The sequence below is a fragment of the Armigeres subalbatus genome, chromosome 3 (assembly GCF_024139115.2).
Source record: "Armigeres subalbatus isolate Guangzhou_Male chromosome 3, GZ_Asu_2, whole genome shotgun sequence".
Taxonomy (NCBI): Eukaryota; Metazoa; Arthropoda; class Insecta; order Diptera; family Culicidae; genus Armigeres; species Armigeres subalbatus.
Genome location: NC_085141.1, coordinates 180,373,804 through 180,517,982, shown reverse-complemented (window position 1 = coordinate 180,517,982; position 144,179 = coordinate 180,373,804). Strand labels below are relative to the sequence as shown.

The 144,179-nt window shown below is 40.2% G+C and overlaps 6 protein-coding genes and 2 long non-coding RNA genes across 15 annotated transcripts; 6 read left to right on the top strand and 2 right to left on the bottom strand.

Moving 5' to 3' along the window:
• The first annotated feature begins 221 nt into the window (after nucleotides 1-221).
• On the top strand, nucleotides 222-3,651 carry LOC134228126 (45 kDa calcium-binding protein). The gene is made up of 3 exons (XM_062709906.1): nucleotides 222-1,079; nucleotides 2,160-2,838; nucleotides 3,470-3,651. The coding sequence occupies exons 1-3, from the start codon at nucleotides 832-834 to the stop codon at nucleotides 3,542-3,544; spliced, it is 1,002 nt and encodes a 333-aa protein (XP_062565890.1). The 5' UTR covers nucleotides 222-831; the 3' UTR covers nucleotides 3,545-3,651.
• Nucleotides 3,652-27,311: 23,660 nt separating this feature from the next.
• Nucleotides 27,312-28,502, top strand: LOC134222695 (U11/U12 small nuclear ribonucleoprotein 48 kDa protein-like). Its single transcript, XM_062701855.1, has 3 exons — nucleotides 27,312-27,615; nucleotides 27,687-27,831; nucleotides 27,910-28,502. The coding sequence occupies exons 1-3, from the start codon at nucleotides 27,363-27,365 to the stop codon at nucleotides 28,379-28,381; spliced, it is 870 nt and encodes a 289-aa protein (XP_062557839.1). The 5' UTR covers nucleotides 27,312-27,362; the 3' UTR covers nucleotides 28,382-28,502.
• LOC134222694 (3-oxoacyl-[acyl-carrier-protein] synthase, mitochondrial) lies at nucleotides 28,480-29,985 on the bottom strand. The gene has a single exon (XM_062701854.1). It carries the CDS (start codon nucleotides 29,884-29,886, stop codon nucleotides 28,522-28,524), a length of 1,365 nt encoding a protein of 454 aa, XP_062557838.1. The 5' UTR covers nucleotides 29,887-29,985; the 3' UTR covers nucleotides 28,480-28,521.
• A 754-nt stretch (nucleotides 29,986-30,739) lies between these two features.
• On the top strand, nucleotides 30,740-31,703 carry LOC134222696 (ribosomal RNA small subunit methyltransferase NEP1). Of its 2 annotated transcripts, none has more exons than XM_062701856.1 (3): nucleotides 30,740-31,001; nucleotides 31,059-31,302; nucleotides 31,361-31,703. In XM_062701856.1, the coding sequence occupies exons 1-3, from the start codon at nucleotides 30,855-30,857 to the stop codon at nucleotides 31,684-31,686; spliced, it is 717 nt and encodes a 238-aa protein (XP_062557840.1). In that variant the 5' UTR covers nucleotides 30,740-30,854; the 3' UTR covers nucleotides 31,687-31,703. The 2 variants fall into 2 exon arrangements, with proteins under 2 accessions (XP_062557840.1, XP_062557841.1); XM_062701857.1 differs by having other exon boundaries at nucleotides 30,740-31,005; nucleotides 31,063-31,302.
• Nucleotides 31,704-35,383: 3,680 nt separating this feature from the next.
• Nucleotides 35,384-122,871, top strand: LOC134224889 (homeotic protein female sterile-like). Of its 7 annotated transcripts, none has more exons than XM_062704533.1 (12): nucleotides 35,384-35,651; nucleotides 37,182-37,795; nucleotides 68,006-68,076; nucleotides 84,374-85,435; nucleotides 86,658-87,696; nucleotides 87,761-87,931; nucleotides 88,380-88,499; nucleotides 95,143-95,271; nucleotides 99,529-99,599; nucleotides 105,890-107,628; nucleotides 119,225-119,393; nucleotides 119,452-122,871. In XM_062704533.1, the coding sequence occupies exons 4-12, from the start codon at nucleotides 84,404-84,406 to the stop codon at nucleotides 119,515-119,517; spliced, it is 4,536 nt and encodes a 1,511-aa protein (XP_062560517.1). In that variant the 5' UTR covers nucleotides 35,384-35,651; nucleotides 37,182-37,795; nucleotides 68,006-68,076; nucleotides 84,374-84,403; the 3' UTR covers nucleotides 119,518-122,871. The 7 variants fall into 7 exon arrangements, with proteins under 7 accessions (XP_062560517.1, XP_062560516.1, XP_062560518.1 ...); XM_062704532.1 differs by having other exon boundaries at nucleotides 35,384-35,670; XM_062704534.1 differs by having other exon boundaries at nucleotides 35,384-35,960; nucleotides 37,292-37,795.
• Nucleotides 122,872-130,267: 7,396 nt separating this feature from the next.
• LOC134219680 (uncharacterized) lies at nucleotides 130,268-131,882 on the top strand. The gene is made up of 3 exons (XR_009981637.1): nucleotides 130,268-130,831; nucleotides 131,162-131,316; nucleotides 131,689-131,882. It is a non-coding gene; the product is annotated as an uncharacterized LOC134219680 (long non-coding RNA).
• A 1,317-nt stretch (nucleotides 131,883-133,199) lies between these two features.
• Nucleotides 133,200-135,049, bottom strand: LOC134220054 (uncharacterized). The gene is made up of 3 exons (XR_009981754.1): nucleotides 134,354-135,049; nucleotides 133,940-134,163; nucleotides 133,200-133,872 (listed from the first exon to the last, which is right to left on the bottom strand). It is a non-coding gene; the product is annotated as an uncharacterized LOC134220054 (long non-coding RNA).
• A 1,092-nt stretch (nucleotides 135,050-136,141) lies between these two features.
• LOC134228006 (DNA repair endonuclease XPF) lies at nucleotides 136,142-140,205 on the top strand. The gene is made up of 6 exons (XM_062709760.1): nucleotides 136,142-136,503; nucleotides 136,565-137,323; nucleotides 137,391-137,545; nucleotides 137,964-138,958; nucleotides 139,134-139,352; nucleotides 139,420-140,205. Exons 1-6 carry the CDS (start codon nucleotides 136,280-136,282, stop codon nucleotides 140,089-140,091), a joined length of 3,024 nt encoding a protein of 1,007 aa, XP_062565744.1. The 5' UTR covers nucleotides 136,142-136,279; the 3' UTR covers nucleotides 140,092-140,205.
• Nucleotides 140,206-144,179: the final 3,974 nt, after the last annotated feature.

The following is a 144,179-nucleotide window of genomic DNA, read 5'->3' as shown; positions in this document are numbered from 1 at the left end:
ACATATGCAAATCCAAGCTATTCAGTATTACATTTCAGTAGATAACACCTTCTGGCGAATAATTTTAAAAACATTTCAATTGTAAACAGTTATTTCAGATGAGCTTTTATGGCAAGAAGAAAGCTTTTCAGACCATAGAAACTGGTTCAGTTTATTCGATTGATTATCCAGTCTTCTCCAATCCAACTGGCACAAGCCACGCTGCCACTCAATTCTCTATTCAGTTTCTCTCCCACTGTTGGCGAAGCTCACGTTCAATGCAGATGGTAACCGGTGTTATAAGAGCCTTTCGATAGCATAGATTGTTCGCGAGTTTTGTTTTGATCCCACGTTATTACTCGCCACAATTCCAGAGCACAACTCGTTGGCGCTCACGTTCCCACTACGGCGCGATGACGACGACGGCCACGACAATGGGCTCGGCATTCGCACAGTCGTAGTAGAGCTCTTGCTCAAATTCAGACCTTAAAGACATGAGCAGTGAATGGTACCTCTACCACCTCTAGTGCCAACAACAGTTTCTCTTTCACTTTCATTATTAGCTTGAAATGTCAGCTGTGCAATGATTAGGTGCAAGAACAGATCGATTAATTGATTCATTCAACGGATAAATTGTTTAAGGAATATGTGAGTTTAATTATAGAAAGGAGCTTCGTTGTGCAGTAGAAGGAATTGAATACGGAATTGTGTATCAGGGAAGGAAGAGAGCTTGGAGCAGTGTGATAGCTAAATCTACTTTCACAACAGACCACGCAGTGTAGCTGCGACAATACATCGAAATATCCGCATCTAGAAAGGCATTGCAGCGGAGCATATAAAACCGACCACAGAATGGGTCTCATAGTTAAAATATTACGTAATATGAAAATACCCCGCTGGTCCACCCTCCTCCCGGTATTGATTTATCTGATTTTTATTACCTGTATATTGATGGTCGCATTTCCTGCCAAATCGAGCAACATAACGACGGAGCAGAAGAGAGGAAATGGAGATGCAGAAGAGAATGGCGCCGATTCAAATTCTGTGATATACAACGTGGACAAGAATGCCATGCAACAACTAACTAACGCTTTCAACAAGTACGTATATGCAATGAGTGACAAACAAATTGATTTAAAGATTTATTGATTTTTGATTTGTTGACTACGATCGGTTTCTGTGTTTGAATCCGGTACTACAAGTGTCAAACCGATATTGGCGATGAAACCAAATATGCACTACAACATGATACATAAACTATAGCCAATTGAAGCGTATTGAAGCATAATTTGGTAAAATAATTTAAATGGCTACAGTGCCATTAGCGTTCTACTATGTGGTTCTACTACTTATGCTTCTACTGTTTGAATGTTGAAACGAGAACAGGATACTGATTGAATATACAACAAAGCAACATGAATAATGCTTTATATTCAATACCCCGGCTATTCGCCTACCTACTTTTTGAATTGATCTTGATAGTCTGCTTTGTAAATGTGCGTCTTCCTGAGCGTCTGAGCTTCGGAAAACTTCGTTCAGTTGGTTCTTGGATATTAAACATTATCCAAAAACATGGTGCTTTGTTGTATATTCACTCAATATCCTGTTGACGTTTCAACTTCGATCGTTTTAGAAATGAATCATTTGTTTGAGAAACTACATAAGTCCATTTTACACAATTTCGAGAAAACAAGAAAAAACTGTTTTTGAACAAATTGGCAACGAACCTTTCGATTTCTTCGATACAGATCAATAGTTTTTGGCAAAACTCAACACCCTGAGGCACTTCCAGTGCAAAAACTGTAAGCAGTACTCCATAATTGCTCTTCAAAGTGCGTGGACATATGTAGTTTCTCAAACAAACGAAAAAAAACATTTTTTTTCGTATTTTTTGCCAGAATACGTATTAGTGGAAGAGGATTCAGAATATATAAAAATCTCATTTTGGCCCAAAATGATACATATGCAGTTTCTCAAACAAACGGTTCAAATGCAATGTTCTACTTGTAGGACACGATATCAAGAAAAAGAAAATGAGACCGGTTCGGTTTTATTAAGCACACAATATTTATTTGGCCCCGCTACACTCTCACACAAAGTCGATTAGCATTGTAAACCGGAATACATCAGAATAACCACTTTTGTTCCCAAAAACACTATACTTATTATTATTGTTCCAGGGCCGATACCAATAAAGACAAACATTTGAACCTGCAAGAGCTTGCCAAATACATTAACTTTAAAATAAGGGACCACATAGACGATGCCATCCGTACAAATCCAACCACTTTCGTTGAAATCGATCAAAAACCACGCGACGGACTAGTCAGCTGGGACGAGTACCAATCCCATTCACTCCGGGAAAAAGGAATAGCCGAAAGTTATATGAAGAAAAGCCTTTTCGACACCCTGGATCGGAAGGTAAGAGAATCCATCGCCAGGGACAAAGCCCTCTGGATGGAAGCAGCGCGAACCGATCCGATGAGTCTCACACTGGATGAGTTCCTTTCATTCCGGCACCCCGAATCCAGCACGGTTAACCTGCTTAACCTGGTGGACGACATTCTGCGGCAGTTCGATATTGACGGAGACGATAAACTGACCGTTGCCGAATTCTCCGACGTCCTTCCCAATGGGGTGGCAGATCCTAGCAGTAAGAAGATAATCCTTTCGCAAACAGAGAAAGAACGCAAGGAGGAATTCACAAAAATAATCGACAAAAACAAGGACGGCAAGGCTGATCGAGGGGAGCTGCTATCCTATGTGGATCCACGCCACCCCAGATATGCCATCCAAGAAGCGTCGGCGTTGTTCACGCTTGCGGATAAGAACGGTGATCGTAAACTGACGCTTCATGAGGTAAAGTAGTGGATTGTGTGAGCAATACGATATTAATGGAAAGTTTGAAAACTCAAAGTGCATTTACTTAACGTACGAAAGACATCATTTGTAATAACATTGGATAAGGTTTAACCCTTTCGGCTATCCGATGTGACTGTCTTATTGTCTAAACTACCCAGCCTCTATATAGCAAAGTCAATTCTTTGCGTTCGTATCGTGCACGATATATGCATTCACACACGCGCTATTGTGAACATACAAAACAATCGGAAACGAGCAATGAATGCCGTTGTCTATTGTTTGGTGAGGTCTCCCTTAAACGACCTTGTGGCGATGATTCAAGACAAAAATATTTAACAATCATAGTTAGCAATTAGCGGAATTGTCAGGGGGTTTTTGCCGACCGAATTTTATGAAATTTGGCCACAATATTCTTTGATATGCAAAGAATGTTTGGGCCAAATTTGAGCATAATCAGTCATAAAAACCCCCTGCCAATAATAGAACAAAACCTGCCAAAGCCGTCATTACCCCTATTGCAAATCGAGTTTTTGAACTTTGTAAAATGCTTGTAGGTGGGATTGCTTAATAAGTAGCCGTTAAGTAAGCAAATAGGTTTAAGTATTAATACATTTTTTTACTATTTCAGATCATTGCAAAATCATCGATATTTATTTCGTCTAAAATGATCAATACTGCTGACAGTTTCCATGATGAATTTTAATCTAAGTGATATGTAGAAACCGAATGTGATAGACAGATATGTTGCAAAAGCGTTGTACATGGCAATACTACAGTAAATAATAAAGTGTGTAGAGCACAAACTTTCAATTATGATCTGATTTATTAATTATGTAGGAATGTATTGGTTTAAATTACTGGTCTATTTGTGAATCATTCCCGTCCGTAAAGTTTATTGTTTATCCAAAGATAACAGTATTCCAATCGAATTGCTAAAAGAGCGTCAGGATAATAACCAGTAGCGAACCAGGAAGATGCCTTAGACTTCGTGGTAATGGTAGGCAGAGGACCTGAGGCGATAACGTTAAGGGTGACATGAATCGATTGGCCCAGGAAAGAGTCCAATGAGGAAGGAAACTCCATTTGACGTAGACTCACCGAAGAGGAGCTCTAGTTCATAAAGTATGAGGTTAATCTAGACCAACATTTAAAAAGGGCGTAACAACCTGAAGTTATTCTTCCCGGTTTCTCGTCTACATACATAACTGTATACATAGACAAAGAACTGGAAGACATAAATGTTGGCTGTTGCTCCCTTTTCAAATGTTGGTCTACAAATATCATGTTTTAATAGATTAACAGAACTGAACCGGATGAACCTTCATCAGTCCTGAAATTAAAAGCCAACGAATTCCTTGGAGACAGGTCTTAGGGTCTATTTGCGTAATCAATTATCGGTTAGCCACAAAACAGATAAGCATCATAGAACAAACATCAAGTTTCAAAGTGAACTCTTTGTGTATCAACAATCTATGAGCAGCACTACCGTATATACATGGTGAAAGAAAGAAAAAGCGAAGCATGCGCTGCTGGTCTGTCTTCTGCTCGTTGTTCAGCAAAGCTAGACTTCCACCGTTAGGTTCGCTAGCCTGTATGTTATACTAGTCGACATGACAGACGTTGTCCTGCATAGTAGAAAAAATGCGCGTTGTGCGAAATTTACATACGAATTAGTTTTAGTTTTTCACGATTTTCTCAGCTTTACGCGTAATTTTTGCATAATGAAATACCATATAAGGCTCGATGCCCACGTAGCGTCATTTCAACGCAGAGTGCACGTGGCGTCAAAAAGACGCAGGTGTGCACCGGGAAAAAGCGGTAACGCAGCGTCACCACGCCGATGCACACCAGCGTTATTTTAACACTGCGTGCACGTGGCGTTGAAAAACCGCTACGTGGGCATCGGCCCTAAGCCCGTCGGAAACGACAACGGACATATTTGCTGAAGGAATGGAGAAAATCCATCCAGTCGTTTTCGAGTTATTATGCGGATACGAACACAGACCATTTCATTTTTATTATATAGAGAAGAAGATAGATAGATAAGAAAGGGTTAGCTCGTATTAAAAATAGTAATGTTCTGAGCAGAGTTCGTACATTTTGTTTCGATGAGATGAAATCAAGCGATTTTCGGGTCGAAGGAGATTCTTTTTTCGTAGTTTTTGATGAAAAACATCTTTCACTCAGGGCAGATTTTTGACACCCTGGTGGTAAATCAGGTGAGTCAGAAGTAAAAATGTTATTCAATATGGGCTCCAGTATGCTGCCTTGGGGAACACCAGCTCTTACGGGTAATCTATCCGATTTCGAATTCCGATAGTTTATCTGCAGTGAGATAAATAATTTTGGATCAGTTTAATAATGTACAGAAGAAAATGAAAATTCATCAATTTTACAATCAAATCTTCATGCCAAACACTGTCAAATGATTTCTCGATATCAAGAAGAGCAACTCCAGTCGAATATCCTTCAGATTTATTGAGTCGAATTGAATTCGTAACTCTTAATAACTGATGAGTGGTTGAATGCCCATGGCGAAAACTAAATTGCTCATCAGCAAAAATAGAATTGTCACTAATAAGAACCATCATTTCATTTAAAATAATCTTTTCAAGCAGTTTGCTTTCTTCAATAAGATTAGGTGATAACTAGGTGCCTCACCTGAATTTGTCCGGCTTCAAAATTTGAACAACTTTGGCGTTTTTTCATTTATCTGGAAAGTATACCAATTAAAAACATTTGTTCAGTGGCGTCGCGTAACCTCACTTTTTACCTGTGCACTGACCCAAAAAGTGAAAATTTTGATATTTTGACAGCGCAAATGGAAAAGAAAATTATCAGAGTCGTTTATACTAATCAGAATCTAGTTATTCTAGGCATTTCCGCACACCAATTCCTCAAATTTAAACTCAGTGCACGGGTAGATTGAGGTTAGGGAAACGCCACTGCATTTGTTAAATAAATTCTAAAAAGCTAAAAATAATTTTCTTAAAATAAATTACCTTTTTGGTGAAAGCTCTCAGGAAGTTTTATACCACAAAATACCATCATCACCCGGCGCTTTCATATTTTTAAATTTTCTAGTAATAGATCTCACTTCATCCAAATTAGTTCCCAACGAAGGTCCAAGAACATTGTCTTGATTGAGAATATCTTCAAAGCTCCGTGTAACCTGATCCTCAATTGGACTATTGAGACCTAGACTCAAATTATGGACACTCTCGAACTGCTGAGCAAGCCTTTGAACCTTTTCGCCATTTGTTTTTTTTTTTTTTAACTAATTTTGTTTGCTAATTATCTAATACATGCATTCATCACTTAGACTAGGTGTTCCGTGTTTTCTTAACACTATCATCCTTATTTGCTATGTTATATTTTTAGTTATTTTTAATACATTTCAATTGCCTCTGGCAGTTAGAATTCTTCCTCTGGTTGAATTGAACCATATAGGAATTACAATGTTTTCAACTTAAACTAATCTTAACCTATTTTATACTAAGGGTACAAGGAGTTAATCGTTGCAATAGAAGATTGCAACGATTTTTGCCTAAAATTGGAAATTATTTTGTTGGACATTTGTTGCAATGTCTCAATATTAGAAATTCTATGAAGTTCATTGGTACTATACCACGGAGGCAACTTCAGAATCATTTTCAGAATTTTATTTTGAATCCTCTGAAGTGCCTTCTTTCTGGTATTGCAGCAACTAGTTGGCAATATATTGGCACAGCATACAACATAGCAGGTCTAAAAATTTGTTTGTAAATCAAAAGTTTGTTCTTAAGACAAAGTTTTGATTTTCTGTTTATAAGTGGATATAGACACTTAATATATTTGTTACATTTGGCTTGAAGGCCTTCAATGTGATTTTTAAAAGTTAATTTTTGATCTAGCAGAGGTCCTAAATATTTAGCTTCGCTAGACCAATTAATTAGAACCCCATTCATAGTGACAATATGTCTGCTAGAAGGTTTCAAATAAGAAGCTCTCGGCTTATGTGGGAAAATTTTAAGCTGAGTTTTGGAAGCATTCGGGGAAATTTTCCATTTTTGCAAGTAAGTGAAGAAAATATCCAAACTTTTTTGCAATCCACTACAAATGACACAAGGGCTACGCCCTTTGGCTGAGAGACCTGTGTCATCTGCAAACAAAGATTTTTGACACCCTGGTGGTAAATCAGGTAAGTCAGAAGTAAAAATATTATACAAAATGGGCCCCAGTATGCTGCCTTGGGGAACACCAGCTCTTACAGGTAATCTATCAGATTTAGAATTCTGGTAGTTTACCTGCAGTGAGCGATCTGATAAATAATTTTGGATCAGTTTAATGATGTACAGAGGAAAATTAAAATTCATCAATTTTACAATCAAACCTTCATGCCAAACACTGTCAAATGCTTTCTCTATATCAAGAAGAGCAACTCCAGTCGAATCTCCTTCAGATTTGTTGAGCCGAATTAAGTTCGTAACTCTTAATAATTGATGAGTGGTTGAATGCCCATGGCGAAAACCAAATTGCTCATCAGCAAAAATAGAATTGTCATTAATATGAACCATCATTCTATTTAAAATAATCTTTTCAAACAGTTTGCTTATTGAAGAAAGCAAACTGATTAAGGATAACTAGAAGCCTCAGCTGGATTTTTGTCCGGCATCAAAATTGGAACAACTTTGGCGTTTTTCCATTTATCTGGGAAGTAGGGGTAACGGCTCAAACCTTGGCCCATTATGCTACAGTTGAGCACATTTATCGTTATAAATCTTCATATATTGCATTTCCAACCAGAATTATGACACCAGCCAGCTTGCTTACATTTGGTTTTGACGCCAAATAGCAAAAAACGACGATGAATCTCCACAGTATCCCATTTAAACCAGCGAAAGTCTCGAGAGAAATGGACAAAAGTTCGGCATCCTTGTCCCTATCAGGTGGATAATTTTTCAGCTCACTTGGGACGAGTGAGTGTTGATTTCGAACATACGAGAGATAAAGATGGGTTGCTGTTTATAGTACCAGTCATTTTGCTTGCGTTAAATAAAGGCAGCATGCAAACAAATAGAGAGAATCAAATCAGCGTGAATTCTAATTGGTTGCATGTAAAATACTACCACACTGACTGTGAGGGTGCGTTTCAGATGCCCCCAATAGACCTGTGCAGGAGTTCATCAAATTCACTCACCTGATGGATTTTGACATTTGAGCGTCTTCTCGAACAAAAGTTCATTTTGCGTTCATTATGCGACCCGCTCAAACGTCATAATTTCTTGGGGGAGTTCATTTTGCGTTAGTCTATAGCACGCTTACCAAGGACATGCTAACGAAAATACTATTATATGAATAATTTATTTCCCAAATATTTACCATATTTGCAAGTGTAGAAGTTTAAAAAAATGAAAACTGTATTAAAAACTGCACTTGCAAAAGGCTACATGTTCTAACCCTCATGTTGTACCTTCAAACAAATTGCATACGTTAATTATTGGCTGCCGCATAATTTTGAGATTTACTGCTAGTTGAAACCATGGCAGTTGTGTTGCTCTCGCTCTTGCGATACTCTCAAAGAAACTTTTTTCCAAAACGTAAACAACGCTTTAGGTGGGGATGATGCATAACGCACTACTAAAGAAAGCCAATTGTAAAACTTATTCTAGGAAATTCCTTGCTTTGTACTGTGCATAAACAGTTATAACTGTGAAAACTACCTGATATTATTACACAATTATTTATAAATAAAATTATTGGATGCTTGTTTTTAACTCTGCCTGCATTGAAGTTTTATGATTGGTACGTGCGTTTGATTCCACTCCTCTCTATATCGATCAGCTGTTGTGAATCCTCTCAAAACTCTCACGTGTTTCGACTGCCCGAGTTGAAAGAATACTTTTTCGGTATCATTTTACAGATCAAAATACTTTTTGCAAGCAATAGTAAATCTAAATTATGATGAAGGTATTTGTCAAATAATTTGACTTGAAATTATTCACATGAAATGACGTTGAAAGTTTATCTAATGAAACATACGATCCATTGTATCTTTCCATTATTAAATGAGAAAATGTTTGTAGGATTCGTGCAAAAGATGATAAAACTAAATATTCTTACACTGATTGAATCATTTATTTGCGAAATTATGAAGAAAATGATGTATCGAACCACGAAAGGTTGATGCTTGAATCGTGTTTGGAAGCCGTAAGGTAGGCAATTATTTTTGGTATGTTCTGCGAATGAAAGCGATTATATCGTGATTCGAGAAAAGCATCATGAGGGCCCATTTACAAACTACATGATGTTTCAGGTTGTGGGAGGGTACTTGTCTGAGCGTTAAGGACATTATAAATTTCAGAATCCTACCATACATGAAGCATTACTAGAGGCTTGGTGTGGTTTGAGTTTAGCGTTATGTAATTTGCGAATGAAACTCAACCGCTGAGTGGATTAACCTGTTTTAACAAAAATTCTTAGCAACCTAATCGCAAGCATCGGATATTCTATCTGCAGCTTTCGGTTATTTTCTCCAGTACGGGTTATTGGTGAGAATGTTTTGATTTTAGAGTTTCACCTATACTAACGTAGTGCTACAAATCGATAGCACATGCCACCATTTGGCTATGGGTGCCCCCAGTATTATCCAAAAAAGTTTTGTTTAATTATGTCGCTATACTAATGGAAATTGTGAAATAAAAATGATAGCTGACATAGTGTGGTTGTTATCCATTCATCTGGTGTGCGAAAGCAGGTATGTTCATTCAGAAAACTCTTTTATTGGGCAAAAGAAAAACTCTAGTACAGCCAGCCTGCATAAGTCAACGAAACATGGCTGCTAAAAAACCGAGTCAAAGTGATTTTTCACGCAAGATAAATGCTTGTAATAGTTTGAGAAGTGTATAAATCTAGAGTTATGAAGCAGATATATGTTTGATACACTTTTCTATAGAAGCAGTGGTTAATATCTCCCTACAAATCGATGTATCATCGCTAAAATATTGATTAATTTACGTGATGAGCCAATGTTACATCCAGGGCCAACATTACCGCCGGTTACCCTATGCCAATTGAAAACATTTCTCGGGTACTAATTCAAAAGGACGTATGTGATTTCGTAAACAAAGATTCAAACGTCGATTAGTCCGATCTGATGGCACTCCCACGCAAACCAACACCACCAACAGGTAGCCAAAGCCTACCCTATCTGTCTATGGTGATGGTCTGCAAGGGAGGGCTATCAGATCGGACTTATCGACGTTTGAACCTTTGTTTACAAAACCACATACGTCCTTTTGAATAAGTACCCGAGATTTGTTAAATAAATTAACCAAAAAGGATAAAGAGCTCTCAGGAAGTTTTTTGATAAGTATGTAGAAAATACCATCATCATCCGGGGCTTTCATACTTTTAAATTTTTTAGTAATAGATCTCACTTCATCCAAATTAGTTCCCAACGAAGGGTCAAAAACATTATCTTGGTTGAGAATGTCTTCGAAGCTCCGTGTAACCTGATCCTCAATTGGACTAGTGAGACGTGGACTAAAATTATGGGCACTCTCGAACTGCTGAGCAAGTTTGAGCCTTTTCGCCATTTGTTAATAAAATTTTATTTCCCTCTTTAAGCCCTGGAATTGGCTTTTGAGGTTTTTTAAGAATTTTCGTTAATTTCCAAAAGAGTTTCGAACTGGGATCCAACTTCGAGACATTATTCTCAAAGTTGGTATTTCTCAGAATAGCGAAACGTTTTTTAATTTCATTTTGCAAATCTCGCCAAATAACTTTCAACGCGGGATCGCGAGTTCTTTGGTATTGCCTTCGCCTCACATTTTTAAGACGGATCAGTAGCTGAAGATCGTCGTCAATAATAATGGAGTTGAATTTAATTTCACATTTAGGAATTGCAATGCCTCTGGTTTCGACAATTAAATTTGTCAAAGATACGAGCGCATTGTCAATATCACTTTTGGTATCCAAAGGAATATTAACATCAAAATTCCTTTCGATAGGGTAAAACGACCTATTATGGAGGGCTTAAGCGCCGCATAGAAACAAAATTGATTTCGAAAATTCTTTAAAAATTACTGTTTATCTTTTTTCATATTGCAGTAGTCGAATAGGATGCTGGTTAACTCTAGTTTCGTAAATATTACGTCAATTGTGCTAAACTTATGTTGTTTTGATTTTATCACAATAAAAACAAAATACCACAATAATAGGACGCTGTTGCCTATTGTTGCGGTATTTTTTGAAGGTCAGTCCTATTGTTGTGGTATTGCCTGTATTTCTTATGGAGAGCGATACCACAACAATAGGACCTTAGCACTACCGCAATAATAGGCTCAAAGGAAGCATTTTTTTAATGGAAAACGTTGATTTTATATCATTTTGAACGGAATTTTGTCAAAAAAAAGGTGTTCTAGAGGTTGATTCCATGAGTTCTAGCGGATCCATAATTGTTTTTAATGGTATTATATCCAGGATGGACTATTTAAACACTACCACAACATTAGGACATACCACAACGATAGGACGTTTTACCCTATATGTTTTATATAAATCCCAATCAGCTCTATGATAATTAAAAGTAGAGCTGATTGGATTATAAATGGCTTCTTGTGAGATTTCAAATGTCACAGGAAGGTGATCAGTGTCAAAGTCAGCATGAGTTACCAATTGGCCACACAGCTGACTTGAATCCGTTAAAACTAAATCAATTGTAGAAGGATTTCGACTGTAAGAAAAACAAGTAGGGCCATTGGGATATTGAATAGTATAATATCCCGCAGAGCAATCTTCAAATAAAATTTTGCCATTGGAATTGCTTTGAGCATTATTCCATGAACGGTGTTTGGCATTGAAGTCACCAATTACGAAGAATTTTGATTTGTTGCGAGTCAGAATTTGAAGATAAGCTTTCAACAAATTCTTTTGCTGCCCATTGCATTGAAAAGGCAAATAGGCTGCAATGAAGGAAAATTGACCAAAATTTGTTTCAACAGAAACTCCCAAGGTTTCAAAAACTTTGGTTTCAAACGAAGAAAATAATTTATGTTTGATACGTCTATTGATGACAATGGCGACCCCACCACAGGCGCTGTCAAGACGATCATTTCTGTAGATAAAATAATTTGGATCTCTTTTAATGGAGAGTCCGGGCTTTAAATAAGTTTCTGTTTTAATGGCAATATGCACATTATGAACTGTTAGGAAGTTGAATAATTCATCTTCCTTACCCTTTAGAAAGCGGGCATTCCAATTTAGAACTTTCACAAAATTATTTGGATCCATTAAAACGGAGTCCGATAACATTTTTTGTGTGTACTTTATACCTACCTGAACAGCTTCAGGTATGGTATTTGCTTTGAACATTGCATCAATCATGTAATGCAATTGTTTAGTTAAAAAAATCAAAATCGGAAGCAGACATGCTACCTGAATCGGCAACATGACCGTTATTTTCCGTTGGGACATGGGTATAAACCTCATTTTGAGAAGAGAAATTTTGTCTACCAGCAGCGATGTTTGCATACGTGGGTACATTGGAAAAATTTGAATTTACTGAAGTACTTGCTACCCGTTGAGGAGCAGCAAAATTTGTTCGTGGATTGTGGTAGGTATTTTTTTTTTTTTTACAAGGGAGAATGCATTTACACACTAACCCAGTACACGTGCATTGTAGTTGCCAAACTACCACACGGAAGTGTACTGGAGTGTCGGACTCGACCATACCGGTAATACCGACTAAACTCCCTTGGGCTCCACCATCGTTTCCTCCAGGAACTACCTCGCAGTACTACTTCTGGGGGGATGGCAGTACTAAGCGTACTCGCTCATCATCGCTCACACAGGCACTCGTCCCACGCGAGACTGACTCGCACCCCATTCACTCCATTTGAGTCTTACTTGGATGCTCTCCCGGACGCTCCGCTGCCATGCCTCGAGGTGTCAATAGCGGTAACTGCCTGGGCCTACAGATATTGCGCTACGACACTCTGCCTCAGCACGAGCAGATCAATCACACCACTGCCGAAGCAGACCATACGCTACCCTGCCGAAGCAGGGACACTCCCCATGCACCACATGTGCACAACTGTAGGTGTGTGGGTACAACCCACTGCTACCCTGCCGCCGAAGCAGCTTCTCCAAAGACCATTCGCTCCATGTGACCCTTTTCAGGTGCTCACTCTAACACTCCACTGCAATGCCTCGAGGTGTCGATGGGATACCTCGACTCCTGCCTCAGCATGTGCAGTCCATACTCAGACTTCTGCTGCGCTTTGAGGTGACAATAGCGGCGGAGACACGCTATGACACTCCTGCCTCAGCACAACCAGATCACTCACTCCCTGCCGAAGCAGCTCACGCGCTACCCTACCGAAGTAGGTACACTCCACAACTTATTCTAACACTCCACTGCCATGCCTCGAGGTGTCGATAGCGGTATGTGGGGACTAATCAACGATACTACGCTGCGACACTCTTACCTTAGCATGTGCAGTCCATACTCAGACTTCTGCTGCGCTTCGAGGCTGCCATAGCGGCGGCGACTCGCTATGACACTCCTGCCTCAGCACAAACAGATCACTCACTCCCTGCCGAAGCAGCTCACGCACTACCCTACCGAAGTAGGGACACTCCACATGCCAGTTGGCACTCCCTCCCTGGGCTTGTGCTTTTGAAGCGGCACACAGTCGCTTTGATAGAGTCCGCTTACGGGCACTTGTGGTTTTTTGGGAGGGATTTTAGCAGAGCCCACTGCTAAATCCCACCACGCCCTAGGCAGTTCTCCCTGACTCGCAGACAGCTGGGGAGGGTCGTCAAGCCCTATGGACATCATGCTGTTCCTGCTGTCCCTGCTGCCCCAAGAATTGTGGTGGGTATGAATTGCTCGACCGGTAACCGGTTTCGAAATTTGAGCGTTTGAAAAATTTGTAGTGGTCGAATCTGGGATCCGATTGGAATTTCCGTCATCAATTTTGCACGGGAATTCAAAACTTTTGCGTGAAGGGCATTCCCAGAAATTGGATTTATGATTGCCCCCACAATTTGCGCACTTAAATTTATTGGATTCTTCTCTCACAGGACATGCGTCCTTGGCGTGAGAGGTTCCACCACAAATCATGCATTTAGCATCCATGTGACAATGTTTGGTTCCATGACCCCACTTTTGGCACTTACGGCACTGGGTGGGGTTTTGGAAATTTCCCCCAGGCCTGCGGAAATGTTCCCATGTAACACGGACATGGGACATAATACAGGCCTTTTCCAAACTTTTCATATTATTTAGTTCACTTTTGTTAAAATGAACTAAATAAAATTCTTGAGAAATCTGGGAAGTACCAGAGTGGGATTTCTTTTTCATCTTAATTACTTGGACTGGTGAAAATCCAAGTAATTGAGAAATTTCAATTTTAATCTCATTCAGTGATTTGTCATCACTGGGGAGACCTTTCAAGACGACTTTGAACAATCGCTCAGTTTTGTCGTCGTATGTGAAGAATTTATGGCGCTTCTCAGTTAAATACTGTAGAAGACGTTTGCGATCGTCAAAGGATCCCGGCAAAACGCGGCAGTCACCCTTCCTAGCAATCTGAAATGAAACCTTGATCCCCTGAAGGTTACTCAAAATCTCATTCCGGAAGCCAGAAAACTCGGCAACATATACCACAATTGGCGGAATCCTTTGTTTCTTCGCATGAATCGAATCACCTGGGCTAAAGGTAGATTCGATTTGCTCAATTTCATCATTAATCAAATCGAACTGATTGCTCAGTTCGATAGGAGAAGAAACAATGTCAACATTAGATTTAGAAAGAATATCTGAAGTCTCCAGCTTCCTTCTATTTTTTCCGCGCTTAGGCAGGACGGTCTTGAAACCTTGTTTCTTTGAAGGAAGTTGAGAATCCAGAGACTCCCCCTTCCTCTTGTTTTTATTAATGCTCATGGCTGAGCGTGGAGACGTGACCTTCTAAGAGGTTTTTTCCCAGAACGGTGTCCCTGCAGGATTACCACCGCTTGTCGGAATTTTACTTCCGCAAACGGGTCCAACGTAAAACGAAGGCACGGGTCCTTGCAAAGATCGTAACGGGATCAGTGGGTACAAATAGCGCTAAGAAGCACCGTTGAAATTAAAATAGCTTCGGGTAGTATTAAAAACTTCCTTCCGCAAAGAGAGAAAGAACCGCACAGCACGAATGCACGATGCGGTCTGATTTTCGCCATTTGTTAATAAAATGTTATTCCCTTCTTTAAGCGCTGGAACTGGCTTTTGAGGTTTTTTTTAAGGAATTTTCGTTAATTTCCAAAAGGTTTCGAACTGGGATCCAACTTCGAGACATTATTCTCAAAGTTGGTATTTCTCAGAATATACCAAATAACTTTCAACGCGGGATTGCGAGTATTTTGGTATTGCCTTCACCTCACATTTTTAGGACAGATCAGTAGATCGTCGTCAATAATAATGGAGTTGAATTTAATTTCTCATTTAGGAATTGCAATGCCTTTGGCTTCGACAATTAAATTGGTCAAAGATACGAGCGCATTATTAATATCAGAGTGTAAAATAATCGAAATTTTTTGGTGAAGTCCATTTTTCTTCATTTGTCAGTTCACTTCCGACACATTCATAGTCGGCTCTGGACAGTCAATATTCAGTTGAATATTAGTCATTGAATATTTATGCACATTTTACAAATTGATAAATTATCTGAAATCTGAACACGTTTCAAATGAGTAAAGTAATGTATCACATAGAACTGAATCCGATTTTCATCCGCGAGGCACTTTCAACGGTAAACATCAACATAAACAATGCTAATTATGTTTTTTTCTGCACATAGTAAACACACTCAGTGACAGTCGAATGAATGAGTTCGTGGAGTAGTCGTCTGACTATGTCATTCTATGTTTTGAATATTCATGCGATGTTTGTCAATATTCGGACCGAAGTTGCTTCATGAAGATGAATATTTTAAGCTCTGATTAATATCACTTTTAGAATCGAGAGGAGTATTAAGCTGACTACACAGCTGACTTCAATCCGTTAAAAATAAATCAATAGTAGTAGGATTTCGACCGACCATGTTTGGGTGCCAACAACCAAAATCAGGAATCATTTTGAAAAGTGAAAATAGAATATTAATTGTGAACGCTAAGGTAGTGTTCAATATTTAATCACAAAATAGACTAAATTTACTTTGTAATTACGTAATAACCTTTTCGATCGTGTTTTACTTCATTTTGTAACACTAAGCAAAAAATCGAAAAAAAAAACTTTTTAGTAGTCACACGATAAAAAAAGTTTTCTTTGTTAATCGAAACATAGGCATCTGTTTGGATCGGCACAAAAAGATCGTGCTTATACAGCGCATTCATGACATATGTCAAAATATCCATATCTATTATCTGTTACGTCGGGGTCGACAACCGACCACCTTCCCCTATAATATCCCGCAGAACAATCTTTAAATAAAATTTTATCATTGGAATTGCTTTGTGCATTATTCCATTAACGGTGTTTGGAAATCATCAATTATGATTTTTTTTTTGTTGCGAGTTAGAATTTGAAGATCAGCTCTTAACAAATTCCTTTGCTGCCTATTGCACTGGAAAGGCAAGTAGGCAGCAATAAAAGAGAATTGTCCAAAATTTGTTTCAACAGAAACTCCAAAGGTTTCGAAAACTTTGGTTTCAAACGAAGAATATAATTTGTGTTTGATACGTCTATTAATGACAATGGCGACCCCACCACAGGCGCTGTCAAGACGATCATTTCAGTAAATAAAATAATTTGGATCTTTTTTGATGAAAATACCAGGTTTTAAATATGCTTCAGTTATAATGGCAATGTGCACATCATGAACTGATTTGAGGTTGAATAATTCATCTTCCTTGCCGGGCAGTCCAATTTAAAATTTTCAAAGAATTATTTGGATCCATTAAAATGAAAGCTGTCGGGAATCCAAAGTACCTTAAAATGTATTCCAACATCAGATAATTGTTAAATATCTTGGCTGTGCATATGCACAGCACAGGTTTCGAAATGTACAAATTGATATGAAATTTGCGAAAAAGAATCCACGTGTCTTGGAGGGACTCGAACCCTTAACCTCGTGATAATTCCTACACAACAAGACCACTTAAAGGTCACGTTTGCGTAAAAGCCATCAGAAGCCGAATACCAACCTCAACCGGTTAGCTCTTTTTTGCAAATTGAATATCTTTGTTGTATATCCACAGTCAAGCGAGTGCACATTGTTTATTAAACGAGAGGATCACACTCTATGCCCATGCGAATCAATCACATTCTGCTGTGCCAAAGGCTTGCTTTGATTTGATGTTTGATTGCCCTACGCATGCGGTCGCGTATACTCAGACGACTAAAGACGGTGGATGACCGACAATTAATTGCATATTATTCGGCAACTCGACCGTACGAAAACCTGAAAACAAATGTAGTTCTCATTCACCATACTTTTTACGTATAAGAGTGACTTGACATTCGCGTACAAGAATGAATGACACATAACCTAAACATAATTAGACTTTGCCTCATATGCCCAATCTATAATACTAAGGACACATCTATAGTACTTTTACCATGGTACAGGAGGACAAGAACATTATTCCAAGACTATCTTTGATAAAGACAATAATTGGTATGATACTCATTTCAAGATGCTTGTACCATGGTACTTATACCACCAGTGTGTCATTAGTATAAGAAAGGGCACAGACTAGAGTGTGCCAATTACAGAGGGATCACCCTTTTGAACTCGGCGTACAAAATCCTGTCGCGTATCCTGTTTAACAGACTGAGACCGCTTGAGGAGTCCTTCGTCGGCGAATACCAGGCAGGTTTTCGTGAGGGCCTAGCGTGCAACGCTGCATGGCTCGAAATCAAGTATTCGGATTGCAGACGAGTGTCAACCGCGATTGTGACCTTAGACGGATTGAAGCAGGGTGATGCACTTTCGAATTTATTGTTCAACATTGCACTCGAAGGCGCTATTAGGAGATCTGGCGGCACTATCATCACACGGTCGCATATGCTCCTGGGCTTTGCGGACGACATCGACCTTATAGGAATCGATCGCAGAGCAGTAGTGGAGGGTGAAGAGGAAGACGGCGAGGATAGGCTTAACCATTAACTCTACCAAGACAAAGTACATGGTGGCAGGTAGAGATAGGGGAAGACCTAGTGATGTTGGTGCATAGGTAGTGCTTGATGTGGACGTGTTTGAAGTTGTTGAAGAATTTGTTTACCTTGGAATACTTGTGACATGTGACAATGACGTTTCCCGAGAAGTGAAAAGACGTATTGCTGCCGCGAATAGGGCCTTCTACGGATTACGTAACAAACTTAGGTTCCGCCACATACAGACGGAAACGAAATTTGCTCTATATGAAATTCTCAATTCTAGTTTCAAATTCTCGGCGATCCTCAATGGCAGCATTTCTTAACAAATTTAATAAATTTCATTCGACATTCTTCAGTAACGTTGATTTTTTCTCCAACAGTCTTTTTGCGATTACTCTGAAGCACAATGGCCAGATGACGGCATTCCCTGTCTTATGATAAAAACATCATTTTGCATCAATTGCATCAACAACGCAAAGTGGTCTCCTAGTTACGGGTTGTCATTGGTCTATTTTGCATTCATTTCTAAATAAAAATATTGCAATATATTTCAAACCATTTAGTAGTGGTTACCTGATGCCATGTAGCTTTTACTAATATTTCACATAACCAGTACGTAGAAATCACGTAAATTTCACCTGAATAAACACGTAACTATTTTCAAACTGCACGTCATTAGTACTGGAAAATCCAGTCAGATTCACCTGACAAAACACGTAACTTAACGAAGCCAAATTTTGTTCAGGTTACATACTGTTCAGGTCACTCTTACGTGAAAAGCATGGTGGATGAGAACCACATTTGTTTTCAGGTAAATATGACGTGGAAATTTTTCAGAGTGCGAGATTCAAATATTTTTCATTTGTTTCGGTAAAAGATATTTTAGTTACAAGATAAAGATTGTCGCTTCGGTTGCCTTTGTTCTGCTGTCCGAAACATGTTGGGTACCTAACTGTCAAATCGTATATATTTTTCCTTCATTGACATTTAGCACCCTATCCGCAAAAGATGTTCCGGACGACAATCGACAATCTTTATCTTGTAACTAAAATATCTTTTGTTTTGGTGTTGGTTGCGATTTCGGCGCCTTTCTTGGCAACAATATAATGGTTTGATTTATTTAAAAATTTGAAAAAACATGAATGGAACACTGATGAAAAAACAAGCGAGTTTGTTCTATTTTGCTCCAGATTCAAACTAGAATAGTGGTCGAAAATTTGGAATGAAACTGAATCATTACTGATTTCACTCTAAGGTCTACAACATCGATTCTACAAGAGATGCACTAAATTACGACCCATCGAGTAAAGCAGCCACGCACTCTGTTTCCTTAGAGACGTCGAATAATTATTATCGGACTACATAATATGACATACTGTACCGCTCATAATAAAATCTACTCATACGCGCCAAATAGTCGCCTAAGAAAAACATACCTCCAGAAAAAAGCTACTTCGATATTTTTTCAAATTTGGCCGCCACGTGGTGCATTCTGGCGGCGAATGCTTGGATAGCATGTGCTATGGGCCTTTTCACGAGACGTTTAAAAACAGCTGATTTCATCGTCAATTGACAGTTCTTCTATGAAAGTGACAGCTTCGGACTTGCAGGCCTGTTCAGCTTTTGTAAACAAGTGCAGTCTCGGCAGTGTCACATGAAAAGGCCTATATGAGCTGCGGAGAAATTTTTCACATCTATGAGAGCCAGGGTTCGTAATGCTCACTCAATCTCAGGAGCACAGGATACTCCCTCACGAAAATTTTCGGGGAGAAACCGCTTTTCGGGAAAGAAAAACAGCCTGGAGAGTGATAACCATTTTTCGCTCACTTCGATTGCCGCCAAACGTTGGTTTCCTCTTTTTCTTTCATGTTCGAGTCTTTTCGTAGCACCATAAATGCAAATGGTAGTAGCTTATGTGGAACAAATAACTTAACGCTCTAATACAGATAGCGTGGTGGTGTGGCTAGAGTAAGCGCATCCCCATAGCTATTATTGTTACTATTCTGGGTTCGAGTCCCGGCGCGGCCATACAATTTTGTAATTGCTCTGCGATAATTCTCGCGAAAAGTGAGTGCGAGGTAAAAGTGATGAAACGAAAAACGGATTTTCATCTAATAAGCAAGATTTTCGTTCATCTTCCCAGGCTAATTCTGGAGAAAAGATTGATGGGTGAAAGATGATCCTCAACATAAACAACGAAAAAAGATTCTCCCTTGGCCCGAAAAACGCTTGCTTTGGTCTCATTGAAATGAAAAGTCGAAACCCTGAATGAGAGCCTTGGAAAATGACCACGAAAGTTGTCATTTTGTTGCAAGGCACAATTTATGAAGCAGAAAATGTAAACTATAGACATCAACAAACGCTGATCATTGATAGATTACTAAAAATAATTGATAATTGATCAACGGAAACGACCGAAACAACTGCAAATTAAAGTTACTAGATATAAAGTCTGGCGGAGTGAAAACCGTGAGATTTTCCAATCAGAAAAACTCAAAGGTGCAGCCCAATCGGGTTGTACGCAAAGGTGACGTTGAACTACGTAGCTGTATGTAATGTACAGGTTTTCGACTATTCTATGCGATGAGACCAAACCAAGCGTTTTTCAATCTGCTTTTGTTGTTTATCCTATGCTCCTGAGATTGAGTGAGCATTACGAAAACTGGTGATGTATATAATTTTTGGACCAACATTTGAAAAGGAAGATAAAAATAAAATTTTCAAATAATCGAGGATGAACAACACGTTCACGATGAAAGCGTTCACATATTCAAATTATCAATTGATAAGAACTCGTTAGAGAGTAAGAATCGTTCGATAATTGTATCTCGATTCGAAGCATTGGTAAATGCTACTTTTGAACTTATTTTCCTTATTTTCCAAACATCCGATTGAACTTCATTGCTGACATTAAATTGGTATTACATTTAATTACATTTGGTTTAAAATTTGAAAGGCACAACACTGGCTGATAGTGTACAACTGCAGCCTTCGCCGACGCAAACTGGAACAGAGACTAAGCAGCCGTCACTAAGTCTGTCTAAGCCCCTGGTGGCTCATTGCAAAAAAAAAACATCGCGAAAGCTGGGCTGTCAACGGCGTTTGGTAGTCATTCTATGCAGGAAGTCGGAGTAGACGCGACAAAGAAGTTTGACAGTTTATTGATAATAATTATTATTCCTTCACGTGAGTTGCGTCGGACTTAGCGTTTACTCCGGCAGACACCTACGAATCAGCAAAAACGAGCCAAAGAAAGTTTACCAGAACGCATTCACTGCAGCAGCGAAGAAGATTCGGGTCCGCGACGTTAGGCATAATGGACGTTAGGCATAACGGACGTTAGGCATAATGTATGTTATGCCTAACGTTCATCATGCCTAACATACTTATGCCTAACGTATTTATTCCTAACGCACGGGGTATATCCAAAGATTCCGAGCTCCTCTATTGGCATCAATAGACGTAAGCAAGAAGCTGGCGTCAAACGCCCCAAGCTTTCGAGCGAAAACGCACGTCTAAGTTAGCAGAAACGAACTGCACCAGCTAAAAGCCCTGCAATGGCGGACATAAGAAGCTTTCAGTTAATAACTAAAGAAATGCTAATAGAATAGTTGAAAAGCAGGCGAAGTTCCAGCTGGAATGTAGTGCTATGGAAGAAGAAGTTTGCGATGCACTTACGAGATTGACTGATTCACCGAAACCGAGTGTTAAAATGTTAGCAAGTTTTTAATAGTAAGTATTATCTTACATAGATATTATAACAAACTAGAGTCAGATTTTACGCGGAGGAAATGGGCCGCGTAAATTAAAACAACGTAAAAGAACGCGTAAATCCCTAAATATGTCTGAATAAACCGGAAATCCTGAAATTCGAATGAAAAAAATCGCATAAAAAGCGATGTCTGTAAAAATAACCGCGTAAAAAACGACTTCAGTGTACATCGGGTATGAAGCGTTGACTCATCCTTGATCGAATGGTCGAAGAAAATTGAAAATCCATGGAGAAACGGCTGAGATATTAACGATCAAAGTCTATCATATTTTCGTGACGTTTTTCAATTTTTTGCAATCGTAAAGTGTACCCCAATATAGAAAAGACAGACGTAGTTCTACGTCAAAAATCTTGTTAGATTTTGGCAGCCCTTGAAAAAGTTCAAGCTCTCGCACGATTGTTAACTTTTATAAAGTAGCTTTCACAAAGCAAAATACTTTTTCCACATTTTATTCACGAAAAATCAAATAGAATGTTGGTCAACTAGTAAATCCAGGAACAAATTCCTTTACCTTTTTCTTCGGATTTTGTAGCTTTTTATATTTTTGGAATAATTTTCCAATATTTTTATCAGCACTATCTCAATACTCTCCATTGCTTCAAGCCCATTTGAAGCATCATGTTCGATTGGATCCCGCAAATGACAGTTCGATTGGTGACCTGTCAGTGTCTTCGCCAGACTTTATATCTAGTGACTTTACTGCAAACGACCAAAACTTTTACACGGCCGTGTAAAAAAAAATACCACACGAAATTTTTGCAAAGTTGCTCCATTTTGCATGATTGAAATGAGTGGATTGAAATCATGAAAAAAAATTTACTCGGATTTTCGAATTTTGAACTGAAAACTTTTTTTACACGGAACGCATCCCCCGTGTAAAAAAAGAATCGGGTGTATTGCAGTGACGTTTCCTTGACCTCGATCTACCTGTGCACTGGATTTAAATTTAAGGAATTGATGTGCAGAAATGCATTGAATAACTAGATTTTGATTAGTTTAAACGACTTTGATAATTTAATTTTCCATTTGGGCTGTCAAAATATCAAAATTTTCATTTTTTGGGTCAGTGCACAGGTAAAACGTGAGGTTACGCGACGCCACTGGTGTATTATTATTATTAAGGCTTTGGTCCGATTCGTGAATTAAAATCAAATTATACTTAAAAGTGACAATTCGGAAATTATGAAATCCCCCGCTCATATGAATGGCTGGTGCTACCCAGCAAGACCAACAAAACATCTATCTAAAACGATTCAACATCCGTCAAAAGTTTTTTTTTTTTAACTAATTTTATTTGGTAATTATCTAATACATGCATTCATCTCTTAGACTAGGTGTTTCATCCTTATTTGCTATGTTATATTTTTAGTTATTATTAATACATTTCAATTGCCTCTGGCAGTTAGAATTTTTCCTCTGGTTGAATTGAACCATGTAGGAATTACAATGTTTTCAACTTAAACTAAACTTAACCTATTTTATACTAAGGGTACAAGAGTTAATCGTTGCAATAGAAGATTGCAACGATTTTTATCTAAAATTGGAAATTATTTTGTTGGACATTTGTTGCAATGTCTCAATATTAGAAATTCTAGGAAGTTCAGTGGTACTATACCACGGAGGCAACTTCAGAATCATTTTCAGAATTTTATGTTGAATCATCTGAAGTGACTTCTTTTTGGTATTGCAGCAACTAGTCCATATTGGCACAGCATACAACATGGCAGGTCTAAAATTTGTTTGTAAATCAAAAGTTTGTTCTTAAGACAAAGTTTTGATTTTCTGTTTATAAGTGGATATAGACACTTAATATATTTGTTACATTTGGCTTGAAGGCCTTCAATGTGATTTTTAAAAGTTAATTTTTGATCTAGCAGAAGTCCTAAATATTTAGCTTCGCTAGACCAATTAATTGGAACCCCATTCATAGTGACAATATGTCTGCTAGAAGGTTTCAAATAAGAAGCTCTCGGCTTATGTGGGAAAATTATAAGCTGAGTTTTGGAAGCATTCGGGAAATTTTCCATTTTGCAAGTAAACGGAGAAAATATCCAAACTTTTTGCAATCTACTACAAATGACACGAAGGCTACGCCCTTTGGCTGAGAGACCTGTGACATCTGCAAACAAAGATTTTTGACACCCTGGTGGTAAATCAGGTAAGTCAGAAGTAAAATGTTATACAAAATGGGCCACAGTATGCTGCCTTGGGGAAACCAGCCCTTACAGGTAATCTATCAGATTTCGAATTCTGATAGTTTACCTGCAGCGAGCGATCTGATAAATAATGTTGGATCAGTTTAATAATGTACAGAGATAATTAAAATTCATCAATTTTACAATCAAACCTTCATGCCAAACACTGTCAAATGCTTCCTCTATATCAAGAAGGGCAGCTCCAATCGAATATCCTCAAGATTTGTTGAGCCGAATTAAATTCGTAACTCTTAATAACTGATGAGTGGTTGAATGCCCATGGCAAAAACCAAATTGCTCATCAGCAAAAACAGAATTGTAATTAATATGAATCATCATTCTATTTAAAATAATCTTTCCAAACAGTTTGCTTATTGAAGAAAGCAAACTGATTGAGCGATAGCTAGAAGCCTCAGCTGGATTTTTGTCCGGCTTCAAAATTGGAACAACTTTGGCGTTTTTCCATTTATCTGGGAAGTATGCCAATTGAAAACATTTGTTAAATAAATTAACCAAAAGGATAAAGAGCTCTCAGGAAGTTTTTGATAGTTTGTAGAAAATACCATCATCACCCGGGGCTTTAATATTTTTAAATTTTCTAGTAATAGATCTCACTTCATCCAAATTAGTTCCCAACGAAGGGTCAAAAACATTATCTTGGTTGAGAATGTCTTCGAAGCTTCGTGTAACCTGATCCTCAATTGGACTAGTGAGACCTAGACTGCTGAGCAAGTTTTTGAGCCTTTTCGCCATTTGTTAATAAAATTTTATTTCCCTCTTTAATTCCAATCGGATCCAACTTCGAGACATTATTCTCAAAGTTGGTATTTCTCAGAATAGCGAAACGTTTTTTAATTTCATTTTGCAAATCTCGCCAAATAACTTTCAACGCGGGATCGCGAGTTCTTTGGTATTGCCTTCGCCTCACATTTTTAAGACGGATCAGTAGCTGAAGATTGTCATCAATAATAGTGGAGTTGAATTTAATTTCACATTTAGGAATTGCAATGCCTCTGGTTTCGACAATTAAATTTGTCAAAGATACGAGAGCACTATCAATATCACTTTTGGTATCGAGAGGAATATCAACATCAAAATTCCTATCGATATACATTTTGTATAAATCCCAATCAGCCCTATGATAATTGAAAGTAGAGCTGATTGGATTATAAATGGCTTCTTGTGAGATTTCAAATGTCAATCCAGTTACCAATTGGCCACACAGCTGACTTGAATCCGTTAAAACCAAATCAATTGTCGAAGGATTTCGAGTGGATGAAAAACAAGTTGGGTCATTGGGATATTGAATAGTATAATATCGCGCAGAACAATCTTCAAATAAAATGTTGCCATTGGAATTGCTTTGAGCATTATTCCATGAACGGTGTTTGGCATTGAAGTCGCCAATTACGAAGAATTTTGATTTGTTGCGAGTCAGAATTTGGAGATCAGCTTTCAACAAATTCTTTTGCTGCCCATTGCATTGAAAAGGCAAATAGGCTGCAATGAAGGAAAATTGACCAAAATTTGTTTCAACAGAAACTCCCAAGGTTTCAAAAACTTTGGTTTCAAACGAAGAAAATAATTTATGTTTGATACGTCTATTATCTGTCAAAAGTAATCTTGCTCTACGAGTAGGGTTATTTGAAAATTATTGAACTGTCATTTTTAAGTTTAATTTGATTTTAATTCGCGAATCGCGAATCGGACCAAAGCCTAAGAATACTGTACTCTGTCCAGGAGAGCTCAAAAGGGCTCTCTTCTCTTAAAGAGACGAACCAGCCTGATGATTTCTCGAATGCAAAATGGAGCAACTTTGCAAAAATTTTGTATGGGATTTTGTCTTACACGGCCGTGTAAAAAAAATCCGTGTAAAAACAGAATTGGGTGTATAATAGAGCTTGCTGACAAAGTAGGAAAGGGACGAGCCTGGAATTGACCAACGACCTCCTGCTTATAAGGCAGAAGCGGTAGTCAGAGCATCATTATCGGTCGCGAGCATTTTAATCACCCGCGCAACGCTGTCATTTTAGTTTCGTCACTCGTTTCCGTATCGGTCACTATTTTCGGCTCTCAATTTGGTTGCTGTATTCCGTACCGGTGACGTTTGACAGTTGACAGTTCATCAAATAGCAGCGCTCTTATCGCGCTACCAAATTTGGTCACCTGTCAGTTGCGCTACTGTTATAGCAGCGCGTTTAGTAGCGACCGGTAAAGTGTCAAGTAATGATACTGCGCTGCCAAACGGCTTCAACTCACCACCGGTAATCTTGCTCTCACTAGACCACCGAGCTCGTCTTGTTTTGCTACAAATTGTTCGACAATTATTTTATACAAAAGATATTTTAGTTACTAGATAAAGATTGTCGCTGTCGTCGCTGTCCGGAACATCTTTTGCTGGCGAGGATAGGTGAGCTACATGTCAAAGAAGGAAAATCCATACGATTTGACAGGTATGTACCACACATGTTTCGGACAGCAGAACAAAGGGAACCGAAGCGACAATCTTTATCTAGTACCTAAGGCTTTGGTCCGATTCGTGAATTAAAATCGAATTAAACTTAAAAGTGACAGTTCGGAAATTATGAAATCCCCCGCTCATAAGAATGGCTGGTGCTACCCAGCAAGACCAACAAAACATTTGTCAAAAATGATTCAATATCTGTCAAAAGTAATGTTGCTCTGCGAGCAGGGATATTTGGTAATTTTGAACTGCCACTTTTAAGTTTAATTCGATTTTGATTCACGAACCAAAGCCTAAAATATCTTTTTGTCTTTCTCGTACAACAAAGTTGTACCGAAAGGCTATCATTTCACTCCGCAAACAAACTTTTTATAGAAGCCTCTGAGACCCATAGTATTATATACCAATCGACTCAGCTCGACGAGCTGAGCACATGTCTGTCTGTCCGTGTGTATATATGTGTGTATGTGTGTGTATGTGTGTGCACAAAAGCTATAAAAAAAACATTAGACAACTTTTCGTATAGTAAACCTTAACCGATTTTCTCGCAAAAGTTTGACAGGGGACAAAGCCTTGTTGATCACTATTAAATTTTATAACGATTGGTCATTGCGTTTAAAAGTTATGATGAAAATGGTACATCGGACCATTTAAACCCCATATAAGGTTGGTGTCTTAACTAAATGCGAGAAAGGCACCACCAACGCTAGATGGATTAATCTGGGTTTTTTTATACCAAACGGCGTACCCCCCATGTTGAACTATGTATAACTTCAGCATGAGTACATTTTCACCCACTATAGAGTGCTTTGGTATCTCAGTGTAGCACAGGCAATGTGAGTGCCACACTTACACACACTTGCACACAATACACATAATAATATTATGATATTATCACTGTTAACCCTGTTAACGAATACAAATCGAAAAGCTGTTCTTAATTTTTGATAAACCAAAATAATATTATGGATCAACGCAAGGCAAAGTTAGATGAAATAAATGAATTTATAGAAAATACGAATAGAAGCATAGACAATCTTCTCTCTGACTTAGGCTGGAGTAGAGAAGGTTTACTGGCAAGCCAGAAAGTTCATAAATTTGACAAACAAACTTTGTCATGCACAGGCTATAAAGCAATGAGCAGTGGTAAAGACCAAATTGACGAGCCATTTCCAGAGTCTTTCCTACCTAAAGATCATTCTTGTTCGATTCAGTTCGGTAAGTTTTGTTGCAAATAAACCAACATATTATACCTAGATATCTACTTATATTTCGATTCCATTTTTTAGGCCTCAGTTCGGCTCAGAAAAAGAACGTCCCGCAAAGTCACAAGGATTTGATAACCAATTTTAGTAGAGAGGAGCGTCTTTCCATGTATGAAAACGCAGTTGGATCGACTCCCAAACATGAACCACTAGCCGAGCTTCATCTAAGGTAAGCACCAATAATAAATATTTTTCTGAACACCGAACAAGTAGGAAGGCTTTCTTGAAACTCTCGTATTATTTTCAGCTTCAAAAAGCGGGATAACCACTCGGTGTTGACATCTTTGGCAGACGTTGCAGCTTACCGACGCGACATCCGTCGTCGGAATCAAAAATATCGTTTAGCTAAGAATCCGCTATCATATCAAGAAGAAGTGCGAAATTTAATTCAACTTCAGACAGAAGCATTGGCTGAATACCTTGGAGAATCAAAAGAATGTGCTACTGATAATAAGGTTTGTGAAACCAATGCAAAGTCTGCATCTATAAACAGAAAACAGAAAGTAAGAAGCAGATCAAGAGAACGGAAGAAAAGCAGATCACATGAAAGGAAGAGAAGTAGAGATGAAGATGACCGCGAAAGACACACAAAGAGGGAACACAAGTATCGCAAGAGATCAAAATCAAGAAGCAGATCTCACCACAGACATAAATCAAAGTCAAAGAAGTCGAAAAGGGATCGGTCCAAGGAAAGGCTAAAACATGAATCGAGACATTAGATGAAGATTGTTACTCACCCCGTGGCAATGCAATAAAGCTTGTCTATTCTGCAACACAAGGAAGGTGATAAGCACTACTACAATAAAAATCCACAGAGTACACTTTCACTAGATAACAAAATTTACTGAAAATTGCATTTTCATTCTCTATACTCCGCAAAACACAGCGAAGCATTCGTTCCGCCGAATCCAAACGAATTTTTTAAAGCAACTCGCCTTTTGCCGTCCACAGGTAACCAATCTTGAGCATCGTTTGCGACGAAATTCATTCCTTGCATCTCTGTCGAAATATTCTCCAAATTGATTGTGGGAGGCATTTTACCGTCGCGACACGCAAGAATTGTGAACAGACCTTCTAAATTGCCAGCGGCACCAAGTAGATGACCGTGAGCTCCCTTCGTAGAAGACACACCTAATTGTTTCCAGTTATTCTTAAACAGAGTTCTGATGGATCTTGCTTCGATCGCATCCCCGATGGGCGTCGATGTCGCATGAGCATTGATGTATCCTACGTCAGACGGGCTAATAGAAGCATCCTTCAATGCTCTTTCCATGGCCAACATGGCACCGGTGCCATCTTCCCGAGGAGCCGTCAAATGGGAAGCGTCTCCCGAAAGACCATAGCCCAGCACCTCACCTATGATTTTGGCTTTCCTAGCTTTGGCGTGGTTCAGTTCTTCCAGAACAAATGTCGCCGAGCCTTCTCCCATCACGAAACCATCGCGAGCATCGTCAAACGGTCGTGAGGCTCTCTCAGGATCTTCATTGAATGATGTACTCAACGCTCGTAATCTGCAAAATCCAGCGATTCCCAGAGGACTGATGCACGCTTCCGCCCCGCCACAAACCATAACATCGGCATCTCCTCGTTGAACGAACCTAAATGCATCTCCTATGGAATGTGCTCCCGTTGCACACGCGGTTGAAACAGAATGATTCGGACCTCGGAATCCATATTTGATACTCAATTGCCCGGCTGGCATATTTGGGAGAATTCTGGGAACGAAAAACGGGCTCACCCGATTGTAGCCTCTTTTCAGTGCTTCATTTGTTTCACACACATCCATCAGATCTACCATACCCATTCCTATGGCAACACCCGTTCGCTGGCATGCCTCAATATCCTCTTCCGGGGGCGTCCACTGAGCCATCCCAAGTGCTTCTTTGGCCGCTATCAACGCAAATGCCGTTGCCCGTGCCATCGTTTTCAGCTCGCTTTTGCCAAAATGATTCTCTACGTCGAGCTCGTCCCGGTTGATTTGGGCCGCTACCCGGCAGGGCAGTTTTTCGTAAGCAACATCTGTTAGCTTTCCGATAGCGGACACTCCGGAGAGGACATTTTTCCACGCTCTCGGTACACTGCACCCGACCGGCGAAACTACTCCGAGTCCGGTAACAACTACGCGACGTTTTTCTTGTGAATAATTCGCGCTCGCGGCGGAAAACTTTCGGTGGACAATTTGAAATAAACTAGCCTTTACGCAACGCGGGCACAACATAGACATCTTAAAGGGACTATCTAGCGAATTAATATTTTTGTTATCGCTCTCAGGCCAAGTAAAATTAGTTAAGAGGTTAAATAATAACTAATAATAATAATAAATTTCAAAAACCTAATAAAAATCCTGCTCCGTGCAGAGATGCCAGATTTGAAGACATGACTTCAATAAATAATTTTCAGTAACTCATTTTCCACTCACCGCCAGGGGTGAGTAAAGAGCGGAGCAGAATGGATATAATATTGTCAGATTTTCTGGATATGATACACTGGCGGCGTTTATAGTGTTCCCAAATGGGTACTTGCACAAAATTTCACGCGGCGAATGACTGTCGAAAGGTACGGCCGCGCCAAACGATACACCGCAATGCTATTTACCCATTTACCCAGTAAACGGGGTGCAGAAAGCTCGGCGGTACCTTTCATGAAGGGTTCGCCGCGTGCAATTTTTACATAATCAGGCAATATTATTTTCAGATTTTCAGCAACCAGAATCACGACCAAGATGAATACATCAAGACAAAATTTTCAAAACGACTTATCTGCTTTTGTAAACAAAGATTAAAACGACGATTTGACGAGTCTGGTAGCTCTCCCCCGCACCCCAACACCATCAACAGGTAGCGGAAACCTTCACCTACCTATTGAGGGTGTTAGTTTGCGTGGGAGAGCTATCAGATTCGTCAAATCGTCGTTTGAATCTTTGTTTACAAAAGCAGATAAGTCGTTTTGAAAATTTTGTCTTGACATCATCTTGATCACGACTGTACACCACTCATGAGTGCCTTCACTCTCTCTTTTATTACGTATTATATGAACTCGTCTACTTTTGACTGTCATCATCTCATGTTAGTAAACGTCATTGATTGAATCAAAACCATCAAAACACGGAGGTTGAAAACGTGCAGCGAGCGATTGTTGAATCCTCCTCGATTTTAATTTTAATAGTTTTGTAAAATATTTCTATAAACAAGCATGGGTAAAAAGCGGAAGCACAACGAAGAAGAGCAGGATCAGACATTTCGCGATCTGCCTGCTAAACATATGAACACAAGCCAAATCAAATCGAACGAACGAAGACTCGTCGTCATATTGGAAGGAGCTCAGTTAGAAACGGTGAAGGTTAGTCGTTAATATGTTTTAGCATTTTCACATTCAAATCATCAAATTTGTTCTCAGGTAGGTCAAGTTTTTGAGTTGCTAAACTGCGACGATCATTTGTCGATACTGAAAAAAAATGGGAGAGATCCTGGAACCTGTCGACCGGATATTACCCACCAGTCCCTCCTGATGCTGATGGATTCACCGCTGAATCGTGCAGGGCTATTGCAGGTTTTTGTTAAAACAGAGAAAAACGTCCTGATAGAGATCAATCCACAGACAAGAATTCCGCGGACGTTCCGGCGATTTGCCGGATTAATGGGTAGAAATCCTGACGAAATTATTACACCGCTGTATCTAATCTTCTAATTTAATTCCAGTTCAACTGCTGCATAAATTCAGTATAAAGGCAAACGATTCGCCGAAAAAGTTGATGCGTGTTATCAAGAACCCAATCAGCAATCACCTTCCAGTGGGTTGCCGTAAGTTTGCCATGTCGTTCAGCGCATCGGAGGTAAAACACCCCCGAGAGTTGGTACCGAAGGTGGATGAACCGATAGCCCTGGCGGTGGGAGCCTTTGCACATGGAGCTCTGAATTTGGACTATACTGAGGGGAATTTTTCCATTAGCAATTATCCGTTATCTGCAGCGTTGGCATGCACAAAACTGTGTTCCGCTTTCGAAGAGGTGTGGGGTGTAATATAGAGCAAGTGCATAGAACATTTCTAAACCGATTATAATATTTTATTCCGAACACATCCAGATTAGCACTTAATGGGTTTGAATTTATATGGAATTTGATTTAGGTCGGATTTGAATTGATTTTGTATTGGATTTGGAGTGGATTGAATTTGTTTTGGATTTGATTTTGATTGGATTGGATATGATTCAGATTGGATATGGATTGGTTTAGGTCATAAAACAGATAGGCATCATAGAACAAACTGCAGGTTTCAAGGTAGGCTCTTTGTGTATCAAAAATTGACAAACGGCAATCTCGTATATCCAAGGCAAAAGAAAGATACAGCAAAGCATGCGATGCGCGGTTTTAATTTGGTTTTGATTTTGATTAAGTTTGAACTGAATTTTAAAAGGTTTTAGGGATTTGATTTAGAGTGGATTTGGATTGGACTAATTTGTATTAAATTTTGTTTAAATAATATTTAAATTTTTATTATAAATTAAAATTTGGATTCAAATTTAACTGATTTTGGCATACTGTAACATTGTTCTCCGATGACCGATTGAGCTGAAATTTCAGCAGTGAACTACAAATATGTTGAAATTGACATACAGGAAATATCAAATTTATTGAACATCTTGTTGAAAATTGACATACTAGCACATACTAGGTCAAATTGTTCGAAATAATAGTAATTTTTTGACGTAGGACTACGTCTGTCTTTTCTATATTGGGGTACACTTTACGATTGCGAAAATCAATTTTTTTGTACCATTCGATCACGGATGAGTCAACGCTTCTTTGTATTTGTATGAAAACAGTGATTTTCAACTATTTGTTATTGAAAATAGATTAAAAGTTTAGAAATAGGTAAACTAACCAATCACGTACATGCATCACTAGCACAGACATCAAAAATCAATCACTTGCGGGATTGGATCTAATCCTCAGTTTGAACAAGATTTCACGCAGAGCGGACGCATCAAAACGATCGTAGCGGACCGGACACAGCATCACGGAGGCGCTGGTAACATTTTCAACGGAAATCCATCGCATTGGTGGTGGTCCTCGGTGTGTTGCTGCAGATCATTCAACCTCAACGAACCATCCCGTGCCGCCAGTGGCGATGCTTTTATTACATTATTGGGAAAGCGCATTGGGGAAAGAAAATTGGTTTTTCTCAGGACTAGCATTTTCTGAACAGAAAGGTTCAATTGCGAATATGGACTGTTTCGGTGGCATCGGCGTTTGGCGTGGAAACTTGGTTTCTGTTAGTGATTGCATCCATTCAAATTTACGGGCTTAATTTATTGAATAAAAGAAAGTTGCTTTCCGGCGCGCGACCCATTTTGATCGGGATTCCGCAAAGAGCGGTTTAACCATTTATAAGGCAGTGGCAACTATATTGCCACCAACAAATTATATGTTTTTCTGTTTATTAACAAGAGCTCTACTTATTATTTCCCCCAGATGAATTTGAGCCATAAAAATTGAAATGTCAATCTAAGAACGGTTTTTTACGAACAGATCGTAAGTTTCGAGTGGAAAATGGATTTTCACTTATAATTCGTTGAAAAATGACGACAAAGATATACTTTTTCCCATTGGTAATAATTATTTTGAATCTCATGTGTTAGATTATGGCGTGATTAGCGTGGAAAAAACTTTGCCTTTCTTGTATATTTGTAAAATGTAACGTGCCTTGTTTTGATGTTTTACGTAAAACCTATTTTTTTTAAATCTCTTATTTATTTTTGTTCCATTTTTCCCGCTTGCAAGGCAGTGGCAAATAACATTCTCCGACATTGTCTGCGGAATCCCCATCAAAATGGCTCGCGCGCGCCGGAAACCAGCTTTCTTATAGCTAATGAAATAAATATTGGGATTTCTGTTCCAATGAAATTAAAATGCAACAGTAGTTTAATTACCGAAACTTGGAATATATTTACTAATATGAAAACCAGTGTTTACACAGCAAGAGCACATTTGAATTAGAAAATGGCGTCTTCTATGCGCAAAGGTGCGAACACTTTCCTGCTGACGTTTCCTGTGTTGCCACTGCTGATGTGCTTGCAGGGATACACACGCAAACCACACATATGAAGGGGTGGCACAACTGTTGTAACTCCAACAGTAATTTTATTAGCCCCGCCCCTTCATTAATCGTTATGAGTGCACATTATACTTACACCCATATCAGATCACAAAGGGGCGGGGCTATCGGGCTCAATTTATTACATACAAGAAAGCTGCTGTTCGGCGCGCACGAGCAATTTTGATCGAGGTTCCACAAAGAGCGGTTCGAAATTCGATGCAGAGGAGCGGACACAGCAGCTCGAAGGCGTGGGTGGCAGTGGCAATACGGAAAATTTATTCCAAATTTTGGAGGCCTAGCGAAAAATCATCAAGTGGCGGTCGGACAGTTTCAACTTTCAACGCAAGGTGCCGACAAGCGTTTGGATGCAGTTAGTTATTGAAAGGTGCATTGGGAAATGAAAAATGGTTCTTCTCAGCACCAACATTTTATGGAAAGAAAGAGTTAATTGCGAAAAATTAGCAAATTTGATAGCGCATCGGAGGGAGATGATGCAGTAAATTTGAATGGATGGAATCACTAACACCAACCAAGCTACCACGTCAAACCCGATGCCACCGAAACAATTCATTTTCGCAATAACCTCTTTCTTATCATAAAAGCGGTCGAGCCCGCAAGTGATTGATTTTTGATGTCTGTGCTAGTGATGCATGTACGTGATTGGTTAGTTTACCTATTTCTAAACTTTTTATCAATTATCGATAATAAATAGTTAAAAATTATTATTTTCAAATAAATACAAAGAAGCGTTGACTCATCCTTGATCGAATGGTCCAAAAAAATAAAAAATCCATCGAGAAACGGCTCAGATATTAAAGTTTAAAGTCTATCATATTTTCGTGACGGTCCCCGATTTTCGCAATCGTAAAGTGTACACCAATATAGAAAACACAGACGTAGTCCTACGTCAAAAAACCAACATCAGAACAGTAATTACATGACTAAATTTTGCTGAACTAGCTTGGGTAAGTGCTCAAATGTGGTTTAATTTCAGTTTAATTCTCCTAAAATGAGACAGACCCTAAAGCCCTTTTTTCGTCATTGCAAAAAATAGCGTGTGCAACTCGTTGCAAAACTCGATTTTTTCAGCACTCGTAGTATTTATTTTAATGTAAATACAACTCGTGCTGAAAAATCATCTTTTTGCAACTAGTTGAACAAACTACTATTTTCGGGATAGGTTAATTCACGTGAGTTGAATATAGAAGCATTCAATCTTTTTATTCGTTTTCAAGTTAAAATGCATGCTGCATTTTGCTTGAACAGCTTGAACCGTCTAACACGGACTTTAGTGATTCTGCTCAAAAACCAACTTCTTGAAACGGAATCAGGTGCATGAATTTTTATGAAAATCTCGCCCCAGTCCCGGAAGTATTTTTTGGGTATTTTCACATATGTGTGTTCAAAGAGCGGAGGCGAAAAAAACATCTCGTAATTTGCACTCACACAAGTTTGGGTCGCCAGTTCTTCGGATGGTTCTCACCTGGTCTCACCACAAAACAAAATCAACGTGTGGTAGTATTTTATTATCAAACGCAACGCAAGAGCAAATTGCGGAAAATATTTACAACCTGTACGTTTGTGAGTGGTCGACAGACGAGGCTCTTCTCCAAGCTAGTGCTTTAGTAGTTGTTGACACTCGCAGCAGTGAAACATTTTCCTCTTCTTTCGCCGACGGGATTTTGATGGATTTTACGCGTTTTCGCCTCGCGAGTTTTTGGCAGCTTCTGTAATGGTGAAAATAGTGTGATTCGTTGATCGCGTGTGAATTTCGAACGGACGAAGCAGACGAAACGCTTTCAGTCGTTTTCGATTGGGACTTTATGGTCGGGTGTCGAATTAAAAGTGATATTCGCTGCGAAAATTGGATATTTTCGGCTACGGGAAAAGAAAGTGAGAATATACGATAGTGGTGAGAAAAATGCGGCATGGGTCACACCGAACGGCAGTGACGGGTGACATGAATGGGAAATGGCTTGCGGACGGCTGTAGCAAAAAGCATACAAAAATCAATGAGTTGTGTCAACAGTGCTGAAATCTCATTGATTGTGATAATAATTCAGATGATAATAAAGTGAAATTAAAAAGCCGTTTCCGCTTCAGAAGAAAATTTTCGGAAAATATTGTCAAGCGGTGTTCGCTAGTGCCAAAATAGTGTGTGTCACAAAGGATCTCGCGACGACGGCGCTCCTCATTCTTCGGGTAAAGAAGAAAATGAAATAAAAGCCGAGTGCCGCCATTTTATTTAATTTCGCACACATGCACACTTGAATGTTCGATCGCTCGCGGAGTGTCGCAGCGAAACACAGTGGGTGGATACGAATCAAAACAGTGATGAATGTCGTCCGGAACATTATTCCTTATTCCATTATATTTTTGTTTGTTTGATGATATATCAGAATAAGAACTTACAAAAACTAGCGAGTTCAAATTTCCTTGCTCTGCTTCGTTGAAATGTTTCCTTCGCCTGATCAAAAGTTTTGTAATTGACAGGTTTGCGTTTAATCAATAAATTTAAATTCTTTTACTCTGATATTGTTTTTATGATGTTATAATTTGTATGTACTAAAATCAGGTGTCTTGATAAACCTGGTACAATTTAGATAATTAATCAAGAATTGCTCCACATTCCATCTGGAACTTTATCTGGTTTTTAACTTAGTATTCTATTAGCATTTCCTCAGTAATTAATTGAAAGCCTACACAATCTAGATTCAAGCCTTATTTTCAAGAACATTAAGATTTAAGAAGCATACAAGTTAGTTAATAAGGCAGAATATTTGTGATGTGATGCTTTGTTGATTTTATCGATTTATAATGATTGCTGCCTGAAATGCGATACTTTTCTTTTTGATCGAGAGCTAGATTAAATGAAAAGCAATTAATAAAGTTCTTATTTTTATTGAATATATACCTTGTGTGGCAATTGGTGCATTCTGCCCAGAGTCGAGAATGTTTCCCACCAAAAACATCCTATAGTCTATAGACTAAACCGAGAATATTGTACTTGCCATCTTCGGATTCGTAAACCTTCGGTTTTGCTCACAAGGTCAACTGGAGACTCAATCAATGAAGGTCCGCTTAATGAGTTACTACAAAGAAGCGATACTCAATGATATTGAAGGTTTCAAGGTTTCAAACTCGGTGCACAGCACGTGGATGATTTGAATCTAAAATTGTGTTGGATCCTTCGAATCTATGACACAATTACGCTAGACCGGTGATTATCGCTGAGCCAAACAGCAATTTCTGATAGATAACACTTTATAATCATTTTGTCTGTTTATGATATTTCATTGAAATTTTGTTTTCGCATTTTTTATCCACCCATGCCGAAACCTTTTAACTCCGTCAGCATTCACTCGTGGTTCGGTTCGGTTTCGCCCACTGTGTTTTAACACTACACTCACACAATGACGTCAGGTTGTCCATCAACTCGGAAAAGCATTAACGCAAGAAGGAAAAAATTGGGCAGGAGATTTTCACTCAAGTAAAGTGCGGTGAATTCGTGCTGTAAAAGTGAAAATTTCCAGGAAAATCCGTTTTATTGTGATAATTTACCGGGCAAAGATTGCCAGTGATATGGAGTTTCCTGCGGGGAAGTGGAATTGAAGGTGGAAAGATTGAAAATAAATTCCAAGAAAAGTGTTGCTTGGATCGCTGACTTGCACAAACCACACACACTTCGACACAGTTCGAGGGAGAGTGGAAAGCATTTTTACGTTGCAGTGACACAAACACATCGGACGCCCAGAAGTGCTTGTCGGTTTGACGGACTGGCGCTGGTGCCGCGGTGCTGCGTTCGAAAACGGAACCAAGTTCGCTGCGCCTGGTCCGGTCTTCTGCTGCTGGGGATTTTTACGTGGATCGAAGCCGATTCGTGAGATCGCCGCGGATGGTTTTATGTGTATGAGTGCCGCCGTACCGTAGGGTCAAGTGAAGCGCCCCTATATTCTACACGGAAGAGTGGCTTGTGTTGTGCTTAGGCCGTGTTATTCTTCGCGATTTTCATGTGGATTAACCCAATTGAAACACAGGTAATTGTCCACTATTGATTCATGAACATTCAAATTCCTTACAGCAACTCAAAATCAACTGAATGATAGTCCCTTTTAGAAGAAAAATCATTATCAAATTCCTCGCCCTATTTCTATCGTTTGCGAAAGCCGCCCGCCATATTTGGGTTGCACTCGAAAGGCAATAAAACTTCAACAAAATTGATATTGAAGGCTATGTTGTAAAACAACTGCGTATAATCGAATTATAATCGTAGTTTTCTTATCCCACCGTCAAAATCCACGCTACAAAACGGAGGTGGCGATGCTGTATCAAAGCTGTCAAAACAGGAATAACAAAATCAAGGAATCGCAGTTACTGGAGCAGCCCCAGAGCAGAAGCAAATTTTTCTTCCTGCTTGATTCGCTTGTCCCCTGTTTATGTGTGTTTGTTCGTAACTGGATTTCATTTCTCGCCCAGTCACTCACCGCCGTTCACCGTGAGAACGGTTTTCTCTTCGCATCGGATCGGATCGGACAGTTGGAATTTGTACCTGTGTTGGTGTGTTTATTCTGAGTTCACGTTCACACAGCGAAGCGAGCGAAAACCGATAGTCCGAGACAACAATGTTGGTGGGTTGCCCTTCGGCGATGGTGGGTCTTGTTCGTTTGGCGTTGCGTTGCCATTCACATTGGGCGCAGACAGTGTTTACAGATCGATCCATTTGTTTTTGTGTGCCACGCTCGACATGCGGAATCTGTGACTTTACCATCGGTCGACTTTTTGTTCTTATTGTAGGCCCAAAACGCAAAGATTGGAAAAATACATCTGATAATCTGATGTATTTTTCCAATCTTAGCGTTTTGGGCCTACAATAAAAACAAAAATTCGACGGATTGTTAAGTCACAGATTCCGCATGTCGAGCGTGGCACACAAAAACAAATCGTATTACAAAAATTTAAAATGTTTCCAAAATGATAGAAACAATAGGGGGAATGGCGGCTTTGGCAGGTTTTGTTCTATTATTGTCGGGGGTTTTTATGCCTGATTATGGTCAAATTTGGCCTAAACATTCTTTGCATATCACCCCCCTGACAATAATAGAACAAAACCTGCCAAAGCCGTCTTTTCCCCTAGGCGGAATGGTCTACAAAACACGATCCCACGACGTAGACTACCTAAAACAATTTGGTACATTAATAATATTGTATTGTGTACATATATCTATACTCAAAGAGCCAGGAGGATGTCAGGCTCGTCCCCTTCATACTTTGTATTTCTATCTTAGGTCTTTCTGTGTTTCCCGTTCTACCAAAACGATTCCTACAGTTTATAACCTTCCGCACAATCCCAAAGAAAACCTCCCATGGCATCTATGAGAGGTCGTAGAGTTCTTTGCATCTTTTTTACGTAAATGTCCAACCAACCATCCTTCCCCTTCTTCAGCATTCGCAAGGACGTGGCCAGGACAGATTTCGATTATTGGAAAGTGCATTGCTTCCATCTAAAAGATTTTGGTTAGTCCCAAATCAATATCTGTGGTTACGGATGAAAGTGATGCTACTCCCATACAATAATCTTGGCTTGTACCACCTACGAATTTGTGCGAATTAATCAATGCTAATAAAATCTAATATAATCAAAGAGCCATCATGCCAAGAAACGTAACAAAAATGGCTAAACTCGTTTTTCGAAGTTTGGCAATAACTTTTTATGTATTTACCTCAAATTTCAGCTTGGGTAAAATATCCTACACTGAGGTTACTGGTCGTAAGACTATCATACGATTCTCTTTTGAAATTTCGCCACAAGAAAATGTATTGATTTTAAAATCAGATTTTCATACGATTCACTAATGAAATGCATTTCATATACGACAATCTGATGAAAAATTTCAAGTTCGTTTAAAAAAAATGCCTGGTTTAGAATCATGGTCGTTGTGATTAGGAGGCGTGTGATCACACCACACGTCCACCGACGCTTCGAGGAATCGTCTTGTAATAAAAAGTCTCCAAATAAAATGATAGATTTGACCGAATAGATTTGATTTTAAGATTTCCATAGTTCAATTCTTATGAAACATTCTCATAAGTTTGTCGCATTAAAATTTTACGACCAGTATCCTCAGTGTAATGTTTTAGTCATGAAGTTAACCCCTCCAGATCTTTGTTTTCTGAACTGTACAGACAACGAGCTTTACTACTTAATTAAGAATATGTTTATATGAAAACGTCAATTTATATAAAAAAAATACGGCGGTTGACGAAATAAATAAAAACATTCTTTACAGACCCTATCGCCTAATCTTAACGCCGACGAGTATATCAATTAACTACACATATCTCTTCCAATCATAATATCCCGATTTGTTCACCCCCTTGGTAGATTTTGGAGTGAGAAAGGAGGGAATGTGACAAAATCGGATTCTTTTATTTTCAACTAGTTGACCCGGCAGACGTCCTGCATAGTAGGCGAGAATGTGCGTTCCGAACTGCCCATGCAAAGTTCGCATAGGAATCACAATTTTAGTTTTTCACGGTTTGCTCAACTTTACTCATAATTTTCGCATTAGGAAATATCATATAAACCCGTCGGAAACTATAACGAATGTTTCTGCTGAAGAAATGAAAAAATCCATCCAGCCGTTTTCGAGTTATGCGGATACGAACACAGACCATTTCATTTTTATATATAAGATAATAAATCATTTTACTAATATGAACCAGTTTAGGCCTTGGAAAGACTTCATACGTGATTTTTTTTTATTTATTATCAGACTAAGGCCGGAGTGGCCTGTGCTGCACATAAAAGTCTTCTCCATTCAGCTCGGTCCATGGCTGCACTTCGCCAACCACGCAGTCCATTTTCACCGGATTACTGTCCGACATTCTGGCTACGTACCCGGCCCACCGCAGTATTCCGATTTTCGCGGTGTGAACAATGGATGGTGCTCCCAACAGCTGATGCAACTCGTGGTTCATTCGCCTCCTACACGTACCGTCCGCCATCTGCACCCCACCATAGATGGTACGCAACACTTTCCTTTCAAAAACTCTCAGTGCGCGTTGGTCCTCCACGAGCATCGTCCAGGTCTCGTGTCCGTAGAGAACTACCGGTCTAATAAGCGTTTTGTAGATAGTCAGTTTGGTACGGCGGCGAACTCTATTCGATCGGAGCGTCTTACGGAGTCCAAAGTACGTACGATTTCCAGCCACTATGCGCCTCCGAATTTCTCTGCTGGTATCGTTATCGGCGGTCACCAGTGAGCCCAAGTACACGAATTCTTCAACCACCTCGATTTCGTCACCACCGATAGAAACTCGTGGTGGGTGGCTTACATTGACCTCTCTTGAACCTCTTCCTATCATGTACTTCGTTTTCGACGTATTGATGACCGTTTAGCTTCGCTTTTCAGGCTGGTGAAGGCTTCCTCCATCTTCTCAAAGTTACGTGCCATGATACCAATGTCGTCAGCGAAACCAAATAACTGGACGGACTTCGTGAAAATCGTAACATTTGTGTCAATCCCTGTCCTTCGTATTACTCCCTCCAAAGCGATGTTGAATAGCAGACACGAGAGACCATCACCTTGCCGTAACCCTCTACGCGTTTCGAAGACTCGAACTACGCATATCACACCCGATCCATCGTCGCCTTGATCAACCGTATCAGTTTATCCGGAAATCCGTTTTCGTGCATTAGCTGCCATAGCTGGTCCCGATCGATTGTATCATATGCGGCTTTGAAGTCGAAAAATAGATGATGTGTGGGCATGTTGTATTCGCGGCGTATGACGTATGGCGAACACCTGGTCTGTGGTAGAGCGTTCACCTATAAAACCCGCCCGGTACTGCCCCACGAACTCTCTTGCAATTGGTGTTAGTCGGAGGCATAAAATTTGGGAGAGTACCTTGTAGGTGGCGTTCAGCAATGTGATTGCGCGGTAGTTGCTACAATCCAGCTTATCGCCCTTTTTGTAGATGGTACACACGACACCTTCATGCACGACAGGTTCATTACCATACCGCCACCGTTGTCTGCCATATCGCCATTCAGGTGCTCTTCGTAGTGCAGCCGCCACCTTTGGACCACCTCACGCTCGTCTGTAAGAAGGTTCCCGTTTATGTCCTTACACATATCGGGCTGTGGCACGTAGCCCTTACGTGAACGGTTCAACTTCTCAAAGAACTTTCGTGCGTTATTAGCGCGGTACAGTTCCTCCGTCTCTTCACGGTCTCGATCTTCCTGCTGGCGCTTTTTCCTCCGGAAAATCGAGTTTTGTCTGTTCCGCGCCCGTTTGTATCGTGTCTCGTTCGCCCTCGTGCGGTGTTGCAGCAATCTCGCCCATGCTGCATTCTTCTCCTCAACTAACTGCTCACATTCGCCGTCATACCAGTCGTTTCTCTGATCCGGAGCCACCGTGCCTAGTGCAGCGGTTGCGGTGCTTCCAATGGCGGATCGAATATCTCTCCAGCCATCTTCAAGAGATGCTGCGCCTAGCTGCTCTTCCGTTGGAAGTGCCACTTCCAGCTGCTGAGCGTAGTCTTGGGCTAGTCTACCGTTTTGTAGCTGCCCAATGTTAAGCCGCGGCGGACGCCTCCGACGCGTGTTGATTACCGTCGAGAGTTTTGAGCGCAGACATACTGCAATATGGTAGTGGTCGGATTCAATATCCGCACTGCGGTAAATGCGTACGTTCGTGATGTCGGAGAAGAACTTACCGTCGATTAGAACGTGGTCGATTTGGTTTTCCGTTTCTTGATTATGTAATTTCCATGTGGCCTTGTGGATATTCTTGCGGGGGAAGAAAGTGCTCCGGACTACCATTCCGCGGGAGGCTGCAAAGTTTATGCATCGTTGGCCGTTGTCGTTCGATACGGTATGCAGACTATCCGGTCCGATGACCGGTCTATACATTTCCTCCCTTCCTACCTGAGCGTTCATGTCACCGATGACGATGTTGACGTCCCGCAGTGGGCATCCGTCGTATGTCTGATCCAGCTGCGCATAGAACGCTTCTTTTTCGTCGTCGGATCTCCCTTCGTGTGGGCAGTGCACGTTGATGATGCTATAGTTGAAGAAACGGCCTTTTATCCTCAGCTTGCACATCCTTGCGTTGATTGGCTGCCACCCAATCACGCGTTGGCGCATCTTTCCCACCACTATGAAGCCGGTTTCCAGCTCGTTGGTGGTGCCACAGCTGTAGTAGAAGGTAGTCGCTCGATGCCCGTTTTTCCACACTTTCTGTCCTGTCCAGCAGATTTCCTGCAGGGCTACGACGTCTAAGTTGCGGGGATGTAATTCATCGTAGATTATCCTGTCGCAACCTGCGAAGCCTAGCGACTTGCAGTTCCATGTTCCAAGCTTCCAATCGTGATCCTTTATTCGTCGCCAAGGTCGTTGCCGATTGTATCGAGTCGTATTATCTTCTATGTCGTTCGTAATAGTTGTTTTTAAAGGCGGCTTATTGGGCCTGCGCAAACCTCCTATCTCGTCGGAGGGCCGTCGTGTCAGGGCTGTTTAGCGTCCCACCTAACACCAGGACTTGGGCTTGTGCGCTTTGAGCGGCACACGGTCGCTTTGGCCTAGCCTACTTGCGGATTCATGCAGCTTTTTATAGAGGTTATTTTGCATTATTTCTAGAGCATATTTCGGTTTCATGCTATCACAGTTTCTGGTTTTATGGAAATGTTCGAGAATCGAACAACGATTACAAAATTAGCATCGTATTTTGGGAAATATCAGAGCATGCAAGGCAAATGATTCTTGTCATATTGTGTTCGGGTTCTGATAAAGGTTTGTCGCTAGGTGCGTTTGTCAGTAACAAACTCTGTTGATGACAAAGAGTATATTGTTAGGCGTTGCTCGAATATTGATTCCCTGTACAAGATACGACCGCTCGACGTAAACTACGTAAACAGATCATAAGATTATTATTTTGGTTAGAGCCTAAGAGTGATTGAAATTTTGACTTTTGCTCTCCCCTATGCTTGAACGATAGCATTTGCTGTTTTGGTGAACCTCCTAGATTTTCAACTGAATTGGTTATTATTTAACTGAGTACGAGTAGTTTGAAGAAATCGTCCCGTATGTGTAAGATCGTTTCGTGAGGCGGATCATTAACTATTTAGGGGGAGATCCCTCAGCGCCGGACACCTCCCAATACCGGATACTTCTTGCAGAGGTTCCTCCTTCATATTAAGTACAAAAGGAAGCTGTTGAAAAGGCTTCTAACGGAATATCAGATCTTCATGTGATAAACTTTGTACAAAATTTGAAGTTGAATAAAATTTCTTCACACCTGTTGAAGAGGACATTGAAAAATGTGGGAATTTGGATTAGGATGTAAAAAATTTAGCTGAAGAGTCAAATAAGCTCCACTAACAATCTATATAGGTACATAAAAATGTTTTTCTGTCTGTCTGTCTACTTAACCGATCGGCGTGAAAATTTGTATTAAGAGGTTTTTGGGGCCGGGGATGTTTCTCAGGTGGTTCGGGACCCCTCCCCGCTTTGGAAAGGGGGGCTCCCATACAAATAAAAAAAAACATTTCTTCATAACTCGAGAATTATTCAGAAAATAAATCAATTTTAGGCGAAACGAAGTTTGTCGGGTCTGCTATTTTTAATATTTACAACTGAAAGCACGTGAAAAATATTACTATTCTGAATGATGTCTTTACTCATGTAACAGGAACTTAGTCACAGTTGAAAATGATGCAATAGTGTCCTGTATTAGGAGACATTTTTCTGAACCGTGAAATTTTCACCAAAATTCTTCGTCGAAAAACGTGTTGAAATGATCAAATATAGTTTGTATGAATCATCATTGGTCAATAATCATATTTTGTGTATCTTTCTTCTATCTATTCTTCCTGTAAGGCAATATAACTCACGAAGATGATGCGAGATTTCCTCACCAATCGATTTGTCTTGCTCTTTTCTGTGTTTCTATATGCAAAAGGTTAGAAAAATTTTAAAGGAATAGTTGGGAAAACTGTCAAAATACAATATTAGGGCGAGTTTGGAGAAAACCTGAGAAAACCTAATGCGATCGCTCGAAAAATGATCTAGAGTGCGGCGTCGCAATTAACATTAAATCAAATTTTGATGACATGAAAATGACATTCCGAACGTTAAACGTAAAAACCCGAGCAACGCAGGGTACGTTCTGCTAGTAAGGTATAAAAGGAAACAAAATCCGGATAGTTAGTTTTTCCCTGTCCATGGATAAGGGGCTTGACGTTGATATTTCAAGTGTCGTAAAAAGATTTTTATTTTATTTTTATTTTTGTTGTTTAATAGAGTGCTTTTTTCAAACAAAGGTTAAGTTCAACACTAAATTAAAAAATAAAAATATTTTTCCATTTTTTATATCTCCTTCACAAGAATATCGTTATTTGAATGGTAATGGTTTGAAAATAAGCTCCGTAGAGAAACTTTTATCACATCTTACTTAAATAAGGTCAACAGTTATACCAAACACTTGAGGTACCATGCCTCCAAGTTAACTAATGGTTAGTGTCGCACGATCTAACAACAACTGCCTATTGGTAAATTTGGAGGTGCCGGCAGGGCTCAGTAGGGGTCTAACTAACATAACTCTAATACTAACAAGACCCTGAAACAAACGCTTATCCAAATAGCATACATCTATTTATACTTGTAGTAGTAGCTAACAATAATTCATTTTGTACCCGTATAGCTGAAGTAGAATTTTAGTAGTGAAAAGTATAATTTGTAGATTTACTAATTTGGCATTGGAGATAGTGAATGTATCTATTATATCTTCTCGATAATCTTTTTATTTTAGTCTCTCTAGCTGCATGGATCAACGCAAAAAAACTGTTTCTCTCTTCCTTCTATTAGGTTAGTTAGAGAAATTAGCGGATATAAAGGGGACATGACTTAGTGTTTCTCGTATTAAGACAAATTCGCTGACCTTTACCTTATAATAAAATAAATGACCGATAGTAAAATAAATGACTGAAATTTAAACATATCAAATAAATAATAAAAAACGAAAATAAATACATGACCATCGGTGGACAGAAAGACAAGAGACAGAGTTCTGTTTAGAATAGTTAATTGAGACCATTGCCCTCACAAGATAGAGAATAACTAGTACCACTATTATTGCTACAAGACTAATAACTTGACCACTTACGGAAATGAGGATAGACCATATGATGCGTTCATCCACTATTGTATTGAATATTGTATACCCTGAATCTGAATAACTGAGTTTTAGACCTCATTATTTTAATAAATAATAAAGGTTTAAATATTAGAAAAGGGAATAGAACTTGACCAAAAAAAGCAATTACGGAAGAACTGGACAGAAATTTTGTATAATGATCACTATTAGACTACTGAAACTTTAACATATGACATTACTGTGACTGATAGGATACAATTAACTCGACGACGTATTGACAAACATCCGATACTCAACCGTGTTAAAATAAGGGAAGCTCTTCAATGTGTCCATTTATTACAATAGTACTTAAATTAATCTATTTTGAAACTACCCTACCAGAATGATATCATTACATCTTTATTCGAAATTGTTACTTGGAAATGGCAACAGTACCACCCGTTGTCAACATAGACTACTATTAGGTATTGAATGTCGGCTCCAAGTAACTAATAATTAAATTTACATGTTAACTACTTATTCAGAAAACATCTATGAACATGTTGAGCTTTCATTATTTGTTCGGTTTATAATTGACAGACTGTAGATAGAAAGAATAATGTATCGATATGATCACAATACAAACCCAGGCCGCAGTGACCTAGTGAGCAACATAGCTTGAGTCGTCTGCTAGTATTGTGTATCACATGGAGAGCCCAGCCGAGATACCAGTCTATTAAGACTACAACTGGTCAACTCTCGAAAAAAAAAAAAAAATCCGGATAGTTAGTTTTTGACGTAGGACTACGTCTGTGTTTTCTATATTGGGGTACACTTTACGATTGCGAAAATCGGGGACCGTCACGAAAATATGATAGACTTTAAACTCTAATATCTAAGCCGTTTCTCGATGGATTTTCAATTTTTTTGGACCATTCGATCAAGGATGAGTCAACGCTTCTTTGTATTTATTTGAAAATACTGATTTTTAACTATTTATTATCGATAATTGATGAAAAGTTTAGAAATAGGTAAACTAACCAATCACGTACATGCATCACTAGCACAGACATCAAAAATCAATCACTTGCGGGTTTGGATCTAATCCTCAGTTTGAACAAGATTTTACGCATAGCAGACGCATCAAAGCGATCGTAGCGGAGCGGACACAGCATCACGGAGGCGCTAATAAGCTTTTCAAAGAAAATCCATCGCATTGGTGGTGGTGCTCGATGTGTTGCTGCAGATCATTCATCCTCAACGAACCAGAATTTCATATGAAGAAAAGGTTGACCATAAAAATAGCACTGTGGCGATCCCGCACCGCCAATGCCGATGCTGAAAATTTATTACAAATTGTGGTGTCAGTTAGTTGGTTCTTCAAGGACCAACATTTTATGAAAAGAAAGAGTTAATTGCGAAAATGGACTGTTTCGGTGGCATCGGGTTTGGCGTGGTTGCTGTTAGTGATTCCATCCATTAAAATTCACTACATCATCTCCCTCCGACGCGCTATCAAATTCGCTATTTACGATTGAGTTTTGCACTTTGAAGAAAGTTTATTTCGGATAGTCGGATAAACCTTCTTTTGTATAAAATCAATGAAGACGCCACCTCAGTGGAAACTATCTACAGCAACCACCCATCGGTGAACGTCACTCGGACAGACAGATGCCGAAAGATAATGTTTTGTAATATGAAGAAACTTCGTCTTGAGTCAAATTTCTGTTGTCATTCCTCGCAACAATACGCATCTTAGATAAACAACATCTCATAACCAAATTCAGAATCTTGCGAGAAAATTTCATTGAATTCTTAGAATTTATCATTCTCCGAAAGGTCCGTTGTCTGTGGAAACCCGATCGAAATGGCTCGCGCGCGCCGAAAAGCAGCTTTCTTATATCTAATGAAGTAATTCCATTAGCCCCACCCCTTCATTAATCGTTATGAGTGCACATTATTACACCCATATCAGCTCACAAAGGGGCGGGGCTAACGGGCTTAATTTATTAAATACAAGAAAGCTGCTGTTCGGCGCGCGCGAGCCATTTTGATCGGGATTCTACAGAAAGCGGTTCGACATTCGATGCAGCGGAGCGGACACAGCAGCACGAAGTGGGTGGCAGTGTGGCAATGCTGTAAATTTATTTCAACCTTTGGAGGCTTAGCGAAAAATCATCAAGTGGCGGTCTGACAGTTGCAATGCAAGATGTCGACAAGCGATTGGATGCAGTTAGTTATTGGAATGGGAATTGGGAAAAGAAAATTGGTTCTTCTCAGGACCAACATTTTATGAAAAGAAAGAGTTAATTGCGAAAATGGACTGTTTCGGTGGCATCGGGTTTGGCGTGGTAGCTTGGTTGCTGTTAGTGATCGCATCCATTCAAATTTACTGCATCATCTCCCTCCGACGCGCTATCAAATTCGCTATTTACGATTGAGCTTTTCAGTTTGAAGAAAGTTTATTTCGGATAGTCGGATCAACCTTCTTTTGTATAAAATGGTGGCTTTTGTATAAAATCAATGAAGACGCCACCTCAGTGGAAACTTTCTACAGCAACCACCCATCGGTGAACGTCGCTCGGACAGACAGATGCCGAAAGATAATGTTTTGTAGTATGGAGAAACTTCGTCTTGAGTCAAATTTCTGTTGTCATTCCTCGCAACAATACGCATCTTAGATAAACAACATCTCATAACAAAATTCAGAATCTTGCGAGAAAATTTCATAGGATTTTTAGAATTTGTCATTCTCCGAACGGTCCGTTGTCTGCGGAATCCCGATCAAAATGGCTCGCGCGCGTCGATAACCAGCTTTCTTATATCTAATGAAGTAATTCCATTAGCCCCGCCCCTTCATTAATCGTTATGAGTGCACATTATATTTACACCTATATCAGACCACAAAGGGGCGGAGCTAACGGGCTTAATTTATTGAATACAAGAAAGCTGTTTTCCAGCACGAGCCATTTTGATCGGGATTTCGCAGAGAGCGGTTAAATAAGATTTTACGCAGAGCCGACGCAGCGGAGCGAACGCAGCAGCACGAAGGCGCTCTGGTAGCATTTTCAAAGGAAAATCATCGAATTGGTGGTGGAAGTCTGCGTTGGTGGTCGTCATTCAACCTCAACAAACCAGCATTTTATGTGAAGAAAGGGTTGATTACAAAAATGACGGCTGTTTCGATCCCGTGCGATGCAGTGGCGATGCTGAAAATTTATTCCTAATGGTGGCGTCTTGGCGAAAACTCATCGAGTGGTCGTCGAACAATAACAGCACGAAGTAGAATTCTAACCCTAACGTTTCGACAAGCATTGGGTTGCAGTTAGTTATTGGAAAGGTGCATTGGGGACACAAAATTGGTCCTTCTCAGGACCAGCATCTTCTGAACAGAAAGGGTTGATTGCAAAATGGACTGTTTCCGTGGAACCGGCGTTTGGCGTGATAGTTCGGTTGCTGTGAGCGATTCCATTCATTCGAACAAATTTGTTGCGTTGTCACTCACCGACGCGCGCTTATGATTCTGCTATCGAAGGGTAACTTTCTGTCAACGCCAAACTATTAATTTTGGACTTTGATGAACATTCTTGCATCCCGGATTAAACTACCCTTGTGTAAAATAATGGTACTGTAAAGAACCGATATTTTCCAATAATGAAGCTTTCAATCCTTTTCAATCCTCAACAACATCAAAACATAATCAAAATCTTGTGAGGAAATTCCATTTGACTGCTACTGACGCCATCCATTTGAACAAACTCATTGCATCATCTCCCTCCGACGCGCGCTTGTGGTTGTGCTACCAAAGGGCAACTTTCTGTCGTCGCCAAACGATGGTAACCCGGAAAAAAATCGATATCATTTCTAATGACTAACGAAACAAAACCAAAGAATCTTGCCAGAAAATTTCACTTTCCGTCGACGACGGCCAAATCGATGAAGACGCCACCTTAGTGAAAAATGTCGTTTAGCTGCCTTAGTTTTTCAAATGGCGCATTATTAAAAACAACAAATCTTTCCAAAATCGTCATTGTCGTCTAAACAGCCGAACAGTCTGTTTGTCTGGATAAACAATTTTCCTAACGGTCAAAACCTCTTCTTGGATAAATAGTTTAAGTCCTGAAAAGGACTGTTTGTAATTTATTCTTGAAGTCCCGCTCACTTTGCCACCAGCGCTATAGAAAACGATGCATGTACGCTTCCATCGATATATTTGTGTTTGGTTGCGCGCCACCTCCGATTCTGCTTATTTTTCCTTTATTCCGGACATTTTTGAGCATAATGTCTTCTAGGATTCTGATGATATCCACTGAAAGTTAGGCGAGTGGCTTCAGTGGCGATGCGGCCGATGAGTCGTTCCTTTTCCACGGCTGATTCATCCAACTGGGAGCTACCCTCCAATAAAAAATACCCTCCATTTCGTATAGCTACGTAGTCCTACGTCACCTTTGCGTACAACCCGATTGGGCTGCACCTTTGAGTTTTTTTGTTAAATGGCTTATGTGCCCGGTACTGGAGGATCTCCTTCTAAATATAATCAACCCGAAGACTTAATTACTTACTTATGGATCCTGTACACCTCCGGTGGTGCAAAGGGCCGACTTGAAAGATCTCCATCCTGAGCGTTGCCCGGCTATCGCTTTAACCTGTTTCCAGGTTAGATTTTGGTCGACTTCTTTTATTTCGTTATTGAGGCTTCGCCGTCGTGAGCCAGGTCTGCCTCTACTGCGATGTCCCGCTGGGTTCCAGTCTAATGCTTGTTTACAGATTTCGTTTCCGCCCCTACGTAGAGTGTGGCCGACTCAGCCCCACTTCCGATCCCGAATTTATGTTGCTACCGCCCTCTGGTGACAACGACGATGAAGCTCGTTGTTTGAGATCCAGTTGCGAGGCCACCAGGCCCGAATTTTATACCGCAGGCATCTGTTGATGATCACCTGCAGCCGTTGAGTGTTCTCCACTGATACACACCATGTTTCGCTAGCGTATAACAGCACAGATTTCACGTTAGAGTTGAAAATCCGTATTTTGATGCGTTCACTTATCTGCCTGTTTTTCCAGATATTTCTTAAACTCGCAAAGGCAGCCCTTGCTTTCTTGATCCGTGCGCCTATGTCGATCTCTGTACCGCCGTCTGACGCCATTTGGCTACCAAGATATTGGAAGCTTCAACATTCTCCACTGGTTGCCCGGCTACTGTGAAACTGGAAGGAGTCACCGTGTTCACATCCAACCTTTGTACGCCGAGTTCAGAAGGGTGATCCCTCTGTAATTGGCACACTCTAGTCTCTACCATTTCTTATACATTGGGCATATGAAACCATTCAACAAGCCGGCAGGCAGTTCTTCATCCTCCCATATTTTCTGGATAATGTGGTGGATTGATTGATGCAGCTGCTCACTTCCATGCAGGGACAGAAAAAGTCAGTTCAACTACACTCAAACAGCTGACATCCAACACACAATCAAGTTGCTAGTCCTTCCCGAATTTGAATGTGCGAATGAATAGGACGGCATGTGCACGAACAGCAGCAAGCGTCGACCCTCGGTGTCAGCGTTGTTTTGTGCGGTGTCAAAATGAATCTTCAGCTTGGAACATTGATATTCAATTTGAAATCTCAAAATATGAATATCATTTCATACTGCGGTGCATGGATTCAACAATTTGAAGTCAGATTCCTAAAATATATTCGTCTGTTTAGTATATAAAGTAAAATAATCATCATTTATCGGTGCAAATCAACCGCAATTCAAAATATTCATTTCAGCCCCGGTAGATATTCGTTTTTTACGCTCGATTATCAATCGGCTATTGAGGATCGGGTGGTAAATTTGGTATGGAAGTTTGACAGCATGCTGCGAGATGTTCGTTCCTGCATTGCCGAGCGTCTGATCAAAACAAACACGAATCAATGACGAAGCTGCCTACTGAGCATCGATGCAACTGATAGTAAAACGAAGATTTCCGTCCTTGCTTCCATGTTTGAGAAGCTCGACCGGGATCTCGTCCTTCCCAGCAGCTTTACTGTTTTTCAGCTCGGTTAGAGTCTTCTTAACCTCGTCCAGCGTTGGTGGTTCCACAGCTTGACCGTCGTCGACTATGTACATCCTGCTCCTTAATACACCTTCATTTCCACCGTTCAACAAATCTACAAAGTGCTTCTTCCACCTGGCTGCCACCATAGTCTTGTCTGTCAGCGAATTCCCTTCTCGGTCATTGCACATTGCGGGCACTGGCGCAGTCTTATGCCGCGCGCCATTGACAGTTGCGTAAAACCTCCGCATATCGTTTCTATCCATGTTCTCATGCGCTTCAGCTATCACACTCTCTTCGTGTTGCCTGCGGTGGATTCGTTTCTCTTCTGCCCATGCTACACTGTACCGCTCGGGCACGAGCCACTAGCATTCGACTCCTAGCGACATGTTTCTCGTCCGTCAGTCGCTACCACTCATAAAACCAACCATTTCGTTAGCGTCGCTGTGCAGTGCCCAACACTTCCTGCGCTGTTGTAGTCACAGCTTCGTGGATATGTTCCCACAATCTGTTGAGCGCCAGATCCGGTGGCATCTTCTATCCGCTCGTTCAGCTTCTGGTGGTACTGTTCAGCAACTCCTTCGACAGACAAGCGTTGGGTATTGAAACGCATCATTCTGTTGTTTCGTGAATTCGTGACGCTGTAGAGTCGCGCCAGATTTTTTGCAACTACAAGGTAGTGATCCGAGTCGATGTTCGGACCTCTGAAGGACCTTACATCTATAACATCCGCGAAATATCGTCCGTCTACCAGCACGTGGTCTATCCGTGAGCAAGTGTCTCCATTCGGATGTTGCCAGGTGTGTTTGCGGATATTATTACGTGCGAAGTAGGTACTGCTTATTGCCATCCCTCTAGCAGCAGCAAAGGTTACAAGTCGCAGACCATTATCGTTGGTAGCGGAATGAAGGCTTTCCGTACCAATGACATAGAGCAGCGGTTCTCAACCTGGGGTACATGTACCCCTGGGGGTACCTTCGCTGGTCCCAGGGGGTACCTCGGACAAAAATGCTTAATGGCGGCTGTATTACCATTCCAATAAAAACTCATTATTAGTTTTGATAATTGTTTTATGTTTGATTCCAAAACTTTGCATTCTACATAATATGCATGGCGATGTGATCAGTTTATCAAAGCCTGTAAAAAGCTCAGTAGCTTAGCTACAAAAGTCTTCTTCGAAGCCTTTCGGGAGGCTTCTTCTGAGCAGCTCGTAAGCCTTCTTCCGAGCAGCTCGTAAGCCTCCCTTCAAAAGGTTTGGAATTCTTCTTTCAAGGAGCTTGAAAGCCTCCTTTCAAGAGACTCAAAAAACTTGCTATCAAAAAGCTCAGAAACCTCCTTCCAAGATGCTTGGAAGCCGCTTTTGAAGAGGCTCGGAAGCCTACTTTCCAGAGGCCTGCTTTCTAGATGTTCGAAAGCCTGCCATAAGGCTCAGAAGCCACCTTTCAAGAGACTCGGAAACCTCCTTTCAAGAGACTTGGAAACCTCCTTTTAAGAGACTCAGATTGCTCCTTTCAAGAGGCTCGGAAGTCTCCTTTCAAGAAGCTCGGAAGCCTCCTTTTAAGAGGCTCGGAATCTGTTCTTCAAGAGGCTCGGAAGCTTCCTGTCAAGAAACTCGGAAGCCTACTTTCAAAAGGCTCGGAAGCCTCCTTTCAAGAGGCTTGGAAGCCACCTTTCTTGAGGCTCGAAAGCTTCAAGTCTTGAGGCTCGGAAGCCTCCTTTCAAGAAGCTCGGAAACCTCCTTCCAAGAGACTCAGAAACCTCCTTTCAAGAGATTAAGAGGCTCGGAAGCTTTTTTTCACGAGGCTTGGAAGCTTCCTATCAAGAAGCTCAGATCCTCCTTCCAAGAGGCTTGAAAGCCTCATTTCAAGAGGGTTGAAAGCCTCCCTTCAAAAGGTTTGGAATTCTTATTTCAAGATTGAAAGACTCCTTCTAAAAGGCTCGGAAGCCTCCCATTTTTCATGAGGCTCGAAAGCTTCCTGTCAAGAGACTCGGATGCTTCCCTTCAAGAGGTTTGGAATTCCTCTTTCAAGGAGTTTGAAAACCTCTTTCAAGAGGCTAGGAAGCGTCCTACCAAGATGCTGAAAAGCGTTTTTTAACGATGTTTAGAGGCCTCCCTTCAAGATGCTCAGAAGCCTGCTTTCAAGAGGCTCAAAAGCGGCCTCTCATGTTTCATGCTCGGATGCTCCGAAGTTTACTTTCAAGAGGCTCAAAAGCCTTCACATGTCCTCAAAGACTTATTATTAAAAAAATAACAAAATAACGAAAATTTCAGTCAGCTTTATATGGAGAGCCATACTACCCAAAATCGCATATAATCAAAATCCGGCAAAGATGGGACTGATATGCGATCATAGACAGGATATATCTCATTAGTTTTCAGTTCCGTTTTTTATACATCTCATAAGTAATGCTTATTTTCATTCACAACGAAAAAAATAGGGGGTACCTCAATGAATGTAAAAAGTGCGAAGGGTTACCTCTTAAGAAAAAGGTTGAGAACCGCTGACATAGCGAAAGAAACTTTCTCTTCCGATCTGCGCATTTGCATCCCCGATGACAATCTTTACATCGTGTGTTGGGCACTCTCCGTAAGCCTTATCAAGGCTCTCATAGAACTCGTCCTTCACGTCATCAGGCTTATCGTTCGTTGGGGCATAGGTGCTGATCAGGCTGTAGTTGAAGAATTTGGCCTTCATTGGTCGCTTGTCGTTTTCCACTCCAGATCACCATGAAGCCAACTCCTTGTTGTGCTCTGTCACCGCCGCTATAGTAGATGTGGTACTTAAACGAAGTGTTCGCGATGGGATCCACCGGCCGGAACTCACGTTCTCCAGCTCTGGGCCACCGTATTTCCTGGATTGCTGCCACACTCACGCTCAAATTCAGTTATTTCCATTAATTCACATTTATTTGCGTTCATTTGAATGCATTGCAGCAGTTTTTAAGAGATTTTTTTTTCGATTTTAATTTTTTTTCCAATGGGATCCTTGGGAAAAATGTTTTTTCAATAACTCCGGAGCGCAATTTCCGATTGGGCCAATTTTCAATTGCGAAAAATTAGGAAGGATTGTCCGACACTGTACATACACACATACAGACATCACCTCAATTCGTCGAGCTGAAGCGATTGATATATAACGAGCCTTCTATCAAAAGGTCGGTTTTGGAGTGATCATATAGCCTTTACGTATACTTATAGTATACGCGAAAGGCAAAAACCCAGATTAATCCACCTAGCGGCGATGATGCCTTTCTCGTGCATCGTAAAATGTATTGAAAAAATCACATTAGAAAGGTCTGAAAATCATTTGTTTTTCTATCGTTTTGCATGTTTTTGCATTAATTATCATGCATTGACATGATTTTTAATTTTTTTTCAATTTTTAATTTTTTTCTCAAGGGGGGGATTTATTGTCCCTTGGGAAAAAACAATGATTTTCCAATCATTCCGAAATACAACGTCCGATCGGGCTAATTTTTAAGAGCAAACAATGGGACCACATTCCCCGCCGAACGCAATCTGTTGCGAGTAAATCGAGTAATGCTAAGTTCCAAAAAGTGTGTACAAAAGTTGTATGCATACACACACATACAGACATCACCTCGGTTCGTCGAGCTGAGGAGATCGGTATATAACACTTTGGGTCTCCGGGCCTTCTATTAAAAGTTCATTTTTGGAGTAATCCTATTATAGCCTTTCGGTACAACTTTGTTGTACGAGGAAGCCAAAAACATTTTACGGTGTCGGTAGATATTCCCGGCAGGCTAATGCACTCCGGCATTGCACCGCAATTGCATCTTTAAGCTCAAATTCTACTAGCATCGTAAAGTCTTGAGTGAGTACACATGATTACAGAGGAATTTCAGCAAAACAAGTTTTTGAGCCTGTACCGGGAAATCGGACCCTGCGGGAAATACCATCCGTAACTCTATTTTCTGGCACTGCGTATGCTTTCGTATTTCACAAAATACGGATTCAATGTTCGTCCTCCCGAAGATTTGTTTACAAAATCAACACTCAAACTCAATACGTTTACGGAATTTTGATCAATTTACACACACTGGCAACACTGTCAGCGGCGGCATGCATTTGCTCCGTCACTCTTTTTAGCACAAACATTTTATTACAACACAACGGTTGTGGCTTGTGCGGGATGGGAACAACACACTCAGACCATGTCGTGCCTTCCTCGTTGTCAGTCCAAATAAAAACGCTTGCGGCGAGCGAGAAGCATCGTAAAAAAGGGCCAATCGAACGTTCTGGATGGTCCCGTCGTTCCGTCGGATGTCGTGTGTTGCCTGCTTTTGTGCGTACCTTGCCTGGGCCACCACCGGGTCCTTGTCTGTCGTCCAACGGCGGTGTATTTCCAAGTTGATGTTGCATCTGCGTTTTGGAAATTACTGTGAAGGTGTCAAGCTACAGTTCCGTTTTCTCCCGATGCGATCAATGCAATTATATAAGAAAATTTTCGCTCAATTGTTGTCAAGTGAGAAAATAGTGTTTTCAGTAGCACTTCATTACAACTTTCGAAATGTGATGATGCAATTCGATGACATGGACGGGCAGTGTGAATTTGTAGCAATGTTTTCATAAAAGTGCCTTACCCAATTCGAAGACGGAATTGCGATGGCAAATGACGACAACACGATAACGACGAATGTGTGTGCTGGTAATGAAAATCGCAATCCGCCGGACTTGGTATGACGAAACAACATTTCGACGACAGTTCGACACTCAAATTGTCGTCTGTCCTTGGTATCATTAGACGTTTTGTGTCTACGGTTGATGTCTTATGACGAGGCTAGTGCTAATCTATTTTGCCTCGACACATAACAATTTACCAGCACACGGCAGTTTGGTAATGGTTGATGATGCTATTTTGCCGAATAGACAGCCACAAATACTGATCGTCGATCGTGCCTTAGTCAAGTGGATGGAACGAAACGAACAGTACACACATCTGTAAAACATTGTCTTTTTCGTTGGTGTGTTGTCTGAGCGACTGGCCGACAACGAAAGAGCGGAAGTTTTGTGTGAATTCGTCGGTCGGTTTCAAGGAAACTTCCCTATAGCAAAGTGCCTCATTCATTTCGCTGTCACATTCCAGTTTCTTTTTCCACCTTGCCCAACATACGGGGATCGGGAGGAATAGTTGCTTCGGTTGGCGATGCTTGAATGCGCCGTTCGCATCAGTTGGTGTTGGCCAGGTGAAAGTTTTAAATGGTACAGCAACCACCTGCACTTCACTTTCGGTTTTAGCATGTTTTGCCCGCAGTCGCAATTAGCATTGAATTGTTTATTTTGGGAGCCTCGTGATTGAGTTGGTATCTACTGCTTCCAGCATTGTTTATTTTGACTAGACTTGGCGCGTGTCGTTTATTTTTCTGCAGCGTAATTATATGAAATAGTTTGTTTTCAAAATCACGGGAATAATCGTCAACTATAGCTCACTATGTACCATCAAACAGGGACCATCTTCATTTAGTTTAGTTGTATACTACGTGTTGCATTATTTATCCTACGATTTTCGCAATAGATGTTCGTTCGGTATTTTGTAATAGATATTAAATGAAAATCAAACGATGGATTGGATAAACGCTGCTCAAATTGCTAGTGAGTTAACGGCGAATTTGGCGCCTTGAATTTAATTTAAATAAAAAAAAACGGTAAGGCTGCCACAAATATTTAAAAAAAATTAAAATAATTCTTTAATGGGCAACATTAAAATTTCTGGAAAATTTTGAGGATCTTCAAAACATTAACCAAATTTGAGAAGTATGATTTTTTTCCATTTTAGTATTTATTTTTTATTAGGGTAACCGTACCCTTAGTGGAGGTAGCACCAATAGTGGAGGTAGTTACAGTAGGAGGTAGTAACGATGGTTTCAGTTTATGCATCGTGCTTTAAATATCCTGTTAAATGCAACTTACCTTTAGATTTCGCTTGATAAACTATTGAAATCAATGACAACAACAACAACAATGATAACAAAATTGACTCCCTTGCACCTATAGTGGTGCAACTGTACCAATAGTGGCGAGTCTCATGAGAAACCAATGGATAGCACCACTATGGGAATCAAAATTAATTTTTACCGCCACTAAAGGGACAGTGTACCCATAGTGGTGCAAGCAATATTTGGTAATTGTTGATGTTAAATGACATCTATCTCATTTTTGTTAGCAAATTTATTATTTTATCTATTGACTAAGATAATAAAGCAGTAAATTTCCCATAATTTTAATTTTTTTAAAAATATTTTCTTTTGTGGATCTATTAATACCTCCACTATTGGTACCGTTACCCTATAACCATCCCCTTTTTTAGCTTTCGGAGACCAGTAGGACATAATTTTTTTCTAATATTTGGAACGGCCTAGTTAACGGCCTAATAAAGTTAAAAAAAAATAAGCACTTGCTGGAGTCGATTTGAAGATGAGCAGGAGTTATAGGATGAGCAATGAGCATCCTTCGGAGCTATTAAAATAATAGTAAGGGGTCTTGACTTCATAATGGCAGCAAAAGTTTCATGATTAACAATTGTTGTATATTGTAAGTTGGCCCTTCAGCTTTGAAAACTTACATTCTTGAAAGGAAATGATTTGCATTGACCTTAGAACTAATAATTGGATAACCCAAAAACATTATTATTATTATCTTTATTTAAGAGGTTTTTAGCCCTACGCTGGCTTACCTCTAATCTATGTATACAAAACTCAATGTTTGTATGTATATTACAGCATAGCTTCTGAACCATTCAGCCGATTTCAACCAAATGTAGAACACACATTCTTTATCTTAAGAAGACGACGATAGTGGGTTAGAGATGATCTTAAGAAAAGGGAGAGGGTGTGGAGGAAGGGGTATTATTTAGTTATCTATCAACTCAGTATAAATTCTGAACCCCTTGGCCGATTTCAACCAAATTTGGAATTTATAATCTCTGTCATAAGGAGACAATTATATTAATAGATAAGATGATGCTGATAACAAAGTGTGTGGGCTGTAGGAATTGTATAGTTTTCTATGAACTCAGTGCAACTTCTGAACACCTTGGCTGATTTAAACCAAATTCGGAACTCTCATTTTTTTTATCTTAAATAAACGACGATAGGGGGTAAGGGTTAATCTTGAGAAAAGGGAGAGGGAAGTTAAAGGAATTGTATAGTTTTTTTTATTAACTCAGGGTCTGTCTCATTTGGAGGATTAAACTTAAAAGTGACATTTCGAAAATTAGTAAATAACCCGGTCATAAGAATTGCTGGCGCTACCCAGCAATTCCAATAAGACATCGATGCAAAATGATTCGATATCTGTCAAAAGTAATCTTGCTCTGCCGGCAGGGTTATTCGATAATTATTGAAATGTCACTTTTAAGTTTAATTTCAGTTTAATTCTCCAAATGAGACAGACCCTCAGTGTAACTTCTGAACCCCTGGGCCGATTTCAACCAAATTTGGAACATATCAAGCATATTTTTTCATAAGGACGTATGTAAAAAAAGTAAACAAAACGAAATTTTTAATACAACATGACAATCACACGCGACTTTATATAATACGCATCGACGTAGGGGGAAAGACGGCTTTGGCAGCTTTTGTTCTACTATTGGGGGGGGGGGGAGTTTGTCGACCAAACTTTATGAAATTTGGCCACAATATACTTTGATATGCAAAGAATGTTTAGGCCAAATTTGAGCATAATCAGTCATAAAAAACCCTGACAATAATAGAACAAAACCTGCCAAAGCCGTCTTTCCCCTATGTAGAATTTTCTTTTTTTGAAGTCTCACTGTTACATACGTCGCTTTAACATATGGGAACTAAGAGCGACCTATGTACCAAAAAAGCAAAACAAAACAAAATTGCAGTTGCGTCAATCGTGTACTATGGAAAACCGACCAATGTACAGCGACGTATGTACAGCATACTGGTGTATGTATAATTTTATCGTTTTTCACAGGGAATTTGAATTACCTGAGCCTAAGTCATAGCCACGCTTATTACGTGTCATGTATTGATGCATGCCAGCGGAAAAAATATTGAAAAAAGATTTAGTTTTTAAACAGTTTTAGAGAAAGTTTTGACAACTTTCTGCAAAGGATTTCTCGAATCCTCATAATTGTTACATACGTCGTTATGAAAAATTATGCTTGATATATTCTCTGTCCTAAGGAGGCAAGGAGGAGGTTATTGGAATATGAAAAACTTGATTCACCGAGTGGTGATACTGCCTTTCTCGCATTTAGCCAAGACACCAACCTTGTATGGCGTTGATATGGTTCGATGTACCATTTTCTTTATAACTTTCAAACGCAACGGTCGATGGCTTTAAAATTCAATAGTGATCAACTAGGCTTTGCCCTCTGTCGAATGAAATTTGTGCGAGAAAATCGGTTTAGAATTACTATTTGAAAAGTTGTCTAATGTTTTTCGTAGCTTTTGTGCACACACATACACACACACACACAGGGGCAGCAGGGACTTTGTCCAAGGGCTTGACGACCCCTCCCCATGGCCACTGCGAGTTAGACCGGGACCATCGTCCCTAACCACTAATCCCCCCCCCCCTCACGTCGGCAAGTCCCTCTGTGTGCTGGCGAATAGGCCCTATCGCAGAAAGGTCAATTTGGGGTGCACGCGGCATCATCATTCTTGATACCAGTCGTGCAGAGGGAAGCAGGCGCGAAGTCGACCCTTCCCACCTTCCGAGGACATAGGGCGTGGTAAGGCCACCTGGAAAGCCGGCAACGCGCTGGCACGATACCATGGTGTTCTTCTAAAAAAGCGAGTTACGATGTTCGGTGCTGCAAGGACACGCAGCTAACCTCAAGGGTGCGTTGTGCACTGGCCCCCCTTTGAAGCATTACTTTCTGGTTGTACCGAAGGGACTATGGGCTTGGCGGCAATGGAAACGGTTTAGCGGGTCGGGGATGTAGTCCTGCCTCCCTCGGTGATCCCTAACCCCGTACTTCCTGGTCAACCCAGGATGTCTGTTGAGCAGATTCCCCCTCCATTGTTTAGGAAGAAAAAAAAACACACACATACATACGCACGGACAGGCAGACATTGAGTCGATTGGTATATAACACTATGGGTCTCCGACGCTTCAATAAAAAGCTCGTTTTCGGAGTTGTACGAGAAAGGCAAAAAGGTATTGTTTAGTTTTCAATCAATTCATTGTAACTCATATACCCCATGACCGATTTCATATTGTCTGTCTTAAGGAAAAAGTGGATGTAGGTAGGTCATTTGAAAAGGGGAGGGTGTAAGGGAGGTTTATTGTTTAGTTATCGATCAACTTCTGATCAACGATCAGAATTTATAATTTATTTATCAATTTCCACCAAATTTGGAAACCATATTTTCTGTCTAAGGAAGACGATATCAGACTAGGTAGGAGTGTCATAGATGAATGAGAGGGCGGTAGAAGATAACTCACGCTTGATTTGAATCGTCCATAAGTTTTGAGATTTTGAGTTTCTCCCAAAACTGGAGGTTATTAGGGTTGAGTGTTGACTGTTGATTAGAAAACGAACAATTCAGTATAACTTCTGAACCCTTTAGACATAATTTTAATGTCCTATTAGTTAGTTTATTCGAAGTTTTTTTATGTTAAACAATTCCCCGGAAACCAATTGCCCAAATTCATCAAAAATGGCAAATCCTCGGCAATACCCTTTTCCCGGAAAAACATTAGCCCAAAAATGAAATTGGTATTTCCACGAAAATTATACTTCGCTGAAACACATTTCCCAGAATATGACATTTCCCTGAAAATGACATATCCCTAAAGGCCATTGGCATTAATCATTTGGCCAAAGGTTATTCGACATAAAGGACATTTGAGATGATTATGAACAGCATCGAAAATGATAATCATTTGAAATAACGGACGTTTGGCATTTTTTATGTTAACTGAAATACTTATTTGAGTTAGTAGTGCTGTAATAAACCGACAGGGCAGTGGCGTTTCCCTAACCTCAATCTACCTGTGCACTGAACTCAAATTCAAGGAATTTTCGTGCGGGAAATATAACTCCGGTCGGTAATACAATTAAAAACGCATAATTTTATTCTTCCGTAGAAAGCTTGCATTAGCTGGGTATAAAGCAATGATAAGTGTTACCCATCCATCGGAATCATGATTTGACCAGTGAAAAGCAATGATTAATGTGCGGAGACGAGCCAGCCTCGGATGTTTTTCTTTCTTTAGAAATAGATTATATTTATTTATTCAGACTAAGGCCGAAGTGGCCTGTGCGGTATATAAGAGTCTTCTCCATTCGGCTCGGTCCATGGCTACACGTCGCCAACCACGCAGTCTACGGAGGGTCCGCAAGTCATCTTCCACCTGGTCGATCCACCTTGCTCGCTGCGCACCTCGCCTTCTTGTGCCCGTCGGATCATTGTCGAGAACCATTTTCACCGGGTTACTCCCCGACATTCTGGCTACGTGCCCGGCCCACCGCAGTCGTCCGATTTTCGCGGTGTGAACGATGGATGGTTCTCCCAGCAGCTCATGCAACTCGTGGTTCATTCGCCTCCTCCACGTACCGTCCGTCATCTGCACACCACCATAGATGGTACGTAGCACTTTCCTTTCGAAAACTTCAAGTGCGCGTTGGTCCTCCACGAGCATCGTCCAGGTCTCGTGTCCGTAGAGGACTACCGGTCTAATGAGCGTTTTGTAGATTGTCAGTTTGGTACGGCGGCGAACTCTATTCGGTCTTGCGGAGTCCAAAGTACGTACGATTTCCAGCCACTATGCGTCTCCGAATTTCTCTGCTGGTATCATTTTCGGCAGTCACCAGTGAGCCCAAGTACACAAATTCTTCTACCACCTCGATTTCGTCACCACCGATGCAAACTCGCGGTGGGTGGCTCACATTGTCTTCTCTTGAATCTCTTCCTATCATGTACTTCGTCTTTGACGTGTTGATGACTAGTCCGATCCGCTTAGCTTCCCTCTTCAGTCTGATGTAGGCTTCCTCCATCTTCTCAAAGTTACGTGCCATAATATCTATGTCGTCGGCGAAGCCAAATAGCTGGACGGACTTATTGAAAATTGTACCACTCGTGTTAATCCCTGCTCTTCGTATTACCTCTTCCAAAGCGATGTTGAATAGTAGACACGAAAGACCATCACCTTGCCGTAGCCCTCTGCGGGTTTCGAAGGGACTCGAGAATGCCCCTGAAACTCGAACTACGCACATCACCCGATCCATCGTCGCTTTGATCAACCGTGTCAGTTTATCCGGAAAACCGTGTTCGTGCATTAGCTGCCATAGCTGGTCCCGATCGATTGTATCATATGCGGCTTTGAAGTCGATGAATAGATGATGTGTGGACACGTTGTATTCGCGGCATTTCTGCAGTACTTGGCGAATGGCGAACACCTGGTCCGTGGTGGAGCGTTCGCCCATAAAACCCGCCTGGTACTGACCCACGAACTCCTTTGCAGTTGGTGCTAGTCGACGGCATAAAATTTGGGAGAGTACCTTGTAGGCGGCGTTCAGCAATGTGATTGCGCGGTAGTTGCTACAATTCAGCTTATCGCCCTTTTTGTAGATGGGACACACGCAGGGAATCAATATTCGGGCAACGCCCAACAATATACTCTTTGTCATCAAGAGAGTTTGTTACTGACAAACGCATCTAGCGACAAACCTTTACCAAACCTACCCAAACCATTCAGGTGTTCTTCGTAGTGCTACCGCCACCTTTGGATCACCTCACGCTCGTTCGTAAGAAGGTTCCAGTTTAGGTCCTTACACATCAGGCTGTGGCACGTGGCCCTTACGTGAACGGTTTTACTTCTCATAGAACTTTCGTGTGTTATTAGCGCGGTACAGTTGATCCGTCTCTTCACGGTCTCGATCTTCCTGCTGGCGCTTTTTCCTCCGGAAAATCGAGTTTTGCCTGTTCCGCGCCTGTTTATATCGTGCCTCGTTCGCCCTCGTGCGGTGTTGCAGCAATCTCGCCCATGCTGCATTCTTCTCTTCCACTAACTGCTCACATTCGCCGTCATACCAGTCGTTTCTTTGATCCGGGGGCACCGAGCCAAGTGCAGCGGTTGCGGTGCTACCAATGGTGGATCAAAATATCTCTACAGCCATCTTCAAGAGACGCTGCGCCTAGCTGCTCTTCCGTTGGGAGTGCCACTTCCAGCTGCTGCGCGTATTCTTGGGCTAGTCTACCGTCTTGTAGCCGCCCAATGTCAAGCCGCGGCGTCCGACTTCGACGCTTGAAATAGAAGTTTGCCCGGAATAAAGCGATTGTGGGTTTGATCCCTTTTTCAAAATCAGTCAATGTTTCCAAAAGAGAAATCTGCCTTCTTTTAATCAAATGATGAAGTATCAATGAGAAAACACAATTAGGGTAATTTGCCAAATGTTGAACGGCTAATATCTTCGCCTATTGTTGAACCCACGTGCATTTCTTATGGAAGTTCAACAATAGGCGACAATATTAGCCGTTCAACATTTGGCGGTTTCCCCTACCCCGTTGATCAATTGGTTTTATTATTTTCCGAATGCAAAAGAACTGCGAATCAAACTGGCTATTCCGAGCAAAAACTTGATAACCTAATTAGGCACAAGTGCTCTAATGGATGCACGTTCGCATTGCAAACAACGAACCCTGAACTTCTTCGAAGACACTGATTTAAGGTGAATCGCGTTGGAATCCAATTTAAAAACTACATAGAGCTTTCAGAGGCATAAAACTCCAAAAGCAAAAGACAAGTGAAACGAAAAACAGTTTTTCACCTTTGCTCACTTGCAGCATACACGAAAAAATGGTTTTCAGATGTGCTAATCGCCCACACATTTACATTTGTGCGAGCAAAAATGCGAGGTGGGGGCTAGCACGGCCATTGTGGCAGCCATTTTTGGACTATTTCGTAATTAACCTTAAGATCAGCGAGAGGTGCTCCTAAAACGGAGCGCTCATGTGGTAGGTCAGGGGCCTTTATGTTTCTCGACGATTTTGTTATAGGTTGTGAGATTTCCAACTCATTCGAGAAGTCGTTTGGAATCAGGTGAATATTGATTGCATACACGTAAACGGCAGCTTTGCGTGGATTGACGATTTTCTGTCCAAGATTGCGTGAGCTGACAAAGTGATGACCTATTTCGGCGATCTTCTCTGCAGGAGTTATCAAGCGATCCTTAGAGCCATTGTTGTCTATTAATGAGATCAAAGGTGGGATGAACCGACGCTTGGATTTAGCATTTTGGTCAATTTTCAGAACGGTTCCGCGCAGTGTGGGAGAGTGCGGATCTTATTGGAGAAATTACTATTTATAAGGTCCAACATTCTGGCCAGGATAATTTTTCTTAAGCGATTGCAACGTGTCTTATGCGCAGGCAGCCTAGTACGTTGGTACATGTCGACATTTCGTAAACGAATCAAATCATTGATGAGTGTATCAATGGTTAGTGTGTTGCTTTCCTGGCGAGCCGATGGAACGTGCAGTTCACGAGCCTGGGACAGAGATTCAGCTGCTCATCGATTTCTTCCGGTGTTGCTGGATGACGCTGGTAGTCCATGTTGTCGTCCACACACCTTCGGAACCGAACCCAGTCAACTTGATGATAATTTCACCGGAACTGCTGATGCCGATTTACCGAGGAGCCCACTTCCGGCACCACCGGGTAGTCGTCTGAACTAAGCTTCTGGTAGACGACCGGCTGCGAAATATGCCGTTCCGATTGTTGCGACTGTTGCCACAGGCTTGATGCTTCGCGTTCAGGTCATCGGCAATGATTCACTGACCTTGCCGCCGCGTAAGCTTGACGATGTCCCTCCAAAGGGCGGCCGATGATCCGTCGCCGGCTTTGGCTTGAGTTGGCAAGTGCGCCGCGATGAGCGTGATTCTGCCGTCAGAAGTGATAACTTCGACAGCAATGACCTCGATGACATTCAGCTAGAACCTTGGCAGCAGACGAGCGATCTTGTGAACGTGTGTGGGAAAGTGCACTTCAGGCCCTTGAGAACTTGAGAACAAAGCGAGAATCATCAATTCTCTATTGGGGCTGCCTATCCGATTATGTTTTTTCGCACTTGTATACAAGTTTGATTAATTTGTTATCATGGCTTGTTATGATTCGGAACAGTTTTTGCCTTGCTTTTATCGTTGTTCGTTATCTATTAAGAGCGATTTCTGCAAACCCTGCTTGCGCTTGCAAAGTTTGAGGGCCGCAATGGTACCTAATGGATGACATGGTCGGTCATGATTCAAAAAGCAGAATATGAGAATAGAATGACGAGTAATCAAAACAGGATATCTAATACAATAGCTTGACTGTTGCAGTCTCGCCCACGCTGACGCAAACTGCTGTGAGATCTAACTTCTCCTTGTTGCTTTGCTTGCTTTCAAGAGTTGTTACTGAACGTGACGAATGTAGACTGTTTGAGCACAATCAAGTAAAGTAATGATAGAAACGACATATTGGTCAGTAAGTGCACTGCCGCTAACCGCAAGTCGAGCACATCTGTATATGGAGGCCCATATACAGATGTGCTCGACTTGCGGTTAGCGGCAGTGCAGGGAGGTACCAAGATTTACCTTCTACCTTAGTGCTTCAGGCTGGACCATTTCACTCCAGAATATTGAGTTGAATTTGTTATGGCGACGCTCCACGCGAAATAAGATCAGCGGTATTTTGTCCTGATGCGTTGTAACTTTAATTCACAGCCGATAAATGCGTGAGAAGATTCGCTACTCGATTAACAACAAAGGTTTTCCAACGGGAAGCATCATCGTTGAGCCAAGCGATAACAATCTTTGAATCCACTGCAGCTCGTATCTCGATGAACGGTTGGTGGATATTCCGTTGTTGATAGGATCAACCGTGCAAGGATAACAACGCACATAACTGTAAGCATGGCAGCGTTGTACGTTTCCAATCGGCGCTACCCTTGACTTAGCATACTCATGAAGGCGGACGAGTCTTCCCTTCTGACGGAGGTTGGCCGATGTATGGAAAAATGATCCCCGATAGAACATTTCAAAAATGCACTTACGTAAAAGAGGAAAACCTATACTTTCGTGTAGTGGATGTTTTAGAGATACTGATTTTTTGAAAATAAGTGTGTCCTAGTTTTCCTAGGCAAAATTATTAGATTCGCAGCTTCTTGTCTTGTTCAATAAACTTCACTTGTTCCGCTTCAACTATTGGGACTTCCATCTTGACGTTCAACAGGCCGATGGACTTGAGGCTTCTCAACTTGGAATTTCCACTTTTCATAGCTTGATTCCGAGAACGGGTGAATATCGTTGCCTAACGCGTTTCGCCCATAACCTTATATTAATTGAAACGAAAGGGATAATCACTAAGAAAACCATTCATTGGACTTGTTTAGCTGAGAGTAGAATAACGAATGAATGATTAATGAAGAGGTCTTTAACCTGCATGGAACATCAGATTCTCATGTTTCAAGTTCAAAATTTGATATTGAAAAAATCCTCAAGTTTTTTATTTTTCATCTTATAAAAGTTTGAATGAATAGATTACTTATGAGTTTGAATCTCGTCGAACTCACCATCTGCGGATCCGAAACCGCATGATCTTCACTGGATTGTGCCAAAAATGTTCTCGATTCGTTCGGTTCTGTCGGTGTTGATAGTGGGTTCGTTTGCACTACCGGGGCACACCGTCTGGCAGAGACGGCGATAGGAGAAACGTAAACATACACATTTGGGCTAGCCTTTCATTTTAGCTACTAGTTGTATGCTTTCCTCTCAGCATGCTCTCGCCGCCGCCGTCGGGGTTCAACGTATTCTGTGAGCAGCGAGTATGCGAACCAAATAACCAAAACAAAAACAGTGATTATATCGACTACAAATTACAACATACCCCGCACTGGTTGGGTTCGGATGTTCTGACGTTTATCTGGCGTGATGTTTACAATTATCATTTGGAAGACGGGCGGGAACAAAATCTACTAGTCATTCACTGCAGATTCCAAACATGATTCATTATCTTTATATAGTATTTCATCTTCTTGCCTTTTAAACGAATTGCTTTTCGATTGAAGAATAATCATATTTATTTGTTCATTTTCATTTCCAGCGTACTGTGGAACACCACTGACTTGTGATGATAGTCAGCTGATCGCATTCGCCCTCGTGAGACCTTAATCGGTAGGTAGATATCAACACTTACACAATTATTTTGCATCTTGTATAAGGGTTTAAAATAGTAGATAGTGTGTTAATAATGCGTTATAGAAATGAATAAACTGTTGTCAAAATAAATAAGAATGTATCGTTTATTCCGCTTATAAATTATTCATATTGTTTGAAGAATATCAAAGCATCATACGAAATTTATCAAATAGTTGAAAAGCAAAATCACGGTTCTTGTGCGTTTCGTCTTTCGGTAGAAAGTAGGTCATCTACGCGTGCCTGACAATGGGAATGAATTCACCGCGTGAGCTCCCTCACGTAGTACCTACCTGTAGACAGCAGTGGCTGTAATAACAGACTCTGCCTCGCAATTGAGTACGGCAGAGAGCATCTCCGATTCTGTCGATTCGCCATCGCGCAGTTGCACATTCGCTGTACCTGTGCATACCTGCGTAGCTTTTCTACTTGTTTGGATGTGGCGATGATACAATCGTCGAAATAAACCGCGCGCTTTTGGCGTTTTGGCGTACGAAAAAGGCGGGTGTCTTATGGTGGAATTTGTGCTGCCTTCGCGAAAATGTTTTGGTGGCTTTACGCCAAGCTGCGATGAAAATGAAGCGGCCACTTCACGCATACCATTGCGCCCACGATCGCGATCTTCGATTGCAGCAAGGCGAAGATTTTAAAACGTTGAACCCACACTTCAACGAGGCTGGTGAAACGCGTTTTTTTTTTCATTCTTCACATTGAGCGCACTACCATAGGTACACGAACGAGGTAAACTCCGCCCGATGACGATAAAGAGTTATCTTTTCCCGTAGTCTTTTTTACTGCGGTGCTCGCTCTACCTGTGTTGGTGGATTTTTCTCACTTGAAAGCTCCTCAGCGCGCGGTTTCATTCTTCTTGACTTACCGGCTGGTGAGACGAAGACGATATCATTTCCCGGTGGGTTTGTCACCAGTGATGCCGGGTATTCATGAGCAGAGGCATATCGTTTGTTCTGCAGGCTTGCCTTGTGGTTGTAGCGTAGGATTAACAATGACGAGTTCGATCCTCGGTCCGATCCAGGATGTTTGCGGGTGGGAAATATTCTCGACTCCCAGGGCATAGTGTATCCATTATAGTTGCCACACAAGATACATCTGAGGACATAGAAATAATAGAATACTGAGCTAAACAGCAGGCCAAGTTCCAGTTGGAATGTAGGCATTGAATATGAAACAAACAGGTTAAATCCGAAGTGACCTTTGTAGTACATAAAAAATGTCCGCATTCTGCTCAGTTCAAAGATGCTCTCTTAATCAATCCAGGGGGGCCACCGAACCGGGAAAAACGGGAAAAGCGGGAAAAAGACAGAAAATTAAAATCACCGGGAAAAAAAGCGGGAAAACCGGGAATTCAGAACATGAACCGGGAAAAAATAAATTTTGTACAACTTACATTCAAAATTCTTCAAAGTTTTTAATGAAGTTGATATAAAGGGAAATATTTACTCTTTAATTTTCATTATTCAATCGCATTCGAACTGAGTTATCTGATTTTAGTACATAATGTGTGAGGTAAAAAAATAAGTAGTTTTTTTCCAGATTCATTTGCCTTTAGATCATTTTGACTCCAATTTCGAGTAATCGGCTTTTTGACTGACTTGAGATATTTTATACGTATGCGTACATTTGTTGTAGGATATCCTCAGTTATGGGATTGAGGGGTATCCTTTAGTATAGGACCTAAACGATTTGTGATTAATTAAATCTGTTAAACAAAAACTTGGGCAAAACTATGAGTAATTCACCCCGGCCATATATAATATTAATAAATATTATAAGACATAAAAGCATAGAGTCGAATATCGAAATATTCATTTTTTCAAATGAATGTTTTTATCTTTAGGTTATTTTTCTAATGTCCAAGTTTGCTTTTGTATGTACTTCTGTTATTTGTATGAAATTTCCAATTGCACAGAAATCGAAAAAATGAGTATGGTAAATAATATATATTTTAACACATGTTCAAGAGTTGTTTGGAATTATATTTGAAAATTCTACAAATCATTGAAAATGGTAGATTTTTAAATCTTCGTGAATATGTCTGTAATATTTTAAAGAGTAAAATATCTTTAGTCTAGTTTTTTTTCGCAACTAGCATTAGCATTGAGCAATTCGCACCAATTCGTAGGAGGTACAAGCCAAATTCTTCACACAAACAATGACAGTTCATTATGGGTTTTTACAGTAGAGCAACAGAGAGGAGGAGATGGCGGCCATGTTTCACTCAAACTCTGACAGATAGCAATGGGGTTTCCCATAGAAGGGGAGAGCAGAATTTGCTTCGACTTCGCGAATGAGAGTAGCATCACTTTCATCCGTTACCACAGATAATGATTTGAGACTAATCACCATCTCTTAGATGAAAGCAATGCACTCTCCAATAGACGAGATCTGTCCTAGCCACGTCCTTGTGAATGCTGAAGACACTAGTTGAACACTAATGAATGGCTAGTTGGACACCTACTTAAGAAAGATGCAGAGAACTCTACGACCTCTCATAGGTACCACAGGAGGTTTTGGAATTGTTAGTGTAGAAGGATTTAACAGTAGGAATCGTTTTGGTAGAACGTAAAACACAGAAATAACTAATATAGAAATACAAAGTAGGAAAGGGACGAGTCTGGAATTGAACCTACGACCACCTGCTTATAAGGCGAAGCGGTAGTCACTAGATCACCGAGCTCGTCATAGTTTAGTATTTTTCCACAACTAACCTAATATAATACCTTCTATGATGGTGAAAAAGATACTCTAAGATAGTTTTCTAATTTGTTACACGGGGAATAATCAAAAGGTTCTAAGGCTTAGAACATTTCTATATACTAATATTGAATGGGGACGTTCAAAACTTTCAATTAAAAATCCTAGATTTACTTTCTAGACATTAATTCTAGAAATTAAAAAAGTAAGTGGAATCAATTATGAATCGACTATTTTGATTGCCTAAAATGTGTTTAAATCTTTTTTAGAAAACTGAATCATTATTTTGGTCGGAAACGAAGATTGTCTTCGGGTTAAATCTTTGTTCAAATTAGTTAATTAATAATTTAAGTATAAAGGTAAGAAAACTCTTACCCTGATTTTTTCAAGTTAAATTAAAACCGGGAAAAATTGACAAAAATTACCGGGAGAAGCGGGAAAAAACCGGGAATTTGAAAATCGAGTTTCAGTGGCCACCCTGATCCCACTCCGGGGCCACTTTTAGATTTTTGCATACATGATTTGGTGAACAAACATTGGGAAGTAATGTAAAGTATGTTGTTTATATTCAAACGAATCGATAAAACAATGTTTGTTTATAAAATGATGTGTGCTCAAATCGCAAAGTAGTCCCGACATGCTCGGTGCGCATCTCGCCTTTTTGTACTCGTTAGATATCAAGAACCATTTTTTACAGGGTTATTGTTCTAGATTCTGGCTAAGCGATAGGCCCATAGTACTGTTCCGATTTTTTTTGGTATGTACAATGGTTTGAGAGGTTGACTTAGACTTAGACGCTGATTCTCGCTACAACTTCATCCAACCAGCGCAGGTCCGCAGTCTGCAGGTTGGACTTAAAGCCTCCTATCAAATGCTGTGCAACACTTGCACCTCTTTCTTAAAATCCTTGTCGTTTTTCGGAGCCTATTGGGTCGATTAGGTACAGTTCTGGCGAGTTTGGCGGATTTGCCTCCTTCGGCAACAATCACCGGCTCCGCGTATTGGCACGATGCCAGATCCGGACAAAACAGAGTACCACCTACGTGGGATCGTAAAGAGGGCAGCAGGCCATGATGCCTTCTTTTTTTTTATATATTTCTTGAGCAACAATTGATTAGGGCCGAAAATCCAACAATGCTGAACCGTAAATGCTATTACAGTGTTGACCCGATTTTGTCTACCCCCGATTTTATCACGTCCAGATTTTATCACGTTTTCGACCCGATTTTGTCACCCCAAAAAAATTTGTCATTCTTTTTATTTTCGTAAATAATACCACAAACAACATTGATTTTCATGAAAAAACTTTTGCCGCCTGTAGTTCATTACAAACGACTTCTGAGTACCAGGGAAATATTCTGTAAGCAATTTCGACAAGAAATAACGGGTACCGTTCACGCATTTGGCCTTTCCAAGGCATAAAATGATTAATATTTGTGGAATTAATTAAAAAACTGGAAATATTTTTTCTAATTTTGTCACATACCCTGTTTTATCACCCCAAAATTCACCAGGGGGGGTGATAAAATCGGGAGATTACTGTATAATAATTTTATTTAGGTTAATTAAAAAACCATTTGAAATCTACAAAATTTGAGTTAAAACATAAATTGCGCCGTTTACTCGCATTACCGGCAACACGTCTGTCTTTTAATCCGTTTGCTCAAAGCTAGTAACATCATCTGATTTTAATTAATTGTACATTATTCGACAACTGAGTACGGCTGAGTGTACGAAAATTATGTTCGCCTTTCTCGTACAACAAAGTTGTGCCGAAAAGCTATTATTTCACTCTGGAATCGACCTTTTTACATAAGTCTCGGAGACCCATAGTGTTATATACCAATCGACTCAGCTCGACAAGCTGAGCAAATGTCTGTCTGTCCGTGTGTATGTGCGTGTGTATGTGTGTGCACAAAAGCTAAGAAAAACATTGGACAACTTTTCATGTAGTAATCCTTATCCGATTTCTTCGCAACAAGATGCATTTGACAGAGGACAAAGCCTAGTTGATCACTATTGAATTTCGCGTTTAGAAATTATAAGGAAAATGGTAAATCGAACCATATTAGCACCATATAAGGTTGGTGTCTTGGCTAAATACGAGAAAGGGAGTAGTGATCCTTGATGAATTGAGTTGGATTTTTTGTTCAACATCTTGGTTGTGCAAATGCACCGCATATGCTTCGAAATGGACAAATTGGTATGAAATTTGCCAAAAAAAAATTCCACGTATCACGTATCTTGGAGGGACTCAAACCCACAACCTTCTACTCCCTAGATAGGCGTGATAACCTCTACACAACAAAACCTCTTAAGGTCACGTTTGCAGAAAAGCCGGAATCCGAGTACCAACCTGGAAAAATCAAGTATCCGAAAGATATTTAATTTGAAAAAAACTGATTATTCCACCTAGCGGCGATGGAGTCTTTCTCGTGTGTTATAAAAATAGTATTTTGGCCATAACTTCCGAGCCCATAGTCCGATCTGGCCAATTTTCAATAGGAAACAATGAGACAGGATTCTGCATAGAAAATGCAACTTGTTGATTGCAAGCAAATCGGTTAAGGACACTTTTGCAACATTTTTTTGGGTGGGTGCACACAGACATACACACACATACACACAGACATCACCTCAATTCGTCGAACTGAGTCGATTGGTATATAACACTTAAAAAACTTTTTAAAGTACATTTTCTGCTAAGCGGTGTATGTGCAATATTTTCAACAATGATGTTACACCGTTTTGCAAAAGATTGATTTACATTTTTAAAAACACATTTTCATGTAGCTTTGAAGATATACACATTTTTAGATGAATTTGATGCCATATGCTGTTGAAAACGGGTTTGTTTACAATTTGCGACATACGCCGTTTTGAAAAAGTACCCGAGAAATAATTGATCTCCTTGGTCATTCGCTACCAGCTCGCCGCTAGGCAGTCTGCGTCTCCTTGAACAATACTACCACACGGGACACGGTCGAATAGTCGATTCTCAACTAATTCGCGATCTACCTCCAGAACAGGGTTGAATTTTCCATGACCGCGTCCATATTTTTTTGTCAAAGAACTTCTTGCTTGGAAGCCATCTCGATAACTATTGAATAAATGACGAAGTTTTGCAATGTAAACATTACACTCTAGAGTAGTTTTATTCAAAATTTCATCAATTGCAATAAACCCATGCAATAAAAAATATAGACAAAAAATGCATTTTTTCGAGTCAAATCTTTATTCAAGAATTCGCAGAACACCAACCTTTTTCTAGAAAATTAGATAACTATTCACGATATTTTCCACTCCACCCGCTGCTAGTTTGCATTGTCAATCTTGTAGAAAGAGTCTTTGTTATGTACGACATAAGCTTTAGATTAACTAGGCTAGGTACATGATCGAATTGTTTTCCTATCTATTTCTATTTCCCGTGCAATTCGTTGAAATGTTATTATTCTTTCTATTCTGTGTCAACACCAAATCGCCAATATCCCGCGGATTTCACTGGCAGCACTGACCGGTCTTACAAGCGGCGTGTGTCTTTTCTCCATTCACCACATCCATTACCCGTTATCGATTGTCTCTTTCGCCAAGTACACCTTGTCCCTGCGCCGAACGAACGTACGGTAAATTGGAGGGTGACCGACGAATAGGGTGGGTAACCCACACAAAAGAGCTGATGGGCATTCGGAAAACAGCGCAAAGAAGTAGTGTTCCCCTTACATCAGAATGACGTAAATGACGATGTGTGTTGTGTCTGGCGACACCAAAGCCGTCTTGATGGAGAAGTAACAGGGCGATACTCACACCACTGCGAGTGAATGGGTCTGTTATTTGGTTGGGCATATCTTTCGGCACCACTACTTTCCTCCGCGAGCAAGTGTTTCAGCAGTGTGAATGAAAGAAGCGTACTGGTGCGACTATGTTAGTTTTGTATTATTTTCCGAATACTTTCGGTAGTTGAATGTGAGGAAAGACGCTACATCGCAAGACATTGGATACTGGATAAAAATTGTGCATTTTCATGGTGTAACAAACATTACAACTGGGATTACTGTCCGGAAAATTGCAGTTTAATAGTCCTGTCAAACTTTGCGATAGTTTTACTGCTGGAAAAGGGTTGTGCTAGACCAGAATTTCGTATTTAATTTAAAGATCTTGACCTTGAGTGAGCATTGATCTCGAGTGAGCCAAGAGTTCCTGGATTACTCTACTGCGATATCGCGACTATGTGTGGCATATTCACCGTGCATCGGTTTCGAACCTTCGGTGTGTAGGTTCAACTGTGTAGGATGGTTGATGGGTTAAGGAACTGTAAAAGAGAACGTCTACTGTGTAGAAGGCTCAAAAGCAAAATGGATAATCATCAGTGCAAAAGTTGGCAGCGGCGAATAGCTTTTTTCTCAATGCAGCAGAAGGACACAGATTTAGCGTGAATTCCGGGTAAAGTGTCGCACGAAAACTCACTAGAAGCTAAGATGAAAAATCAATATCTTACGTTTGATAGTTGCTGTAAAGTATGGATATTACATTGCTGATAGTAGTGTGTACGATGGACGAATAATAATTTTGAGTGCATCGTACGGATGCTGCTCAATGCCACCCCAAGCTCATCGCCGAAGATGTGGAATGATGATTATTATGATTTATGCGCCAGCGAGGAATTCGGGCTCGGACTCGGTCCGGTCGGCACGCAACAAGGATCGGCAGGATCAACTACCTCAAGTGTAGTGACTGTAAGTCGTAACTATTCTACGGATATTACCGAAATTAATAGGATTTTTCGAAACAAGAGCAACTCAGATGAAATTTAACGCTACAGAAAGTCCTAATTTTTCTCTTGAAATGTTTAGCATTCGATGCTTACAAGGACGACTTGTATATACTGACTGACTCAGTTGACACACAAGTATGTGTGAACGTTGAATTAAAAACAAGAATAATTTTATTTCCTTGAAAAAAATCAGGACAACAAGATAAACACAAGTACGAAAAAGACAAAAATGTTGTTAGTGGAGAGACAAAACATTCACGTCCATTAACAAAAGGATCAAGGTATACTATGCCGAGCACAACGATTGCTAGTCGTAATTTTATTTGCAGCCAATGCAGGACACATCGCATATCGGTATCACTCTTCTCTTTTCCATACGGATTAAAAGTCCGTGTGAGTGTGTGTGCACGACAGAATCCGATCATTACTGTTTTCACTTCCTCACATTTTTATTAACGATAGAATTTTAGAATCCTTTTAATTAGGTTTGATAAATGAATAGTTTGTTTATGCCAATTTAACGTTACCTCACTTTAGATCGCTATTTGTTCTTGTACCGAGTGTTGCCCCATCAAATACAATAATTGAATAATTATTGGTGCCGCCAGTGACAAAAGTTATTCAGGACTTTATAAATGACATCGATCAATAAGTATTGATCCAATTTTGTCACTCCCCGATTTTGTCTACCCCCAATTTTATCAAGTTTCGACCCGATTTTGTAACACCAAAACAATTTAAAAATTTTAGTCGTTGTTATTATCGTCTGTTGTTTATTATGAATTATTTCTAAGTACCAGTCAAGAGCTATTTAAGCTTGTAAAGGAATTTCAAAATAAATTTTGGACGCTCTTTAAGGAGGAACTCTTAACAAACTTCCGGAGGAATTCTAGGGCGAACTTATTTCTGGAGGAAATTTCCGAGCAATTTCAGAAAGCTTTTTGAAAAGAATTTCTGGACGAACTTCCGGAGGAATTCTTGGAGGAACTTTCGGGAGAATTTCTGGAAAAGCTTCGGGAGAAATTCATGCAGAAACCATCAGAGCAATGCTTGAGGGAACTTCCTGAAGTAGATTCCCAAAGAATTCTGGAAGGATTTCTCGTTGAAATTTCTGGAAGAACTTCTGGAAAAACTCCTGGAACAACTTCCATACATCCATTTCACTAAAATCTTAGAATAATTTTCTCTCCAGACAAAATTAGCCATGCTTGATTGACTGTACCCATCGTAGTTGCTAGTCGTGATTGGCCGAGAAACAACAAATAATGCACAGCTCACTAATTAAATAGTTTTCTCGGGACTAGAAAATTCTCACTGTACAAGCTTCGGAGTTTTTTTAATTCAAGACCAATAACGATGCCGGCCACGTCCTCACGGTCAATTAAGGTGAGGAAAATTAGTTCGACGCTCATTGCTACAAGAGACCGAGGAATCCTCTGTATTTCTATGAGCGCACTGGAAAAGCATAGTATGTTACACTAAATTAATGATTTCGTGTGTGTTACTTCTACGTGAAGTTAAACGATTTACAATGATATGGAAATGCTAATATCATCTTCCAAACTTGGACGTACATGTTCATGATAGCATTAGAGGCGAAAGTATAGAATTGATAGTTCCGTTAGGATACGGCATGAAGAATGTTTATAGAAGTCGCACGACCTTCCTTCTGCCAAAGCTCCTGTATGAAGGGGAGGAAGAATATCAGTGTGGAAGCTGATATATCCACTGGCAAAAGTCAAACCACCTTCCTTCCAGTGAGATATATCAGCTCCCGTATTCTCCCTTCAAGGGAGGGAGAAGAAGGTCGTGCGATATGTGCCATCACAAATATCTCCGCTCGCTTTCAAATCGACTTCTATAAAAACATTCTTCATGCCTGCCGTATCCTAACGGAACTATCAATTCTATACTTTCGCCTCTAATGCTATCATGAACATGTACGTCCAAGTTTGGAAGATGATATTAGCATTTCCATATCATCATCATAGTATGTTAGTTGGGAAGGAAATATATTGGAAATCGCCTTGGTAAACGACTAATTATTTCTATTGAACAACGCCATATTCATGATGATACAAAAACGGAAAAAGCAATGCGTGTCTTACGTATTTTCCCGAAGACTAATTCGATATCTTAACTACTTCGCGACGACTAAAACACGCACTGCATAACGCTTGCTCGATTGCTACTCCGAAAAACATGCACTGAACTGATTAACTTTATTACCGGCCGCGCAATGCAGAACACAATATTTCGGCAGATCGCGCGATCGTTCTGCTGTCTGAAACAAGAGAAAACTAGCGGGCTTGGTAGTCATATGGCTACTGCTGCTGCCTCATACGCAGGAGGTCGTGGGTTCAATCCCAGGTCCGTTCCATTCTCCTACTTTGTATCTTTCTCTATATTTCTCATGTTGTAGCAATCGCTAGAACTGGAAATGGACTTCCATACCGTTTCCATCTCAATTCATATACCTTCAACTTGAATATTCTAACAATAATCTGCTAGAATTGGAAATGAACTATAAAGCGCGTTTCCAAACATCCAATTAGAAATTCCATCAGTTGCTTTCTCCTATCTACACTGCAAAAATTCCACACATTTTTATTGGCAAAAATCCATTAATTTAATTCATGATTCTAATTAGTGCACACATAACCACTCTCCTCGCGAAGTACAAATATAATCTATAATCAAATAAAATGTATGTGTGGTCTCTAATATGCAGTTATTGAATTTATGTGTGGGTACAAATTGCATATATTTGGGTCGCCAAATTGCAAAAATTTATGTGTGCACTTACCTTATGTGTGCAATTTACCTCTGCCTCTTGAACCAAGCCCGAAAATTCCAACAAATTCCGCATGAACTCGTGGCAAGTGCAGAGGTATATTCGGCTTGCAGTGGGCGAGTGATTGCATCATCATTTCCTCCCCCTTCCCTACATTGACTTGCATTCTGACGTGGCAGTCGCCAGTATGACCTAACAAATGAGATCACCAGTACTTGTACATTGAAGATGTGTGCTAGTCCCAAGCAAACATCTGTTGGTTCCCTGTGCAAGAACAGCTGATCTGGTCATAATGGAGTAGCAACTACAAGCAGTCAATCAAGCTCAAGCTCAAGATCGCACGATCGTTCTGCTGTCCGAAACAAGAAAAAACACGCACTGAACTTAGTTTTCTTTCCAGATAAAATTTTGGACAAACTTTTAGAGCAATTTCTGAACGAGTTTCAGAAGACATTTCTGAACAAATTTCCAGAGGAGTCCCTGAAAGAATTTCAGGAGAAAATCATGAAATAGCTTAGGGAGGAATTTCTGGAGTAACATTCAGGGACATTCTTGGAGTAAGTTGTTCCCGAAGAGTTCCAGAAGGATTTATTGGAGAATTCGCACTGCGGTAAGTGCGTACGTTCGTGATGTAGGAGAAGAATTTACCGTCGATCAGAACATGGTCGATTTGGTTTTCCGTTACTTGATTAGGTAAATTCCATGTGACCTTGTGGATATTCTTGCGGGGGAAGAAAGTGCTTAGGACTACCATCCCGCGGTAGGCTGCAAAGTTTATGCATCGTTGGCCGTTGTCGTTCGATACGGTATGCAGACTATCCGGTCCGGTCTATACATTTCCTCCCTTCCTACCTGAGCGTTCATGTCACCGATGACGACTTTGACGTCCCGCAGCGAGCATCCATCGTATGTCTGCTCCAGCTGTGCACAGAACGCTTTCTCGTCGTCGGGTCTCCCTTCATGTGGGCAGTGCACGTTGATGATGCTATAGTTGAAGAAACAGACTTTTATCCTCTACTTGCACATCCTTGCGTTGATTGGCAGCCACCCAATTACGCGTTGGCGCCTTTTGCCCAGCACTATGAAGCAGGTTCCCAGCTCGTTGGTGGTACCACAGCTTTGGTAGAAGGTAGCCGTTCGATATCCGCTTTTCCACACTTTCTGGCCTGTCCAGCAGAATAAATCTGCTCGCTTAACTTTTCAAAAGGACCTAAGTCACATTTTTTTCATGAATTAATTTGAATACTGCAATCAATAGCTTTCATGTTGTTCTGTTGATTGCGCTATTTAAATTAATTCATGAAAAAAATTTTACTTAGAACCTTTTGAAAAGTTAAGCGAGATTTCCTGCAGCGCTACGACGTCGAAGTTGCGGGGATGTAATTTATCGTAGATTATCCTGTCGCAACCTGTTAAACCTAGCGACTTGCAGTTCCATGTACCAAGCTTCTAATCGTGATCCTTTATTCGTCGCCTAGGTCGTTGCCGATTGTATCGAGTCGTATTATCTTCTATGTCGTTCGTAATGGTTGTTTTTAAAGGCGGCTTATTGGGCCTGCGCAAACCTCCTGTCTCGTCGGAGGGCCGTCGTGTCAGGGCTGTTTAGCGTCCCACCTAACACAAGGACTTGGGCTTGTGCGCTTTGAGCGGCACAGGGCATCGTTATTGGTCCTGAATTATTAAAACTTCAAAGCATATACAGTGAGAATAGATTTCTAATCCTAATCACGACTAGCAAGTCCCTCCCAATACCAGGACTAGGCTAGTGCGCTTTGAGCGGCACACGGTCGCTTTGATAGGGCCTGCTTGGGGACACATGCAGCTTTTTATAGAAGTTCAACAGAGCCCACTGTCGAATCCCACCACATCCTAGGCAGACCTCACAGGACGCACCCTCTCACTCTAGCTGATGTCAGAAGTACAACAGTGCCCAGGCTACACTACCAGCTAAGTACGCAACCCTTAGCTGGCGGTCAATTGTCATCGTAAGACCCGTGGAAGCGTGAGTATTGGAACTTGTGAGGACCAGAGCTATGTTAGGCGCTCCTTCCGGGATGTCAACTCACCATTTCGTAGCCCAACCAAATCGTGAAACAAACCGCGGGCTGTTATGGCAGCCTATAACCATAGAGCACCTAAACGACTTCGAATTGGCTGATGACGTTGCACTCCTCGCGCAACGGCTCTCTGATATGCAGAGTAAGCTCAATATCTTGGTAGCCAAATGGCGTCAGACGGCGGTACCAAGATCGACATAGGCGCACGGATCAAGAAAGCAAGGGCTGCCTTTGCGAGTTTAAGAAATATCCGGAAAAACAGGCAGATAAGTGAACGCACCAAAATACGAATTTTCAACTCTAACGTGAAATCTGTGCTGTTATACGCTAGCGAAACATGGTGTGTATCAGTGGAGAACACACAACGGCTGCAGGTGATCATCAACAGATGCCTGCGGTATAAAATTCGGGCCTGGTGGCCTCACAACTGGATCTCAAACAACGAGCTTCGTCGTCGTTGTCACCAGAGGCCGATAGCAACAGAAATTCGGGATCGAAAGTGGGGCTGGGTCGGCCACACTCTACGTAGGGGCGGAAACGAAATCTGTAAACAAGCATTAGACTGGAACCCATTGGGACATCGCAGCAGAGGCGGCGAAGCCTCAATAAAGAAATAAAAGAAATCGACCGAAATCTAACCTGGCAACAGGTCAAAGCGATAGCTGGGCAATGCTCAGGATGGAGATCTTTCAAGTCGCCCTTTGCACCACCGGAGGTGTACAGGATTCATAAGTAAGTAAGATTCTAACTGCCTCTCCGCTAGCGTTAGAACTATCTTCTGCCGGATACCAGCCAGTCGTCCAAATCGCCACCCAGTTGCCGTTGTCGCCAATAGCATCACCGGTACCGTCTCACCGCTCTCGACCATTTTCGAACATTCCAAAAAATGTTCGTTCAATAATTTGATAACGTATGATCGGTTTATGGGGGGAAATATTTATTTCAGGCTTTATGCCTTTGAGCTACAGGTGATTAAATTCGATTCTGTGCTGTCTGTACTGCGAAACAAGAAAATTCATGCTTCTTCTTCTTCTTCTTCTTATTGACATTACATCCCCACACTGGGACAGAGCCGCCTCGCAGCTTAGTGTTCATTAAGCACTTCCACAGTTATTAACTGCGAGGTTTCTAAGCCAAGTTACCATTTTTGCATTTGTATATCATGAGGCTAACACGATGATACTTTTATGCCCAGGGAAGTCGAGACAATTTCCAATCCGAAAATTGCCTAGACCGGCACCGGGAATCGATCCCAGCCACCCTCAGCATGGTCTTGCTTTGTAGCCGCGTGTCTTACCGCACGGCTAAGGAGGGCCTTTGCAAAAGATGTGAAACAGATGCCACGAGACACCCAAGACCCCGCACAATGCATACATTTGCGTAAGTTTGGATAGTTTGTATGGGGCTCTTCACGCAGCATCGGATAATCTTTCATCAGGTGTAAGTCATCATTTGTAAACAAACCCGTTTTCAACAGCATATTATAAAATTCATCTAAAAATGAGTACATCTTTCAAACTTTATGATAATATGTTATTGAAAATTAGCAACAAAAAATCCGTGCTTCAAATTTGACGGGATGATCGAGATTTCGATTCCAGCCACGAAAATACGGAGCTGGTGACAGCAAATGTGATACATTTTTGCCTTTCTCGTACAACAAAGTTGTATCAGAAGGCTATAATTTCACTCCAATAATATAGTATGTGTGTAGCCCATGATTTTTATTTTTGTTAAACGCGTTTCATTTGGAAGGACTTGACCGATTCAAGTACAACTAGTTTCATTCGACGGAGAAAAGTTCCTAGCCTAGTTGGACACTATTGTTTTTGTTTTAGAATAAAGCAAGCATTTTGGATTATATTTTTTCATTTTCCAATAAAAAACAAGGATGCTATAGATCATTTAGTAATTGGCGTTCGATCATTTAGTAGTTTGTCAAAAACTCATTCCAGGATCTGAATTTCAAAATGTGTTGTATGATGGACTTCTAGTGCGAAGGCTTTTCCACAACTCTCCCAAATGGCTCGCTGTTTGAATTCCACTAGTAACGGAGCTATAGCTATAGTTTCAGTAACTTAGACTAAATGATAACAAAATTCCAATCATTTAGTTAAAGCTACTGCAATTAGCGCTATAACGCCGCTATAATAACTATAACTATATTAGCGCCGTTATTGGTTGAATTCTAACAACAAACCATTAGGCAAAGTTGTAGATAAACCTTCGCAATAGAAGTCCATCATACAACACATTTTGGAATTCAGCTTCTGGAATGAGTTATTGACAAGCTACTAAATGATCAAACGCAAATTACTAAATGATCGATAACATCCTTGAAAAAAACATTGTTTACATTCACACATTGAATCATTAATCATTTTAGCCGTGGCGCAATCCAATTATTCCCATAATCGAGTAATGTTTAAGTAGCGTGCAAGAGTTGCACCAAATCTTTTAACCGCCGAAATGTAGGCAATAAGCACTGCAATTACAATATTAATTCGAGAAAAGCATCATCACCACTGGGATAAATTTGGGTTTTTATCGTCTAATGGATTCTATGGGTTAGTTGGGGGCCCCTCCTTAGCCGTGCGGTAAGATGCGCGGCTATAAAACAAGACCATACTGAGGGTGGGTTCGATTCTTAGTCCGGTCTAGGCAATTTTCGGTTTGGAAATATTCTCGACTTCCCTGGACATAAAAGTACCATCTTGTTAGCCTCATGATGGGGTGATTCAAATATGACACTACTTTTGGAGCTTTTCAGAAATCCTCCTTCCACCGTATTTAACGCTTTTTCGTATACCGAGTGTACGCACTGTCATAAAATCTTGACCCCCCTCCCCCCTCAAACCGTGGACGTCATTTTTGAACGATCCAATATACAAATGCAAAAATGGTAACTTGGCTTAGAAACTTCGCAGTTAATAACTGTGGAAGAGCTTAATGAACACTAGCTGCGAGGCGGCAATGTCGCAGTGAAGGATGTAATGCCAATGAAGAAGAAGAAGATGGGTTCTATAATTGTTATATATTTTTGTTTCATTCTATTTTCGTTCTAGAGAGGGCTAGAACCAAGGGTTATTTTTATCTTTATTTCTGAGAATTTTGAAATGACTTCGGTTCTACACTTTCCTAGGCTTATGATGGTCCTAAATATTAGTCAGTTTTTTTATTCTAATCTATATGACTTTATGTGAATACTTTTATCACATGCCTTGGTGCCCCGTAACGCTGGGTAGACACCTTTGCGTGGTGTGTTACGGTGTAAGATCTACCACGGTCATATTGTCAGCTACAGGCAAATCCTGACCCAACGAATACCTTCCCCAATATCCAACACTGTGGTACTTATGAGGGTGTCGCTGAGTCGGGGGCCTCTCGTTAAGTAAGTACCACATCAACACTTCCTTCCCCTCCCAAATTACGGTGAAGATGAGCGTGGCCAGGAGTAGTAATCCTCATGCTTTTGTGATTTTTATTCTAGATTGAAATTAAGGATCACATCCACCTAGATTTCTGATAGCAATCTGGATAAGGATTTCAAAAGAAAAACATGAGTATCACTAGTGTCCAATCTACGACGTACACCGTAACTATGCTATGCTATGCTATACTTTTATCACAAGCCTTGGTTTCCTAAAGATTCGGAGTTGCATTGCAACCACTGGCGATAAATCAAGTTCAACATATGTACAACATCAACAGACGTGAAAACATCGTAACTGGGAATAGTCTGCAGTAGCCATATGAATGTTTTAAATAAATAGATTGTAGCTTTCAATAAAAATCTGAATAACGAGTAACGTCCCCAAGAAATCTCAGGACATACTAAGGACACTACTAAGAAAAATTCTGATTAAAAATTCCTTATCCAAAACTATCTTCTATTTTCCATTGATCGAAATTATTCAAATCCCCCCTTGTTCTCCATTGCAGGCAACTGTACCAACGGTATCATCGGATAAGATGGATGAGCCGCCGCCACGTATCGAACCGGTGGTGGAACCGGTGAACGGTATCGTTCAGCCCCCCGTAGTACCACCACCGGAGCGGCCGGGTCGACTCACCAACCAACTGCATTTCCTACTTAAAACGGTCATGAAAGCCGTCTGGAAGCATCAATTCTCCTGGCCATTCCAGCAGCCGGTAGACGCAAAAAAGCTAAACCTTCCCGATTACCATAAGATTATCAAACAGCCGATGGATTTGGGCACCATTAAAAAGCGGTTAGAGAACAACTACTACTGGACCAGTAAAGAGTCGATTCAGGACTTCAATATAATGTTCTCAAATTGTTACGTATATAATAAACCAGGAGAAGATGTTGTCGTCATGGCACAGGCTCTGGAGAAGCTGTTTCTCACCAAGGTGTCTCTAATGCCCAAGGAGGAGGTGGAGATGGAAGTCCCGACAACGAAAGGTGCGAAGAAAAAACCACCTCCCCGGCAACTTGCTCCTCCCGGCACCCTAGTCGGAAACGTGCCGGCTGCTCCAGCAGTTGTAGCGCCAACTCCACCAGCAACTGCTACAACCACTGCTGCAACAGTTGCGGCACGTGCTCGGCCTACCTCGGCACTTGGTAGTGCCGTTACTTCAAGCGTTCCACCAACCAATGCAACCCCGACGGCTGCTGCGGCCGTAGTGCCAACTGTTCCGCCGATTGGTACCGTACCTCCACAAACCGTGCCCGGTAGCACAAATACAACTACGACGGCAACACCGACCACAGTCAGTGCAGCGCACAATGTCCTTGCAACGCCGGTAACGCCAGTGGCAACGAAACCGGTTCCTCCGACCACTTCGCCCTACATTGTGAATAGTTCGCAGTCCGGAATTGAAACGGTCTTACCTCCCCAGCAGCCCGCTAAAGTTAAAAAAGGTGTTAAGAGAAAGGCCGATACAACGACACCCACTGCAACTGCCTACGATCCACACTATGGCGCCAATTTGGACCCGAGCAATCCCAAAATCGCCACCCGAAGGGAATCTGGACGACAGGTAGTTATTTTGCATAATATGATTTAATTCGTTTTCAATTTTATTGTAGAAATTAGAAAGTATTTGGAAACCAGTCGCACCTGGCTAATATACGATACGACATTTGTCATTATTTGTCTTCTTGGTGTTAATCCTTCTATTTGTATTACGCTACTGTAGTAGTTTGATGCCAATTCCCTTTAATTGTAAAGTGGTAATTACTCTGCCCCAGAATTAAAAACAAACGACGAATAATAAGAGGCATGAACTCAAAAACCACTGTCAATCATAACAAATAATGAGAATAAGTTTATTGCAACCTGATACAAAACCGAAGAAAACAGAACTTGAGAAGCAGCTCCCTCTGACAAGCTATGATAAATCGCTTCGTTCTCGCTAAATTGCCAATATTGAGGACTATGGATTTTCACACGGCTGTACCGTGACCTGCCCTAATACCGCGCATCGCCTAATACCGTGGTTTTCATCAAAAATCAGAACCTGGCTATCATGGATATCACATTATTTGGTGAAATGTTCAAACATAATATGCTTGAACATTTCATCAAATAATACGATGTCCATGATAGCCAGGTTCTGATTTTTGATGAAAACCACGGTATTAGGCGATGCGCGGTATTAGGGTATAAAACACGGTATAAAACAAGTTGAATGCATCATCAACATCGGTGCCCCCAACAATAGTAGCTTCTTTAGAGGAATTTAGACTAAGAGAAACAGACGTCTCACTCAATACATGTTCCATCGTTCACCATTTAAGGGTGGATAATTTTGTTATGGCCCGTCAATCGGATTTGCTTGTGTTTGACGTTTGTATACTATCGCCATCTGGTTTCCGCTTTTCCACACACAGTGTATTTAGCATTGGACGCTAATGTTTCCAATATTACGCAAAAATGAGTTAATGAGAATTGGAACAAGAATATAATTTTCCAGCCGCAGATTACGTTTACTCAGATTTTGATAACTATCGACAGCGATCACAAATTAGTAAAAATGGCACATTTATTGAGTTGATTCAGGTTTTCCTGTAGAGAATAAGGGATGTGTATTTTTGACATCCCCATCATTGACTAAAAATGATCTTTTAATAATATCGCCTAATTGGTGCAACAAAAATCATGTCTACTAATATAGTTCCACATACTTAATTTCAAAGTTTCCTTATCATACTTTGGGAAACCATCGAATCTAACGTCCATCTGTTCATCATCCAATCCAGGAAATCCCACCATTCCCGGCGTCCACGTATCCAATCTCGCCATATCAGGGATCGGGAGCCGCTCAGAATCCACCGAAGAACAAAGAAAAGCTTTCGGATGCGCTCAAATCGTGCAATGAAATCCTGAAGGAGCTGTTTTCCAAGAAGCACTCCGGTTATGCGTGGCCGTTCTACAAACCGGTGGACGCGGAACTGCTCGGTCTGCATGACTATCATGATATTATCAAGAAGCCAATGGATCTGGGCACGGTGAAGCGGAAAATGGATAATAGGGAATACAAGTCAGCAAACGAGTTTGCTGCTGATGTTAGGCTTATATTTACCAATTGCTACAAATATAACCCCCCAGATCATGACGTCGTTGCAATGGGTCGTAAACTGCAGGATGTGTTTGAAATGCGTCTAGCAAACATACCGGATGAACCGGTAAACAATATTACGCCTAATCAAAGCAAAGAGACGGACTCCTCGTCGTCTAGTGAATCGAATGCAAGTGACGACGACTCGACGAGTGACGAGGAATGCAATCAGAAATTAAAAATGCTGGAAAAGCAACTGTTCGAAATGCAGGAACGCATGCGAAAGCTCGCTGAAGAAGCATCGTTGAAAAAGAAAGCCAAGAAGAAGATGAAGGAAAAGAAGAAACAATTGGCAACTGGCGTTCCTGGTGAGGTGAAGCCAGGAATGGAAGTGCATGCCAATCCGCCTCATTCTGCTGCTGCGAAAGCAGCGCATCCAGTCACAGGTATTCCAGCTCCCCCAATAACCAATGCCGTTGCTGCTCCCGCGATTCCTCCGGCTGTCACTACCAAAACAAAAACTAAAGGTCAGCGAGCGCCAAAAGCTGGTGCCACTCCAAACGCGCCTGCTAAGCGAGCAAAAGGAGCAGGTGCGGCGGGAGCCGGAGCAACGCGGGGTCCTAACAAAAAGAAGGGGTCGCAAAATGTTCCACACTTTGACTCAGAAGAAGAAGATACTGCGAAACCCATGTCTTACGATGAGAAAAGACAATTATCGCTCGACATAAACAAATTACCAGGTTAGTTGATGGGTCACTATTGTACCAAATTCCCTTGTTAAAACTCTCTTTCGTTTCGATGTAGGTGACAAACTCGGCCGTGTTGTACATATTATTCAGAGCCGGGAACCGTCGCTGCGTGACTCCAATCCGGATGAAATTGAAATCGACTTCGAAACTCTCAAGCCATCGACGTTGCGGGAACTGGAGAACTACGTTGCTTCCTGTTTACGCAAGAAAACCCGTAAGCCTTACTGTAAGTTTCCAATTTAACAAACACTGCTGCCGAGATAACTTTCTCATTCACTGTCATTTGTGCTGTTATCCATCTACACTTTCACTTTCCTATATATAACAATCCTTCTACCGCACCGAGAATGTGTCGTATGTGTACATAAACATGTTAGTAATGCTGTCCATTCAGATTTTGATACGACGAAATCTAATTTGCCATTCTAGTCTGATTCCTTTTGCGTACAACTTCAGTAGTGTCTGTTAATTGGAAGAAATTGTACTGAATTAAATCAATTCCATTCGTTTCTAGCTTTACTCTGCCCTCTGTAGTATACCAAAAACAAATTGGCATACTACATTTTGATTGTTTACAGTAGTTAGTTACACATTTCATTTTTCATTTTCACAAACTCTAGGAAGATCTAAACGATTCTGTGTGACTCACTTTGTTTGTTTCGTGTATTTCACAGATAAAAAAGTGTCCGGGAAATCGAAAGATGAGCAGATGGCAGAGAAGAAGCAAGAGCTTGAAAAACGGTTGCAGGACGTCACCGGTCAGCTGGGAACGGCCAAGAAAAACGCGAAGAAGGGTAAGCATTACATTTCTTTATTAAGTGAAGAATTCATTTTCTGCTTGAATTTTCGAAAACATAAAAATAGCGGGAATTTTAAATGTCTACAATTAGGATATTCAAAGTGAAAAGTATAAATTCTTAATTCCCACAGATGTTTAAATCAAATATCCTCCATTATGATAGGGGGAAAGACGGCTTTGGCAGGTTTTGTTCTATTATTGTCAGGGGGGTTTTTGTGGACCAAATTTTATGAAATTTGGCCACAATGTTCTTTGATATGCAAAGAATGTTTAGGCCAAATTTGAGCATAGTCAGACGTAAAAAAAAACCCCTGCCAATAATAGAACAAAACCTGCCAAAGCCGTCATTTCCCCTAGTATATAATAAAGAATTTATTGCATATAAAGCCATGGAACCTTTGCAAAATCCTAATTCTTAGTACATCAACAACATGGATGTAAATACTCGTATCACGAGTATGTATGGAAACAGCAGGGAGCCCGGCATCAATTTTTTTTTTCAAACCGACTTTAATGTAATGTCTCGTTATCCCGGCGAATGAGGGGTTTTCGAAATCATTATCTATTATTAATAACTCATATGCTATCCAAAAGTGCGCAGAATATGATGCTTTTACGGCATGATATATGAAGCCTTCTTTCACTGAACGCATTCGCTCATAAGATAAAATGAAACGTAAGGAGTAACTCAAAAGAGCAGCTCGCAACACGTGTTTCTCCCAAACTGCAACAAAATAGGACAATTATCGCCTGCCACGCATTTAGGAAATTAGTCGGTTTCCGATGATGTTTCGATTAAAAAATCATCAATTATTAATGTTTTGACACAGAACATAGCCATCTATTCACATGATTTGAGTGTTACTTCTGAAATAAACAAACTATCAATACAATCCCATTTAATTCGACTCGAGTCAAGTACGAGACAGTGAAAACGACCTTACTGTTGAGGTCGAAATACGTATCTGTCAAGGTACAATTAAGTGTCAATCAAAGTATCCATCAATCTACTTGAATACTAAAATGGTTTGCTAGAAAGTTAAGCAATGATTTCTTATGGAGAAATGATTTCTTTTATCTTTATCTTTATTGAAGACATCAACAGGTCTATCTGACCCCAATGATGATATTAAAACTAATTTACAAAAAAATAAACAATAACAGTTATAAAAACTTTGCAACATTAAATTTTTTTTTCAGCACGGTGGAAAACGATGAACAAATCTTATATAAACATTTATACACTGCTTATATAAACATTTAAACACTGCTTATATAACCATTTAAACACTGCTTATATAAACATTTAAGGCTGGTCAAGGCTCCCAGTAAGATGAACCGTAGCAAACGAATTCCCGGAATAGTAGTCCAGCTGGCCATGTAGTTTCAGCGAGTGCCATCTGTTTGTATCTACAATCTACGCCGACTTTGAATGAGACAAAACGCTAATCTTCGGAACTCCCCCATCGTGGCACTAATTTGACGACTTCAGGGTCTTCTGAAAAGTTTAACGATGGAAACCATCTCTTGGATAACTTCGCTTCGTACGTGCTTGGCGACCTTTGTAAAAAATATCCAAAATTTTCCAGGTGAAATATTCTGCTCACTTCTTTGACGCGGACCAACAAGTAATCGCGATCTATTGTTTCTACATTATTGCGTTTCTTTCCGATGGACAACTTTGTGGCGTAGAAGTTATTGGCATACTATTGGTTGCTAAATGGTTTTGATTGCGATCGTCGAATCAAGCAAACCCGCGATGCACTGTTTAATTTCCTAAACTTCTACTTGACATCACCAATGGAAGGAAGTTCCACATCTCAATCTGGCAGCGGGAAACGGCAGTCAACATGAAACAGAATGCGTTCGAGTTGCGACGGGGTCCGTTACGATGCCGGTCATAAAGAAGTTGAAGGGATGCGAGAATTACTCCACTTGGGCATTCGCAATTCGAATAATCCTAACCCGCAAAGGTAGCTGGGGCGCTGTGAGTCCTGCAGCCAGAGAAGAGGTTCCCGAAGGTGTGAAGTTGCGTGCATTAACAACAATCTGCCTGAGCCTGGAGAGTTATAACTACAGTCTCATCCAGGATGCGGCGGATACAGCAGAAGCCTGGTACAAGTTAGCCACAGCTTTTCAAGACTCCGGATTGACGAGGAAGATTGGGCTACTTAGGAAGTTGACATCTATTCGTTTGGTTGGCTGTTCAAGCGTGGAGGAATACGTAAACGATTTAATGAGTACCAGCCACAAGCTTGCTTCGATTGGGTTAAAGGTGAATGATTCGTGGTTGGTAGCGTTGCTGCTGATGGGGCTACCAGAACACTACGAACCTATGATGTGACTTCGGATGCGGTAAACGCAAAGTTCCTTCAAGATGTGAAGCTCAAGAGGGGACCATTGAACAGCAACGATGATGGGCCACTATACACGAATAGCACGCATTCGGACAAATTCAAATCACATGCTAAGAAGAAACCCGACAAGACGTGCTTCAACTGTGGCAAGCCAGACCATTTTGCATCCAAGTGTCCGGACAGTTGCTCATCAAGACGAAATCGAAGTCGAATGGCCTCTGCAGTATCTTTGCGATCGATGATGTTCATGCGAGATGCTGGTATTTCAATTCATGAGCGACGTGTCACATGGCCAGACCTAACCAGAATTTCTTTCACGAAACAGCATTGCAGCACGCAGTGGTGACCGCGAACAATGGCAGCATTGAGGCTTTGGCGAAAGGAACGGTCACAGTGCAGATTTCACATGGTACGATCGATGTTCACGAAGTGCTAAACATTTGCGATCTTCAAGAGAGGTTATATCACGAAATTCACTGCGGACAAATGTGTGGTTCTGAACGAGACTGGTGAGCTGGTCGTTTCTGGTAAAGAAGAAAGCGGCCTATATCGATTGAATCAGCCGGAGCGAGAGTTTCTGGCAAATGGAATACAGGTATGGCATCGAGGGATGGGCCACTTGAACGATTCAATTTTGAAGCAGCTCAAGAACGTGTCCGATGGCGTGGATGTCCAAGATGAGAAGGTGGAGAATTGTATATTCTGTCTGGAAGGAAAACAATCAAGAAGACCATTTCCATTTTCCAAAACACGAATCCAGAGCAACTGAATTGCTGGAACTGGTGCATTCTGATCTTTGCGGGACTTCCATGGATGGCAGTCGATATTTCGCCACGTTCGTTGATGATGCAAGCAAAAGAATGGCAGTCTGACTACTTGCTAAAGGCCAAAAGTGAAGTCCTGGCTGCATTCAAGTTGTTTCGAGCGAAGGCGGAGCGGCACACAGGTAGAAAATTTAAAATGCTCAGGGCTGACAATAGGCGGGAGTACGTTAACAACGAATTCCGGAAGACGTTGGAAAAATATGGCATCCATCATCAGAGTAGAATGGAACGGCACAATTAAAGCCTGTCCACGTTAAATTTCGGACACCCATCATCCAATGCGATTTTTTGAAATTTTCACAAACCACTGAGAAGATCAATTTACATGACAGCTGAATCTCTCGCTTTATGTGATTCTTTCAGCGTGTTTTCATTCTTGTCCAAAGTGATAAATGGCTAGAAATCAATTAGACATTTTCTCAGTGTCCGAAATTTAACGTGGACAGGCTTTAATAGAACCATCGTGGAAAAGACTCGATGTCTTGGCGCATGCAGAAAGAATTCTGGGCGGAGGCGATATCGACGGTAGCTTATCACCAACTAGAACAATTGGAAACAAAACACCTGAAGAAATGTGGACCCGGCATAAGGCCTGATTTGAGGCACCTGAAAGTTTTCGGTACGAGTGTGATGCTTCATGTTCCAAAGGCACCAAAGACAGACACCAAAAGGGTTCCGGGTTTACCTCCCGGAGAGTCACAAGTCTTAAATCAGCCGTGACGTGGAGGTGATTAACGAGGACGATCAGGGCCTCACTTCTTGGTGTTTTCAAGAGGTTCAACTGGTGGAATTCATGAAGATATTTACTGAAGAGATCATAGTGCGCATTGAATGTCCAAATCCGAACACCAACAGTAATAATGATGAGGATAAAGAAGTAGCAAGTAACAACACGCTGGAGACGTCTAGCGATAATTTTAAAGATGCCTATTATAGCCATCACGCGCTCCCACCGCTACAATCAAGACCAGATGAAGAAAGACAACAAGGGTTGAGGCGCAGCGGTCGGTGATGAATTTATAACTTACGTTACATTTACTGGTGATGATGCAATTACCAAAACCTCCCACCCCCCGCCATCTAATCCATTGATGATTGCGGTGGATATTCCACAAAGATATGACGAGGTCATGCGGCGACCTGACCATGATTGTTGGATCGTAGCTATGAAGCAAGAGATGACATCATTGAGCGAAAACCAGATCTGGACGTTAACAAACCTACCCGAGGGACGCAAAGCCATTCGGAACAAGTGGGTTTTCGCGATTAAACGAGGACCTGATGGAAATCCGGAGCGCTACAAGGCGCGGCTTGTCATGAACGGTTGTTCACAGAATCTTGACGTTGTCTACGCGGAGGTCGACGCTCCCGTAGTACGATGTTCGACCATTATACCTGATGGCGGTGGCAACGAAGTTAGACTTGGATGTGGATTAGATGGACAAGGTTACTGAATTCTTGCAAGGCGAACCGAACCGGGTGACGTACAAATCTTAATGGTTCAACCCGAAATATTCATGTATTCAAATGGCGAGGTCTGCAAACTGATGAAGGTATTGAAGCAATCAAGCCGAATATGGAATGCGAAGCTAGACGAGGTGCTACGATAATTTGGCTTGCAGAGATTGCGGATGGACACCTGCCTGTACTGAATGCTGGATGGGGAGAAGATGCTCTTCGTGACAATATACGTGGATGACCTGTTAATTTTCACGAACGATCGACGATTGAAGCAAAAGCTTAACAATCTCTTGATGCAAAGGTTCAAAATGAACGGATTTGGGTGAGGCCACACACTGCCTCGGCATTCGAATCCAGCGGGATCGCCACGTGGTGGATCAACGGGCGTACATTAAGGAAATCGTTCGACGTTTTGGTATGTCAAATGCGAATCCGGTAACAGCTCCAGCGGATCCTAGCTGTAGACTGGAAAAGTCGAAGGCCCCGAAGAGAAAAAGAGAGAGAGAGATGTGCTGTACAAGAAAGCAGTAGGATGTTTATCGTCATGCACCTTGCCTTCTTTATTGTAAATATCAAGCAGTCCAGCTTTATGTTGCGCAAAGAATATGATTTTTGAAAATAAGAACATTTTCTTCGCTTTATGTCAAACGACCATTATGCCAGACGATTTTATGCCAAACGGTGTGGCTATTGAATATTACCCGTACTGCTATCGTAGGGGCCCTCCTTTGCCGTGCGGTAAGACGCGCGGCTACAAAGCGCGGCGGATCGGAAATTGCCTCGACTTCCCTGGGCATAAAAGTATCATCGTGTTAGCCTCATGATGTACGAATGCAAAAATGGTAACTTGGCTTAGAAAACTCGCAGTTAATAACTGTGAAAGTGCTTAATGAACAGCCCACTCGCCGTTTTTCATACAAAATGGACAACTTTGGAGATCTAGATCTCGATTGCGTGTGAACCAATTTTGCTGAAAATTTGACCGTAGCTTAGATATATGTAACTTGAATCTTACCACACCTGAGTTTCGACCATATTGATTCATAGGGTAAAAAATTATCAAATGGGTCATGACAATAGTTTTTTTTTTCTTTAGGGGAAAAGACGGCTTTGGCAGGTTTTGTTCTATTATTGGCAGGGGGGTTTTTGTCGACCGAATTTTATGAAATTTGGCCACAATATTCTTTGATATGCAAAGAATGTTTAGGCGAAATTTGAGCATAATCAGTCATAAAAAAACCCCCTGCCAATAATAGAACAAAACCTGCCAAAGCCGTCATTCCCCCTACCTATTAGAGTGATTTTTCTTCATTTAGAGCTCATCACTAAACATGAAAATACATACATTTGATTTGAAAAATTACTTAGTCAATGGTTGGGACAACATTAGTAGGTTAGCAAGGCTGTAGAGGCGCGTGTTAGAAGGTTTTTAGAGTAAAACTAGAATCCTTTTATAGTAAATCCTAATCAACGATTCGTTGGTGATATTTAATGGAGCGAACAAATCGATTCCAGTGTAGAATAAATTCAAAAGCACATTTTATTCTACATCGATTTCTACGCGGTTTTTACGCAGTTTTCTTACGAAGATTTTTAAATAAGTGTTGACCTGATTTTGTCACTCTCCGATTTTATCACGTTTTCGACCCGATTTGGACTCCCCAAAATTTTTTGAAAACTTTCGTCCTTCATTATATGTTCGTAAATAATACCGCAAACAACAACGATTTTTATGAAATAACTTTTACCGCCTTTGGTTTATTATGAATGACTTTTGAGTACCTGTGAAGGATTCTGTAAGCATTTTCAACAAAAAATAACGATGAAATTTAAATATAGAAAATAATTACCGATTTTGTCACATGTCCTATTTTATCACCCAAAAATTCACCAGAGAGGGGGGGTGTGATAAAATTGGGATATCACTGTAATAGTAAACTTTGCTTTACTCATGCTAATTTAAAACACTAACTTTGACTTCTTCCTATCATTACAGCGGATGAGGCTGCGAAGCAGGATGTTGCACCCTCGGGCGGTAACATTTCATCCAGCAGTAGCTCCAGCGATTCGTCATCGTCCAGTTCCAGCGATTCTAGCTCGAGTGATTCCAGCGACAGTGAAGCAGGTTAGGATACAATTGTTTTGTATTAGTTCGAAACGCAAACCCCGTTTTAGTGTAATGATGTATAATTGAGGAACAGCAAACGAATGGTGTGGGCCATGAGAATATTTAGAAAAAAACGCATGATGAGTACTGCAGAAAAGTCATCGGTGCGGCGCAGGAGAGCTGACAGAATGAATTTCCAAGAGCAGATCTTTAATTTAAATTTAAACTTTGACCAGCACTTATATTTTCAATTGTGGAGAGGTTCGTTGACAGACATGGGACTGTTTTCTATTATAAAGATTAAATAGAAAATATGAAGAATGTGCCCCATTTAATGTGCTCTGATTCATTGATGTGTATATTTTTCATACAACTTTTTTTTGTAATTTGCCATCTTGCTGAACCAGGAATGCATTTTTGCGCTTTGATTCAGCACTTACAACAAATTGTTTGTAGTTGTTTGAAAGCATAAGCACTTTGGCAACAACTCATGTTAGGTTTGATATTCAGAGCAATTAAAAACATAGATATGATGAGCGATAGTCTTTGAATACAATGATCATCAACATTCGATAGTAAACCATTAATACAGTTTTACAGTAGAGTAGGGATCTCTCGACATAAAGTCCATACAGCCAGAAAAGTACAGAAAAATCGTTTTCACTTTCTCTTAATACTATGCGTTTACTACAACTCTTCCTATTTCCTCGTCATACGTTTTTAAATCATAGTAAGAAACAACAAATAATTACAAGCAGTGAGGTAACATACCCTTTTATTCAATTGTTTTAGTTTATCGATTAATTGAGGTATGCACAGATTTCTTACCCGGGTGGAATATAGTTTTAAACACTGTCATTGTAGTGAACGAAGAAACATCAATTTTGTTTACTGTGCTTCAATTTGAATCTCAAATCGGGCCAAGAAATGTCAAGAGGGCAGAGCGTAAGGAAGGGGCATTTCTATAAGTCGTACTATATTCAATCAACAACAATCGCTATTCTACTACCTAGAATCTGAAAGAAAGGTTTTATTGTGTAGTAACACGCACCACTAAATGTATTATTAGTTTACGTCAAATAGAACAAACAATAATTAAATTTAGTTGCTTAAAATGCAAATCTAATAAATTTGTAAAAAAAAGGTCGCCTGAATACCATGGTTTGATACATTGCTAATAACGATCAAATGGAGCATGATCAAATAGAGCAAAGTTTCGAAATGTTTCATTTGGTAGTAAGCAATTAGTTCTTAGCAATGTGCAAAAGAAAATGAATTAGGGCGTATAAGCATTACGCCCGATTATTGCAACAACGCGTTTTCAGTTTCTGTTCGTCATATAAGTGTTTTTATTATCTTTTCTATACAATCCATAGAACATGTACAGGCGTAAGTGTAAATTTCTATTTATATAATTGTAGTAAAAGATAGAAATCGATAGAATTAGGAAGACATAGACTAAAACCATGTTGAAGATTCTTATAAACACAGTCAGAAGAAAGTGAAAACGGCATGAGAGAAAAAAATTGGCCTGCATCAAATTGGAAGCAAAAAAAAAACAAATAGTTATAATAACGACGGAAATGTAGCAAGAATTTCAAACTTCACCAACATTAAGTGGAACGTCAACTTTGCCGTCTAAAGCAAGTTGTCTGGCACCTGCATACCTTGATATACTTCCACACAACACGAAACCTGACGTTTAGCCTCTGAACGTTATCTCCTCTTTTCCGTTGTTGTAGTTATGATCATTTCGTTCATGTCAATCATCATATGTTGTGTTTTCTTTGATTTCTGTGTTTTCTCATTAGTTGATTCTACTGAAAAGCGTTTCATTCTCACTACTCCTTCAACAAATTTTCTCGTGTGTAGCAAATGTGTAACTGGGGACAGCCAACAAAACCGAAATGCACGCGTTTCTAGAAATAACATTAATTTCGAAAACTACTTCAATCTGGAAGCCTATCACAGCAATCTTATATCAAACTATGAAGTGAACAGCAATTGAATTAAACAAAATAAGCGAAAATATTAGCGACCGATTACAAGAGGTATGTTTTGATTATCTATTTTTGCTTTGTTCATGATCATGTATCTCTTTGACAATAGGGACACTCATCCTTTTCAACAATGGAGTCCGTATTACAACGAAAGTGTAGTCTACGAGAAGCACTTCTTAGCCATTAAATGAAAGGGAACACCATTTCTGTTAAATGCACATACAATAAATTAGCAAGTATCGGAATCTAATTACCCGGCGCATGCTGTAGTAGCAGATAAAGCAATCGAGACCAATATGTTTTGTTGATTTTTCTTCTCATCTTCTTATTAAGTTTTGGATCGATCGAATGGACTGTCACAAAAGTGATACTGTTTTATGTATTGAATTTAGAAACCGCAGACAATGTGTAAAGATGTTCTCAACTGCATTGAAGTTATTGGATTGGATTATTTCGTTAGCTTGTAATTAAAACGAGAGCGTTTTGCTATTGCTGGGGCAAGTATCGATTGAAAAGAATGCGGCAACATTCTGAATATCTGCTTAAATTCTTGTACTGTGGTGTAATACGTGCTTAATCGAGAAAAGATGAATAGATAACGTGAAAGTAGAGAAATTCGATTTGCGAATATCACATAGTATGAACTGATTGCGCACAACAGAAAATCACGTAAATGATAAATGAAACATTGCTACAGTAATGGAAAAGTGCAATTCGATTTATTTATTCGGCTGTCGGCGGCGCCAACCCCTTACACATTGTTTGCACATGAAAAAGTTGTGTTCTTTGTTTTTCTTATCTATTTTGAGCATGAGAAATAGTGTACATATTAAAGATTTCGTCTTCCTTGTAAAGGAATATCTTTCATACGAAATGATTGACAGCAATAGTTTTTGTTTATATGGAGCCTTACGTTTCCCATTTATTTTCCGTTTGTTTTCATTATTTACTGGGAGGGGATCAAAAATGAACAGCAAACAAAGCATAAGACAGTCAACAATCGCATTAGTGCAAGATTTGGTTTTCTTTGTCCAAGTATATATTTTGCTTTATTCATATTAGGCGACAACCGTAGATAGAGAAACTCCATTAAAATGCATATATTTATCAATTATTTTCTTCCTGGTACTAATATATTCTACGTTAGTTTAGCAGAGTTTAACGCGAATATATCCGTTAAGATTTTTATTGATTGAAAACTATAGAAATAGAATTCTCCACAAGTAATAAGGAAGATGAATTCATATATTCAGCTTCAACTGCTGCTAGTAATGGAGAGATATCGGGATTTATTACTCGTAATATTTTTCCAGCGATAGTCACAATTCAGTTTGAGTGTGACGCATGACACACTGGAAAAGCGTTCCGAGGGCCATCCATTTTATGTAATAATGTGACCCTTCGATAGTTAAGCTGAAAATTCACGGAAACATGGTGAAAGATGCGTGAGTGATTACGAAAATGTAATGTTGAACAGAGGAATACTTTCATGCACACGAACCGATTCAGTAAATCGTAACAAAACAAACCTAATTGCTTTACATAAGTGTATCCTTCCGTTTGTTTTCTTTTCAACTAGTGGCTAAGAAGTTCTCTTATTTAAACGATGATAATTAAACTTTACGATAAAGTGAAACATATGGAACAGACGCCCGTTTCGAAGCATCAGCTATTGACATAAATGTCGTCATAAATAAAATCTATGTGTTGATATAAAAAATCAAATATGTCCTGCAAATGGTTCAAACCATTTAACAACGGTTCAAAAAAAAGTTTGCTAGCTTGTGAAATACAGTTTTACAAAACCGGATACGGATACGGACGCAAAAAGAAGAATGATAACATACCCATAACAAAAAAAAACAGTAATCGTAAGCATTATTGAAGTTTATTACAAAATTAAATGAAATCTTCTATAACAACTACAGCAACAAAAGGTACAGAATATATAATAAATAAAAACGAATGATATGTTTTAATCTTAACACGAATTGCATGTTATTTATTCCGCGGAAGACCAAAGAAATGTCAACTAGTACAGATTGGCTCGGTGCAAAAGAGGTTCGCTCTTCTCGGTTTTGCTGGCTGTCACGTCAACACTCAGTTTTACTATGGTTTTGTGGAGGCTGTAAACACGTAAAGGGAAAAATTTGTTGAACGAGTTGGTGGAGTTTCCTCTCTTGTTCTGGTTGAGGTATTTATCACCTGTGAATTATTGTAGAATTTATATACGGGGAACGTTGACTAAAAGAAAATCTAATTGATTCACTTTCAGAGTCTGGTCGCCCACCAAAGAAGAAGAAGAAAGAATCGTCTTCTCCACTACATACTCCTTCAGCCAATCCGGTAAGTGTACGAGACATTTTTTTGTTTTTTTTTTAATTAAAGCGATAATTGATAAATATGTTGCATGTGATTTCTGCTTGCATGAATATTACAGTGCGTTGCTTAACAGAGGTAGGAATAACAATCGTTTGTTATTGCGTGGGATTTGTATATGGTTAAAAGAAATGTCGCTATCATACACAAACGAGATCCCTGAAGACCAAATAAATATGTGCATCACTATTGTTGGATCCCGTTTTTTACCATTTGCTTCCATCTAAAAGATGCAAAAGGTGGGTCAGCTAAAAGCAAATTATAGTCGTTCCATACTCTTCCAACCATCACTCATAAGTATTAACAAGAATAATAAGAACTAGAGCGTAGTGTGGTAGATATTACTCCATAACGGGACTAATATAACATAGATGATAATATTCTTGTATTCGGCAACTGAAATTTGAACTTGTTCGCATATTAGGGCCTAATATGTTGCTCTGTGCAGGTATGACCATATTATCCCATAGAGAGTGGGTTTGAAAAAAAAAGTTATGATAAATTCAGATTTGTAGCAGTGCGAACATGTACATGTACAGTAATAAATTTGTGTGCATATTCAATTCAAATCTGATTCAAATCAAAACTGATTATTAAAATGCAATTTTGACCTGTATTTTAGTCAGTTTTGCATTAAAATCTTATTCATAAGCTTCAAATCTTATAATAATTCTGCCTATGTAGCAAAAATTTACATTTTCAAAATGCGGTTTTCACGTTGAGGCATATGTGGAGCATTGTCTTAAAGATCATATCGACACTGTTGTTTCATGAGGGCAAATGTCGCAAACGTAAACAATGCCTTCTCCTGCAAATTCCTCAGCAACAAGGACCACTTCCAGCTAACAAATATTTGGAACTGGTGGAGATCCGCGCCTTCTATCGAACGGAAGTGGAAAATACCGTCAGAAGTCTCTAATCTTCTTGAAATTAGCAGAAAAAGTCAATGTTTACGTTTGCGAGTTACGCCCTTATGAAACAACATTGTCGATATAACTTTGACATGATAAAACTTGTCAGTAAGCTCAAATTGAGGGTGGCTTTTATTGGCCCGTATGTTCATATTGCCCCTACTGTAGGGTCAGTATTATATTTGAGAGCTACTGCCAGTAGTTCAAACCATGGTACGAATTTAGTTCAAACCATGCACAGTGTAGTTTTTTTTGTCTTTATTATCGAGACTTTTATCATTCTGACTAAGATCGCTTCCTTTTTCCTGAAATCCAGCAGTTCCTTGATTCCTCCAGTTCCATTGAATAGCATCCTGGCAGCTTTCTTATCCTTCCTGGCTTGCTCAACTTCGTCCGTCCACCAGTATTTCGGCGTTTGTTCTTCTGTTTGGAATACTTCAAGGTCATTAGGTTTTTCCGTTACAGATCTGAGATGGTACATACGCTATCAGCACCCACACGTTTTTAATCTCTTCGAAGAGTGCTTTCCTGTTAATGAGATGTTGTGGTTTTCGCGAAATATCTAATTAAACCACTGTCTCCAAGGCCACATGGGGACTGCCACCTTCAAAGTCCAGACCGGTTGTAGTCTTATCTAGAAGCAATGCAGATGACACCAGTACTAGGTCAATGGCTAAAGGGCGCCTATTCACATCGACCGGGTAAAAAGTTGGTTGTCCATTATGCAAAATGACAAGATTTTCATCGTTCACCAGATCGAACAATATCGAACCTTTTCCATCCGAATGTCGCGAATCCCATGAGAAATGGTGGGGGTTGAAGTCCCCTCCAATTATCACCTTTCTGAATCCGGCAACCTGACGAAAGATTTGTTTTAACTGGCTCTCGAAGTCGGTAACGATTATACTTGGCGCCACATACAGCGATACCACCAGTATATTCGCAGCCAACAGATGACGACCAACCGCTTGAATTCTACGGAAATTAGGTAGCTGAACTGCTCTTGCCTTAATTTTCTTGTTTATAAATACTCTTGCACCTCAATATCCGTCGTTGTTTGATTTCAAAAATGAGAAAAACCCTGGTATTTTGTATTTTGGCTCTAATTCTAGTTTACTCCAGCACTCTGAGATGAAAGCTATGTTATAGTTCTCTTTGATTTACACTCATGTTGGCTCTTCCTTGTGGTTTTCTAAACTCTGAATGTTTATTTAACTTCCGAATCTGATATTTACTTCTGAATCTGATATTTACTACGGATTCGTCTCTCAGCCTGTTCCTACTTCGCGATCTTTCTTCGCTCTTCTTTTCGGTGTTGATCTTTCTATTCACCGCGCTCAGGAATTTGGACACGCCGTCTGCTACGCTGCTACTGGCACTGGCGTCCGATAGTTGTTGATTTATCTCCTGTGATCGTTGGTCTGCCGTTGTCTGTGCCCACCTCTCAAAGTCCGTAACACGAAACTCGTTGTTGCTTGGTTCCCCGAATGTTTTTTCTTCTTATCTGCGAAAACTTCGACTTGATCCGCAATCACCACGTCTTCTAGCGGTCGCTTTGTCTTCTGAGGTTTCGGCCTGAAGCTGGGTTTCGCTGTGTATTATTTATTTATTTATTTATTCAGACTAAGACCGAAGTGGCCTGTGCGGTATATAAAGAGTCTTCTCCATTCGGCTCGGTCTATGGCTACACGTCGCCAAAAACGCAGTCTACGGAGGGTCCGCAAGTCATCTTCCACCTGATCGATCCACCTTGCCCGCTGCGCACCTCGCCTTCTTGTGCCCGTCGGATCGTTGTCTAGAACCATTTTCACCGGGTTATTGTCTGACATTCTGGCTACCTTTCCTTTCGAAAACTCCGAGTGCACGTTGGTCCTCCACGAGCATCGTCCAGGTCTCGTGTCCGTAGAGGACTACCGGTCTAATGAGCGTTTTATAGATTGTCAGTTTGGTACGGCGGCAAACTCTGTTCGATCGGAGCGTCTTGCGGAGTCCAAAGTATGTACGATTTCCAGCCACTATGCGTCCCCGAATTTCTCTGCTGGTATCATTTTCGGCAGTCACCAGTGAGCCCAAGTACACAAATTCTTCTAAAACCTCGATTTCGTCACCACCGATGACAACTCGCGGTGGGTGGCTCACATTGTCTTCTCTTGAACCTCTTCCTATCATGTCTTCGTCTTCGACGTGTTGATGACTAGTCCGATCCGCTTGGCTTCCCTCTTCAGTCTGATGTAGGCTTCCTCCATCTTCTCAAAATTACGTGCCATAATATCTATGTCGTCGGCGAAGCCAAATAGCTGGACGGACTTATTGAAAATTGTACCACTCGTGTTAATCCCTGCTCTTCGTATTATCCCTTCCAAAGCGATGTTGAATAGCAGATACGAAAGACCATCACCATAACCCTCTGCGGGTTTCGAAGGGACTCGAGAATGCCCCTGAAACTCGAACTGCGCACATCACCCGATCCATCGTCGCTTTAATCAACCATGTCAGTTTATCCCGAAATCCGTGTTCGTGCATTAGCTGCCATAGCTGATCCCGATCGATTGTATCATATGCGGCTTTGAAGTCGTTGAATAGATGATGTGTGGGCACGTTGTATTCGCGGCATTTCTGCAGTACCTGGCGAACGGCGAACACCTGGTCTGTGGTGGAGCGTTCGCCCATAACACTCGACTGGTACTGCCCCACGAACTCCCTAGCAATTGGTGCTAGTCGGCGACATAAAATTTGGGAGAGTAATTTGTAGGCGGCGTTCAGCAATATGATTGCGCGGTAGTTGCTACAATCCAGCTTATCGCCCTTTTTGTAGATGGGACACACGACACCTTCCATCAACTTCCTCCTCCCAAATCTTGGTAATGACCCAGTGCAGCGCTCTCATTCATTTATTTAGTTAACATCTAAACAGATAACACTGAATCAACAATTTGACGCCACAATGCACGGTTCGAGGCCGCATCTCTCCATCCTCGGATACGCCCCACGCTCGCCAAGTCGTTTTGCACCTGGTCTGCCCATCTCGCTCGCTGCGCTCCACGCCGTCTCGTACCTGCCGGATCGGAAGCGAACACCATCTTTGCAGGGTTGCTGTCCGGCATTCTTGCAACATGTCCTGCCCATCTTACCCTTCCGGCTTTAGCTACCTTCTGGATACTGGGTTCGCCGTAGAGTTGGGCGAGCTCATGGTTCATTCTTCGCCGCCACACACCGTCTTCTTGCACACCGTCAAAGATGGTCCTAAGCACCCTTCTCTCGAATACTCCGAGTGCTTGCAAGTCCTCCTCGAGCATTGTCCATGTCCGTAGAGGACAACCGGCCTTATAAGCGTCTTGTACATGACACATTTGGTGCGGTGGCGAATCTTTTTCGACCGCAGTTTCTTCTGGAGCCCGTAGTAGGCCCGACTTCCAAAGATGATGCGCCTTCGTATTTCACGGCTAACGTTGTTGTCAGCCGTTAGCAAGGATCCGAGGTAGACGAATTCCTCGACCACCTCTGCAGCGCTCTAGCCAGTTTAAATAGCTCTCCTGGTAGTTGGTCAACCCCAGGGGCTTTGTTGTTCTTCAGCCGGCCAATCTCCTTCTGGATTTCCTGGAGATCCGGAGCCGGTAGAATTATGTCCTGCGCGCGTTCCTCCAGGTCCATCACCATACCGCCATCTTCGTCTGCCACATCGCCATTCAGGTGCTCTTCGTAGTGCTGCCGCCACCTTTGGATCACCTCACGCTAGTTCGTAAGAAGGTTCCCGTTTATGTCCTTACACATATCAGGCTGTGGCACTTGGCCCTTACGTGAACGGTTCAACTTCTCATAGAACTTTCGTGCGTTATTAGCGCGGTACAGTTGCTCCGTCTTCACGGTCTCGATCTTTCTGCTGACGCTTTTTCCTCCGGAAAATCGAGTTTCGTCTGTTCCGCGCCTGTTTATATCGTGCGTTTTCGCTGAGTACTCTATGGTGGCAAACATGGTGGAGTATGATTGTGGCAAGGCTAGTTACTCTTTCTCGTTCGATAGTATGTCTTACCGAATTCTTGACCGATTTTGGGTCAAGATAGGATTCTGTTCTTTGGCCTCCAGGGCCTCATGGTCGTTCGTGCCACTATAATTTTGATGTTTTGTTGTCGAATTCGTTCTGGACAGTCCTTAGGGGAAGGAATCCAGCGCATTACTTCCGAAGTAATGGTAGTAGTATCTGGAGAAAAATCCAACTTCGGTATAAAAAGCGTACTGTGTTCCGGATGGACAATACGATGGCGACTGCCCCATCTTGGTGGTCACTTCCACACTTGTTCTATCGGGTTTTGCACAGTAGCAAATGTACGTAGACTCCGTTTCTTACTACCACTTTATCACGCCAGAGATTTCTACACCGGGTACTATTTTATTTATTCCGAATTGAACTGTCCCGTCAAAATTTTTTATTCGCTCAATCGATTCTTTGCCTTATTTAAGGTCAACTTTCCCAAAGAACTCATATTTTTTGACGCCTCTAAGTATTTTTCAAATTTAAAACCAAAATCGTAAAAAAGCTGTTTTTTATAATTGGCCCAACCGGGCTTTTGCTGCTCCTAATAAAGAAATAATAATAATAACAAAGATTTTGAACGAACATCGGGTGAATTTTTTAGGCCGGTTCACACGTGCAGCAATTTTTCGGTTTTTGTAAATATGGGTTCTTTAGGAAAGTTGACCTTAAATAAGCCAAAGAATCAACTGATAGAATAAAACGAGATACAATTTTTGACGGGAAAGGTCAATTTACCCGAAAAAATAGAATTTTTGCCCTTCAAAAAATAACAGTATGGCGAATTGGCGTCACACCGAAAGTACAGTTCGCAATGTGGAAATATTAAGGGAAAACTCAATCGTCGCGAGAGCTCACTTCAGTTTTAGAAACACGGAATGCCTTCAAAACGTTACAAGAAAATTTCAATCGAATAATGTTTGGGGTATGAGGGGTTAGAAATTCAATAATCTTGGGATTGACTGTTTTAATAATTGTTTTGTATTCTTCAAAATATACTGGCGGTCTTCACCTCATCAATAGCATCACGTATAAGGGATCTGGCAACCTGAAAACCAAAACGCGGGCCTGTGATTAATCTAACCACCTTGATATATTAGCTTTTAGTATATTACGGCTATTGACGACTAATTTAACATCATCTAGTAAAAATATTATTATGGGTATTTCTTAATATTTTCCATCGCTAGAATATTAGTCTTATTTCTTAATTACAGAAATCAATTATCGCTACCTTTGTCTTGTTTTGACTGATTGACGCCTGAACTAATTCTATTGTTTTGTTGTCTCCCCGTTTTTATTTTCATTGGTAACAGATAATACCTGCAACAACCGCAACAAATACCACGACCGCCACAGCACAGAACATTGCAGTGTCGTCGGTGCCATCCACCGTTCCTAATAGTAATTCGTCCCTGCCTAACACTGCGCCGACTACATCTACATCCACTATTGCATCTCAAGCGACGCCCAAAACCCCATCAACACCTTCTGTAGTTCCTTTATCAACACCGGCAGCTTTAACGACAACGATACCGACTGGTCCTACTTCGCCAAATATCCCGACCGCAACTACAACAACCTTAGCGGTCACTCCGAATGTCCCTCAAACACAAACAACTGCAATAGTTCCCACGGCACAATCCACCCCCATACTATCGCAAACAACTCAGCCGACGTCGCAGTCGAGCCTTCCACCAACGGCATTACTCGGTACTAGTGGTGTTGTGAATAACAGTCTGAGTAACAATAGCATCAATTGCAATAACAATAACAGTAATAACAGCAACCAAGTTCCATTACCAACACCATCACCAAATACGACAACAATGTTACCTTCCAATTTGTTGTCCACTAGCAGTAATAGTATGAATAACATCAACAATGTTACACAGCAACCGCAACAGCCCAACCAACAACAATCTCAATCCCAACTGGGTCAGCCTAGTAATAATGGTTTATCGTCCAGTAATACCAACGGTATGAGCAATGCGCTCAACATACCGACATCGCAGATATCGGCGGGCTTGGCAGCAATCAACAGTCTTGCCAACATGGCGACCGCGGGCATGCAGCAGCATATGCAACTATCTCAACCGCAGACTCAACAGCCGATGGGAAAACAGTCATCGAATCAATCAGCTCACATGCCTCTACAGTTGCCAGCAGTTGGAGTTGGACGTTCATCCGTAAATAACCCACAGATGCATGCAATGGCTAATTTTCTAGATCCCTTGGAACATTCGTTGGCCTCGTTCGAGAAGAATGATCAAACGGCATTAGGCCTAAGTTTTCTTAACGATTTTAAGCAGGAATTATCTGCGAGCAATCTTCAAGCCCACGCAAATTTACTGCCATCGATCGATCTAATGTCGCATTTTCAAAACCAGATGGTGCACTCCAATAACGGCTTCAATAACGACTTCAACGGGAATGGACCATTGAACGGCATGGGAAGTCTCGCAACTAGTGTTGGCATGAGCCAAATGCTAATGAATTCCATGGTGAACAGCAATCCGAACCTGGGAAACGTCGGTATGCAGTTGTTCGACCCGCTACAAAACTTTATGCGACCTTCTAGTTACCAAAACAATCCCAATATGAACGATCCTACTATTGATCTAACAGGTAGCAGGACCAGCGTGGCTCCGGTGGTTCCGAAGAAGGAAGAAGGTAAATTTATGTTAACTCCTAAGCCAATCGAAGACCTGTTAATGAATCCCAACGACAAGAAGATAAGCGGAACGCCCCCGGACGGGAAGGGTGCGTTTGCGCATGCCTTCAAGTCCTCGGCGCATGATCAAAGTCTGAAGAGCGCTTGGTCCCAGCTAGCATCGGCGGGCTCTCCGCAGAATACTCCTACCTCAGCAAAGCAAAAACCGGCAATGGACACGTTCCAGGCGTTCAGAAATAAAGCGAAAGAAAAGCTGGACCGACAGAAGTTTCTGCAGCAGCAGGAGTTGAAACGCTCGCAAAAGGAACAAGCCGAAAAGGAACTCAAACGACAGCAGGAACAGCAGCAGAAGGTCAAACAGGAGGATATCAACAATGGACGGTAAGTTTGAGTAATATTAGTTTTCATATTTTAAAGAAGTCGCATTTTACATTTGGTGGGCCACAATCAGTGTCAAACTTTTCGGGTTCGCGACCCCCCTTACGATTAGTCATGAATTTGTCGTGCTGAAATCAAGAACCAACATACATTCTTTTATTTCAATATTTTTAATCATTCTGATATTCTATTCTTCAGCAGTGTACGATATTTTTACTTGCATTTGTGGTAGGGACAAGGGGCAATATGGACACCCTAAGGTTTTAATCAATTTTAGGTGATTTAAATTGAATATAATTCGGATTTCTAGCAATTACATGATACTATTACTCGTTAACTACCAGTTCTGTTTTGAATCGTATTGAAAATAAGGCAATTTCAATCAAATAGGACGATTTTGTAATAGTTAATTTTTCACTACTCTCGGGGAGATAGCGGGGTAGATTGGACACCCCCATGGGGCAGTATGGACACCCTTATAAAATGAGAAGAAAATTATCTCACTTGTGATTATATACCATTGAAACCTATTTTATGGATCATCCAACATAAATATTACCCAATTGTTCATCTTCCTGTCATAATTTTGTATGAGACACCTAAAATTGTGTTTGGATCATCAACATCCGAAAATCTATTTTCCTCTTCTTAAGCGAGGTCATATATGGTCGTTTTCTATATTAATTCCATGACGAATAGAGGAAGATTGATTACGTAACGCAAAAATATGCCACTTTCAGCCGGCCTCATACATGTATGTCAAACTTTTTGTATGAAGCATATGATTGTTTTTATATGGATCCTCACACTTATTGCAAGACGGGGCTACCCCGTTTGGCATAAAGTCATTTGGCATAAAGCCGTTTGGCATAAAGTCGTTTGGCATAATGGTCATTTGGCATAATAGTCGTTTGGCATAATGGTCGTTTGGCATAACGCAATGAAAATGATCTTATTTTCGATATTCATATTCTTTGCGCAACTTAAAGCTGGACTTCAACATATACTTCTTGATATTGACAATAAAGAAGGCGCATGTTTTCAAAAAAGGCATCATCAACTCTTGCATTATTCCGAGCAATCGCGTAATATAAAAAAAAGGATGATTTCCCTTTTTGCATTGCACCGAGCAAATGCTCCCTTCAAAGGAAGGCATTATCAACTTCTTTGGATTATCCTGAGCAATCGCGTATATTAAAAAAAGGAATCATTCCCCCTTTTGAATTGCTCCAAACATTTCGGTGTTGAACTTAGTCTGTAGATTAAAAAAACACCTTTATAAAGAATAAAAAAAAAAAAAAAAAATTGCTCCAAACAAACGCGTGCTTTAAAAGAAGGCATCATCAACTCTTTTTCATCATCCTGAGCAATCGCGTAATATAAAAAAGGAATTATTTCTCCTTTCGCATTGCATCAAGCAAACACGTGCTTTAAAAGAAGGCATCATCAACACTTTCGCATTATCCCGAGCAAATCGCGTAAATTAAAAGCAGGAATTATCTCCTCCCTTTTTGCATTGCACCGAGCAAATGCGAGCTTCAAAAGAAGGCAGCATCATTTTTTTTTGCATTATCGCGAACAATCGCGTAATTTAAAAGAAGGAATGATCTTCTGTTTGCATTGCTCCGAACAAACGCGTGCTTTAAAAGAAGGCATCATCAGCTCTTTTTTATTATCCCGAGCTATTGCGTAATTTTAAAGAAGGAGTATCCTCCCCTTTCGCATTGCACCGAGCAAACGCGTGATATAAAAGAAAGGCCATATCACGTGTTTCGTCTATGTCGAGCAACCGTTTGATTAAAAAAAATGATGCGAACAAAAATTCAATAAAATAGAATTGCCTTTACTTACACTTTTTGGGGAATAATACGTTCTGAGGAATGGTCTCCTCGGAATTAGTAAATATATTCTTGAAAAAAGATTCAAATGATACGGTTTTCGACAGAAAGTTTTCTGGGAAATTGTAAAGAACCTAAATCTTTGATAAGAACATCAATTATTAAAGTGTAGTCATTTAAACTGAAAGAACAGCCTATGTACAAATCTCGGGTACTTATTCAAAAGGACGTATGTGATTTTGTAAACAAAGATTCAAACGTCGATTTGTCTAATCTTATAGCACTCCCACGCAAACCATCACCACATATAGGTAGGAGAAGCCTTCGGCAACCTGTTCCTTTTGAATAAGTACCCGAGAAATGAAGGGAAAAATCATATTGTAATTATAACTTACATAAATGCCAATAACAACTTTTCTGAAAGAATTGTAATTTTTCTGAGTATACACCCTATTCTTTTTTACACGGGGGATGCGTTCCGTGTTAAAAAAGTTTTCAGTTCAAAATTTGAAAATCCGTGTAAAAAAAGTTTTATGATTTCTCGACGAATCATGCAAAATGGAGCAACTTGGCAAAAATGTTGTATGGGATTTTTTTTTACACGGCCCTGTAAAAAAAATCCGTGTAAAAACAGAATCGGGTGTATATTGTTTTTAATCAATTATGCCAAACGACCATTATGCCAAACGACTATTATGCCAAATTAGTTTATGCCAAACGGCTTTATGCCAAACGGCGTACCCCTTTGCAAGACCCCTTATCAATTGTCTCTACTCTAAGCATTGCATAATATACTGGCATCGTCAATCCTTCCAATGATTTGTACCGATCAACTTGCCAACGAGATTGCCAAGTCTTTACAAAACACATCCTTTTTTGTTGCACTTTCAGCGACTTCTATGGTATATATGTCATGTACTGGAACTTTTATAGCGATTTATAATTCCGCACCATAATAACACGATATGAAAGCCTAGTTCGATGAGTTTGAGGTTATGTTTTTAATTTTTAAGGTGTCAGTTCTACCCCCATATAGAGTATTCAGTTTGCCCCAACAGGTGAACAAATTTAAAAACTTTTGGAAATTTTGTAAAAATCAAGGAAACTTGTCATAAATGCATGCCAGAGCACTGTAAATAACAGAATTTTGCTATGGGATGACCAATAATTGAGAAATCATCTTCTGTGGTAAAGTAAAGCTTATTTTATGGGAGGTGAAACTTATAATTTTTAACCATTTGGAAGACATTCTAACTTTTTTGTCAAATTTATGCGCTAAGAAAATAAAACAATGGATTCTACGCTATAAATTAGTTGTTTATGAAAGGATTATAGAGTTCGCTGCATTGAAAGTAGAAAAATGATTGAATTAACAAGAATATTGGGGGTGTCCAATCTGCCCCGGGTGTTCATAATGCCCCCTGGTCCCCTACCAGTTCGATATACGAGATTGTGCGTTTGATAAAGCGAATCGTCCTCAGTGTTTGATCTGTTTCTTGCTTTGGAGTTTATCTGGAGATGTGTTGAAAATCCATTCTCGCAAAGCTATGTAGAAGCAAATGCTATTAGAATCTTAAAAACTTGAAACGCGACTTTGGGATACGCTTCAAATAATGCCCTTTACCATTAAACCCTTTCGCGTATACAAATATTTATTCCAATCTATTCTGAATTTCATCTGGAAGACTAGCCAGTATAAACAAATGCGAATTACGAACTAATGAAGCATCTTGAAAGCATCCATGAAAGTATCGATCAAATTATTGCTCAAGTGAGTTAAGATGAGCCCTGAGTTCCAATTCGAGATCCGTATATAAGTTGATTCTTCCTCAATCAAACTGCACAGTTTATCGAACGCTGTAATATTTCCGACATTAGCATTGCGTCGTTCAAGGGAAAAATATTGAAAAACACGCACATTGAGTAGCCGTTTAACAAATATAATTTAAACGTACAGTCGATCCATAATCAGTAAAGTTCGATTCTTTTATTTCTCGAGAAGCACAAGTCAGACTTGAAAAGTTTACAGCAACTTAATGGCGACTGAATCTGGTTACAAATGAGTTGGAGTAACTTATGTGAAAAAGCGACGGAGCCCTACAATCGCTCGTTTCATGTTCGAGTCCTGGTAACGGCATGCATTTTTTCACTGCGTGGTGAAGCCGGTGAAGCAGATTCCACTAATTTGTTCGGTAAAACAGTGATGACTGATAACTATGAAAATTAAATTTGTTATTTGCTTACATAACATGTACCGTGACCTGCCCTAATTCCGCGCATCGCCTAATACCGTGGTTTTCATCAAATTATCAGAACCTGGCTATTATGGACATCGTATTATTTGGTGAAATGTTCAAACATATTGTGTATAGGCGATGCGCGGAATTAGGGCAGGTCACGGTATAACAGAATGTGTTATCAACTTGGTCTCAGTGTTAACTTAATAAGCTATCATTTAGTTATTTCAGGAACGAAATTCTGTTATACTGTAACTTGTGTTACGTTGGCTGTTGATTGAACCAAATTGATGACAAACTAAGTTATCAAAATGTTAGGTAACCGGATAATAGAATTTGTTATCAATAATTTATCCAACTTTGCTCGGGATGTGTGCTGCTAGGGTCAGTAGGGTGACGATAGTGTTTTGGACATCTTGAATATATTTTGGACTTTTGGCTATATTTTGTTTATTAAGTTACATAAATATAGCGTGCTGTGCCCTTATTCCAATAAGCGCCTAATTCCGTTCACGCAAGACAAAATAATAAATTATGAAGATTTTTTGTATAAAAATAACAGACACATATTTTTGTACTTTTCTTTTGTTATGTATGCATGAAATGAAATGAAAAGCAGCGTCATTTTAAGCGATTAAGAGTGAAAATATCAACAAAATTTATTGTTCGTCACTACAGGCGCCATTTTTGACTGTTTTCATTAACCCACTTGCTAAGAACGTCTGTCATAATATTTAAGCATTTTTAGGTGAAAATTTGCCCTGAATATGAAATAACAAGCATAACAAGATATAACAGGTAACATTGTAATGTATTACTTAATCGTTGTCTGTATTTTACCGATGTATTTTAACCCGATGTTTTTTGGCGAGTTTTGAGTCCACTATGAAAATACTGCCGTTTCTAAGCTACGAATTAAGATAAGACTCTAGTCAAAATTACTTTAAGGGAAAAGTGGGAAACTCCGATAGTGAATCGTATCTGTCCTTAACTGTGGTACCTAATGCTCCTGGGAAGCTAGCATTAATGTTCATTTTGAGCTCGTTAAAATCTCGAATGGTAAGTGAATCAAACGAAATAACAGCCAACTTGGCTACACTAGGGAAATATCATTCATTGTATTTTAAATTTGGAAGAAAATATTTTAAGTTTTTTATTTGCAATAAGGCCGATACAAATATTAAATTTATTTTATGTCCGACAGCTCTCGAAAGGTACGAGGGGGGAATAAAAAATAACAAGGAAACAAAAAGAATGTCCAAAATGAAATTATTCCATAGAAAATTTAAAAATAATGGAAAACGATAGCAAAGAATATTTAGATAAAGCAAAGAACATGAATATTTGTAACATATTTATCCAGTAGTGAATATAGCACAAACTTATAATTTAAAAAAAATGCTGGAACTTATTTCTGTACAATATTTTGTTTTTTTTTTCTGGAAAAGTGCTGTTTTTGCTGACGGACTCTAAACTGTTGAATCAATAACAACAAAGTCAAGTATGAAACTCAAGCTGGTTGAATAAATAGGGGCAATGGTCAGATGTACTTTTGAAATCACAGACGTGTTGTCTGAACTTGACTGTTCTAAGAAGTTCTTGCATAGGTTCGGAATCGCAGACTTTCCGGACTTACTATACTTTCTTTGTTAAGGTTTCGTCGTCAGATCCTAGGTTTTCTCTGTTACGATATCCTGTCGGATTCCTTTCCAGCGCTTGCTTGCAGATTTCTTCTCTTACGTGGTGCGTGATTGGCCTACGTCCATTCACATTGTGGAGATGCTGTTGATATCGGATTTCGATGGGTTAGGAACAAAAGGTCGAAAGACAAAAGGTCGAAAGGACAAAAGGTCGAAAGACAAAACATCGAAAGACAAAAGGTCGAAGGGACAAATGGTCGAAAAGGACAAAAGGTCGAAAGGGACAAAAGGTCGAAAGGACAAAACGTCGAAAGGGACAAAAGGTCGAAAAGGATAAAACGTCGAACGGGACAAAAGGTCGAAAGAAACTAAAGATCAATAGGATCAAAAGGTCGAAAGGGACAAAAGGTAGAAATAGACAAGAAACTGAAACGAAGAAAGTCAACCTTGCACCAAAGTTGCACTACACAGTTAGCAAAAACTCTACTCTTTTATTTTTCACTATTTTTAACAATTAAATAAAATTCATTCAGTGAGTACAACTAATAGATGAATGTTGAGTTTCCTTAATGTCACTTCGACTGTCAAAATGGTGCTCGCCGCAAATCAAATACACCAGCGTATATTACACGCCGGTGTATTTTCAATGTGTGCGCCTGCGTGGCTGCGGAGTACACTATTTTGGCAGATCGAAGTGACATTCAGAAAACCTAGATATTCATCTATTATTTGAACTCATTGAATGAATTGTATTTAGTTGCCAAAAATAGTTTAAAATAAAAGAGCAACTTTTTTGCCAACTATATAGGACAACTCTGTCGCGCAATACAAGTTTTATTTATTTCCTAAATGAACAATCTTTTTTATCTCTAACAGAACTATCTAGATATTCATAATATTGTTTCATAGTAATTACTCCTTCTTTGAAAATTGCTCATTCTTCAACTTTGATTGATATGATGAGTGTGTTATTTCTGCTTGAAGTTAAATGCATTTCTTAAATTCTTCTTGCTATCAACTTGTTCTTGATCGACCTTTTGTCTCTTTCGACCTTTTGTCCTTTTCGACCTTTTGTCCCGGTCGACCTTCTGTACCTTTCGACCTTTTGTCCTTTCGACCTTCTGTCCCTTTCGACGTTTTGTCCTTTCGACCTTTTGTCTTTCGACCTTTTGTCTTTCGACCTTTTGTCCTTTCGACCTTTTGTCTTTCGACCTTTTGTCATAGATTCGATTTCGATGACGTTGACATCGGTTGATGAACACTCGCAAATCTATGTGATCTCTGCTAATACGCACCAATTCTCACTGGAGATTTCACAGATTTCACGTTAGAGTTCCGTATTCGGGATTTAGTGCATTGTCTGAACCGATTGCATCTCCATGTTCGATGTTGATCTTGGTCCGCCCCCCGTTGTTGGCTGGTTTTGGTTTTCGACTTTCTCCACTGTTTGCCCGGCTACCGCTCTGTAGAATTTGTTAACATCCAACGTATTGGTCTTGTTGACGTTTATGAGTGGGAGCGTGCGTAGGTCATTCAGTTTACTCTACATGGTTGAGCGCTGAAACGTTGATAAATCAGTATCATCATCTGGATTGAGGTCGTTCGATTGCTCTATGGTGGTGGGCTGCTAGAGCGGGCCATGATTTCGTCGATTACGATGGCCAATTACGATGGGACAGCAACAAAGATATGAAACATCCATCCTAGCTTCACTCTAGCAATTCCATTCTGCAGGACTCTGTGGTCAATCAGTACCAAATAGAGGGGCTCTTGAAATTCATTGTCCTGCTTCAAGATGATGCAAAGCGTGACAGAATGGCTCTGACTTGATCGTGCGCGGCGGAATCCTGCCTGCTGCCTTCAGAGAATTGTGAACCTTTCCCTATCAAAGAAGTTGTTCTAAGTGGTCGAGCCAACGTTTCAGCTGATCAGTTGGATCGGTGAGTGACTGACATGTCGCGTCTTTCTCTGGCATCCAAGGATTTGTCCTTGCTCCAATCATGCGTCGTGAAATATCGTAGAGGAGGCTATTATCGCCGGTTGTTTCGGCTTTCCTCCCATCGTCGACCGGGGAGTCCACCTGCGCCCGTTTCTCCCGTCTGCAGCCAGCAGCGTTTGACTTACTTCTCTAGAGCCGCTTTTAGTTGACAAGTCTAGTATTTGGCTCCTCTAGTAATGGACACTAAGCGGCGAGGCGGCTCTGTTCCAGTGTGGGGATGTAATGCCAATAAGAAGAAGAAGTAATGGATCAGCTGAAAATGGAGACGGTGCCCGTAATAAACGCATCGCTGAAATCCCAATCGATCATCATCTTCTAATTGACGAGATCCGACAACGCATTGCTCGGATTCAGCGTCGGGAGTAGAGGTACGGGCAACGAATCAAAATAGACCGACTAGAAGATCCAGCTGTGAAGAGATAGTTCAGTGAACTACAAATATGTTGAAATTTACACATATTCAGTATCTATTTCTTTCGAATGACGCATTTCAATTAATTGTTTTCCTGATATTTGCAAAACAAAAACTGCTATTATTTTGAACAATTTGACCTAGTGCGTAATTTTTGAATGCATCATTCGAAAAAATAGATACTGAGTATGCGTAACTGAGTTCGATCAAGTGAGATCAAGGTTCTTCTGAATCGTTTTGGGACCCCAATCAACTGTGCAAAGTATGGGCTCGATTGATTGCGACCTCGCATGCCGCATCGTGTCTTAAATTTACATGGAGATTAGTATGGGGAAACGTAGGGTATGATGGGGCAAGATGGGTCGCCTAAGGCGAACTCCTAATAGCTCAGAACAGAAACATTTTAATTCAACTTTTCAACATGGATCTATAAAAATAGCTCATAATCTGTAAGCCAGAGGTATAAAATAACAAAAACTCCACTTTTTATTCCATTTCGAGCCATTAAAGTAGAAGTCTATTTTTCTGTCAATCAAAAAATGACGGGGTAAGATGGGTCAAACAGCGGGGCACGATGGGTCACCTTTAAATACTGCAATTAATAATGTTTTTAATCCCAATATTGAACTACACACAGATAGATAGCTTTATTGCCAATGATTATATCGAATAAAACATAATGTTTGAGCCTTGGATGAAGAAATGGCTCTACATTCAAAAATGTCTGCAAATTCTTATAAAAACAAGCCGTCTGAGTATTGCTTTCTTAAAGACAGAAAATAGACATTTTCAATAAACAAAATAACACCATTATGTCAAAAGTAATCTTAAAATGATTGAACCAGCAATGGTAAATATGTTTTGAATACGAACTATGCCCTCAGTATGTGCTGACCCATCTTGCCCCATTTGTAAGTTCATGTTAGAATGTCTAATTTTCGATCAAATTTATTTATTTCAACGCAGTTAGTATAACATCACCTACATGACTTATAATACGTTCACTATGTTACTAAAAATGTTTAAATTTTACATTGCTCGACGAGATTACACGTTTTATAGAAAGTGTGTTTTGCATAAGAAACAATGCTGAAAAACATTTTACCTTGCCATACTCTACCAAAATAAAATTTTATCATCAAATCGAGTGACAATATTGTAGAACCAAATTATTCCTCCTACAAAGTCATAATCTCCACATTAAAATGTACACGATGCTCAAAAACGGCCCTGACCCATCTTACCCCGTGACCCATCTTGCCCCGCCTAACCCTACTTTTTTTTACATTTTTGCTCTTGGGGGACTCAATTTATCGTCAATCACGTGACTCAATACGTGAGCATATGGTCTGAAAGATGCCGAAACACTTTGCCGAAAAAGGTTTTGTTTTTTATTTCAAATTGAATTTTAGAACAACATGATTTTTTATAACTAAAACAAAACATTTTATTCCTGTGAATCTTTTTTAAATAACATACTTGGAAGGACATTTAATTCCGCAGGTTTTATCACCGTAGCTGACTATGAGTCGATACTATTGTTTCTGCTCTCTCAGACTTGATACGAGAAAATTCTGTTGCAACACCATCTTTTCGGTTCAGTTAGCAGAACATATTCTGAGCTATTTTTTCCAATCATATGACCTTATGCATTTATTTTTAAGGGTTATCCACTATAATTCGCGCAAATTACGACAGCATGTTTGAAAAGTGTTTTTGCATTCCGAGCCTTGCTCTCATGCTTTCCTATCAATTTGATTTTATGGGAACTTCTCTTCAACAACATCGGAGTTTGGAAAAATCTAGATTTTGTTCAATATTTTCCGCAGTTAATAATTCAGCAACTTTCGATTTGAATTTCGCCGAACCTCAACTTATTTTCAATAGTAAAATCATTCTTCTTACGGAGCAGTGTATTAAGGCATCATTATTCTTACATGAAGTTCAACATCAAGCTCGTTTTAATCAGCGAAGAAAAAACACACATAGTCCGGGGCAAGAGCATCAAAGTATGTATGTTCGCTGTTGAGCTTTCAATAATCACTTGAGCAAAGCTTGAAAACAAATCGATACCTTGTTGCGATTTTGTGGAATTGCTGATATTGATTACTTATAATAGTATCTTTTTGTTAAATCAAATTTTGGAAACAAATTATGATTTCAATGTGATTTTGGTATCAAAATATGTTTTCGTTATGATCTAGGGTAGGCTAGGCTGCACTGCTAGGAAAGTTGTAACACATAACAAATTAAAATAATGCCCTTAGAGAGACGGCTAGGTGGTGCCCACTACGAAAAATGTCGAGGTTTTATATGAGATTTTGGTCCATCATTCAGATCCCGCAATTATTGCCATTTGGCATCAACGATTCGATGTCAGTGTCTGGAACAAACTTGGGACACATCACAACTAAACATTTTATTGCCTACTTTCAGGCTTTCCTCTTGAGTCCAGACCAGGGTTTGCAGAAATCGCTCTCAAAAGTTAACGAACAACGATAAAAGAGAGGCAAAAACTGTTCCGAATCATAACAAGCCATGATAACAAATTTATCATACTTGTACCTACAAGTGCGAAAAAACAGAATCGGATAGGCAGCCCCCACAGAAAAATGGTGATTTTCGCTTTGTTTTCCCTCCTTTCGTGTAGGTTACTGCAAGGCTGTGTAGAACAAGTTGAAATGCATCATCAGAGCCAGTGCTCCCCGCATTTGGAGCTTTCTAAAAGAAATTTATCATGGGGTATAGCCTCCCGAATCAGTTCTCTATCATGACAGCTTGCGAAAAATCTGACTAGAGGACTAACAGACTGGAAACTTAACCTAAGCCACAAATCTCAAAAAACTAAATCTATTCTAAACCTTAATAACGGTAGCGAATCCTACCAAAAAATGTCTGAACGCCAACGAGTCTTGGCAAATTGTTCTATAATCAGATTCTTTGCTACACTGAACTAGCTCTGTTGATCCTACAATTAAATTGGATTACAAATGATTCTCGCGAAAAATCAAATGAATCACACGTTAAGCAATCAAATCAATACTTGCCGTAATATCAAATCGCCATTACTATCATTGTGGGTTATTTAGCTGGGCGCCAGTGTAACAACTCCACGTTACTATTATTTTATACAACTATAAGCTATCAACATGTAACAAATAACAAATTAAAATAATGCACGTTCTCTCCATGTGCCCTGCTAGAGACGGCTGAGTGGTGCCCACTACGGGAAATGATGAGGTTTCATATGAGATTTTGGTCCATCAGCCAAAATCCCGCAAATATATTTTTATTGCGTATTGCGCTTTTTGTCTACAACAATTAATTTGTTGTATTCATAGCTGACCTTTTGTGTACGATCTTTATCCTATTTGGGCACCTTGAATCAATTACTGCCAATATGTGAGGGAATTGTATTAAAGCGCGTTTTCATGGGTACTTCATTATAATAATATAATCCTGTTTGCTTACAGTAAAGTTGCACCAGAACCAGTGCCCACCCGGGTAGTCGAAGAAATCAAAGCATCTCCCCAGGGAAGCCCTTCACCGTCAACTCCTACAACACCGCACAATTTGGATAGGTCAGCGGCCAAGAGGGCCGAACTGAGGAAATTGGAGCAGGAACGTCGCAGGCGAGAAGCGGTAAGATCCGACATTTTCCTTTCAATGCCACTAGATTTATGATTTTGTTTATTCACAGATGGCCGGGCAGATAGATATGAACATGCAAAGCGATGTGATGGCTGCATTCGAAGAGTCTTTGTAAAGATAGTCATTTTTGTTTGTTGGACTTCGGCGGGTCACACTCGTTTCCATGGGGGTTTTGACACCGGTCAAAGCCCACCAAGCATACCACCGAGAAAAAAAAACTTACTGTACACTAGGAGAGTTGAAAAGTGGTTGCTTTCTTTTTTAAAACAATTGTGTTTACGCTAGTAGAGTATGAGACTAGTAAAAATTCCCAACACCAAAGGGAAGACGCAGCAGATCATTGAGACATTGAGATCATAATTATTATGCTATTAAGTTAGTGACATTATAATTTGTGATATAACGTAAAAATATTAAAAATATATATATTTAAAATCGAACGTAAGAACGTAAAGTGTAACTTTCAAGTGTAGGGAAATCTTCAGCATATCCCCATGCTGATGCGATAGCGATTTTACTGTAAGATGACAACGATTATGAACAAGAAGAAAACAACAGTTTTGTGACTAAATTAGAATGTGGTAGCAGAAACAAATGTGGAAAATCAATGTTAGCTCGACGTTGAAATGTTAGTAATAAACAGTTCACTAAATAGCCAAAAACAGCAAATAAAATTGATATTTGGAGCTTAGACTGCGCAGTTTACGTTTGCTAAGCAGTTGAGCTGTTTGTATCTTCACCGGCGAAGCAATTTGAAAGTCTCGTGGACGAGTAGTATTTTATTTTTCCCTGAGTTTAATGTTGCTTCGTCAAATTTGTTCAATTGTATATAGTGCGACTTGATGGCAATTTTTGCAAATATATGGTCACAACAATAGCTTCCTATGTTTTGTCTTTTTTCTCCTCCAAAAATTATAACACAATGGTGGCTCAATTGTTGTCCGATGTAGGACTAGTTTTGTCGATGTTTTTTGGTTGAAATGATGACAAGGTAATATACCATGGATAATGTATAATAGACGACAGTTTCCTTTTTAAATTATTTAAGGACTAAGAATCCAAATCGGTCTGTCGGGCGTAAACCAACTGGTATGAGCTTTTTAAAGATGTATGATCATAAACATCAGGTGATTACTAAGATTCTGTGGAAATATCACCGGAGAGAAGGTACGATTTTAAATGAATTGATTCTGTTGATTGCTTTTGCCGAAGACGTTTCTTTTAGCTGATTTTACATCAGCTTCAAATCCAAAGTCAAGGGAAATGAACTTTTTTTCATTATCTCATTGCTCTAAAAAGAATAACCTAGATTCTTTAGTTTAGAATAACGTGATTGAAAGAGTTTTAGTGTTGGGCTCCGTCAAATAGCTCCGCCATCTGCTAGACGTTAATGATTCGAAATTTACGATCAGGGAACCTAGACTAGTTACAAAAGACCGGTGCATCCAAATTGTAACAAAGGTTTTTGATAGAAAGCCAGAATACCCATTGGAAGAATTGTGGTGACGTCTGTCTGTGTGTGCGTGTGTGTATCTTTAAGACACTTATCTATAATCGATTCATTCGCAAGAATTGACCGGTTGTGGGCAAAATACTGATTTTATATCGTTCCACGTTTTTGGCATTTATACTCATTCGATTTGCTCGCAACATGCTGTGTACTACAGGAATTCTTGGAATGAGTATAATTGAATGTGAATAATGAGACATATCCACCTATCAGTGCTATGCTGGACTTGTCTTATTGCATTTTACCTTTAATAACGCACGGATAAGGCAATAACTGGCAATTTGTTAGAAACGTAAGGAACCGTTTGATTATCCGCCATATGTTCTATATTTATTCGATCTAGTATTGAAATATTCTCGCGCTTAGTTACATAGGGGCGTTACTGAATGGATCGATTTCTCTTCGTAGATGTTTTCTTTTTATTATTGTACCGAATTGCGCTAGTTTGTCGATGATTTAATGGTTTGGTGTGATAAAAGATGATTATGTTTGAACCATAATCAATAATCACGGTTGTAGCTTTTGAAACGATTTTATTATTAACAAAATATAAAATCGATGAAGAGAAATCGATCAACGCAGTTACACCCCTATGAAACTAAGCGCGAGTATTGAATTTTCAATTTTTCTTCTGCATGGCACTGTTGAGCAACAGAACAATAATAAGAAAGTGTCGTAACTAAGCAGCATAATGTAGTTTTCCTATGTCTTTGATAATATCACAGATAATATCATTAATAGGAGAACAATTAGGAATTTCAAAAGAAGTGAAAATTGTCGATAAATCACGTTTTACGTGATACACGTCGTAATCGACAATTCTGGAGTAATTTGAACATAGAATAAGCAACCAAAAAAATTTCTCGCTAGTGCGTGCATGCTGTGTTTACTTTGCGCGATACATTACAGGTGGGTACTAAACGGTCTTATTTTGAAATTCATAACTGGCGAATTTTCCGGATTGACAGAAGTCGATGAACTCATCTCTATTTTCAGTCCGAATTAAACATAATTCTGTTCAAGTATCTCCAACATGATTTACAATTCCCCTCATCCATGAAGTCCTAGAGATGTCAATATGTTTAGAGTTCTTTTGATCGGGCCACTGTTTGATCAGCTTTAATGTATTTATGGCTTCACCAACTGTACGAAAGAATAATCCTTTCCCCGCATGAGATTACATTTAATACCACTATAAATAGTTCATGTTGCATTCATCACTTGTATCATTTGTACAAAGTCCATTCATTAGCAAACAAGTCAGTGTTTTATAAGTTATATACCAGTAATTGGTACTCCTATAAAATTAATGCTAAGTAATAGCATAATAAAGTGTATATGATGTTTATAAATATACCCGAAACAAAATACTGTAAAATATTAGGATTTGTAGAACTCAAGAAACAACCAGTAATACACAAAACTTCGTATCCTTAGCGGACGCCAGATGAATGAATTGAAAAGGAATGTAATAAATCTCCGTATGGACATCAAACCATCATGACTGAGGAGTACCAACACCTGTTTTGCACTTTTCCTTCAATTGATGGTCCAATTTTCTACTAGTTTTATGAGAGTATTACTAGAATGTTAAGAAGGGTAGGCAATAAATAAACAAATAAGCTCATAAAAATGTTCATAGTAGTTTTTAGAGCGTTAGTACGTAGTTGTTCAAATAAATAAAGAAACAGGTGTTTCACCTAGAGTTATCGATCATTCTTGTCTTTTGATCTTAATTGGTATGGCTTGCGAGAAATTTATGGAGTGAAAAAAAAATGTTTTGAAAAGAGCAATAGATGTAGTAAGATACGATGGTGAAAAAAGATTAACAAAAATATAATACCAGAACGTAAATAAATAATAAAAATTCAATTTTTATTAACTTAAATACAATCAAAAAAATGATATAAAAAGAAACATAAAAAAACATAAACGTTAACAGAAACAATGAAAAATGGACTTAGCTTCTTTCATGATTAAAATATCACCTTCCTTGTTCCAATATAAAAGTGTAATGTTATGTAATAGTGACATCTGATGTTGATTGATGCTACTGAGGCAACTTGCAATTGCTGAATTTGATCATCTCCGTCTTTATGATGCGCGAGTGACTCCTTCCGGATGAAGGTCGGATCCTCCGGTACGACACGAAAGGTAGCTCGACTGGGACGAGGGCAACTAATTCATTAGCCTTGGAAAAGGCTGCGTGGCTTCGGCTGGTGGAGTGAAAGGTTTTCTAAGACTTGATGCCGATATTTATTTTTCCTGGCGAGTCTGGTACAATGTTAGGACTATAATATCCGTTCGATTTGATGCAATGTAAAATATGATAACGGCTCAGATTGCCGATAGGGCAAAAGCTATCAAAGGTGTATACAGCTTGTGTATAACATATGTCTTTTGTTTTGCTAGCCTATGATCCGAATAAACGTAGTTCTTTTACTCTTGGACTTGAAACCCCTCGTAACGCTGGGTAGACACCTTTGCGTGGTGTGTTGCGGTGTAAGATCTACCACGGTCACATTGTCAGCTACAGGCAAATCCTGACCTAACGAATACCTTCCCCAATATCCAACTCCGTGGTACTTATGAGGGTGTCGCTGAATCGGGGGCCTCTCGTTAAGTAAGTACTACACCAACACTTCCTTTTCCTCCCAAGTTACGGTGAAGATGGGCGTGGCCAGGAGTAGTAATCCTCATGCTTTTGTGATTTTTATCCTAGATTGAAATCAAGGACCACACCCACCTTGATATCTGATAGCAATCTGAATAAGGATTCCAAAAAAGAAACATGAGTATCACTAGTGTCCAATCTACGAAGTACACCGTAACTATGCTATGCTTCTTCTACTCTTGGACTTGAAAGTGTTCGGTTTTTACTAGCGACGAGGATAAGTGGCAAAGCGTGTGCAAAAGGAAAGTTTTGGAAGTTCGGATAGTTTAATTGGATTGAAGTTTTTCGGATATTTTGGAAGGTAGGCAACTAAGAGAAGTGACAAGCCGAAGGTGCAAAATTAGTTTTAGGAAAGTGAATTGATTGTATTGATATTATTGAACTGAATTTGAATTGAACTATTGAATGTTTTGACAGTGCAGCTTTTGTGTAGCCATTATACTTATATTCTTTTTGTTCGTTTGTATAGTTTGTGGACTGTGACGCTATTGCCGGTCAAGTTGATGCGGTTGCGCTTCGGAGCGACGTTTGAACGCATACCATTTTTGTTTCGGTGAAGCTTTTATTAGTGGAACTAGCCCCTGGCTCCGTTTCCCGCGAAAACCGTACAGAGTAAGCGCGGAGGATTGATCTGAGGAATTTTATTGATAGCGGAATTTTGAGGTAAGTGAAAATATTATTTTCTTTATCTTTTTGGTGCGTTTTGAAATAATTGTTTCATATGTAGCACAATGGCACTGATCGGTACGGTAGACCCATATGTTCCCGGAACAAGTTTTTCTAACTACATTGAGTTGATTCAAGTAACAATACAGAGCAAGATCGTAAGAAAGATATATTTATGAGTTGTTGTGGGCTTCCCACATTTGCGGAATCGAAGTTGTTGTATCCCGCTACAGATTTAAGAACTTTAAGTTACGAGGAAATTACCAGGAAACTCAAAGAGAGGTTCGATAAAGTTGATTCTGAGATCGTGTTACGTTACAAATTTCGTTCTCGGAGGCAAGGCCCTAGTGAGTCCGGAGAAAATTTTATTCTAGGTGTTAAACTGCTGGCAGAAGCTTGTGATTTTGGTGAGTTTAGGGACTCAGCGATACGAGACTAGCTAGTGTATGTAGTGTTTAACAAGGATGTACAACATCGTTCATTGGGGCCCTCCTTAGCTGTGCGGTAAAACGCGCGGCTACAAAGCAAGACCATGCTGAGGGTGGCTGGGTTCGATTCCCGGTGCCGGTCGAGGCAATTTTCGGATTGGTAATTGTCTCGACTTCCCTGGGCATAAAAGTATCATCGTGCTAGCCTCATGATATACGAATGCAGAAATGTTAACCTGGCTTAGAAACCTCGCAGTTAATAACTGTGGAAGTGCTTAATGAACACTAAGCTGCGAGGCGGCTCTGTCCCAGTGTGGGGATGTAATGCCAATAAGAAGAAGAAGAAGAAGAACATCGTTCATTGGATAAGGATAATTTGAATTTAAAGATGGCAGAAAAAATTATCAAGAACAAAGAGATTACTCAATCTAATGCATTAATTATCAATGAGGACAGGCATGTAAATTCTGTGAAGTATAGATTAGGACGGAAATCACCAGGGCATGATCAGAGAGTCTACGTAGGAAATGGCCGGGGTAGATCGCGCTTTGATAGAGGGAATCAACGTTACAATAGAAGTCGTTCTAGATCGGGTCAACGCTTTTCTAGTAGAGGAAGGTAATCAAATTTGTGGCAAGAAGGGTCATGTCCAAAAGTATTGTTTCCGTAGGAACAATAGAAGTGCTGTGAAATTTGTAGATGAGGTCCCCCCCCCAAGGAAAAAGTACATGAATACTTCAAAAGGCTTCGCGTCGACTACGATTCTGATAGTGATAGCTCAGGTGATTATCTTTGTTTAATGGTGAAGGCAATTCAAAAAGTGAATGAACCTTGTCTCCTTGAGATTAGAGTCGAAGGAAAGAAAATCAAAATGGAGGTTGACAGTGGGTCAGCAGGTTCAGTTATCAGCAAGACCGATTTCTAGAGGCATTTTATTCAAATTAGACTTATCAAATGTACTAAAAGACTAATTGTTATCAATGGATCTGCCTTACAGGTTTTTGGTAAAGCTTTAGTAACTGTTAAATTAAATAATATAGAATCTCGTCTGCATTCAATTGTTTTGGATAATGACCACAACTTCATTTCTTTAATTGGACGAGACTGGTTGGATATATTTTGCTTTGGGTGGAGAAACAAGTTTTGTGATATTTTTTCTATGAATTCAATCTCAAATTGTGCAAATTTAGGGGGAATAATCAATGAAATCAAAACTAAATACGAGGAAGTTTTCAACAGAGATTTTTCGTCACGTTAGAACTAGTGCGCTAGACTCGCCTAAAGATGCGCTAAACAACGCATCAATTAGTTTGACAGATAAAGCTTCGGAAGAAAGTTCGGTTCGGAAGTCCCGACTTTCGAATTCTAAGTTGGTGATACGCCGACAGTATGTTCTAACACATGATACTTTTAATCAACTCTGACGTTGTGAACGTTCGCAAAATCGCAAAATTTCATTCAAATATTTTGAAACAGGCCATACTACGAAAATGCGCAAAAATAAACCAGCTGACACATTCTCAGATTTTTCAGAAATAGTTGGAAGTGCGAAAAAAAAAACATTGACTGAACATGGATTTCGACGATTTTTTCAGCACAACAATGTACACTACCCAGTACGTGATCAATCAGTGCAAACCTCGACTGTACATTGATAAAATTGAACACATATTTTTTAGAAAGAAATGTTCCAAGCTTTTTTTACAGCAATGCTCTCGACGGAAGTATGAGCCGATGAATCAATGCAATCTATTTACGAAAAAAAAAAAATTAAGCAGATTCGAAGTGATGGATTCCTTCTGCAAGACATGCCAAAAAGACAGGCTGTCCTCAAAGGAATATCAGAAGAGAGGAAAAATTATTCTTTGCTGAAAGTTATTTTACCGCTCGTCAATAAGAGCAAGATTACCGGTGGTGAGTTTAAGCCGTTTGGCAGCGCAGTATCATTACTTGACACTTTACTGGTCGCTACTAAACGCGCTGCTATAACAGTAGCGCGACTGACAGGTGACCAAATTTAGTAGCGCGATAAGAGCGCTGCTATTTGATGAACTGTCAACTGTCAAACGACACCGGTACGGAATACAGCAACCAAATTGAGAGCCGAAAATAGTGACCGATACGGAAACGAGTGACGAAACTAAAATGAAAGCGCTGTGCGGGTGATTAAAATGCTCGCGACCGATAATGATGCTCTAACGAAGTAAATCATACTTGCATAAATGCTTCAAAAATATTTTTTTTAACCTCGATATTATTAACTAAATACCAAGGGCCTCAACTGGCGAACAAAGCTCGTGTACTCTGCATCGAAGCTTAGAACCGGTGCTAGGGCGCAATCGTTAATGCGAACATTTTTATTATAAATTCAATAGAAAACCGAATTATAGCCGCTATCGAAATTGGATTTTTCTCACAATCCATACCTTAAACCTAATTTCGGAAGTAGTGCGCTGTATAGCACATCACCAAATGAAAACAGCGCACCACTTCCGAAGTTAGGTTTAACATATGGATTGTGAGAAAAATCCAACTTTGTTAGCGGCTATAAATCGGTTTTGCACCGAATTGATAATATATTCGGTTAATTACTGCAAAAAAAATCTTTTTCGAGTCCCTATAATCAAGCAGGTATCTCAAGCATATATGCCATTTTATATATAGCTTATAAGCCATTTTATAAAAAGCTCAAATGACAGGAGACCTAACACTAATATTTACATTTTACAAGGAAAATGGAATGAAATGATGATGATGATGACGAAATGATGATGGTTTGCATGCAAATTTACCAAAACAAAGACCGAGCCGTCCACTCAAAATTTCGATCAGCTGTTCGAACCTGTCTCGTAAAATGGCTTTATTGATTATGCGGGAGGCCCTTGGTCACAAACTGTCACACATTCTTGACTCCCCTCCCCCTCAAATCTTGGACGTAATTTTTGAACGACCCCTCGTGAAAAGGCCTCCCGGCCAACCATTCGTCAAACTTCTTCGAAGTTATTTATCTAAAATTAAATAATTTTGCTGGTATTTCTTTACACTACATTATTCACAAAAATGATACAAATCTTAATGAATCGTTATCATAGTTCATATAAAGTATGATATCAACGCAATGATATACTTTGACAAAGTATTTGAAAGATGAACATCGCTACATCTTTACCATCAAATTAATCACAATAACGATATGAATATTCATGAAACGTTATCAGATTTCTGATAAAGTACGATCTCAACTTTATGATATATTTTGACAACGAATTTTACTGTCGAACATCGCTGCACCTTCATTACGTTTTAGTCCATCGATTCATATCGTTGGATACCAAAACACCGATGGATATTTTGCGGTTTGTTTACATCTGAAAAATTATGATTTAGAAATTTTCTAAAAATGAACGGATGTTGAATGAAACGACACTCGGATTTCAATTCTAAAAGCCGTAATAGGGTTACCGGAGGTAATGTTGGCATAGGATAAAATGTTGGCTCATCACGCACATAAATCAGTCATTTAGCAATGACATATCGTTTTGCTGGGAAATATTTATCATCGCCGCTTTAGAAAAGTATATCGAGCACATTTTAGTTACACTACACTAGATTCCTGCACTTTTTCTGCTGATAAACGCAATAAACTTGCGTGGAAAATCACTTTGACATGGTTTTTTAGCAGCCATGTTTGATCGACTTAAGCAGGCAGGCTGTTCAAAATTTTTTTATTCTGCCCAATAAAGTTATTTTCTGAATGAACTTACCTATTTTCGCACATCAGATGAACGAATAATAATAACACTATGTTAGCTAACGTATTTATTTCACAATTTCCATTAGCATAGCGACACGATTAACCAAAACTTTTTTGGACAATGTTGGGGGCACCCGTTTCCGAATAGCGGCATGCGATTTTGATTCATAGCTGCAGGAGAAAATCGAAAATCCAAACATTCCTAACGATAACCCGACGAAAATAACTCGAATATAATGACATTTGCTCATATAATAATCCGATGATATAATGGGCCAGGATCACTTATTCTATTCGAAGAGCTTTAAAGATCGTTTCATGCGGATAGTTTTCAGTCTAATTATTTCATCATAATTCAGATAATTCGCTTGGAAAAAGTATTTGATCTGAAATATGGTATGGGAAAAGCGTTTTGTTTTACTCAGGAAGTTGCAACACTTGAGAATTTTGAGAGGATTATCAATAACTGATCAATATAGAAAGGAGTGGTATCAGATGCACTTACTAAACTAAAACCATCAATGTATGCCGGATCGAAAAAAAGCATCAAATCATTGTAATCATGTATCTGGACGTAATAATATCAGAAAGGAGGCAAAGTTCTAGCTGTTCATGCAACATAATAAGCAAGTAATTGTCTAAAAAAGTTTACAATTGAATTTCTCCGTTGGTGCGTTTTTAGCGGCATTCGCACCTAACGCATTGTTAACGTTTTGGAAAAAAAAAACTCTCGTGAGCATCGCTCCACGAGAGTAGGTGTTTAGATTTCTGCTTTCGTTTGCATCCTGCATTTGTTCAACGTAAGAAAAATTGCAACCAACCAAACAGCAATCCTTCTTTATCTTTTGTTTGCTCGTAATCAACAGCCGCTTGTCCCAAGTGGGCTGAAAACAGCATCCACCTATAGAGCTCATATTGGGAAAATTAGCCAAAATTTTATCCATTTCGCTCGACACTTTTGGTGGCTTAAATAAGAAATTGTGGGCAATTATCGTTGTTTTTAACTACTTGGTGCAATAACCAAAAGTAGGCAAGTCGCCTGATGGCATAATATTGGTTAGAGCTCCAATATATGCTGATGTACAACAATAAATATGCTCAACCGCAGCATAATAGGCTAAGGTTTGAGCCATATACCCTATAGTTCCAATTTACGAACCAATTAACAGCCCCGCATAATCATGGACCATACTTAGACCGCATCTGTTATAATTGAAGAGAATATATGTTACTGTATCGATGGTCTCACTAATAGTAGTTAACCATAAATGGACAGTCTCATATACTGTTTCAACAGTAGCTCAGATTGTAAACGGCCAAATGACCATATGAGTAATAGGCGGTTAAGTATAATTAACATTCAAATCCGATCGTTTTTCCGAACAAAATTTTCGATGTACCATACATCAGTTGGTAGATGTACAATTGAAGAACTATATAATTACACATCGACAGCATGGTATGTATTAACAGTAAGTGTTGATGTAGGGTTGGTATGGTAAATGAAGCTTAAAATTGTATGCTAACAATGAAGCGAATAGTGACAATATATCTTATAACGCATATGTAATTTTGACTGCATGGTATGTCGTTTTTCATTATGCGGGAAATTCGAAGAAAATGTTTGACAGCCGGAGAGCTGCGAAATAATTCTGCTTTTAGGATTCATTTCAAAATATACCGCTACTCGCTTGAGAGCAGAAAAGCGGCTCTATCCGCAGCACCCAGATCCCCCATAAAACATTTGACAGATGGGAAATTTCCTGATACACCGACAAAGTCGGGTGCCAACGAAACCAACCGATTTTTTCACCGACGAAATCGGGTGTCGATGAAAACGACTGTTTTTATCATCAACGAAATCGGATGGCAACCAAGGTGTCGACGAAACCAACTGTTTTTATCACCGACATAATCGGGTATTGTGAAAATCAACCTTCACGAATGCCAACTAAATCTGGTGTCGACCAAATCATTGGTATGGATAATATATTTAGTCGGGTGGCTCTTTGACATTATTTAGATCGACGTATCAAACGATGGATCAAGTAATGTTTATATAGACGATTTAATCGGGATATTGGTTGATAGATAACAATTGCTTAGTGTTTAGTTTACTTATGAAGCAGTTGTTTTTATTGCACCAAGTATAATTTTAAAAATAGGTAAAGTGTGAATATCTTTCACGTAAGTTGCAAAACTTAGTGCAGTACGATGGCAAGTATGAGTGTTTATATGTTTATGTGCGCGCAAAAAGTATCGTCCATTTTTTCGGCACTTATTTAACTCACAAGTTACTACGGGAAATCTTGTTTCCTAAAATTAGCCGGAGCGGACAATGGACTTAGGGGACATGGCCAAAAAACATCCTGTTATATTATTTTAGTGTGAAATTTGGTAGGTACAGTATCCCCCCGCTTATCCGGACCTCGCTAGTCCGACGACTCGTCAGTCCGGATCTCGCTAATTCGGAATTTTCCGGATTAAAAAGTATCAACACCCATTTAAACACATTATGCTGTCAGTTTTCAAATTTGTGCTGTGATTTTGTTTTGGTTCATTTGTATGGATTTGACAGTCGGATTAACGAGAGAAACCCCGATAGTCCGGCCATACATTTGTCGGATCAGCGGGGGTATACTGTATACCAATTACCATATACAAAAAACGCGCTCAAATTCTCGTCAATTTTTGGTTACTTATCTTTAACTGATTTGCTCGCTGCAGGTTGCATTCGATTAGGAATCTTATCCCATTGTTTCCTACGGTAAATTGGCCGCATCAGACTATGGGCTCTGAAGCTATGGCTTGTCGTGTCCGGAGGGGACGGCTGCATCCGAATCCAGCTGCTGCTCGATCCGATTTTAGACAAGAATCAATCTGTAAGTTCGATTTTTTTTTTCAAAAATAGTACAGTATACCCCCGCTGATCCGACAAACGTATGGCCGGACTATCGGGGTTCCTCTCGTTAATCCGACTGTCAAATCCATACAAATGAACCAAAACAAAATAACAGCACAAATTTGAAAACTGACAGCATAATATGTTTAAATTGGTGTTGATAATTTTTAATCCGGAAAATTCCGAATTAGCGAGATCCGGACTAACGAGTTGTCTGATTAGCGAGGTCCGGATAAGCGGGGGGATACTGTATTGTGAATTGTCGTGTGTATTCGTTTTTAATGTTTATATTAATAAATCTACTTTGCGTTTATTTTCCGTCGGCCGTGGGAAACACAATCATCGACGTCAGATAAAATGACTATCATCTCTGGATCCGACAAATCGTACTCTTCAACACAAGGGCCGGGACCAACGGCGCGGAACAGAATCCAGGCATACTGGGAAGTGAAACAGTCCCTGCATCTCCAGTAAAACTCAACTACCGGCACTGTCCTTTAAAATCAATCTATTGTACTCGCTATTAAATAAAAATAAATCACCCTATTTCATCGGATTGTGTTTGTTTTCCATTTAAATCATCCGATTTATTACTTATTTTATTAGATCAAAAACAACTGATTTCATCGGGAATCGTCTATTGTTCATCAGAATATAATTACTAATCAACCAATTAACTTGCTTTTCATCAGCCGATTTCGTCGGCTATATTTTATTATTAAATTGAATCAGTTGATTAATCAACTGATTTCGTCGGCTATATTTTATTATTTATTTAAATTGGTTGATTAATCATGCGATTCTCTTGATTTTCATCGGTCGATTTCATCGGTTTAATTGCTTTTTAGCGCTAGACTTTGTTAACCGATTAATGTGCCAACAAAGTAGCTTCAAATCGGTTGATTTGGTTGGCCGATTTAATGTATTGTTTAATCGCTAAACGCCCCTGTAAAGCTCCCATAAGCGTCTGTGCAACAAACAACCGATTCGTCGGATACAAAGTAGGCCGATCCAACCGACGAAAACCGACTAAGTCGGGGGAAAAGTCGGTAGGATGTTTTATGGGGTCAAAACTAGAGCAAGATGCAAACACCTCACCGAGGTTGCTCAGCCCAATTAGGGTCTCGCCGACATTTCTCACCAACACGAACGCAGGTTCGTGGTTGCAAACAATCCCATTTGATTTTGCCGTGACAGCTGCTCGTGGTTGCAAGCAAACCGAGTAAAAGTGTGAGTGAAACGTGCGTGTACACGGACAGATAAATCAACCCAAACTTTGAGTTCAATATACGCACTATTGAGAATATCGCAGAAAAAATTTACCCAAATTTGGGTAGTTTTCCCTTTCTTTCCCATGATTGCTATCAAAACTAGAGCAAGATGCAAACACCTCACCGAGGTTGCTCAGCCCAATAACCCAAATTTGAGTAAATTCAATATTCTCTATTTTGGGTTGATCAAGGTCCGCTTTGGATAAATTAAACTCAGCTTTGGGTAAATTGTTTACATATGGGATTAAAGGCAAACTACCTAGCACGCTCATTTGAATCTACTCAAAAGTGAGTCAAATTCGACTCACTTTGAAAAAAAGTGGAACAGCTCACTTTTGAGTAACCTTATGTTTACTCACTGATGAGTAATGTAGCATCATGTCAAAATTAGAGTAAGACTTACTCACTTTTTCGTATTTCAAAGTGAGTAGATTTTACTCACTTTTTGGAAATGCCGGGCACATTTATATTGGTAAATGGCATTTTAAATATTAGAAATCTGCTTTACTCATTTAATTTATTAACTAGATCTTGGGTTATAACCCATCTCGATAGGTACAGAACATTTTTGTTTCATTCTAACATTACATATCTAGATTGCTTTGAGAATAGGTCGTATGTGCAAACGAGATATTCTCTTTGGTCACGCTCTCTTTCGCTAATATATCGGCTAGTTTTGCATGTTTTGCTACATTTCCACTTCAGCATGATAAACAAAGCTATTGTCTTTGGATATCTAACAAGAAATTCGAAGTAAACTTTTGTATAGTTTCGTAATAATCGAAAGAGAATAGATCCAAAGAGAGACTCTCTTTTGCACATACGACCTATTTTCAAAGCACTCTAGATATAACTAACCACTTAACAACAATTCCTAGTGTTCCTAGACTAATTAACACATTAGTTATCATTCCTCTAGTTGTAAACATAGTTGTAATAGGTTGTACATAATATCAATTTTCAGTGGCCACAAACATTTAAAGTTAAAGCGTCGTCGAAATGGTTCTTCTGAGGTCGATAAATTTGAGCTGCTTGTCGATGCCTCTTCAGCGATGCATTTCGTTCCAGTTCCAGCTGGTGTGGAATTTGCTGGTAGCTGTAATACACGTACCATACGAAGACCAACTTGACCAAGCAAACTTGTCCTGGCTGAGAAACGAAATGATGATTTCAATGGGCACGATGCAGACCTGGAGAGTTACGGTGATGTGAAATTTGATGAAAAACTAGATGAATCTGATCCAGAGGACTTCTATTCCGTACGCCTAAAAATAAGAGTCACGGGGAAATTATAACACAATCAAAACATCTAGCATAACTGAAAATTCTTACCTGTATCAGTGCTTTCTGCTTGTTTAGCTTGATCGGGATCTGGATTTAATAGTCACCGGTGCCATAGCTGTTGGCCCGTTTAAGACCCTTGCCACAGAGACAACCGCGGATATGTTAAGATGTGCCAGTGTCCGGCACCACCTATCCTGATCTTCGTAGACCCCCTGCACCCGTCGGTGAGCACATCGGAACCGTGTCGGTGGAAGGAGCGACACTTCCATACGCTATGAATATAGAATTAAAACATGGATAACATACAAACGCATTACAATAGATAAACACATTTTATCCCTTATCCATCTAAATCTAACGATTACAACTACAAGAACGACATCCATTTTGTCGATTGCTTTTACTAGCATAAATCCACAGCCGGAAAATATCACGTAACAATCCCAGTTCTAAAGAACTTACTTGAATGTAATGAACAGCTCCTTGTTTCGCACCATCATCAACGCCGGCCGGCACTGTGATGGTTACCCGCTTCTGCTGAACCATCTGCACGTTGCAGGCGCAATTCAGGCATGAATATTGAATGTACATTCGCGTATCCTTATACAATACCGACATATGGAACCGCATCATAAGCGGTCCGATAGATCATTCCGAATCCGTCGCAGTACTGGCACATGCCGGTCTTGGTGCTTTGATCGCATCATGATGCGGTACATTTGGGGCATATATCCACCACGTTTGTTGACACCGCGACCCCTTTTGCAAAGGACAAGTACATCATGAATTTCTGGGCACAATCAACACCATATCGCCAATCGGAAAAATCATCGAATCCGGCATTGAAACCTCTGTTGCCGAACATTTTACCAACAACTCCTCCGAATCGATCGTGCTGCGGAACTGCCAGTTCTGCGAGAATCCTTGGGGGCCATGCCTAGCCAGATCACCTCCTGCTGCAGCTCTGCTATCCACATCAAATTTATAACAAAAACTAAAAAACTTTATAAAAATACGAAAACATTTTTCACGGATATTTTGCTAACTGTTTGACGGTTTGAAAACAATAACGCAAAAGTGAGTAAAGCCTAAATCTCTGAGAAGTGAGTGAAAATTGACTCACTTGCCAAATATAATGTTACTCACTTTTTGACATGTCCATCCAAATGCTAAAGTGAGTCACTTTGACTCACTTTTGAGTAGATTCAAATGAGCGTGAGTGCCAGAAAAGTCATTTTACTCAAATTTGGGTTATTGGCCCAAACCACGGTTTTGAGTGCAAACAACCCACTTTTGGGTAGCTTTGGTTTTCAGTGTACGTACACGATCGCTGAAAGCCTAATAACTCAAATTTGAGTAAATTCAATATTAAATTAAACTCAGCTTTGGGTAAATTTACATGGGATTAAAAGGCAAACTACCTACACGGTTAGAAAAAAGTACCTAATATTAGGTACTTTTAATTCAAATCGGGGGTTCAGTGTGGGAACCCAAAATTAAGAAATTTTTTCTCGAAATTAAGTAAAATTCACTTTATATTAAATAAAATATATTTAATTTTAAATAGAAACTAACCAAAAGTTAGGTGAATTTCACTCAACTTTTGTAAACATGAGATTACTCAACGTTATTGGGTTCCCACACTTTAATGCCCTTGTTGAGTGGCTTTGCTCTTCATTTTATGACAACAAAGGGAAGAGGGAGGGAGATGCAAGAGAAAAAAAGTACCTAAAATTAGGTACTTTTTTCTAACCGTGTAGTGCCAGAAAAGTCATTTTACTCAAATTTGGGTTATATGGCCCAAACCACACGGAACCGCGAAACAACTCACTTTATGGTTCCTTTCACTCAAATCCGCCCTTGCGTGGAAGAATCCAAAAATAAGTATAATGCGAAAAAATCCGGTGAGTACTTTGCCTTTACTCCCGTGTTGAATTTTCACCCACTATGAAGTTTCACCAACTCAAATTTATGTTATTTTCACTCACCCGAGACTATGGTGAAAACAACCCAAATTTGGCTTCTTCCACGGAACAGCACACGTTGGGTCGATGCAGCTCTCTTTGTTTATAATAACATTCATGAGAGGGAGTGAGAAAACTACTTACTTTTGAGTTAAAATTTTGAACTTCGTACTCAAAGCTGAGTTCCTTAAACTTTTTTTTAGGTTCTTTATTTTTTCTGTGCACGGTTTTGAGTGCAAACAACCCACTTTTGGGTAGTTTTGGTTTTCAGTGCATATGACAGCTCTGCCCATGTTTATTTTGAATCTCAGATTTTGATAAGTTTTCTTGATCTGACGGGATTCCGCGGTTTTCCGAAATATTTGTGAAAGTGTTAGATTTTAACTGATCAATTTCATACTAAAAAAGGGATTAGTGAGTTCAAATGAGTCTCAATGACGACGAAGAAGTGGAATGCGCTTTTTCTGCCACCGCAGAGCAGTTGGAGGCAGAGGACCAGAAAAAACAAGAGTTGCAAGAAAACGATGCACTTGGAGAGCTGGTAGATGCCGAAGAATTTCTAGCTTCGGAGGGAGCTCCGATGCTTGAATATGAGCGGCAGATGTTCTTCGATTTACTTCATTCAGATGGTTTGATGATTTGTGCAAAGTTAATTCTAGGGTATACATTATTTTAAATATATTTATTTATAATTGTTTATTAATTTCAGAGGAATCAGCTATGAGAAGGTTTTAGTAAATTTGCTAAAGCTTTTCTGTGAAACAACGACACTTGTGCTGGTCGTAAACTGCTCAGACCATGAAGAACGGTTGTACACGCTGCAGCTTGGGGAACGTTCAATTCGTGAATCTTCGACCAATGCGGCAGAACGCGAAAGGGTTTACCTTCATGGAGGCATTCAATTCATTAGCACTAGAGTTCTGGTTGTGGATCTACTGAAAAATCGAATACCGATTGACCTCATAACAGGTATTTTCGTGGTAAACGCTCACGAAATTATAGAATCCTGCCAAGAAGCATTTGCTCTCCGTCTGTATCGACAAAAGAACAAAAATGGCTTCATTAAGGCGTTTTCTAAGAATGTTGAAGCCTTTACGTACGGCTATGGTCAAGTGGAAAAAGTAATGCGAAATTTGTTCGTCAAAGAACTTTTTATATGGCCTCGCTTCCATGCCACCATTCAGAAATCTCTGAAGCCTTGGGAACCCATCATCGTGGAAATACAAATCCCGATGAGCCAGAAAATGATTCTACTGCAAACAAACATTTTGGATATAATGAACTATTTGATCAAAAACATCAAAAGTCTTAATAGACACGTCGAGCTCCAGGAAGTGACAGTGGAAAATTGCGTTACGAAAAAATTTCACAAGATTTTGCAGGCACAATTGGATACGATTTGGCATCAGTTGAGTTCGCAAACGAAGCTCATTGTTGCTGACTTGAAGGTGCTTCGCAGTTTGATGATGTTGGTATCGACAATCAGTGAAACTAAAAGAAGTTTTGTAGAAAACTAAAAACCGTCTTATTTACAGATCTACCATATATCACGATGCAATCACCCTTTTCGCCACAATGAAAAAATATCGTTCAACTGAGTATGCTCTCAGTAATTCCGGATGGACAATTTTGGATTCAGCAGAGAAAATGTTCAACATTGCCAAAGAGCGTGTGTTTAACAAGAATGACGGTAAGAATATGATTCAGTATTCTGCATCAGAAAAAGAAACTATCAAGTTTCTGGATATATCAACTTCTTTTTAACAAGAAACAGCCATATGCGTCTTTGAAGCTATACCCTTTTTAATAATATTGCATCAATCTCTTTTCAAACACAACTATCTACATAATAAAAATGCTTTGTAACTACTTCTTCAATGACTGTACATTCCAGCTGCCTGTTTTCAGCTTAGTGTTCTACTAGCTTTTTCACAGTAATAATATTTAAACGCTTTTCAATGCCCGCCATTATGAATTCTGCGTGACGTAGTTTAAAAATTACGTACATTACATGCCATTTTTTTCTTCACATTTCCTAGAATTTGAACCAGAACGTAGTTTAAAAAATGACGTACATTACATGCCATTTTTTTCTTCACATTTCCTAGAATTTGAACCAGAACTCTGTCCAAAGTGGAAAGCATTAACCGAAGTGCTGCGACAAGAAATCCCGTCCGATATTAAAGAGACTGCAAAGAAAATTCGTAGCAAGGATGAACGCCAAAAGTATCTCCATCAGCAGGTGAAGGTCTTGATTCTAAGTCAAGATGCAAGAACATGCTATCAGTTGAATCAATATTTAACACAGGGAGCAGAAAAGTACCTCTTTTATAATGCCATGAAAAACGATGTGACTGTATCGAAATTGGCAGAGTCGTATCGTCTGTTTCATACAAGCAATGACGGAAATACATTCAATATTCAAAATGTTGAAAAATTTGTGGAACCCAAAACAGCACCTAAACAGCAACCAGTACCCGAAGAGCCAAAAGGAAATTTTCTGCGAGAAAGAATCGCAAAACGTCGCGCTGAGGCAGCTAAGAAGGCAGAGGAAGAATCGAAGGACCAAGACGAAGGAGAGCATTCGAAAATGTCTGAAATGGAAGCTGACTTATTGGATAAGGAAGAGCATGAGGAGTACCATTGCTTCAGAGACTCCTACATTCTCACAATGACGCAGAAAAGTGATGCCAACCGTACCGTCTCGGACGACGGCGAAGAGGATGATCTGTACGATGTCACCCAGCTGGAATGCGGTGAGTTTGAATCCTTTGCGGAAATGGAAAATATGGACGTCACAAAGATTGTGAACGAGTCGAACAGACCGATGGTGTTTATCCAAACGTTCAAAAGCGAGATCAACGGCACGACATCACTGGATCGCACATTGGAGGAGATCAAACCTCGTTACATCGTACTGTACCACAGCAACATAACGGCAATTCGACAGATCGAAGTATATGAGGCGCGTCAACAGCGGCAGGAGTTAGCTAGAGTACGAGTCTTTGCTATCATTCATTCCAAAACAGTCGAAGAGCAGTCCTTTTTGACGTCGATAAGGAGGGAGAAACAGGCATTCGAGTGGGTCATTGGCGTCAAACGGGTAAGATTTCTTAATTTATTAACAAGTTTGTCTTGTACATTCTACTGTAAATTGCAAAAGCGGTTGTATACATTTATTTGAAATGCAAATCAAGTTCCAATATCAGTTCAGGAAAAAAGCCATCGAAGAAGGAGAATTTATCGTGTTTTGATATGACTTATCTTTTTTTTTGCAGACAATGGTCGTTCCGGAATACCAGGATGGAAAATGTGAGGATGCCATTACAATGTTGCAAAAAAAGCAGGAGATTTCTTCGAGGCAAGCCGGGGGCCAAATAACTGCCACTGAAACCGTAACCACTCCACGAATAATTGTTGATATGCGAGAATTCAGATCGGATTTGCCCTGTTTGATCCATCGCCGTGGTATTGAGGTAGTGCCCCTTACGATCACGGTGAGACATTTGAGCACAATTCTGAATTATCATCAAACTAATATTGTCTTCTCTCCACTTTCATCAGATCGGCGATTACATTCTGACCCCAGAGATATGCGTGGAGCGAAAATCTATTTCCGATCTCATCGGCTCGCTCAACTCGGGGCGCCTCTACAACCAATGCGTACAAATGACTCGCTTTTATAGCAAACCAATTCTGCTGATTGAATTTGACCAGAATAAACCCTTTCACTTGCAACGCCATTTCATGATGTCGGGCGATTCAAGTTCATCCAATGCAGACATTATGCAAAAGTTGCAACTGCTCACGCTGCATTTTCAGAAGTTGAAGCTCGTTTGGTCACCGAGTCCTTATGCCACCGCCCAGCTGTTCGAAGAGTTGAAGCAAGGCAAACTGGAACCCGATCCTGACGTGGCCACCTCGCTTGGATCGGACGAAGCTGGTGGCGAAGGCGAGAATATTGTGGACCGAACTAATCCCAACATACACGATTTTCTGATGAAGTTGCCGGGAATAAATTCTAAAAACATTGGACGGGTGATGAGGAAATGCAAAAATCTAAAAGAGCTGCTCAAAAAGAGCGAGAATGAACTGGAGGAGCTGTTGGGGGGTAAGCTGCAAGCCAAAATGATGTGGGAGATATTACATGTGGCTCACAAACCTGTTCAAGGAGATGCCGGAGAGAAGCAGTTTACTTCAAAGTTCAAACGAGGACTTGGTAAAAGAAATTTTTAAAAATTTTGTTACGTTGTATTTATTATTGGAAAAAAAATTGAGAAAAAAATAGTTTATTTTCCATGTTAGGTTGCTGAACAGCATGTCGTCATTAATTCATGAAATAAGATAATGGGAGCGAACTAATTTCCTCCATATTCAAAAGCCAATGAAAATATTTTTTTAACATAGTTAAAGGAACGCAAACATAAACCAAAACAATTACTGTAGGCAAAATTTGATCTGTGAAAAGGGATCACAAAAAAACGATTTTTATATGCAAATCATATAAATATTACAATAGTTATAATGATTCTATAACATTCCTCAAAAAACCATACCCCAGAAAACCATTCCTAAGAAAACCGTTCTCCAGAAAACCACTCCCCATAATCTTGTTGGGAAATGTACAGTAAAACACTTTGATTGTGCGATTTTTCCTTTCTCGTACAACAAAGTTGTTACAGGAACATCTGATAATAAAGTTTCTTATACCATTCGACTCAGTTTGATGAATCGAGGTGATGTCTGTGTGTGTGTATGTTTGTGTGTCTGTATGTTCACTTTTTCAACCTCAAAAACTCACACGATTTTCATGTGCTTAGACTTAACTGATTTTATCGCAACAAGTTGCATTTCGCAGAGCCACTCTTCTTATTACATGCTATTTCATTTGATCAAGATTTATCAATGCGTTACTTCCATATTATATTATGTATACGGTTTTGTTTGTCCTCTATTTATATCCCGGCCAGGTACCTCCAAAACCGGGAGAGGAAGGACCTGGAATGGTCCGTCCACTCAGGAAAGACGGTGGTAAGGGGTTACGGCAGGCTGAAAGTTCTCAGCCGCACCAGACCAGGGAAATAGAGCGGGATGACGCCTCCTGGACCCTGGTCAAGAACAAGAGGAAACCGAAGACGTCAAGGGCCGAAAAGAAGGCCCAGGCGAATGAAGGTAGCAAGAAGTCTAGGGTAGGCGCCAATCGCTCCAGGGGCGATGCCCTAATCATCACGGCGGACGAGGCTAAGTACTCGGACGTTTTGAAGGCGATGAGGAGTGACGTCAAGCTCGGTGAACTCGGCGCCGACGTACGTCGAATAAGACGTACCCGGATGGGCGAGATGATCCTCGAGCTGAAGCGGGGCGTCACGCAAAAAGGCGCCGCCTACAAGAAGTTGGCGGAGGAGGTTCTAGGCGAAACGGTCAAGGTGAGGGCACTCACTACGGAGGTGAATCTTAGGGTTAAAGACCGAAGTCGAAGAGCTCGTCACGGCACTGCGGCGACAGTGTGAAGTGGAGACGCCCACCGCAGCCGTTCGGCTACGGAAAGGTCCGGCAGGGACGCAGGTATCATTGGTTCGGCTATCTGCAGCGGACGCCTCCAAGGTAGTCAAGTTAGGGAGCGACAAGGTGGGATGGTCGGTATGCCCTGTGGGCATATACGAGCAACCCGAAGTTTGCTTCAAGTGCCTGGAACCGGGGCACAAGCAATGGGACTGCAAAGGCCCTGACAGAAGCAATCTCTGCCGACGCTGCGGATTGGAGGGACATAAGGCACAATGCTGCACGAACCCTCCCAATTGTTTGATTTGTTCCAGCAAAGCTGTGAACAGCAAGCACCCCATGGGGGGTTCGATGTGCCCGGCGTTTAAGCGTGCTGCAAAATCACAGTGCAGGTAACGCAGCTGGCTTGCTCGGCTTCGCCCAAGTGTTTGGTGTGCGCAGGTTTAGAGGAAACGGCGGAACACGTGTTGTTCGTGTGCTCACGTTTTCGAGCAATGCGTGACCACATGCTTGCCACATGTGGTCTGGACACTACCCCGCACAACCTAGTTCGGAGGATGTGTAAAGATGAAGTTGGCTGGAACGCCGTTTTATCGGCTATCGCCCAAATCGTCTCGGAGCTACACAGAAGGTGGCGCGTGGACTCAAGGATGGCTAGTTCAGGCGCAAATAAGAGGTGGTCCAAGGGATCGAAGTCGGCTTCATGGGTCACACCGGTGGTCATGCTCTGTGGTCGAACTCGATCCTTTTATCGAACAAGTGGCCGCGCGAAAAACAACATGGTATCGTCGCTTTCGCGGCGTCGGTCAACCGGGCGGGTTCCGAGCCCGAGGACGGAAAGGGGTCCTCGTCAAGGCTGGGGCAGGCGTAGGCACCGCGCCGGCAAGTCCCTCTGTGTGCTGGCGAATAGGCCCTATCGCAGAAAGGTCAATTTGGGGTGCACGCGGCATCGTCATTCTTGATACCAGTCGTGCAGAGGGAAGCAGGCGCGAAGTCGACCCGAGGACATAGGGCGTGGTAAGGCCACCTGGAAAGCCGGCAACGTGCTGGCACGATACCATGGTGTTCTTCTAAAAAAGCGAGTTACGATGTTCGGTGCTGCAAGGACACGCAGCTAACCTCGAGGGTGTGTTGTGCACTGGCCCCCTTTGGAGCATTACTTTCTGGCTGTACCGAAGGGACTATGGGCTTGGCGGCAATGGAAACGGTTTAGCGGATCGGGGATGTAGTCCTGCCTCCCTCGGTGATCCCTAACCCCGCACTTCCTGGTCAACCCAGGATGTCTGTTGAGCAGATTCCCCCTCTATTGCTAAGGAAGAAAAAAAAATATGTTTAGGATTCGTTCAAAATTGGCATCCAGAGTCGTTCAAAAATGGCATCGGGGCCTTGACAAAGAGACGGTGGGGGTGTCGTTGGTTGAAAAATCTTAATATATTTGACGACATATTTAAGTCGGCCTTGAGAACGATTGGCTTAATTTTCAAAATGTGCGTGTACATATTAGACCAAGGCACGCAAAATCACAAGGAAAATGGTGGATCGCCGCGTATCAACAGTTAACCCATGTATTTTCTGTCAAAACACTTTGCGGCTCTCGTCATTGTAGCTGAGCCGTTGGTCCAAAAAATACCGTAAATAGATAAATACCTAAAAACCACGTAAAAACAGGCATCAATGAAAATCGGGTTTTCACGATTTTCATATACCCCGGACCATTTAAAAATCTCGGTGGAAAAAGTAGGGGAATTGTTCCGTTTTTCATCCAACTGAACATTCGCAAAACAAAGAAATACACCACTAACCTCGTCGCTTATTTTTGCTATTACGCGTGTTCACTGATGAAAAAAATCACAAAAATAAGAAACAAACCAAATTCCTTTTCAATACTTTGTTTTTGATGGGATGGATATAGGAGCAATGGGATGAAGTGCCGAACCGTTCCCCTATATTGGATTAATCATTTAATTTTCACCTTCATGCGAGTCGAGTCAAGTACGAGACAATGAAGACGGCTTACAGTTGAGGTAGAAATACGTATATGTAAAAGTAATATGACGTGGTGGAATTAAATGGACTTGTACTAAACTCATCTTATGACAGTGAAAATATTCCACTAAAAAAACTTAATAATTTTCTTTTAATTTTATTTTGATCAAACTATGCGTCAGTAGCACCCATGTGATCTTCCCTTAGTGGCCGTACACATATTACGTAAGCACTTATGGGGGGAGGGGAGGTCGGTCCATATCTTACGCTCCATATAAATAAAAAATCTTTTGTATGAAGAAAATCTTACAAGGGGGGAGGGGGAATCGAAAAACCCAGAAAAAATGCTTACGTAATAAGTGTACGACCCCTTAGTAGAAATAACTGTTCCGGTTTGATTCGTTGGGCTGAGCAAACTGACCTTTACGGCTCTCAGCGAGTCAGAATACGCAGATCCAGCCTTATTGTATCCTTTCTTTCTCCGTTCAATCCAATTCCTTCCAATGCACTAAATCCTTCTTCCAGTCCACTTATCCTTATAATACACTAATCCACCATGCATCACCCAAATATCTATCTAAACAGTCCTTTCTTCCATCAGTTAGGCACAAAAGAAACACTTAACATATCGGAGCAATTTACATCTATACACTTTATTGAAAACAGCGATTTTGGTGGTAGATACAAGTGCACTCTATATTGATTTATAGTTTTCGAATAACGCGCGCGCGTGGTTGGTACAACCTTTATTGTGCGATATCGAGTGGCTACTGACTGGCCGGTAGTTTTTATAATTCTCCTCTCCTTCCTATTGCTAGGTATATATAACTGTGGTT

Excerpts from the sequence above, each read along its gene's own strand:
- LOC134228126 (XM_062709906.1), top strand. The coding sequence starts at position 832 with ATGGGTCTCATAGTTAAAATATTACGTAATATGAAAATACCCCGCTGG. Across the intron at positions 1,080-2,159 it reads CTAACTAACGCTTTCAACAA|GGCCGATACCAATAAAGACA; the intron begins GTACGTATATGC and ends TTATTGTTCCAG. Across the intron at positions 2,839-3,469 it reads GTAAACTGACGCTTCATGAG|ATCATTGCAAAATCATCGAT; the intron begins GTAAAGTAGTGG and ends TTACTATTTCAG.
- LOC134222695 (XM_062701855.1), top strand. The coding sequence starts at position 27,363 with ATGGATCAACGCAAGGCAAAGTTAGATGAAATAAATGAATTTATAGAA. Across the intron at positions 27,616-27,686 it reads TTCTTGTTCGATTCAGTTCG|GCCTCAGTTCGGCTCAGAAA; the intron begins GTAAGTTTTGTT and ends TCCATTTTTTAG. Across the intron at positions 27,832-27,909 it reads CTAGCCGAGCTTCATCTAAG|CTTCAAAAAGCGGGATAACC; the intron begins GTAAGCACCAAT and ends TATTATTTTCAG.
- LOC134222694 (XM_062701854.1), bottom strand. The coding sequence starts at position 29,886 with ATGTCTATGTTGTGCCCGCGTTGCGTAAAGGCTAGTTTATTTCAAATT.
- LOC134222696 (XM_062701856.1), top strand. The coding sequence starts at position 30,855 with ATGGGTAAAAAGCGGAAGCACAACGAAGAAGAGCAGGATCAGACATTT. Across the intron at positions 31,002-31,058 it reads CTCAGTTAGAAACGGTGAAG|GTAGGTCAAGTTTTTGAGTT; the intron begins GTTAGTCGTTAA and ends ATTTGTTCTCAG. Across the intron at positions 31,303-31,360 it reads GCGATTTGCCGGATTAATGG|TTCAACTGCTGCATAAATTC; the intron begins GTAGAAATCCTG and ends ATTTAATTCCAG.
- LOC134224889 (XM_062704528.1), top strand. The coding sequence starts at position 75,393 with ATGCTGCTCAATGCCACCCCAAGCTCATCGCCGAAGATGTGGAATGAT. Across the intron at positions 88,500-95,142 it reads CAAGAAAAACGCGAAGAAGG|CGGATGAGGCTGCGAAGCAG; the intron begins GTAAGCATTACA and ends CTATCATTACAG. Across the intron at positions 95,272-99,528 it reads TTCCAGCGACAGTGAAGCAG|AGTCTGGTCGCCCACCAAAG; the intron begins GTTAGGATACAA and ends ATTCACTTTCAG.
- LOC134228006 (XM_062709760.1), top strand. The coding sequence starts at position 136,280 with ATGAGTCTCAATGACGACGAAGAAGTGGAATGCGCTTTTTCTGCCACC. Across the intron at positions 136,504-136,564 it reads GGTTTGATGATTTGTGCAAA|AGGAATCAGCTATGAGAAGG; the intron begins GTTAATTCTAGG and ends TATTAATTTCAG. Across the intron at positions 139,353-139,419 it reads TAGTGCCCCTTACGATCACG|ATCGGCGATTACATTCTGAC; the intron begins GTGAGACATTTG and ends CACTTTCATCAG.